This window comes from Heterodontus francisci, chromosome 33 (genome assembly GCF_036365525.1).
Source record: "Heterodontus francisci isolate sHetFra1 chromosome 33, sHetFra1.hap1, whole genome shotgun sequence".
Classification (NCBI taxonomy): domain Eukaryota; kingdom Metazoa; phylum Chordata; class Chondrichthyes; order Heterodontiformes; family Heterodontidae; genus Heterodontus; species Heterodontus francisci.
The window spans coordinates 51413061-51557239 of record NC_090403.1 but is presented as its reverse complement, the minus strand read 5'-3'; the positions used below and the strand labels follow the sequence as shown (position 1 = coordinate 51557239).

The following is a 144179-nucleotide window of genomic DNA, read 5'->3' as shown; positions in this document are numbered from 1 at the left end:
GCTGGATCTACTAATTGCCCCTTCTACAAACAGAAGCCTACAGTGAAATTTGACTGGGGAGGCATTTTCCAGCAAAGTCTCGCTGGAACAGCAATCAGGGCCGGCTATTCAGGCTGATTTCCTGCTTCCCCCCCATGCTCCCAAACCAAAGCCAAGTCAGCACGTTCTCCTTCACAGTCTACTTTCTGCTGCCTTATCTAATGTTCTGATAAATAAGCGACAAAATTGTTCCATTTTATTTTCCTCCCCAGCTAGCTTTTGTCACTCTTTTGAACCCCAAAAAAATGATCGTGCATTTCTCCAAATCAGAGACAAATAAAATTGGAACCATAGACGTTTGCAGCACTGAAGGAGGCCATTCAGCCCATCATGTTGCTCCCAGCTCCAACTTGTATCTCGCCCCACTGTCCTGCTGTCTCCCCATAGCTTTGTATCTTATTCTATGGCAAAGCAGTCCACCCTTTTAACTCTCTCTGCGTAACTTTTTCCTAACCTTACACTCTTAGCAGGAATTATAAATTGAAGCCACTTCCCCCAGCTCCCCAGCCTTTGTCTTTGCCTAATTCCTGTATCAATACCCTTCATAATTTTAAATCTCCATTTAGTTAACCCTTAGACTTCTCTGCTGCAATGTAAATACTCTCAATATTGCACATCTCTCCTCCTAACTATAGTTACCCATCCCCGATAACATCCTGATGAGTCTACACCATAGGTTTTTGATGATTTTAATGTTTTTTCTGTGAATTGTGCCAAAAGTCTGTCTCAGCAGTATTTTAAAAAAAAAGGAAGACTTGCATTTATATAGCACAGTTCATGACCTCAGGATGTCCCAAAGCACATTACAGCCACTTTTTGAAGTGTAGTCACTGTTGTAATGTAGGAAACACAGCAGACAATTAGTGCAGAGCAAGATCCCACAAACAGCGATGTGTCAGTCACATTGGTTGAGGGATAAATATTGGCCAGGACACCGGGGATAACGCCCCTGTCCTTCTTCAAAATAGTGCCATGTTTAACCAAGAGGGCAGACAGGCTCTCGGCTTAACATCGCATTGGAGAGACAGTACATCTGACAGTGCAGCATTCCCTCAGTACTGCATTGGGAGCATCAGCTTAGATTTTTCTGTTTGAGTGTTTGAAGTGAGACCTGAACCCACAGCCCTCTGACTGAGAGGTTACCTAAGGCTGGCACTACTTCGTATATTGTATAAATTCATCATTGTTTCTTTTCTCATACTGGGTCCCCTTAGTTATTATATCCAAAACGCCTTTGGGTATTTTTTAAATAGTTTTATCTACTTGCGTTCACCCTTGCAAGGAAATGAATTCCGTTTATTCCACCCATTTCTGATGACTCAGTGATTATATAAAGACAAAACGTGCCCAGTGTTCATCCCCTGGGCTCTGCTCAGGTAGCTGATCCCAGTCAAGGTGGCATTAAATAGATTACAATTGGTCTCAACAGAGAGGGCAAAGGGGTAAACAGCTAGGATTCCCACTCCTGATTTTTTTTCCCCAAATATATACTTCATTCATAAAAATTTGTTAAAAAAAATAAAATGACAAAACAGTTCAAATTTGACATTTTAGAAAGCACAATAGCGATCAGATTCCTTGGATACAGAACATGAGTTGCCTCACAAATCTTTCCATTCCATTTTATGTACATTTGCATTACACAGCAAAAACATATTTGGTGCATACAGCCCAAGGGGTTTTACATGGGTTCCAGCCCCTCTGTATACTATGGCGAAAGGAGCTGATATGGTAGCCTTTCACCATTGAGCCTTTGTGGCGACTGGCCCAAGCTTTAGTCCGTCCCTCAGCACGTAGTCCTGGACCTTGGAATGTGCCGGTCTGTGACACTCGGCCGTGGACAACTCTCTGCACTGGAAGACCAGCAAGTTTCGGGCAGACCAAAGAGCGTCATGCACTGAGCTGATGGCTCCTGATGATGAGCCACTGATGCTATGCTGGAAAATGCCCTTGCAACGACATTGGGGAAAGGACTGGATCAGTCTCATTTGTCCTGGTGACCCTGGTCACGTAAGGATCGATGCCTTCAGGGGAAAAGAAAATGAACAAAATGTCCCCTGTTCCCTTCACCCCTGTGCTCACTGACCTACATTTGTTCCCAGTCCAGCAGCCACTCCAATTTAAAATTGTCATCTTGTTCAAATCCCTCCATAGTCTCACCCCTCCCTGTCTCTGTAACCTCCTCCTGCCCTACAACTTTCTCAGAAAGCTACCTTTCTTCAATTATGGCCTCTTGTGCATCCCCATTTTTCATTGCTCCCCAGTTGGTAGCTGCGACTTCTGTTGTCTAGGCCCTAAGCTCTGGATTTCTGTCTCTAAACCTCTCCTTCACTCCTTTCTCTTCCTTTCAGACAATCCTTACAACTTACCTCTTTGACCAAGCTACTGGGCACCTGTCCTAATGTCATCCTGGTGTCAAGTTTCATCTGATAAAGCTCCTGTGAAAGGCCTGGAGACATTTTACTACATTAAAGGCGCTATATAAATGCAAGTTTTTGTGACGCAAATTAAACACTTTTTATTTCTTATCTTGCAGAGCCGGAAAGACAGGGAGAGGCCAAAGCAGAAACTCAAGAAAGCTGCAGAATCATTGAACACTGTTGTTAATGCCGTTACTGTAGTCACAGAGAAGGTAAGTGTCGATGTTACAAGGCAAACAGCTCCAAGGCCCTGATCCTCAAATCCACCCAAATGAGGACATGCAAGTTTGTTGATCATCAGTGCTGCACTTCTCAGTTTACATTCCTTTTCTTTGTTTTCACACTACACCTGGTACTCGGGCATCTGAGCTTGTCAGGCAGCAGTTTCAGCCCTCATTCATAAAACAGCTGATATTTCAGCACTGAAGGAGACCATTTGGTATATAATGCCAATGCTGGCTCTGCATCAATCGTTCTTCTCTACTCTCATTACTTGGCCATTTTCCTGTATTATTCTCCTTCAGGTGTTTATCCACCAGTAAATACTGTGACTGCCTCTTCCGCTTGTGATCACACATTCCATACCTGAAAATATTCCTTCCAATTTCTCTATCAAAGGTGGCACCTACTGGCACCTGTTGGTACTCTTGTGTCCCAGTGTGCTGGCATCTGTTGCTGCTTCAGTGCAGGTGCCCCAATGTGCTACTCCTTTACCTTCATTGTTAATTTTGCTTTTCCTAATGTGAAAATGTGCAACCCTCTAAGCTGTCCATTGTTATTTTATAGAAAGCCAGTTGTTGAAGAATGATACAGGAGCCCATCTTTACTCAGTCTTAGCTTTGTTTACAGAGTGATTACAAACATATAGCTCCTAACTCACACCCCACGCAGTCTCAGTAAGTGTCTTATATGCTCAAGTAGGAGCCCAATTAATGCCCTCCACCTGCAAATAATTAAACACAATTGATATACAATTAACGTTCATCACTATATCACTATTTGGAAGAACTGTCGGAGATCGTTGGTGTCAAACTTACAGAAACAACAACCAGGTCATAATTCCTTAGACAGTGACGAACGTAACACATAGAATGAAATGGGTAGAAAGATCCTAGCCATCTGCTGGTACAACGAACCATCTGTACAAAACTGACCTTGGGAATAATACAAAAATGTCCTGCAGTGGGAACGTCTTCATTGTGTTTGTCCAATAGAGTATGTGCAGTGTTGTATTGGAGAGTGCCGTAATGATGCTTGGAAGAGTAAAAAGATCTCTATCAAATCAGCCGTCAGCCGACGTAGCACAAGGCTCCCACTAACACTCAGCCAACCCAGTACAAACCAGGGTTTCAAGCTCAGACTGTTCATAAGAATGCTTCTTGCAAATGTTACCTGGTGGAGTATGTGCAGTTCAATATCAATATTAACATTAATAAAAGAGGATGGTCGGGGCTGTCTGGAATAAAACAGCCAGAGTGAAAGTTCCTACAATGGCTTAGTGGCGAAATGCACCAGCTGAGATGCTACTGAGACACACAGACCAGGCAGTCTGAACTTGAATCCCTGGTTTGTGCTGGTTTAGCTGAGTGTTAATGGGAACTTTGCACTAAGTAGGCTGAGGACCGATCTGATAGAGGTCTTTAAGATTATGAAAGGAGTCAGTAGGGTAGAGATAGAGAAGATGTTTTCCCTTGTGGAAACTAAGGGTCATCAATGTAAGTTAATCACCAATAAATCCAATTGGGAATTCAGGAGAAACTTCTATGCCCATGTGTGGTTAGAATTTGAAACTCACTACCACAAGGTGTAGTTAAGGCAAATACCGTAGATGTGTTTAAGGGAAAGCTGGATAAACACAAGAAAGGGAAAGGAATAAAAGATTATGCTGATGGAGATAGATGAAGAGGAGTGGGAGGAGGCTTGTGTGGAATATAAACACCGGCATGGAGCAGTTGGCCAAATGGCCTGTTTTCTGTGCTGTCCATTTATGTAAGTGATGTCACTCAGTGAAGATAGATAACACTGTCAATTTGTTAATTTTAAATCTATGGGATAAATTCACTGAAACTTGCCCTTTCAGCAGAGATCTCTGATTCGGAGACTAGGCTACAACTGTGTTGTGCCGACTGTCTGACATGCATGGTGTTTGAGCGCTGCTGGGAACATGGAATCGGACAATTAACCCGTGCACGTTTGGTGACCCAGTGTCTGAAAGGGCAGTGGCAGCAGATTCAATGGTAACTTTCAAAAAGGAAATTGGATAAATATTTGAAGGTCTATGGGGAAAGGGAAGTAATAGGGACTAATTGGATAGCTCTTTCAAGAACCAGCACAGTCTTAATGGGCTGAATGTCCTCCTGTGCTATATGAATCTCTGTAAAATTGAGCCAGAAATATCACAGAATATATAATTGTCACAAAGACAAATAGGGCTATGTAGTAGAGTGTGAATTTATAAAGCATCTGTAATCTTTTATAGAGCAGTTCATTCACGGCATTCTCCTGCAACAGCTTTCTCTCATCAGCTACTTACCTGTTTGTGACAAGAGATGCTTTAATCTTACTGTTGTAAATCAAAACTTCCTTATTTAAACTTTTTCTTAAATCCCTCCCCTGGAATTTAAAAGTGCCTCTAGTGCATTACACATTTGTTCTAGTTCATGATTCCAGCTGTTTCTCTGCCCTACGTGCCAATTCTCCAATTTAAATCCTTTTTTTTTTAAAGAAAACTAACGAGAAGTTTCTGCGCTGTCGTTTCTTCCCCTTTTGTTATATCTAACTAATAACTATCAGACTTGCACAAGTGCTAGCGGCAACAGCAGTCACAGCTACAGGTCAGGGACCATGAGAAGTTTGGATGAAACCACAGCTCCCTTTACCAATAAACATTTCCAGGGAGCATCTGCACCACACGTGAGCGGAAAGGAGGCGGCAGAGGTTGCCAGGTCGGAGGTCAAAGCGAAGAAGGCTCCCAATCATGGCTCCAGCCAGAGGGGACGAAAGCCAGGTGGCGGGAAGAGCGTGGCCAGTGTTTCCACTGTATCGTCAGCAAGTCCATTTCAGCAAGGTACTGTAAGCGATTGGATGGTTGAATCTGCTGAGGGGAAGTGTTGATGAGAAATTAAGAAGGTGAGCCTTTGCATAGGCCCAACCAGCAAACAAGGCACTTACCTGAGCTAAACAAATCAAACTGCCCCAGGTTTTGATTTCCAGTGCGTGCTGAGTTTTTATTTAAAACTTCATTCTCGGGGATATGGGCATCGCTGGCGAGGCCAGCACGAATTCCCATCCCTAATTGTCCTGATTGCAAGAGGCTGGATACAACTTATGTGACCTGCTGGGTCACTTTGGAGGACAATTAACACCAACTTGCATTTATATAGCGCCTTCAATGTCCCACGTTGCTAAGAGTTGCTGTGTAACTTGGACTCGCATTTCGGCCCAGACCTGGTAAGACGTCAGGTTTCCTTCTATTGAAAGACAATTGGTGAACCAGCTGGGTTTTTGCGACAAACCGGTGACTTCATGGTCACTTTTTACTGATGCTAATTTTTTTATTTTCAGCTTTTTTAACTGAATTAAAATTCTCACGCTGTCACGGTTGGGTTTGAACTGTCATTCTCTGGATTATTGGGCCAGGCTAGTCCAGTAACATTAACCAGCACATCTCGGCAAGGGGAGCACTTGGGGTATTGGGCTCAGTGCACTAGGGATCGGGTGGGGAGATAATAGCCTGCGTACCCTCTCCTGATGGCTATCCGGTTACCAAGGCTGGACATTGTATATACAAGATCGGAGCCTACTTGTGATGAGTCCCAAAGTGGAATAGCTTGTTAACACACCCGCTATGGGCCAATGTATGGGCTCTTGACCACTTGGCCTGGGCATGGGGAGAGGGCACCTCTCAACAGGACTGAATGGCTCCAAGAGGAGGGGAGAAAAAGGGGAAAAGATAAAATGGAATGGTGAGCGTTGAGGTTGATGATGTATAAGGGTGGTCCACAGTAGAGTGGTGCAGCAGCAACATATCGAGGAGGTCATGAGAATGGATGTAAACATCAACAACAGCTTGCATTTATATAGCACCTATAACATAGTGAAAGGTCCCAAGGCACTTCACAGGAGCCTTATCAAGCAAAATTTGACGTCAAGACATATAAGGAGATATTAGGACAGATGAACAAAAGTTTGGTGAAAGGAGTAGGATTTAAGGAATGTCTTAAAGGAGGAGAGAGAAGTACAGAGGCGGAGAGAATAGGGAAGAAATTCCGGAGCTTAGGGCCTCAGGAGCAAAAGGCACAGCCGCCACTGGTGGAGAAGTTAAAGTCAGGGAAATGCCAGAGGCTTGTTGGGCTGGAGGAGGTTGCAAAGATGGGAACAAGGGTGAGGATTTTAAAATTGCTGCATTACCAGACCAGGAGCCAATGTAGGTCAGTGAGTACAGGGGAGATGGGTGAATGGGACTTGGTGTGAGTCAGGACAAGGGCAGCAGAGGAGGGTGGAAGTTGGGAGTCTGGCCAGGAGAGCGTTCGTATAGTCAAGTCCAGAGGTGACAAAGGCATGGTAAGGGTTTCAGTGGCAGATTAGCTGAGGCGGAGTTGGGCAATGTTAGAGGCAAAATTAGGTGGTGTTGGTGATGAAGTGGAGATGTGGTCGGAAGCTCATCTCAGATGAGATATGTGCAGATGAGGGTAGTGAAGTTGATGTAGTTTACATGGATTTCAGCAAAGCCTTTGACAAGGTCCCACATGGGAGACTTAACGAGAAAGCAAATGCACATGGGATACAGGGTAACTTGATAAGGTGGATTCAAAATTGGCTTAGCTGTAGGAGCAGAGAGTGATGACAGACGGCTGTTTTAGTGACTGGAAGCCAGTGTCCAGTGGCGTACCACAGGGATCTGTGCTGGGTCCCCTATTGTTTGTCATTTATATAAACGACACAGATGACTATGTGGGGGTAGGATCAGTAAGTTCGCAGATGACACAAAGATTGGCCGAGTGGTTAACAGTGAGGTTGAGTGACTTGGGTTACAGGAAGATATAGACGGGATGGTCAAATGGGCAGAAAAGTGGCAGATGGAATTTAACCCTGAAAAGTGTGAGGTGATACACTTTGGAAGGGGTAATGTGACACGGAAGTATTCAGTGAATGGCCTGACACTGGGAAGTTCCGAGGAGCAAAGGGACCTTGGCGTGTTTGTCCATAGATCTCTGAAGGCAGAAGGGCAGGTTAATAGGGTGGTGAAAAAGGCATATGGGACACTTGCCTTTATCAATCGAGGCATAGATTACAAAAGCAGGGAGGTCGTGTTGGAGTTGTACAGAACTTTGGTAAGGCCACAGCTGGAGTAGTGTGTGCAATTCTGGTCGCCGCATTATAGGAAGGATGTGATTGCATTGGACGGGGTGCAGAGGTGATTCACCAGGATGTTGCCTGGGATGGAACATTTAAGCTATGAAGAGAGGTTGGAAAGGCTTGGGTTGTTTTCACTGGAGCAGAGAAGACTGAGGGGTGACCTGATCGAGGTGTACAAGATTATGAGGGGCATGGACAGGGTGGATAGGGAGCAGCTGTTCCCCTTAGTTGAAGGGTCAGTTACGAGGGGACACAAGTTTAAGGTGAGGGGCAGGAGGTTTAAGGGGGATTTGAGGAAGAACTTTTTTACCCAGAGGGCGGTGACGGTCTGGAATGCACTGCCTGGGAGGGTGGTAGAGGCGGGTTGCCTCACATCCTTTAAAAAGTACCTGGATGTGCTCTTGGCACGTCATAACATTCAAGGCTATGGGCCAAGTGCTGGCAAATGGGATTAGGTAGACAGGTCAGGTGTTTTAATGCATCGGTGCAGACTCGATGGGCCGAAGGGCCTCTTCTGCACTGTATTATTCTGTGATTCTGTGATTTCCTTAGAACACACTGGAGCTGGTGGTATTGTGCCTGCTGCTGTTCGCTTTGTTTTGCCAGTGACCAGGATCCTGCTGGAGAGAGTGGGAAAGTCACTGCTGTGGCTTAACCCCATTATTTGGCTGGTAGTTGAAGAGGTTATTATTTCACTCTACATGACTGATGGGCCATGTAGATATTACAAGGCAGTAATCTGATTGATAGGTCAGACAAATTCCTTCAACCTGTCATGGCAATCCCGAGAGAAGGCAACAGATTTCATGTTGTCCGTAGAGGGTAAAATGCCCTTCAGACTAATTCTCAGGTAAAGTCTGTGAGCCAGGAAGGGTCAGGGCTCAGCTGCTGATTTCGCAAATTCTACCAATAGTAGATGAGCAGATCCTGTTTTACTGGCAGTACACTAGCAAATTGAAAAATCTTCATAAAACTGATATAACAGCATAGTCCCCAGAAGCCAGTTAACAAAGACAGGCCTCTCCAATTCCAAATTAAAATTTAAAAATAAAATACCATAAACCGTGCTGTAAGTGACCCTAATCTGGGCTTCATTCCTGAACTATGCCAGCAATAGACATGTGCATTAACACTCTCTCTCCGATATCTCCTTTCCCCCAACACACACGCACAGGCACCTCCTGCATACGTTCACATGCACACGAACAGTCAGTCACCTACACGTTCTGAAACGGAAGATCATATAGCTGCTCACCCAGCTGAGAAAAGCCACAGTGCCTCGACAGGAAGCTCTGAGCAACCTACGCAAGAATATCTTTAAACCCTTGCACAAAGTCTAAGAAATTAGCCATGTGAGTGTCAAACATGACTCAGTGGTAGACTGAGTAATAAGGTTGTGGGTTCAAGCCCCACCAGAGATTTCAGTATAAAAGTCGAGGCAGTACCAGTGCATTGCTCAGGGAGTGCTGCACTGTTGGAGGTGCCGTCTTTCAGATGAGACCGTGGCGGGAATTTTATGGCCCCCAAACGAGTGGGCTGGTGAAGGTGGGGGGCGTAAAATTGAGTCGGATGCGGTGGGGGGGGGTGGGCGTACCCGCCCCCGCTGCAATGTTTGCCACCGCCCCGCATAACAACAGCAAGCCCTCCCCAGGCCAGTCGAGGCCCTTTTACCCTTGGCGGCCAGACGGCAAAAGCTTCGAGAGCCCCGCCTGGTAAAACCAGGCGGCTGCCTTGTATGGAGGGCGGGGAGGGGGCACTCCTGATCGGGTACCCTTTGCCCCATGGAGGGCTGCCCCCAAAGCCCCAAACTCCCCCAGCCCCCCTAACCGACCCCCCCCCCCCCCCCCCTCCTTACCTCACTGGGGCCTGGTCAGTTGTCTCCATTGAGGCCCTATAAACATACCTGTCCTTCACCTTGCTTACGATGGCTGGGTGTAGTCCCAACAGTGGCCACCACTCCCAGTGGCGCTGCTGGGACTAAGAGCTGCCGGCTCGCTGATTGGCTGGCAGCTCCATTAGGCGGGACTTCCTGCTTCAAGGAGGTGGAAGTCCCACTCAAGACCAAATAAGGGCCTAGGGGACAGAGACAGGATCATCCCTGACTTTTCGGCCAGTGGGCGGGGCCTCATGCCCAATGAAAAATTCCAGCTCTGAAAACTGAGGTGCCGTCTGCCCTTTCAGGTGGGCGTAAAAGGTGGTCACTGTTCTGAAGAAGATCAGAGGAATTACCCCAGTGTCCTGGCCACTGTTTATCGGCATCACTCAGAGATTACCTGGTCGTTATTCCATTGCTGTTTGTGGGAGCTTGCTGTGCACAAATTGGCTGCTACATTTCCTACATTACAACAGTGACTACACTTCAAAAGTACCTCATTGGCTGTAAAGCGCTTTGAAATGTCCTGAAGTCATGAAAGGTGCGATATAAATGCGTCTTTTTCCGTGCTGTGTATGCAGTACATGACATACTGTCGCACACTGTAGCCAGGGAGCATTTGCCGAAATGAGCTAACACTAATTTTCTCCCCTCCTCTGCTGAAGGTACTATCTCACAGTTGGCCACAGTTCCATGCATGGCAGCAGTTGCCCTGGACCAAGTCCAAGTGGCCATTCCTCGTGTCTTATCTTTGGCAGTGAATGTTGACTGGCTGTTTGACTGTAGTAGGCATCATATTTGGGTCCTGTTTTTGTCCAGTGTCAGCACATGGGCATTTTGCAAAGGTGGTGGTGTCAATTGGGTCACCTCTGCTGCCCTGGTTGAGATCAGCTAGCGCAGTACAGACTGTGGATTGAATCTACGATGATCTAGACTGCAGTGCATTTACAAACTGAGCCATTATAGCAGCAGGTACTGAATCTGACGAGTGTTTCCAATTGAGGTGTCAATCTGAAAAAACAAGATAACCTCACGCTAATTGCTGCCCTGTTAGCCAGTTGTAGGTGGGTGGAGTTGCACACGTAAGGAGAAGGAGCATGAGTAGGCCATTCGGCCCCTCCAGTCGGTTCCACCATTCAGTAAGATCATGGCTGATCATCTACCTCAACTTTACTTTCCTGCCCAATCTCCATATCGCTTGATTCCCTTGGTGTCAAAAATCCTATCAGTCTTAGTCTTGAATAAATTCAATGACTGGGCACCCACAGCTGTCTGTGGTAGAGAATTCCAAAGATCCACAACCCTCTGAGTGAAGAAATTTCTCCTCTCCTCAGTCCCAAATGGCCAACCCCTCATCCTGAAACTGTGGCCTTCAGCCTCTCCAGTCAGCTGGAGTAATCTCTCAACATCTACTCTGAAAACCCTTCTAAGAATTTTAGATGCTTCACTGAAACCTGTTTCAATTAAAATATAGATCAGCCATGATCTCATTGAATAACAGAACAAACTTGAGGGGCTGAATGGCTGCCTCAAGCTCCGATGTTCCTTCCTTACTATGCTTTCAAGGAGGGGTAAAATTATTATTCTACTATAATTCACACTCTCCCAACATAACCAAGGTGCCGTGAGGTCCAGTCTCACATCTTTCAGGCTCAGTGCCGAAGGAAGTTTCATTGTCTTTTAAATGCTGTGTAATCGAAGCATTTGGAGATGTCTGTCAGGATTTCAGGCAGTAATCCTGTCTCGGGACCCGGCTGATGAACAGACGGGTTGAAGCTTTGTCTCCTGGGACTTATCTGAGCCCTTTGATTGGATTACAGCCTTGTAATCTGCTGTCAGTCACCCTGTGTCCTCTCTGAAATGAGTGCTCGGGCAGGGCTGCATGGCTCAGTTGGCAAGAACACTGTAGAATGGAGCTGGACGGATCAGCGAGAGGCCGGGCTCCCTCCACCGCCTATGCTGAGTTAGCTGATCTCAGCCCATCTGGTTGTAGAGGGCTTATATTTAGTCACAACTCCAAGGTGGGGGTGGGTGCAGGAGATCAAGCAGGATTCCTGCTTCTGATTACTATCTAACAACTATTACTGGAAACTAGTCAAATGTGCACGTCTGATCAGCTTCCCTTTCCAGGCCAGAGGTATTGAGGCAATCCTGCAACAGTTGAATAGCCTGGCAGTCTCAGCTCACACTTGACGATTGGCCTTGGAGTACTTGTGTCAGATACCTCTTCAGCTAGGTGATGTTTAGTAAAGAAATTTGAAATCTTTCTTTCTATTGTATTATAAGAAGGACATTGAGGCACTCGAGAGGGTGCAAAAGACATTGGAAGTGCAGTGATGTCATTGAACTAGTAATCCAGAGACCCAAGCTAATGGGTTCAATTGCCGCCACAGCAGCTGGTGGAATTTAAATTCAATTAATAAATTTAATTAATAGAAATCTGGAATTGAAAGCTAGTCTCAGTAATGCTGTCATAAAACTATCATCGATTGTTGCAAAAACCCATCAGGCTCACTGGTGTCCTTTAGGGAAGGAAATCTGCCGTTCTTCCCTGGTCTGGCCTACGTGCAACTCCAGACCCACAGCGATGTGGTTGACTCTTAAAATTGCCCTCTGAAATTGCCGAGCAAGCCAGGCAATTGTTAAAGGCAATTGGCCTTGCCTACATCGCATGAAAGAATAAAAAAAATTGCTGGAATGATACCAGAACTCAGAGGCTGTATCTATAAGAATAGATTAAATAAGCTGGGAATCATTTCACTGGAAAAGGTAAGGGTGACCTGATAGAGGTCTTTACAAACGGTTTGACAGAGTAGACAAAGAAAAGGTGTTTCCAATTGCAGCCAAGGCCTGAACTAGGGCCATAACTATAAGATAGTCACGAATAAATACCATAGGAAGTTCAGGAGAAACTTCTTTAACATGAGAGTGGTTAAAATGTGGAAGTTTCTACTACAATGAGTATTTGATGCATATAGCTGAGTTTCATTGAACATAGAACAGTACAGCACAGTACAGGCCCTTCGGCCCACGATGTTGTGCCGACCCTTTAACCTACTCTGAGATCAAACTACCGACATGCCCTTCATTCTACAATCATCCATGTACCTATCCAAGAGTCGCTTAAATGCCCCTAATGTATCTGCTTCTACTACCACCGCTGGCAGTGCATTCCACGCACCCACCACTCTCTGTGTAAAGAACCTACCTCTGACATCTCCCCGAAACCTTCCTCCAATCGCCTTAAAATTATGCCCCCTGGTGATAGCCCTTTCCACCCTGGGAAAAAGGCTCTGACTATCCACTCTATCTATGCCTCTCATCATCTTGTACCCCTCTATCAAGTCACCTCTCATCCTTCTTCGCTCCAATGAGAAAAGCCCTAGCTCCCTCAACCTTTCTTCATAAGACATGCCCTCCAGTCCAGGCAGCATCCTGGTAAATCTCCTCTGCACCCTCTCTAAAGCTTCCACATCCTTCCTATAATGAGGCGACCAGCACTGAACACAATATTCCAAGTGTGGTCGAACCAGGGCTTTATAGAGCTGCAGCATAACCTCACGGCTCTTAAACTCAATCCCCCTGTTAATGAAAGCCAACACCCCATACGGCTTCTTAACAACCCTATCAACTTGGGTGGCAACTTTGAGGGATCTATGGACGTGGACCCCAAGATCCCTCTGTTCCTCCACACTGCCGAGAATCCTGTCTTTCAGTCTGTATTCTGCATTCAAATTCGACCTTCCAAAATGAATCACTTCACATTTTTCCAGGTTAAACTCCATCTGCCACTTCTCAGCCCAGCTCTGCATCCTGTCAATATCCCGTTGCAACCTACAACAACCCTCCACACTATCCACAACTCCAGCAACCTTTGTGTCATCGGCAAACTTACTAACCCAGCCTTCCACTTCCTCATCCAAGTCATTTATAAAAATCACAAAGAGCAGAGGTCCCAGAACAGATCCCTGCGGAACACCACTGGTCACCGAGCTCCAGGCTGAATACTTTCCATCTACTACCACCCTCTGTCTTCTATGGGCCAGCCAATTCTGTATCCAGACAGCCAAATTTCCCTGTATCCCATGCATCCTTACTTTCTGAATGAGCTTACCATGGGGAACCTTATCAAACGCCTTGCTAAAATCCATATACACCACATCCACTGCACTTCCTTCATCAATGTGTTTTGTCACATCCTCAAAGAATTCAATAAGGCTTGTGCGGCATGACCTGCCCCTCACAAAGCCATGCTGACTATCTCTAATCAAACCATGCTTTTCCAAATAATCATAAATGCTGTCTCTCAGAATCCTCTCCAATAATTTGCCCACCACGTACGTAAGACTGACTGGTCTGTAATTCCCAGGGTTATCCCTATTCCCTTTCTTGAAGAGAAGCTAGATAAACAAACAGATGAGAGAGAAAGGAATAGAAGGAGATGGTAATGTGGTTAGATGAAGGGGGGAGGCTTATGTGGAGCATAAACAGCAGCCTAGACCAGTTGGACTGAATAGCCTGTTCCTGTGCTATAAATCGTTTGCAATACTTTTTAACACTGGGGAGAAAGGCACTTGCCTTTTAGGTTGTCTTTATCATTCCTAAGGAAACTCGCCATTTCAGGTCTCCTCGTAGGGTTGGAATTAGCTCTACCGCAAGCCCTGTTTTTTTTATACTTTCATGGTATGTGGGCATCACTGGCAAGGCCAGCATTTGTTGCCCATCCCTAATTGCCCTTGACAACTGAGTGGCTTGCCTAGGCCATTGTAGAAGGCAGTTAAATGTCAGTCACATTGCTATGAGTCCCATGTAGGCCAGACCAGGTAAGGTCAGCAGATTTCCTTCCCTAAAAGACATTAGTGAACCAGATAGGTTTTTACAACAATCAATGATAGTTTCATAGCACCTTTACTGAGACTAGCTTTCAATTCCAGATTTTTATTAGTTTATTAATTAATCAAATTTAAGTTCCACCGGCTGCCGTGGATTTGACACACTGCCCCAGGGCATTAGCCTGAGCCTCTGGATTACTAGCTCAGTCACGTTACCACTACGTCACCGTCTCCCCTGTTAACAGTTCCCTTGTCAATCCTGTAGATTGGGACCTGGACTGTCCCTGTTTGCTGATCCTGATGCATTTGAGCTGGGAAAACTTTACTACTTGGGAGGTCTCATGACTTACATAGTAACAGTTCCGGATTAATGTTACTGGACTAATAATCCAGAGAATGAGAATTCAAATCTCACCATGGCAGTTTGAAAATTTGAGTTGAATTTTTGCAAAAAACAGCAAAAAAGAAAAACCATTGTTAGTAAAAGTGTCCATGTTGGATTGTTGTAAAAACCTAACAGGTTCACTAATGTCCCTGAGGGAAGGAAATCTGCCTTCCATACCTGGGCTGCCCTATATGTGACTGCAATCCCACACCAACATAATTGATTCTTAACTGCCCCCTGAAGTGGCCCAGCAAGCCACAACAGTTGTACTGGGGGATAGGCATTAAAAACACCCAGATCCTGTGAATGAATGAAAAAACTAGGGCAGACAACATAATATGTAAGTATACAAATATCAGGTACAGGCTTTTAGTTCTATCATAGAATTATAATATGGTAACAGCGCAGAAGGAGGCCATTCGGCCCATCGTGTCCGTGCCAGCGCTCTGCAAGAGCAATTTACCTAGTCCCAATCCCCCTGCCCTTTTCCCCATAGCCCTGAAAATCTTTTCTCTTCAGGTGCTTATCCAATTATTTGAAAGCTACAATTGAATCTGCCTCCACCACACACAGTGCATTCCAGATCCTCACAACTCTCTGCGTAAATAGATTTTTCCTCATGTCACCATTGGTTCTTTGGCCATTCGTCTTAAATCAGTGTCCTCTGCTTCTTGACCCATTGGCCAATGGGAACAGTCTCTCTCTATAATAAAAGCAAAATACTGCGGATGCTGGAAATCTGAAATAAAAACAAGAAATGCTGGAATCACTCAGCAGGTCTGGCAGCATCTGTGGAGAGAGAAGCAGAGTTAACATTTCAGGGCAGTGACCCTTCTTCAGTCGCTCTCTATAGTTGTGTAAATTTTTGTTTAATTCATGCATTAAATACTCCCCCACCCTTCTCCTGACATTTCCTTTACCTGCTGGGCATCAGTATTGAGTTCAATTGAAGGAATTTGCATATAGCTCCTTTCATGTCCCTAGGGCCTCCCAAAGTGCTGGCAGCTCATGTATTACTTTTGAAATGTTGTAAGCAAGGCACATTAGTTAGAACAGGAAAATGTCTGACAAGGAAGTTTGTGTGGAAAAGTTTAAAGGTAAACATGTGCGTTAGTATAATGCTTTATCTTGCCTTTCAGATAACTTAACTACATTGAAGTGTAGTTACTGTTAATGGAGCCAAATGTGGCAGCTATTTTTCACACACAGTAATGTCCCACAAACAGCAGTGAGATAAGGAACGTAAGGAACAGGAGTAAGGCCGTTAATGTCCTCAGGCCTGCTCTGCTATTCAGTCAGATCACGGCAGATCGGAACCTCAGTTCCATTTTCCTAACTTTGCATCATATCCCTCAATACCCTTACTCAGTAAAAATCAAATCAATCTCAGTGTTGAAAGCTTTAGTTGGCCCCCTGCATCAACAATCTTTTGGGGGAAAGAGTTGCGAATCTCTACCACTATTTTTGTATGAAGAATTACTTCCAGATTGCCTTCCTGAACAGCCTGACTCAAATTTTAAGGTTCTGCCCCCTTGTCCTTGATTTCCCTCTCCTGAGGAAATAGTTTCTCAAAATCTACCCAGTGAAATCCTCAACAAGGTCACCCCTCAATTTTCTATAACTCAGTTCCAATGTTCCGTCAGCCGTGGCTCAGTTGGTCGCACTCTCACCTCTGAGTCACGAGGTTCTGGGTTCAAGTCCCACTTCAGGACTTGAGCACAAAAATCAAGGTTGTCACTCCAGTGCAGTACTGAGGGAGTGCAGCGCTGTCAGAGGTGCCATCCTTTGGATGAGATGTTTTTTTTTTATCTGTGACCCTGTCCACCTTCCCGGGTGGATGTAAAAGACCCCTTGGCACTATTTGGAAGCAGAGCAGGGGAGTTTGCCCTGGTGTCCTGGCCAATATTTATCTCTCAATCAACATCACGAAAACAGATTATGTGGTCATTGTCACATTTTAAAAAATTATTTGTTCATGGGATGTGGACGTCGCTGGCTAGGCCAGCATTTATTACCCATCCCTAATTGCCCTTGGTTTGATGCAACTGAGTGGCTTGCTAGGCCGTTCCATAGGGCAGTTAAGAGTCAACCATATTTCTGTGGGTCTGGAGTCACATGTAGGCCATGTGATTTGCTTCTCTAAAGGACATTGCTCTTTATGGGAGCTTACTGTGCACTAATTGACTGCCACATTTCCTACATTACAACCGTGGCTACACTTCAAAAATAGTTCATTGGCTGCAAAGCGCTTTGCGACGTTCAGTGGTTGTGAGAGATGCTATATAAATGCAAGCCTTTGCTTCCTCCCTCCCTTCCCTCCCATAGCTTGGTTCCGACATTTCAAAAGTACTTCAAAGTAAAATCCTGCCAGTGTTTCCAGTCAATCATCTTCCAGCAGTTTTAACACATGGGAAAGGCCTGTAACAGGCATACAGTGGGGTGTTCTGTTGGTTTTAACACACACATTTATTAAGAGAAATTATATTTACATTAATAGCGTCATTTAAAGTGATTGAAAGCTCTTAAAAGCATGAAGTGACACTTCGAATAGCTGGGCACTGATAATTGCCAGTAATGAGGTGCTAAAGTGATCCACTTAGACAAACAGTTAGAGATTAGCATGTGTTTTAAGGCGAGAATGGGACATTAATAAGCTGCTTTAATGATCGCATTGTGAGTGAAGCACAAACTGTTCGCTTTTAAAGAAAAATGGTCCTCATTATAAATGGAAGGCGGCAGGTTCCTGCCGATCAAGTGTGTCAGGAGGAGGGTGAATTTGAATCACAGGAGGCTTGCATGTTGTTTGCTGTACAGCAGCCTTAGAAATTGTGCAAAAGCAAAATACTGCAGGTGCTGGAAATCTGAAATAAAAACAGAAAATGCAGGAAATACTCACCTTAAAAATTCTGTGTTTGTTACTGTGTTGCAGGCAGTCTCCTGAGCACCTCCAGCAGTTCACTGCAGCCTTCCCAGGAGGTCGGAGTATTTACTAAGCCTGAACTGCGAGGGGACACTTACTCAGCTGGCCGAGGCTCCTCGCAGACCCCGGTCTCCTACGACAAAGCAAAAGGGGACGTTTTTGCCGCTGAGGGGTCCCTGTCAGGCTTTAACTCTTTGATCCGCTTCACGTCCGCCCCTGCGGCCCAGAAGAAGGCCTCCGAGAGCTCGCCCGGGGATTTCAGGACTTCCAGTGGGATGGGCGGTCCTTCGAGTGGTGGAGCCGGCTACAAGCGACCTCAGCCGGTCGCCGGGATGGAAGAGGAAGATTCAGTGAAGGAAAAGAAGCACAAGGCTAGCAAGAAGAGCAAGCATGGTCGGGGGAGGCCTAAAGGGAGCAAGAACGAGAGCAGCCCAAGTCTGACGATTCCCATCTCCCTCATAACGTCATCGGCGACTGACCCGAGTGGATGCATCACTAGCCCCGCACTCCCAAAGTTAACAGCATCAACGAGCCACAGTGGAGCCATCCCAAGTCTATCAATAGAACCTTCACTTCTGGGTTCAGGTACCAAAATACTCCTATTTTGACACTTCCCTTTGATACCCATTCAAGTAGTTCTTTCAAATTGATATTGCTACGTCTCCCCCATTGGCTCAGTGGGTAAATAAAGCAGCAAGCATGGCTCGAAGCCATAGTGAGCTGGCCTGCCACCTCTATACTGAAGTAGCTAGCCACAGGCAGCTCAGAAGAAAGGGGCATTATGAGAATTGGCATCATTGCCCCGTGGGTTAGAAAGTACAGAACTCAGCCAGAGTCCCCTTACCACTGTCCTGATCCCCTTGTGTACACGGATCAGACTTGATTGTGATGCTCCCCGAGTCAAATAGCTTGTCGGCGTTCATTGTGCGGGGTCACGTATGAAATGGTAATGCTTGGGTGAGGTTACCAGTGAATGATCAGGACCTGTACCTTGTAACTCTGCACCTTCAGGATTAATTTCAAAGTTGGATGTGAAATACCAATGTCTGGGCAAGTGTATTAGACATGATAGGTTATACATGAGCATTACTCATCGAGGATCATATCCACACAGACTGATGGGGATGAAAGTCTCTTCCAGCTGTTGGCTTCAAGGGTTCCACATGAAATGACTTGGGCAGTCTCAGTCCAGTTCCTCGTAGTTCCACGGCAAAAAGGTTCACAAATGTCCTTTAGGGAAGAAAATCTGCTATCCTTACCTGGTCTAGCCGACATGTGACTCCAGACCCACAGCAACATGGTTGACTCTTAAATGCCCTCTGAAATGGCCTAGCAAGTTGTCCAGGGCAATTAGGGATGAGCAACAAATGCTGTCCTTGCCAGCGACGTCCCATCCCATGAAAGAATTTTTTTTTAAACTTGCATTTATATAGCTCCTTTCACAACCACAGGATGTCCCAAAGCACTTTACAGCCAATGAATTACTTTTGAAATGCAATCATTGTTGTAATGTAGCAAATACGGCAGTCAACATGCATACAGCAATATTCCACAAGCAGCAATGTGGTAATGACCAGGTAATCTGTTTTTGTAATGTTGGTTGAGGGATAGACATTGGCCAGGACACCAGGGAGAACTCCCCTGCTCTTCTTAGAAATAGTGCCATGGGATCTTTTATGTCCACCTGAGAGGGCAGATGGGGCCTCGGTTTAGCATATTATCCGAAAGACAAAGCTATCAAAGGTTTGTTATGAGTTGTCAAACTCACATGAGAGTCCATGTGGCTGGATGGCGGGAGAAATGGAAACTTATCTCACTAGGGCAGTAGAGGGGCGTGCTATTCTGAGACTGAGACTGAGGAGACCACAGCATGAGATAGGAGAAAAACAGAGAGCTTTACATCTATCCATACTGTTACTTAGAATTTACAGCACAGAAACAGAGCAATATGTGCATGCTGGTACTTATACTCCACTTCAGCCTCCTCCCATCATTGCTCATCTAAATCTATTATTGTAACCCTCTATTCCCTTCTCCCTCATATGCTTGACTAACCTCCCCTTAAACACAGCTATATTATTCACCTCAACCACTCCTTGTGGTAACGAGTTCCACATTCTCACCACTCTCTGGGTAAACAAGTTTCTTCTGAATTCCCTATTGGATTTCTCAGTGACTATCTTATATTGAAGTGGAATTCTGGAATAGAAACATAAAATGCTGGAAACACTCAGGAGGTCAGGCAGCATCCATGAAGTGAGAGAAATGAGTTAAAGTTTCAGGTTCGTGACCTTTCATCAGATGTTCAGAAGGGGAGTTCTTCCCGGTGTCCTAGTCGATATTTTATCCCTCAACCAACATCACTAAAAACATAAAATAAAAGCAAAATGCTGCAGATGCTGAAAATCTGAAATAAAAAGAGAAAGCGCTGGAAATACTCAGCAGGTCTGGCAGCGTCTGTGGAGAGAGAAACAGACCTTTCATCAGAACTGGCAAAGGTTAGAAAAGAATTAGGTTTTAGGCAAGTGAAGCGGTGTGTGGGGGGGGGGGGGGGCGGTGGGGGGCTCTTGCCTTTGTCCCATGATAGCTTTGTTATTTAATCTCTGCTGCTGTCTGCCCTATCACACACCTTCCCTTTTGATCTCTTTCCCCACCCCCCCAACAGCCAGCCCCCACCCCTCATTTCACTTGCTTAAAACCAAATTCTTTTCTAAGCTTTGCTGGTTCTGACGAAAGGTCACAGACCTGAAACGTTAACTCTGCTTCTCTCTCCACAGATGCTGCCTGACCTGCTGAGTATTTCCAGCACTTTGTGCTTTTATTTCACGAAAACCGTAGCTGACTTTTTTTGTTATTCGTTCCTGGGATGTGGGCGTCGCTGGCTAGGCCAGCATTTATTGCCCATCCCTAATTGCCCTTGAGAAAGTGGTGGTGAGTTGCCTTCTTGAACCGCTGCAGTCCATGTGGGGTAGGTACACCCACAGTGCTGTTAGGAAGGGAGTTCCAGGATTTGGACCCAGTGACAGTGCAGGAATGGCGATCTAGTTCCAAGTCAGGATGGTGTGTGGCTTGGAGGGGAACTTGCAGGTGATGGTGTTCCCATGTATTTGCTGCCCTTGTCCTTCTAGGTGGTAGATGTCACGGGTTTGGAAGGTGCTGTCTAAGGAGCCTTGGTGCATTGCTGCAGTGCATTTTGTAGATGGTACACACTGCTGCCACTGTGTGTGGCGGTGGAGGGAGTGAATGTTTGTAGATGGGGTGCCAATCAAGCGGGCTGCTTTGTCCTGGATGGTGTTGAGCTTCTTGAGTGTTGTTGGAGTTGCACCTATCCAGGCAAGTGAAGAGTATTCCATCACACTCCTGACTTGTGCCTTGTTGATGGTGGACAGGCTTTGGGGAGTCAGGAGGTGAGTTACTCGCCTCAGGATTCCTAGCCTCTGACCTGCTCTTGTAGCCGCAGTATTTATACTGCAGTTCAGTTTCTGGTCCAAGGTAACCCCCCCAGGATGTTGATAGTGGAGGATTCAGTGATCGTAATGCCATTGAATGTCAAGGGAAGATGGGTAGACTCTCTCTTGTTGGAGATGGTCATTGCCTGGCACTTGTGTGGCGCGAATGTTACTTGCCACTTATAAGCTCGAGCCTGGATATTGTCCAGGTCTTGCTGCATTTCTACGCGGACTGCTTCAGTATCTGAGGAGTCGCGAATGGTGCTGAACATTGTGCAAACTGTTGTTTGTGGGAGCTTGCTGTGCACAATTTGGTTGTCACCTTTCCTACCTGACCGGAGCGACTGCACTTTTGAAGTGGAAAGTGCTTTGCGAGATACTGTGATTGCGAAAGTTGCAAATCTGTCTCATTTCTGAGTGCAACAAAAAGAGTCTTCAAGAAGTTGGGGGGGGTGGAAGGGGGGCTGGTGGAAATGGAACGTGCTGTGACCCACAGGATGCTGTAGCGTGCAGAAAACATTCTATTCAACAGAAGGTGGTTGTTCTTCGGGGTCTAGGAGCTGCAGTGTTGTTTTTGACTTGTACAACTGCTTGAGTACTGGGGGTTTGCTTCTAAGAGGCGGTTGTGTTAATTCATTCAGAGCTGGTGGGCTGAGGATGTATCACTGAGTTATGGGCAAATAAATTTAAAGTTTCTCATTATGTTCGGTGGTCAGAATTTTGATGAGGGAGGAATAATGTAATATTTAAAGAATGCGCAGCATCAGAAAGTAGTTAAAGCGACACAGAGTTCAGGGATAATTATACAATATACAGAAACTATATGGTGCCTATAACCTAAAAATGTGCCGAAACATTGTTCAGATAGATATAATAACAAAACTTTCATTTATGTAGCACCTTCAATGTGGTAAAATGTCCCAAGGTGCTTTACAGGAAAATTATCAAACAAAAGTTGCCACCAAGCCATATAAGGAGATCTTAGGACAGATGGCCAAAACCTTGGTTTAAAGGAGGAGAGAGAATCAGAGCAGTTTAGGGAGGGATTTCCAGAGTTTAGGGCCCAGGCAGCTGGAGGAGGGAAAAGATTATAATTCGTGTAAAATTATAGCTCACGGAATAATAGGGACAGTAGCAACATGGATACGAAATTGGCTGAGTGACAAGAAACAGAGAGTAGTGGTTAATGGATGTTTTTCAGGCTGGAGGAAGGTTTGTACTGGAGTTCCCCAGGGGTCGGTGTTAGGACCCTTGCTCTTCCTGATCTCCATGAATGACCTAGACATTGGTGTACAGGGCACAATTTCAAAGTTTGCGGATGATACGAATTGTGGAACAATTGTGAACTGAGAGGAGGATAGTGTAGAACTTCAAAAGGGCATAGACAAGTTGGTGGAATGGGCAGACAGGTGGCAGATGAAGTTCAATGCAGAGAAACGTGAGGTGATTCATTTTGGTAGCAAGAACATGGACAGACAATATAACATTAAGGGTACAATTCTAAACGGGGTGCAAGAGCAGAGGGACCTGGAAGTATATGTGCATCAGTCATTGAAGGTAGCAGGACAGGTTAATAAGGCATACAGTATCCTGAGCTTTATTAATAGGGGCATAGAGTACAAGAGCAAGGAGGTTATGTTGAACTTGAATAAGACACTAGTTTGGCCTCAGCTGGAGTATTGCGTCCAGTTCTGGGCGCCGCACTTTAGGAAGGATGTGAGAGCATTGGAGAGAGAACAGAAAAGATTCACAAGAATGGTTCCAGGGATGAGGAACTTAAGGTATGAAGACAGATTGGAGAAGTTGGGACTGTTTTCCTTGGAGAAGAGAAAGATGAGAGGAGATTTGATAGAGCTATTCAAAATCATGAGGGGTCTGGACAGAGTGGAGAGGGAAAAACTGTCCCCACTCATGAAAGGATCAAGAACGCTTTGGCACAGATTTAAAGTAATTGGCAAAAGAAGCAAAAGTGACATGAGGAAAAACTTTTTCACGCAGCGGGTGGTTAAGGTCTGGAATGCACTGTCTGAGAATGTGGTGGAGGCAGATTCAATTGAGGCACTCAAAAGGGAATTAGACTGTTATTTGAAAAGGACGAATGTTCAGGGTTATGGGGAGAAGGCATTAGGTGAATTTTTCATTCGAAGAGCTGGTGCTGACACGATGGGCCGAATGGCCTCCTCCTGTGCTGTAATAATTCTGTGATTCTGTGAAAAGTCTCAGAAGCAAATGGTTTTCATAGCTCTGTGCCATTGCTTCAGCCATGGTTCAATGGGTAGTACTCTTACCTGTGAGTCAGAAGGTTGTGAGTTTAAGTCCCATTCCAAGACATGAGTACAAAAATTAAGGCTGGCCTGTCAGTGCAGTGCTGAGGGTGTGCTGCACTGTCATAAATGCAGTCTTTTGGATGCGACGTTAAACTGAGGCCCTGTTTACCTCCTCAGGTGGATGTAAAAGATCCCATGGCACTTTTTTTTTTATTGGTTCAAAATTAAATCTCTCTATGCTAGCCTTCATGATCTCTGTTGTCAGAGTCCATCTTGCTGCCATCAAAACTGCTATGGTCATTGCTTCCCCAGAAACCTCTTTCCCTAATCTCCAACACTGCTTCTTGCTCCTTGTATCGGCAGTTATGAAATAAATACTTCATATTGTCTCCCATTCAAAATCTTTCTTTCCCACATTTACTTTGCTCAACAACAACAAACTATATAGAAGGCTTGCATTTATATAGCACCTTTCATAACCTCAGAACGTCCCAAAATGCTAGACAGCCGATGAAGTACTTTTGAAGTGATGTAGGAAACACAGCACCAATTTGTGCTCAGCAAGCTCCCACAAACAGCAATGAGTTACTGACCAATTACTCTGTTTTTGTGATGTTGATTGTGGGATAATTATTGCCCAGGACACTGGGGAGAACTCCCCTGCTCCTCTTCGAAATAGCACCATGGGATCTTTTACATCTGTCTCAGAGGGCAGTTGGAGACTTGCTTTAACATTTCATCTGAAACACTTCCTCAGGACTGCATTGGATTTTTGTGCTCAAGTCCTGGAGAGGGATTTGAACCCACAACCATCCAACTCAGAGATGAGATTGCTATCAGCTGAGCCACTGACACTCTATATAGAACCTTTCACATAGAAAAGCATCTCAAGGCACAGTGACGCAATACTAAGAAAAACAACCAAAAACTGGTTCAAAGAGGTGGGTTTTTAAGGAGGAAAATAGGGAGGGAATTCTAGAATGAGTCCCAGTCCCTTCTACCATCTGCAGGCTTTCAAAATCCAACCTTGGCATTACCCATCTCTATCTCTTGACCTGCATTCTCCATTGTTCTTTCCAACCTCAGTGGTGTCCTGCACTGTATTGTATCTATAATTACATTTCTGTTTCACTAATTGTTTGATCAGCACTTAGTAACAAAAAAAAAACAAGGGAACATTTAATAGTATGACAACTGATTTTTAAGGATCTGTAAGCGGTGATTGATTGCTTTGTATTTCTGGCAAAAGTGTGAGGGCAATTCATTGAACACAGTTTGATGCAGAGGAGAAGGAAACCTCTTTTGTAATTTGACCTTTAATTGCTGCCGACTGTGTCTATGAAGCTTGTTCAAAGCCACCAGGCAGAGCTGGAATACTGAGCACCCCCCCTCCGCCACTGAACTCCAGCCCTCCCTGCTGTGAGTATAAAGAACTTGTGTCATCCCAAAGGGAGTTGGGGGAAGAATATATGGTTACAGTAAGGGCTTAAAATGGCCTTTGCTGTTGCCATAGCAACAGCTCAATCCAGTCGAAGGCCAGTACCATTTTAACAATAATAAATTGAAAGGTGGGTTAAAAGCAAAAAGGTTATTTTTGGGCTTTTCGTTTAATTTGAAACCTAGGAACAGGAAGTGGCCAGTCAGATGCTCAAGCTCATTCTGCCATTCAACTAGTTCATGGCTCTATGTACCCGCCTTGGTTCTCTATCCCACAATGCCCTTGCGTTACAAATCTCTCTCCATCTCCATTTAAAAATTTTTGACCCCCATTGTCAACAGCTCTTTGGAAGAGAGAGCTCAGATTTTCACTATCCTTTGTGTAAAGAAGTGCTTCCTGACATCAGCTCTGAACAGCCTAGCTCTAATCTACCCAATTGACTACTTTAATCATCTTAAACACCTCCATTAAATTACCCCTTAAACTTCTAGACTCGAGGGAATACAAGCCCAGTCAATGCAACCTGTCCTCATAATTTAACCCTTTTACCCCCAGTTTCATTCTGGTGAATCTGTGCTGCACCTTCTCCAAGGCCAGTATATCCTCCCTGAGGTGCGGTGCCCAAATCTGAATGCAGTGCTCCAGATGTGGGCAAACTGGAACTTTGTACAAAAACAACTTGCATTTATATAGCACCTTTAACACAGCAAAATATTCCAAGATGCTTTACAGAAACGTTGACAAACAATTATAGGAACGCAGGAGTAGGCCATTCAGCCCGTCGAGCCTGCTCCACCATTCAATTAGATCATGGCTGATCATCTACCTCAATGCCACTTTCCTGTTCTATCCCCATAATCCCTTGATGTCATTAGCATGCAGATATCTATCGCTTTCTGTCTTGAACATGCTCAATGATTGAGCTTTCACAGCCTTCTGGGGTAGAGAACTTCAAAGATTCACCACCCACTGAGTGAAGAAATTCCTCCTCATCTGAGTCTTAAATGGCCTGCCCCTTTATTCTGAGACTGTGTCCCCTGGTTCTAGACTCACCAGCCAGGGGAAACATCCTATCTACATACACCCTGTCAGAATTTTGTCAGTTTCAATGAGATCACCTCTCATTCTTTGAGACTGTCTTTGTCTAATGAGGAGTCAGTCTGGACTGGAGATTATGAATTTTCTAATGGATAAATCTGTATTGTTTCATGAGAGGGCTGGTCATGATTTTCAGGAGCGGACAGGAGAAAATGATACATTGAGAAAATTGTCCCAATCTGTATCAAAATTTCAATAGGTGGAAAAACAGGTGAGTCTTGTACTTTACAATGACTGAGATGTAAAGGACAAGATCTAACTTTGCTCCTGGAGATTGCAAGACTATCCAAGACTGATTAAGATCAGCAATGGACATTATCGCAAAGTAGTCTCTCTGGAATTCCGTCCCTAAAATCCTCCATCCCTCCAGCTCTCTCTCTCTCTCTCTCCTTTAAAAGCCTTCCTCAAAACCCATCCCTTTGACCAAGCTTTTAGTCACTGCCCTGATCTCCCCAGTTCCCATTGGGGTTCTGGCAGAGTCTGCAGCTCATTCGTCAGTCTGGCTTTTGTACTGATGGAAATGCTGCACGTTTCCGGAGCTTTCTGTGTTGGTTTCTAAAAGAGAGCAATGGGTTGATATTGCTACCTTGTCAAACTGCATGAATCTGAGACAAATAACCAAACTCTCATCCACAAAGTTATCTCAACAACTTGCAGTAATCTAGCATATTTAACGCAGTAAAAATGTAACGATGCATTTCACAGCAGATAAGATGTGACACAGGCCAACATAGAACAGTACAGCACAGTACAGGCCCTTCGGCCCACGATGTTGTGCCGAACCTTTAACCTACTCTAAGATCAAACTAACTACCTACCCTTCATTCTACCATCATCCATGTACCTATCCAAGATTCGCTTAAATGTCCCTAATGTATCTGCTTCTACTACCACCGCTGGCAGCGCATTCCACGCACCCACCACTCTCTGTGTAAAGAACCTACCTCTGACATCTCCCCGAAACCTTCCTCCAATCACCTTAAAATCTTGCCCTCTGGTGATAGCCCTTTCCGCCCTGGGAAAAAGTCTCTGGCTATCCACTCTATCTATGCCTCTCATCATCTTGTACCCCTCTATCAAGTCACCTCTCATCCTTCTTCGCTCCAATGAGAAAAGCCCTAGCATAAGGAGACATTAGGACAGGTGATCACAAACTTGGTCAAAGAGGTAGGTTTGAAGGAACTTCTTAAAATGGGAGAGTGAGGTACCGAGGCGGAGAAGTTTCAGGAGGAATTTCCAGAGTTTAGGGCCGAGGTAGCTGAAGGCACAGCCACCTCTGTTGGAGTGATGAAAAGTGGGAATGGCATAAGAAAATTTTTAGTGTTTCTGTTTTGTACTTATTTCTGTTTGCACATCAGTGTTTCGGCACTCGAGTAGGGCTGTTATGAAGTAGGAAGAGGGATTGATCGTGTTTTCTCTCATCCTGTTCCTGGAGGATAGGTGTGCTGTTTCGGGTCTTAGTTACTCCCATAGTTGGTAAGCTAAAGCTCCCATTTGTGTGAATGTTTGATTTGCTTTGACTATTTGGAGCTTGCACCTGTCACAGGGTGTTCAGGTTGACTGGGCGCATGGTATTTCCTGGGGCTGTGTGACTGTCACCCATATTGACTGATGGGTTTCTGAAGTAAGCCACAGCAGTATGGGTCTGAGGTGTTTGGGATAATTAAAGGAAATGATAGTGTAGGATATAGAGAAACTTTTTCCTGTGGTGGGGGAACAAAGAGGCATAACCTTAAAATTATAGCTAGGCCAGTCAGGGGTGATGTCAGGAAACACATCTTCACACAAAGTGTACTGGAAATCTGGAACTCTCTTTCCCCCCCACCCACTCCCCCACAAATAGCTGTTGAGGCTAGGTCATCAAATCATTAAATCATAGAATGACACAGGACAGAAGGAGACCATCATTCCTGTGAAAATTTCAAAACTGAGATTGATAGATTTTCATTAGGTAAGCGTATTTAGGGTTATGGAACCAGGACTGGTAAATGGAGTTAAGATACAGATCAGCAATGATCTAACTAAATGCAGGAATAGGCTTAAAGGGTTGAATAACCTCCTCCTGTTTGTTTGTTCTTCCTGAGTATTGACTGATTCCAGCAATTGGTACCTGCTGGAGCAATTTAAAGAAGCAATAATCTGCAGTAATTGTTACTTTCTCTTTAAGGCTGCCCCGCCCCAATTTTTTCTTGACACTGTGGAAGGTGCAAAAATAAATTTACTAGGATGATACCAGAACTGAGAAGTTATAACTGTCAGGAAAGGCTGATCAGGCTGAGACTTTTTCTCTGGCAAAGCGAAGGCTGAGGGGTGACCTGATGGAAGTCTTTCAGATTATGAAGGTGTTCAGTGGTGTAAACATAAGGAAGATGTTTCCACTTGTGGGGGAGCCCTAAACTAGAGAACACAATACAAGATGGTCACTAATAAATCCAATCAGGAATTCAGGAAAAACTTCGTAACCCAGAGAATGCTTAGACTGTCGGTAGCTCTCGCCTCTGAGTCAGAAGGTTGTGGGTTCAAGTCCCATTCCAGGACTTGAGCACAAAAATCAAGGCTGACACTCCAGTGCAGTACTGAGGGAGTGCTGCATTATTGGAGGTGCTGTCTTTCATTTGAGACATTAAAACGAGGTCCTGTCTGTCCTCTCAGGTGGACATCAAAGATCCCATGGCACTATTTTGGGGAAGAGGAGAGGAGTTATTCCCGGTGTCCTGGCAAATAGTAATCCCTCAATCAATATCACAAAAATAGATGATCTGGTCATTATCTCATTGCTGTTTCTGGGAGCTTGCTGTGCACAAATTGGCTGCCCTGTTTCATACATTACAACAGTGACTACACTTCAAAAGTTACTTCATTGGCTGTAAAGCACTTTGGGATGCTCTGTGGTTGTGAAAAGTGCTATATAAATGCAAGTATTTTATTTGCCACTACATGGAGTGGTTGAGGTGAATAGCATAGATCCCTTTAAGGAGCAGCTAGATACGTACATGATAGAGAAAGGAATAGAAGGATATGTTGATGGGGTTAGTTGAAGAGGCGGGGGAGGAGGCTCATGCTGAACATTAACACCGGCAGGGACCAGCTGGGCTGAATGGCCTTGTTTCTGTACTGTAAATTCTAGTAATTCTTTGCAAGTCTTTCTCTCTAATTTTGCCTGGTAAAAAGGCCCTCGGCGAAGTCTTGCTGTGTGATGGGCTATTGAGGAGTGTCATTTGTTAATTTGGAATTTCCATCCAATTCTTATATATCTGATCTTCATTCACATTCTCCCATCCTCTTCAAAAGACCAATCCATCTTTGAGAAGTTGCCCTGTTGGATGGTGCGGTGGGTGTTTGGGGAAGATTTCAGAAGCCAAATTGATTCTCGTCACTTGGCTTCCTGCCTGGGATTTTTCTTAGTTTCTATCCAAATTGCAAAATGATTGCTTTATTTTTTTTTCTTTGTTACTCTTCTGAAAGACTCGCTTTGGCTGTCGTTATGGCTCCATGGGTCCTGAATGCTCTCAATCACCCTGCCTGAAATGGCCATTGTTGACACAAGCCCAGAGAGCAAGCCTCAGCAGGCTGATTGACTCCAGAAGCATTGCATCCTCGTTCTGTCCTTGCCCAAATTCCCCTTTGGATACATACACACATTCCATCTGGGATTCACTGGATAGTAATCAGGAGCAGGAATCTTAGCTGATTTGTTTCTTCCCTGTCTCTCCCTAACCAAGGAATGGCCTGAGACTTGTAATGCTATGTTCAAGGCACTATATAAATGCAAGTTGTTGATGTTTGTGCTCTGGCAAATATGGGGAGCTGCCCCGAGAGTTCAGTGTAAATGTGCTGTTCGGTGAAGGTGAGCTGCTGAGTCAGAATGGGCAGGACAGTTCCTAATTGGTGCTGAAGCACATAGAATAGCAATAAAAACAGAAAATGCTGAAAATACACAGCAGGTCTGGCAGCATCTGTGGGGAGAGAAACCGAGTTAGCGTCTCAGGTTGATGACCCTTCATCACTCTGTTTCTCTCTCCACAGATCCTGCCAGACCTGCTGAGTATTGCCACAGCATATCCTTTCTCCTTCATATGCCTATCTAGTTTCCCCTTAAATGTATCAACGCTATTCACCTCTTCTATTCCATGCAATAACGAGTTCCACATTCTCACCATTCTTTGAGTAAAGAAATTGCTCCTAAATTCCCTATTGGATTTATTAGTGACAATCTTTATATTTATGGTACCTTTGCAAGTGTACCCCAGTAAATCTGGAAAGGAGTGGAGAAAGTGAGTTTGTGTTTTGTGGCGCCTGTTATTTTACAGATTGTAGCTTCGTATTCTGGTCTTGCAAGTAAAACTGAATAGAAAATTTTGGCACATAAACAGTGCTACTGTAGGTAGGTGTTTAACTGATCTCCTTGTCCCTGTAAATGCAATGTTTACAGTTCTTGTCAGGCCTCATTTACACATTTGGAAAGTGTTTAATGAATTAAAATTGACAGGAGCTGTCGGTCATAAATTGATTGTGTTTAATTGTTTACAGTCCTGAGGTACTCTGGAGTGTAACAAGTTGTTGATCAGTCATTCCTTACAGCAGCAAAGGAAGTTCCTGTGCTACAGCCTGAAGTTCTACATTAAATATGTTTGGACAGTCTGAGCCACATTCCTTTTGTCTCTGGGACTGAGGTTTCCAGTGCAACCCAGGTTGATCACTAGAAAGTCTCCTTTCTCTGCTGGCTTTAAGAGTATTAATGTTAACCCAGTTTGGACAGTCTGATATAATGAAAACAAAATACTGCGGATGCTGGAAATCTGAAATAAAAACAAGAAATGCTGGAACCACTCAGCAGGTCTGGCAGCATCTGTGGAAAGAGAAGCAGAGTTAACGTTTCGGGTCAGTGACCCTTCATCGGAACCCAGTTCGGACAGTCTGAATTCTGTTCTGACTTGCCATGGCCTGACAGCACAAAACTGCCCGATATTTGGCATTAAATTCTTAAGAGATGACACTGGGGAATGTGTCCAAATTACACTCCAATTTGAATGACTGATTGAACTGTGGATCCAACCTGACTCAATTCAGCCAAGGGTTGCCTTGCCTCGTCGTTTCCCTTCTCTCCCTCCCTTCTTTCTTTCACTCCCCTTCTTTTCATTCCTATCTCCCTTCTTTCCTCCCTTCTTTCCTTCACTCTTCTCCCTCCCTTCTTCCCTTCGCTCCCTTCCTCCCTTCTTCCCTTCGTTCCCTCCCTCCCTTCTTTCCCTCGCTCCCTCCCTCCCTGCACTCCCTTCCTGCACTCCCTCCCTCCCTCCCTTCTTTTCTTCACTCCTTCACTCCCTCCGTCCCTCCCTTCACTCCCTCCCTCCCTTCTTTCCTTCACTCCCTCCCTCCCTTCTTTCCTTCACTCCCTCCCTCCCTTCTTTCCTTCACTCCCTCCCTCCCTTCTTTCCTTCACTCCCTCCCTCCCTTCTTTCCTTCACTCCCTCCCTCCCTTCTTTCCTTCACTCCCTTCCTCCCTCCCTTCTTTCCTTCACTCCCTTCCTCCCTCCCTTCTTTCCTTCACTCCCTTCCTCCCTCCCTTCTTTCCTTCACTCCCTTCCTCCCTCCCTTCTTTCCTTCACTCCCTTCCTCCCTCCCTTCTTTCCTTCACTCCCTTCCTCCCTCCCTTCTTTCCTTCACTCCCTTCCTCCCTCCCTTCTTTCCTTCACTCCCTTCCTCCCTCCCTTCTTTCCTTCACTCCCTTCCTCCCTCCCTTCTTTCCTTCACTCCCTTCCTCCCTCCCTTCTTTCCTTCACTCCCTTCCTCCCTCCCTTCTTTCCTTCACTCCCTTCCTCCCTCCCTTCTTTCCTTCACTCCCTTCCTCCCTCCCTTCTTTCCTTCACTCCCTTCCTCCCTCCCTTCTTTCCTTCACTCCCTTCCTCCCTCCCTTCTTTCCTTCACTCCCTTCCTCCCTCCCTTCTTTCCTTCACTCCCTTCCTCCCTCCTTTCCTTCACTCCCTTCCTCCCTCCCTTCTTTCCTTCACGCCCTCCCTCCCTTCTTTCCTTCACGCCCTCCCTCCCTTCTTTCCTTCACGCCCTCCCTCCCTTCTTTCCTTCACGCCCTCCCTCCCTTCTTTCCTTCACGCCCTCCCTCCCTTCTTTCCTTCACGCCCTCCCTCCCTTCTTTCCTTCACGCCCTCCCTCCCTTCTTTCCTTCACGCCCTCCCTCCCTTCTTTCCTTCACGCCCTCCCTCCCTTCTTTCCTTCACGCCCTCCCTCCCTTCTTTCCTTCACGCCCTCCCTCCCTTCTTTCCTTCACGCCCTCCCTCCCTTCTTTCCTTCACGCCCTCCCTCCCTTCTTTCCTTCACGCCCTCCCTCTCTTCTTTCCTTCACTCCTTCACTCCCTCCCTCCGTCCCTCCCTTCACTCCCTCCCTCCCTCCGTCCCTCCCTTCACTCCCTCCCTCCCTCCCTCCCTTCACTCCCTCCCTCCCTTCTTTCCTTCACTCCCTCCCTCCCTTCTTTCCTTCACTCCCTCCCTCCCTTCTTTCCTTCACTCCCTCCCTCCCTTCTTTCCTTCACTCCCTCCCTTCTTTCCTTCACTCCCTCCCTCCCTTCTTTCCTTCACTCCTTCACTCCTTCCCTCCCTCCGTCCCTCCCTTCACTCCCTCCCTCCCTCCCTTCACTCCCTCCCTCCCTCCGTCCCTCCCTTTACTCCCTCCCTCCCTCCCTCCCTTCACTCCCTCCCTCCCTTCACTCCCTCCCTCCCTTCTTTCCTTCACTCCCTCCCTCCCTTCTTTCCTTCACTCCCTCCCTCCCTTCTTTCCTTCACTCCCTCCCTCCCTTCTTTCCTTCACTCCCTCCCTCCCTTCTTTCCTTCACTCCCTCCCTCCCTTCTTTCCTTCACTCCCTCCCTCCCTTCTTTCCTTCACGCCCTCCCTCCCTTCTTTCCTTCACGCCCTCCCTCCCTTCTTTCCTTCACGCCCTCCCTCCCTTCTTTCCTTCACGCCCTCCCTCCCTCCCTTCTTTCCTTCACGCCCTCCCTCCCTCCCTTCTTTCCTTCACGCCCTCCCTCCCTTCTTTCCTTCACGCCCTCCCTCCCTCCCTTCTTTCCTTCACGCCCTCCCCTTCCTTTGTTTCCTCCCTCCTGCCTTTCCCTCCTTTTCTCCCTCTCTTCTTTCCCTCCCTCCTATGAATAAGATAGTCATTTTAATAAAGGCCAATAAGAAATTCAGAAGAAATCTCTTTGCCCAGCGAGTGGTGAGAATGTGGACCACATGGAGAGTAGTTGAGCGGAATAGCTTAGATGCATTTAAGTGGAAATTAGGTAAGTACAGAAGGGAGAAAGGAATAGAAGGAGTAGATGAAGAAAGGTGGGAGGAAGCTCATGTGAGGCATAAACACCGGCATAGGCATTCTGTGTAATCAGAAAGGAGGGGGGGCTGCAGGGTGGGGGAGGGGGGGTGCGGGGTTTGGGGAGGGGGGTGGGGGGTGGTGCTGCTGTTTTATAGGCAGGGCACTTGTCTCTGTATTAATGAGAGAGCTGTAAACCGTTTGTGTGAGATTAGAGTTTGCAGTTTAGTAGAGAACATTGCAGTGAGGTGTGTAATAGAGACGGTGTGGTTCCTGCATTAGTGAACGTGCCCTCATTCCCATCAGAGTGTGTTACAGCACGGGGCAGTTTATAGAAAAGCTGCTTAAATGGTTTCTCCATTAGCGAGGGAGCTGTAAAGCCTCTGATGTGTACTAGGAGAGTTTTACAGCAGAGGGATGCGTGTTACAGAGCAGTAGTTTTATGTGGTTTTTCTTATTTGTGATGGAGCCATAAACAATGTGGGTTCTCTCTGTGCTGGATAATTATCTTGTGTATAGTGCAGGAGGGGGTCATTGTGCTTGGCTCTCAGCCAGCCCTTTAGATTTCAACAAAAGGAGCCAATCTCTGTAGCTGAGGCGGGGGCGGTGGTAGAGAGAGTCCGTCACTCCAAAGGCAGCGACAGGACCCTTAGATCACCACAAGTGCAGGGTGGTTGCTGGGTGACCAAGTTGACGAGCTTGTGTAAATATGCTAATCCCATTCTGGAGGGCACTTGGAAATGGCAAGTGCACGGTGTCATTTAAATGGGGTTGGCGGAGGGGGTGGGGGGTAGAATCAGGAAGAGGAGCAGCAGGCTCACAGTGCAACCTGACCTGGGTCACCGACACTCATTATTCACACAGCTTTCATGCACCACACGGCGGTTTGTAATCGCCTCGTCTCTCGAACTCAACAGAGGTCCAGGGAATGCTTCCCTCTCTCCAGCCCCACCTGAGGGTTACCAAACCTCCAGGATTGCCCTGGAGTTTCCAGGACTTAAAAGTCTAATCTCCAGGGGCAATAAGAAAAAGCTGTTCTTAGAAAAAAAAATTCTATTTAACACTTTGGCTAAACGTAATAAAAAAGAGAGATGGAAGAAGAGGCTGTTTTCTGAAAAATAATCCAATTGGATAACAATCGGCCGTGGGAAGGCGAGGCACTGCGAGGATGGACATGTCGGGCAACCAGTGGCGGGTGGGTGGAAGAGGAGATCATGTGATGACACCTCCAGGAATATATCCAACCACAGTTGGCAACCCCACAGCAGCCCAACAATCTCACCTCTGGTTGGGGCTGGTTGGAAGGAAGGGATTGGTGACTGGGGTGAGCATTCCTTATGGGGCACAACTTGACCAGAAAATGAAATTGGAAAAGGAGAATTCACAGGGGTGAATTTTTATACAACGTCGTGGGGTCGTCTTAGGTACATTTTTCTTTTTATTATTTATTTATTTATTTAGAGATGCAGCACTGAAACAGGCCCTTCGGCCCACTGAGTCTGTGCCGACCAACAACCACCCATTTATACGAACCCTACAGTAATCCCATATTTCCCTACCACCTACCTACACTAGGGGCAATTTACAATGACCAATTTACCTATCAACCTGCAAGTCTTTGGCTGTTCTGGTTTCTTTCTTCCTCCATAGTCACTGCACAGCAGCCTACATGACAATTCTTGATTTGGGAGTCCAAACGGTGAGCATTTATCCTGTCTTCACCTGGCATTTGTGCATTGCAGTTGCCAGCAGGGCTCACCAGGGTGGAATTAGGCTGTTTATTGTTTTCTCCTTCCTCAGTTGGGGCACTGTACCCGCTTCTATTTCTGGGCACCGCACTTTAGAAGGATGTCAAGTCCTTGGAGAGGGTGCGGAAGAGATCTACTAGAATGGTAGCAAGGATGTGGGACTTCAGTTATGTGGAGAGACTAGAGAAGCTGGGATTGTTCTCATTAGAGCAGAGAAGGCTAAGAGACATTTTAATAGAGGTTTTCAAAATTATGAAGGGTTTTGATAAGGCATAAAAGGAGAGATTAGCAGGAGGGTCAATAAACAAGGGTCACAGATTTAAGATAATTGGCAAAAGAAGTGGGGGCAGGGTGGGGGCACAGCAAGTTATGATCGGAAATGTGTTGTCTGAAAGGGTGGTGGAAGGAGGTTCAATAATGGCTTTCAAAAGGTAATTGGATAAATACTTGCGTTGGTGAAATTTGCAGGGCTGTAGGGAAAGAGCAGGGAACTGAAAGTAATTGGATAGTTCTTTCAATGAGCTGACACAGGCACAATGGGCTGAATGGCCTCTTTCTGTGCTGTATCATTCTAATTCAGGCCTAAGACTAATAGTAGCCCTGCATTGCCCCTCAGGTAAGATCAAACAATTCAGCACAGAGCAGGTCTTTCTGGTCCAAATAGCTCAGGACCTCAGTTACTGCTCGATCCTGCATTCCTCCTTCAGTCCTCCAACCTTTAGAAGCTGACCTACGTACCACCTACCTCTTGATTTATCTCATCTCCTCTTTTCAAACATAGTGGTACATATACAAGCAAAAGGGGTTGGGTGGGACGATAACAAATTTTCTAGCTTTTCCACTCCCTCCTCGGTCCCAAAAAGAGTTTCCCACTAGGTGGTGAATTTACCAACTGAGCCTTGGGGAACAGAACCCCTTCCTGAACGGTTTTAAGAAAATGTTATCTTTAGGTGTTGGTGTACTGTGGAGCGTTCTGATACAAGAATCTCCCTTTCCCTAAATAGCAAGTTCCCAATCTCGGCCAAGCTGCCCTGGGTGGCAAGGGAGCCACAGAGTGGAAGCGAGGTACTTTCTCACAGGGAAGGAGAGACGATTTGAGGGTGAGTCGCTGACACCTCTGGGCACTGACTCGTTAGCCAAATACTGAGCTGTAATTTGTTGAGGACCTTGGGGAGGGAACGCAAGTTAAACTTGGCCCATCTTCTAAAACTATGGGAGCAGGGAAGAGACAAAACAAAAAAGAAATTAATACCACTAACAACAGAATACAGAGCACAACATGGCAAAATTGTCCTTCATTCATTCACCCCACAAAACCCCAGCTCTCCATGTCAATCCTAATAATTACCTAGAATTTACAGCACAGAAACAGGCCATTCAGCCCAGCTGGTACTTATATGCTTCACACGAGCCTCCTCCCATCCCACATCATCTAATACTACCAGCGTACCCTTCTGTTCGTTTCTGTCTGTCATATATTATCGAGCTTCCCCTTAAATGCATCTATGCTGTTTGCCACAACCACTCCCTGTGGTAGCGAGTTCCACATTCTCAGCACTCTCTGGGTGAAGAAATTTCTCCTGAATTTCTGATTGGATTTGCTAGTGATAAATCTTATAATGACAACCCCTAGTTTTGGGCTGCCCCACAAGTGGAAACCTCTTCTCTGCATCGAAAGAAATTTCTCCTGAATTCTTTATTGGATTTACTGGTGACTATTTTATTATTGATGATCTCTAGTTTTGAATACACCACACATCACGCTTCACCGCACTTGTTCCATTTTAATATGACCCATTTCAAGGAGTGCCTTAGAAAAATTCTTACCTTTCTGTGTTCCTTTTTGAATTTTTTATGCTTTTTTGGTTTAAACCTTGGCTCATCTGGATTACTACCAGGTGCTCGTCTTTTTACATACGAACATATGAATTAGGAGCAGGAGTAGGCCACTCGGCCCTTCGAGCCTGCTCTGCCATTCAATAAGTTCATGGCTGAATTGATCGCTCCACATTTCCACCTACCCCCGATAACCTTCCACCCCCTTGCTTATCAAGAATCTATCTACCTCTGCCTTAAAAGTATTTAAAGACTCTGCTCCGCTGCCTTTTGAGGAAGAGAATTCCAAAGACTTTCTAAAAATATATGTATTTACAGAATCTCAGAATTGTTACAGCACAGAAGGAAGCCATTCGACCCATCGTGTCTACGCTGGTTCTCCAAAGGAGCAAATTACTTAGTGCCACTCCCCCGCCTTCTCCCCGTAGCCCTGCACAATCTTCCTTTTTAGATAACAATCCAGTTCCCTTTTGAATGCCTCGACTGAACCTGCCTCCACCACACTCTCAGACACTGCATTCCAGATCCTAAACACTCACTGAACCTGCCTCCACCACACTCTCAGACAGTGCATTCCAGATCCTAAACACTCACTGAACCTGCCTCCACCACACTCTCAGACAGTGCATTCCAGATCCTAAACACTCACTGAACCTGCCTCCACCACACTCTCAGACAGTGCATTCCAGATCCTAAACACTCACTGAACCTGCCTCCACCACACTCTCAGACACTGCATTCCAGATCCTAAACACTCACTGAACCTGCCTCCACCACACTCTCAGACACTGCATTCCAGATCCTAAACACTCACTGAACCTGCCTCCACCACACTCTCAGACACTGCATTCCAGATCCTAAACACTCACTTAACCTGCCTCCACCACACTCTCAGACACTGCATTCCAGATCCTAAACACTCACTGAACCTGCCTCCACCGCACTCTCGGACAGTGCATTCCAGATCCTAAACACTCACTGAACCTGCCTCCACCACACTCTCAGACAGTGCATTCCAGATCCTAACCACTCGCTGTGTGAAAACGTTTTCCTCGTGTCACCATTGCTTCTTTTGCCAAACACCTTAAATCTGTGCCCTCTTGTTCTCAATCCTTTCACCAATGGGAGGTTTTTCCCTATCTACTCTGTTCAGACCCCTCATGATTTTGAACACCTCTATCAAATCCACAGTCAACCTTCTCATCTGCAAGGAGAACCGTCCCAACTTCTCCAATCTATTTAGTTTTTTACACCTTCTGTTTTACCTGCTTCTTGCTATGTCGGAGGCTTCGGAGAGTTTATCCGAACCTTGTGGGCTCCTTTTCCTTCTGACACTAATAGCTCTTGGTGGAACCTGTCACTTACCTAGTGGTCAGTTTCCCTCCACAATGTTTTATGATTCCTGTCCCAGATCAGCTTGAAGGCGAGATTAATCCTGTTGTTCGCCCAGAATGCACTTCCCAGCAATGGTCACTGATCAGGAACTTCGGATACTTGGTGGGGACAATTTTAACCTACCTCCCACCTCCACCCCAGTCTGGAACCTTGTGCAACGCTGGTTTTATCCTTAACCCAATTGATTCTCCATTGAAATCAATCCTGCCCATTCCTGTGGGTTTCCTGCCCAACATATTAGGTTAAAATTAACCCCTTTGTTCTTTTTTCCTGCCCTCCCTGACCAATCACAGCTGAGACACAATGAACTGCCTCTCCTACATTCCCAACTGTAATCAGTTGACTCAGCACAAACCTGGGATCAAACCCAGGCTCTTTACAAATCAGCTACTCAACTGAAAACATGCACTGAGGTTGGGGAGCTTCTTTTGTTTAAAGAACTTTTCCCAGGAAAATATATTTTACTCTGCCTAGGCAGCACAGTGATTCGGTAGCATCGTACTCATGCTACTGCACTGGTAATCCAGAGGCCTCAACTAATGGCGCACTGGCATGAGTTCAAATCCCACCACAACAGCTGGCGAATTTAAATTCAGTTAATTAAATAAATCTGGAATTAAAAATCTAGTCTCTGTAATGATCATGAAACAACTGGATTGGCATAAAAACCCATCTGGTTCACTAATGTCCTTTAGGGAAGGAAATCTGCTGTCCTTACCCAGTCTAGACTTTGTGACAGCTGACCCACAGCAATGTGGATGACACTTAACTGCCCTCTGAAATGGTCTAGCAAGCCACTCAGTTGTACAGTTATGGATGGACAATAAGTGCTGGCCTTGCCTGTGATGTTTGAATACATTTTTTTTTAAAGAAATCCCCAACTCGGCAACATTAAGTACTGAATTACTCAGTGAAGGTAAGGAGTCTCTCAGGAGGTGGGGACTGAAGTTGGACAAAGCATTGTACATGGACAGTCCCTTGTGCCTCCAAGCTGCCAGTGATGGAGACATTTGTGGGGCTCAAAACATAGAACTCTTGGGTGAAGAGGTGTGACGCTGAGGGGACAAATAGGGATAGGATACTATTACAGAAAAAAGGGAAACGTATCCCTATAAAAAGACTCGCAGAGCAAAAAATAAATTATAACCGTGCTCCAAGGGCAGTTAGACCAATCTGCCATATTTTGATGTTTAAAATTATGGTCTGGAGCTGTTTCCATCGTGGTGAGGTGAATGGTTTCAGGCGTGAAATCCTGGCATCACTTGATGATGGGAACATTGGGGATGGAAGACTGAAGCACGGGTTTGGCACGTGCTGTCTGCAGGATGGGTGCCCCTGATCCTCCAGCATCAACCAGGTTTATCAATCTCCACATCCAAACAGTGCTCCCAGTGAGAGACGTTTTAACCAGGATCCTTGTCCCTCCCCTCACTCTTTCAGCAACTTTGCATTGTTACGTCTGTGTCAGTTGATAACATGGCCCAAAGCTCACGGCCGCCTCCGTCCCTTTATTTTTTACTGCATCTAATGCACTCTGTGTAAATGAGGCCCGAGGAGAATCCTGCTTCCTCTTCCCATTTCATAAAGTGGAGACGTTTTTATCAAAGTTCTCAATGAAACCCTGTCTTTGGAAAATCAAACACCAGATTACAAGATAGGTTAGAACTCAGCAGAGCACGGCCTTCCTCCAGGATATCAATCTTCTGCCTTCCTATTCCAATACCAAGCAAGTTCCTCAAAACAAATCAAGCCAGCCACCCACAGAACTCAAACCACGATCCTACCTGAACCTAGTCGTAAGTCATTACCCTATTCTAACAAAGCAAGTTCTGGGTGGGACTGTGACTTTAGGTTTGGCCATTGATCACAGTTGGTTTCAACTCTGGGTTCTATCCAGGACTATTCCTTTTGTCGTTACCATCAGATGTCAGCCTCTGATGTTTCTCTCTGCCCTGGTAGGTGTCTATACGAATAAAGAAATTCCCCTGTCGCTCAGTGGTGGAATTTTGGGAGCCGGCTGCAGCACACCACTCTCATCCAACATCCTCCCCCATCACCGTACCACCCACCTGATGCACTTCAGCCGACCCTCGCTGCCCGGGAGCATGACTGCTACTCCCTCCATCAGCTCCTCACAGGTAAGACCTTTACACCAGCAAATGTATTTTCAACGTTCTATCCTCCCCTTTTGGTTGTTTCCTGAGGTGTCGACCGTGGCTCATTGGTAGCAGTCTGGGTCAGGAAGTTGTGGGATCCATTCCAGAGATTTAAGTGGAAAATTCTAGTACAGTACCAAGGGAGTGCTGCGTTGTCAGAGGTACCATCTTTCAGATGAGACATTAAACTGTCAACTGAGTGTTAAAACATCCTATGATACTATTTCAAAGAAGTGCAAGGGAGTTCTCCCCAGTGTCTGGACCCATATTTATCCCTCAAGCAGAAAGAGTTTGTCTGGTTGTTATCACTGTTACAATCAGAATTGAGAGACAATTAAATCCCAGTTCTTTTCTCTTTACTGTCCGTAATCTGTGTGTTTTGGAAAGGAAAGTGCGTACGTTTCTTAACCTCTGAGTGTGTGGCCAGTTTGAATAACTAGCAGCACGCTTTTCGTGGGTTTAAATAAAGAGGATTGTTTTTATTCACATGTTCAACCCATAAGTCTGATGTTACGTCACTCGCTCACCATTCACCTACACACACACACACTTAAGAAAGATAGCTGTGAAAAAGATAGTGCACTTTTACAAATTACAAACAAAGAAATTAGAATTAGAATTAGAATTAGAATATTACAGCGCAGTACAGGCCCTTCGGCCCTCGATGTTGCGCCGATCATCTGACCTACACTATTCCATTTACATCCATATGTCTATCCAATGACCACTTAAATGCCCTTAAAGTTGGCGAGTCTACTACTGTTGCAGGCAGGGCGTTCCACGCCCCTACTACTCTCTGCGTAAAGAAACTACCTCTGACATCTGTCCTATATCTTTCACCCCTCAACTTAAAGCTATGTCCCCTCGTGTTTGCCATCCTCATCCGAGGAAAAAGACTCTCACTATCCACCCTATCTAACCCTCTGATTATCTTGTATGTCTCTATTAAGTCACCTCTCCTCCTCCTTCTCTCTAACGAAAACAACCCCAAGTCCCTCAGCCTTTCCTCGTAAGACCTTCCTTCCATACCAGGCAACATCCTAGTAAATCTCCTCTGCACCCTTTCCAAAGCTTCGACATCCTTCCTATAATGCGGTGACCAGAACTGCACGCAATACTCCAGGTGCGGCCTCACCAGAGTTTTGTACAGCTGCATCATGACCCCGTGGCTCTGAAACTCGATCCCCCTACTAATAAAGGCTAACACACCATATGCCTTCTTAACAGCCCTATTAACCTGGGTAGCAACTTTCAGGGATTTATGTACCTGGATACCAAGATCTCTCTGCTCATCTACACTACCAAGAATCTTCCCATTAGCCCAGTACTCTGCATTGCTGTTACTCCTTCCAAAGTGAATCACCTCACACTTCTCCGCATTAAACTCCATTTGCCATCTCTCAGCCCAGCTCTGCAGCCTATCTATGTCCCTCTGTACCCTACAACACCCTTCGACACTATCCACAACTCCACCGACCTTCGTGTCATCCGCAAATTTACTAACCCACCCTTCTACACCCTCATCCAGGTCGTTTATAAAAATGACAAACAGCAGTGGCCCCAAAACAGAACCTTGCGGTACACCACTAGTAACTAAACTCCAGGATGAACATTTGCCATCAACCACCACCCTCTGTCTTCTTTCAGCTAGCCAATTTCTGATCCAAAGCTCTAAATCACCTTCAACCCCATACTTGCGTATTTTCTGCAATAGCCTACCGTGGGGAACCTTATCAAACGCCTTACTGAAATCCATATACACCACATCCACGGCTTTACCCTCATCCACCTGTTTGGTCACCTTCTCGAAAAACTCAATAAGGTTTGTGAGGCACGACCTACCTTTCACAATACCGTGCTGACTATCGCAAATGAACTTATTCTTTTCAAGATGATTATAAATCCTGTCTCTTATAACCTTTTCCAACATTTTACCCACAACCGAAGTAATGCTTTGTAAGTCATGTGATTTGGCTTTGCCTTGGGGGAAAAGGCATGTGTTGCAGGCCCGGTGAAGAAGGCATTTTCTCTCCTGAAATGCAGTTCGGTGGATTCGACAGCCGGAGTTGTATATTGAAGTTGTTGCAGGATTCTCTCGAACAGGTGGATTTTCAGCAGGTCGTGAAGTTAGTTGTTTGTGGACTTATTATTAGGAGGTTGGTTTTCTGTACTGGTGAACTTGAAAAGGAACAGGCTTGGAGGCCTTAAGATGTTACGGTCTCCAGTTCTTTTAAGACACAATGGTACTGCCTTGTCTGCTTGCTGGTTTTTTCTGCAGTCTGTATTTTAATAATTTTTAGAAGGACACCAATATGGTTGGCCCGCCATACGACTTCTCACAGTCCTTTTCCAAATATGTTGCGGGGTCTACATTGATTAGTCCCATCCTGGTTTATTGTTGTAAGACATTCATCCTGAGGAGGGTTATGACAATCAACTTCTTTGTTTCAGGAGAAACCCATTCAATTCAGAAATGGCTCCTGATGGTTTTAGGATGGGCATTGATGACACATCTTGGTCTGGAAGGTAACCTTTTGTCCTTTCAGACAGTGAGTCAGATTTTGAATACACAGGCCTAAGGTCACCTGACCTTCAGTGTCCAGCTTTGCAGCCCATGTCCACTTTTAACATCCATTGTGGTTCATTTAAAATGATGATGCTTTGCTGAATATAGTCCATGTTTAACATTGTGAATAGGACATGCCTGTAGTGGACATGGCAATCACATTGCTATTTGTGGGAGCTTGCTGTGTTCAAATTGGCTGTTCTCTTTCCTATATTACAACAGTGACTACACTTCAAAAAGTACTACTTTGGCTGTGAAGCACTTTGGGATGTCCCAGTATATAAAAGTCAAGGAAAGGAATATTTTTATTTGCATAGCACTAGGGAACATTCAGGGAATTAAATGTTTTTGGAGTCAGTTTTCTATTTGTTATGTAGAAAAAAACACGGCAGCCATTTTATCACCAATGTCCCTCAAACAGGGAAAAGATGACTGATCAGTTGGGCTTTTTTGTTGGAATGTTGGGAGAGGGAAGAGTGTTGGCCAGGACACTGGGAGAACTTCCTGCAGTTCAAATAGTGCCATTGAATCTAATGCCCCGAAACAAATTAGGCCCATGCTGCTGTTGACCCTCCAGTGAACTTAGCCAGAAACGTGCAGACGCTGGGTGAAAGTAGGATTGTGCTTATAATGAGGTCCCCCGTGGTTAAATAGCCCACCAGCAATCAAGGGTCTTGCAGGAAGAGTGAACTCTGCTTGTGGGATTATACACAGTGATGAAGAAAACGACACTGAGAAAGCAGCATATAGCCCCGGAAAGCAGTGATTAATTTTCCTCTACACTTGACTAAGAGTTCTCCTCTGTGTGCTGGGCAACATTTACCCCTCAACCACCATCACTAAATAAACAGTCTGCTCATTTACTTCGTTGCTTTTGTGGGATCTTGCTGTGTGCTGCGTGACTGTTGTAATGTAGAAAATGTGGCACTGACTACTCTTCAAAAATATTTAATTGACTGTAAAGCGTTTTGGGGCATCTTCAGCTCATGAAAAATACTATAGAAAGGACAAGTTTTTCCTTTAAGGCCAACTCTTGTGCTGTTCAATTCTGGCCAGCCTGGCCAATTTTGCTTTTATTATAATGGCCAGTTTTTCTGCTGCTTTCAGCCAGGCTGAGATCAGAGATTGAACTTTCAAGAAGTTCCCAAGTATTCTAAGACATTTTAACATTTTGTGTCTTTGTTTTTCAAGCCAGAACTGAATCCAGTGAGGATTCTACAGCTCAGTGAGTGCAAAAGGCAAAAAAGATTACGATGAGCTGGGTCAGAGTGTGGACTGCCACCTACTGGTTAAACATTAAGCTGCGCAGAGCTGCAATTTCACCATGTGACCCGACATCTGACCTTCCTCAAACTCACTATTAACCCTTACTTTGCTGGAAAGCGAAGACACACAGCCAGCCTGCACAACTTGCGCAATGAGTTGTAATATTTTTAAATTTTATGCCCTCGTCAAGCTGAGTGTTGTAAATGAAACACTTTCACCCAGTGTCGATAGTCACAGGTCAAGAACAGCACAGTTCGGTGCAGAGTGAAGCTCTCTCTTTACTCAGACCCAAACTCAGAATGACACCCACTACTGCACAATTTTATTTTATTATTTAGAGATACAGCACTGAAACAGGCCCTTCGGCCCACCGAGTCTGTGCCAACCAACAACCACCCGTTTATACTAACCCTGCAGTAATCCCATATTCCCTACCACCTACCTACACTAGGGGCAATTTACAATGGCCAATTTACCTATCAACCTGCAAGTCTTTGGCTGTGGGAGGAAACCGGAGCACCCGGCGAAAACCCACACGGTCACAGGGAGAACTTGCAAACTCCGCACAGGCAGTACCCAGAATTGAATCCAGGTCCCTGGAGCTGTGAGGCTGCGGTGCTAACAACTGTGCCTCTGTGCCATTTGTTTCCCATACCAGCTCCCCTTTAAGTCTTGTTATTGCAATTACTAATTACCACTATAAAGGTTAATTTCTGAAAAAGGAGTTAATTGATCCAAATCAATATTTTTTTTTGAAAGGTATGCCACTTTGAACTGACCATTAGATGTCAGCCATGGTTCAGGTGGTAGCACTTGTGCCTCTGAGTCTGAAGGTTGTGGGTTCAAATCCCACTCCTGACACTTGACCACATAATCCAGTCTGACACTCCCAGTGCAGTACTGAGGGAGTGCTGCACTCTCAGAGGTTCCATCTTCTGGGTGAGAAGTTAAGTAGTTAAGTCGAGGTCCCATTTGCTGTGTCACGTAGATGTAAACGATCCCATGGCACTATTTAAGCAAGACCAAGGGAGTTCCTCCCAGTGGCCTGGCCAGTATTTAACTCTGCCAACATCAAGAAGAACAGAATATCTGTCCCAAAGTGCTTTACAGCCAGTGAAGTACTTTACTGAAGTGTAGCTACTGTTGAAATGTAGGAAAACGCGGTAACCAATTTGCGAACAGCAAGCTCCCATATACAGCAGTGAGACGATAACCAGATGATCTGTTTTATTGATGATGATTGAGAGCTAATATTGAGCAGGATGCTGGGGAGAATTCCCCTGCTCTTCGTTGAAATAGTGCCATGGGGTCTTTTGCATCCACCCTCAGAGGTTTAACACCTCATGTGAGAGACAGCACCTCCGACAGTGCAGCACTCCCTCAGTACTGCACTGGGAGTGTCAGACTGGATTATGTGGTTGTGCCTGGAGTGGGATTTGAATGCACAACCTTCTGTCCCAAAGGCATTAGTGTGACCAACTGAAGATGTGCTCACACAGTTCTTTCTAGAACTTAAAAGTTTGTTACGTCTGTGCACGCGGGATCAAGTTTTGGTGCTGTGATACATGTAAAGCATTCTTTCACTTCTACGTTCTAACTCACTGTTATACTGAACCCAAGCGAGAGCAAACATGGAGACCTGCTGCCTCGCAGTTACTCAAATGATCTGCCTAGTCTGGGTCCAAACCGAAATAGTGAGAATGCTGGAAATCTGAAATGTAAAGAGGGAGCACTCAGCAGATCATGCAGCATCTATGCAGACAGAATGAAAAAGTGTCAATGACCTTCCTTCAGAACTGGAAAAAGTTTGAGATTTAACAATTTTTAGCAACTGTAGAGCCAGGCAAATAGTGGGGTATGAAGGGGTTGCAGGAGGAGAGGAATATAAAAGGGAAAGGTCTGTGATCGTGAGGAGGGCAAAATTGCGAGAGTCGTATTATCCTGGGTCTGTGGTCCCTTCAGAATAAGGCAGCCAAACTTGTCTGCAATGTGAAGTGTCGTTGACTCATGTAGGGTAAAAAAAAACACAACTTTAACAAGATATATCTGGTGATTTGCAGCAAAGATATATATATATATATATGTATATATAGAGAGAGAGAGCAGCCCTACACCCAGCAAGCAATACCCTCCAACCTGTTACTCAGTTTAAGAGGTGTTGGACAGGAAATGATGAGGTGTCATTGAAGTTTGTAAAGTGACCTGATGCAGACTGTTCAGGGGAATTTGTAAAGCAGAAGTTTAAGAAGAGCCTTCTCAAACATCTGCAAGCCATTAACAAGTCGACGAGAGGTTGTGAACTCTGTAGCATTTTAAAGTGCTTTAGCTGGAATAAATATCACTGGCATTGAGATTAGTATTGCATAACCTCACCTGGGGCAAGTGGAGCTGGGTCACCTGTACCCAAACAACAACAACTTGAATAGATAGAGAGCTTTTCATGACTTCGGAACAACCCAAAGTGCTTTACAGCCAATGAAGTATTTTTTGAAGTGCAGTCACTGTTGTAATGTAGGAAACGTGGCAGCCAATTTGCACACAGCAAGCTCCCACAAACAGCAATATGAGAATGACCATATAATCTGTTTTTGTGATACGACCATATGTTGCAGAACTCTGTGATACAGAGGGATCTGGGTGTCCTGGTACATGAATCACAAAATGTTAGTGTGCAGATACAGCACGTAATTAGGACGGCACATGGAATGTTGGTGTTTATTGCAAGGGGAATTGATTTTCAAAGTAGCTAAGTGTTACTACAGCTGTACAGGGCTTTATTGAAATTACACAGTACTCCAGATGCACAATTTTGGTCTCCTTACTTAAGAAAGGATATAATTGCAGTAGAAGCAGTTCAGAGAAGGTTCACTAGACTGATTCCGGGGATGAAGGGGTTATCTTATGAGGAAAGGTTGGGCCTATACCCATTGAGGCTAAGAAGAATGAGGGGTGATCTTATTGAAACATATAAGATCCTGAGGGGACTTGACAGGGTGGATGCTGAGAGGATGTTTCCCCTTGTGGAGGAGTCTAGAACTAGGGGACACAGTTTAAAAATTACAGGTCTCCCATTTAAGACTGAGATGAGGAGAATTTTTTTTCTCTGAGGGTCGTTAGTCTGTGGAATTCTCTTCCCCACAGAGCAGTAGAGGCATTAAACGAGGAGAGGGGGTAGAGAGGTGGAAGCATTTAGAGAGGGAATTTCAGAGCTTAGGGCCTATGCAGCTGATAGTGGAACGAATAAAATTGAGCTTGCGTAGAAATTGGAGGGGTGCAGAGATCTCTCAGGATTGTACTGCATGCAAATTGGCTGCCTCGATGACTATATTGCAAGAAGAATTAATTGTCTGTAAAATGCTTTGGGACATCCTAAAGATAAGAAAGGCACTAAATGACTGCAAATTATTTCTTTTCCACCAAAACGGCCACCTTCTGGGTTTGTGAAACCATTATGTTAAGAGGAATGTTTTATATATAGACACATGCTTGCACACAAACACACACACACGTATGCATATGTGCATATACAATTATGATGTGAAGAGGAATGTTTTCTATACTCTCACACAAATGCACATGCACACACTTCTTTGTTTGTTGTGAATGATTTTCAGTTTATGATTCTTAATCTACGTGTGGACCTGTGACTTTTTTTTGCCATAAGAAGAGCTCAATACCCTGTGTCACTTACGAGATTAAATGGGTCTGACATAGAGACCTGTGCTGAGATCTATCGCTGACTATGTAACCTTTAAATCAAACCACAAATAGAGCTCAGGGTTGAACAGTCGAGACTCGTCATGTGGTGCATTTACTCACTGAGTCGCCAGTCAAAGTACCGACTGTTTTTTAAAAAAAAAATGTGAACTAAGATGGATAAAGTATCGACATGAAATATCATAATTGAATCTACTGAATGACATGGGGTTGTGACAGTTTTGGGGATTTTGAGGATGAATGTCTCCCTTTTAATTATTTGGTTCATGGTGACTGAATAAGTCCAATTGTATTTTTATTTTTAACTTGGAATTCCTGAAGTATCTGGGATTTCTTCTGGTTGTTTTGATGATCATATTCCATGGTTCCACTCATTTTTCCATGAAAGCAGCAACTTGGTGGACTCCGTTGTCAGAATGTAAACTTGGGTTTGTGTCTTAAAAAAAAACATTTTTTGAAATGAATGGAATTCAATGAGATCATGCTTGGAAATAATGAGGTGAGATGGGCCAACTTTGAAAAGTAAAGCAATTGTTATCAATGAAAGAGTCAGCTGGAGTCTAAGTAGAGAAACAAAGGGTAGACTTGCATTTATATAGCACCTTTCGCAACTTCAGGACATCACAAAGCATTTCATAGCCAGTAAGTACTTTTGAAGTGTAGTCACTCGAGTAAATTAGGGAAACGCAGCAGTCAATTTGCAGACAGCAAGATCCCACAGATAGTAATAGGTGTTGAGTAATGTGCAGAGTAGAATAAACCAGGCTTGGGCTCTGAATGGACTTGCTCTGATGGGCTGATTAGCCTTTTCTTGCTTAAATTTTACCCTCTTGCTCCCTTTCCTGATGAAGTTGGATGGAACTGTTACATCAGGTCATTTACTGTTTCCACCTGCTATAACTCTGCACTTAACACTTAGCAATTTTTGACACTAGCTGTTCCAGAGCCATCTCCCGCCACGAAAATAATTTGCGATTCTGTTGGGAAATAAATCAGACCTCCATTTGGTGGCCCTGTCCATTTTATTTTTAAACATGCAGCCAGTACAGTGAGTGTATTTAATGTTTGTAGCAGAATGAGATTTATAACCTTTTTATGTAGCTTGTGCAAACGTGTTTCATTTTTATTGGAGCTACTGAAAATGAAGCCGAGAGACTGCTGCAATCAGGAAAACCTTTGATTGGGAACAGTCAACTATTTACAAGGGAGTTCATCCCAAACCAGGGTCTTAAAGGGGAAGTCTCACCATCAGGGTTCCACTAATTGTAAAACTTTTTTTAAAAAAGCATTATAAATGAGTTAATCTGCGTTAAGTGCACTGTCCAATTTAGAACTGAGACAAAAAAGAACAGTTACTTCTTCTGATACTTATCCAGTGACTCGTGTGAAAAGGATCCCAGGTCTGTGCTGAGTTAACAGGGGCCACAAGTCGAGTGATTGGTCTCAGTGCTACTGGGCTCAGAGGGCCTAACCAAATGAAGAGCTAAGCTTTTAGCTCCTGATCATTAACCAGTGACCAGCAAGGAAAGGATCACATGCAGCTATGATGCAGTCCTTAGTCGAACAGCCAGCTGACACTGTCTCGATTCGCACATTGTTACAGCCGAAGGGGGAGGAGTGCACTGTCTTTCTCTAGTTCCACTTCTCCACAGGTCACAACATAAATTTAAATGTTTACCCAGTTACCAATATGGCCAATCATATATTTTATTTTTTATTTCAGAATAAAATACATTAACCAGGTTTCTTTATTAAACAACAAAATTATCAGTTTATTATAAACCAAGTCTTGTCTATTAAAGATGCAAAGCATTAACACACAGTTTGAAGTATGAATGTAAATAGATATTCCCTTCTATATACCCAACATACACACACAGGTTAAATAAAAGATAAAGAGGTTTTCTCTGCAGACATTCACTTTACAAAATGACAAAAAAAATACTTTGGCCAAATACTTGTTAATTCTTGAAGGAAAAGGAGAAGACATGGAAGGATATCAGTTGTCCTTTGGTCTGGTGTCTAGGTACACGGAGACAGGTCACTGGGATCTTTTCAGAAGCAGTTTGTTCTGGAGATGTTGAGAATTAGTCTGGTAGGCTATCCAGAAGAAATGTGGCATCAGCGGTTTCAGATATCACACTGGATACGCAGGGTTTCTCAGAGACAGGAGGAAAGAGGTGAGCTGGGTGCTTCTTTCTTGGCAGGTGGACCTCCAACTGCATTCAAAACACTAACTGAACCAAAACAATATCCCAAAAGCAAAACTAACTGGTGACCATCATAAATCTTGACGTGTCTTCTCTGTAAACAACTCTCCCGAGTCGCCAAGGCTTCTGTTGTTTATTTAGCCTAAGGCATGTGACATCCAGTAATGGTTTGTTTTCAAACAAAACTTCAAGTGTCCTCCTAGTGACCCTTGTTAAAAAAAAATCCATGGGATCTTTCAGTTTTCCAAATGAACCAATGTCAGTAGTCTTTCACACAAGTCCTCAAAATATTTCAAGAATGGAGCGCCTTCATAACAACATTAAGGAATGGCTACTTGGATGAAGTAGTAAAAAATGTGGGTGTACCACCCGCTCACCCCCACCCCCCATGAGGAGAGGAATGGAGGAACTGGGAAAAATAATTAATGTTAAGATTTATTTTTCTCAATTTCAATTTTATTTCTGTTCAGGTCATGGTGAGGGGTTTTAGATCTGTGAAAAAACCAGGACAGTTGAGGGTGCTGTGAGTATCAGCAATGAAATGAAAGGCATCTCCAAGCAGCTTGGTAGATTTTTATGCAACTAGTAAATTGTCTGTTTCGTTGTTTGTAGTCAGTTCATGCACATAAGCGATAAATAAAATGGTGGCAGAATTTGGGGAGACCTCAGAAACTTGCTGCACAGAGCCATTTAGTGACCAGAGTTTGCAAAATTGAATGGGTAGCGTTGACACAGCAATTTCGCAATCACAAATGTCAACAGAAAAATAGCGATCAGTCCTCAACAGGAAGTAAGTTTTATAAACAGGACATATGTAACCAACAAAAGGTTTCAAACGGTGTCTAGATTTTTCAGTGCTTACACAGGGACTGTACTCAATGAAAATATCCTCTTCTATGTCCTCCATTGTCTCCTTTAGAGGAGAATGAAGATTGGTTAAGAGCCTAATGGACAATGCAAGAGAGGTAAAGAGCTTCTTTGGGAGTAAGCTCTGCTTTAAGACTAAAGTAAAATAAGATGTTTGATCACTGCCTTTAACTTGGCGTTATTTCTCATTAACACTGTACTGCTTTCTCTATACAGGTGTTTTCCTTACCTGGTTCATCGTACAGTCTCACTCCTTCCAATGTTTTTGGAGGACCGATTACCCCTGGCTCATCTATTACTTCACTGTTAAACCCAGTGGAAAGCAGTCAAACAGGTGTGTGGTTATCATGAGGCTCTCCTCTCTCCTGTTGCCCCGAGAGAGACTTTGCAGCAGAAGGGTCCTAACTAAAGTCTGTGACAATTTCAGTCTCAAACCATTCTGGCAACGCAATCTTGTTTATAGTAGTCATTCATATTTGGTGACTTTCCCTGTTTGAATTTTATGGCACTGGAGCTTTGGAAAACTTTCATTTTTGAATAAATCCTCAATCAGAGTTTCAGGATCTGTTAGTATCAGGAACTAGAGATATCTGCACAACCATGGATTCATGAATTTAATTTTTAAATGCAGTTCATTGGCCCCCCCCGTCTCACCCTCCCCTCCCCCCCCCCCCCCGTCTCACCCTCCCCTCCCCCCCCCCCCGTCTCACCCTCCCCTCCCCCCCCCCCCCGTCTCACCCTCCCCTCCCCCCCCCCCCGTCTCACCCTCCCCCCCCCCCGTCTCACCCTCCCCCCCACCCCCGTCTCACCCTCCCCCCCCCCCCCCGTCTCACCCTCCCCCCCCCCCCCCCACCGTCTCACCCTCCCCCCCCCCCCACCGTCTCACCCCCCCCCCACCGTCTCACCCCCCCCCACCGTCTCACCCCCCCCCCGTCTCTCACACCCTCCCCCCCCCCTGCCCCCCCGTCTCACCCTCCCCCCCCACCGTCTCACCCTCCTCCCCCCCCCCACCGTCTCACCCTCCCCCCCCCCCACCGTCTCACCCTCACCCCTCCTCCCCACCGTCTCACCCTCTCCCACCCCCCTCCCCCGTCTCGCCCTCCCCTCTCTCCGCACCCTCTACGACTCCACCCCCCTTCTCCAACCCCTCCAACCCCCTTCTCCAACCCCTCCACCCCCCCTCTGCCCGCGCCCTCCCTCCACCCTCTATGTGTGCAGCATGACGGAGATCAACTGGTAATACATCTGAGTCACAAGGTTCTGGGTTGAATTCCCACTCCAAGGCTTGGACACAAAAATCAAGGTTGACACTCTAGTGCAGTACTGAGGGTGTGCTGCACTGTTGGAGGTGTCATTTGTCAGATGAGACGTTAGTTAAACTGAGGTGCCATCTGCCAGTTTGGGTGGATGTAAACAATCCCATGGCACTATTTTTCAGAAGAGCAGGGGAGTGATGTCACTCCCTGGTGTCCTGGTCAATTTTCATCCTTCAATCAATGTCACAAAAACAGATTATCTGGTCATTGTCACATTTCTGTTTTTGAGAACTTGCTATGTGCAACTTGGTTGCCACGTTTCCTACATTACAACAGTGACTACAAATGTACTTCGTTGGCTGTAAAGCACTTTGGGATGTCCGGTGGTCATGAAAAACAATATATAAATGCAAGACTTTTTTCTTTCATAACAATTTCATCAGCACATGCTGCTTTTCAGCTTTTCGCATTATAAATTCCTATGTCTATGTATAATGGGAACTGTCTATGTAAACTTGTCACACTGTAATTACATTCTCCCACCAGTAGTGGCACTGTAGCACCTCAGTCCTCCATCCTCAGCTTGTATTACTTCGCTCCAACCAACTGTGCTTTTCCACTGTCAGGCTTACCATTTGCAAGTCGAGGCATCATGCACGAATGAGTTCCGAATGTCTGATTTTAAAACGCAAACTAAATTATGTATGTGTGCCTGATCTAATTATTCCCCCTCTAGGAGCCTTAATCTTCACTGAAGATTCCCTGTGTGCAAAGGCAATTGGAGTTCAGGACCAATGTGTTCCTGCAAGACACTACTGAAGTTGAAAGGATTAGAAGAAGTGATTATGGGGCAAAGGCAGGTGTATAGGGTTAGCTCACAGCTCCGCCATGATCTCATTGAATGGCAGTACAGACTCGAGGGGCTGAATGGCCCACGCCTCTTCCGATGCTCCTATTAGGCAAATTAGGAAGTAGCATTTTGATGATATCAAGCTTTGAGTTTTAAAATTCTGAAAGTAGTAGGAAAGAAAGATGACAAGTTTTGAGTAATATAGCTCAATATTAGGGAATGAAACATTTGGCATTGTTAGAATTGAAAATTTGTTTTTTTTCTTTGACACTAATGAAAGAACTTCTGCAAGGCCGCAAAGGAACTGACCTTGGTGCATAACCGGGAAGGTGGGGGTGAAAGGTCAGGAAGTCAAGCCACTCTGACTAAAGCGAAAGCTACATAAAGCCAAGAGGCTGAAAGAGGAGCCGGGGCCCATTGAATGAGAGTTTGGAGAGTGGCATTTGAGACTGATTAAGGATGCATTGCAATGGTCGGAGAAAGTAAACAGCAGCTAGGGTGGAAAGTGATTGGAGAGAAAGATAAATAACAAATAGCAATGGTGCAGAGATCAAACACACTCCATGGGCACCAAAACTCTCTGAGGATCTAACAGTGATCAGAGGTCATAAACCCTGTGTGTACAGGACAATCATTCAGCTATGTCTTCACTTTAGTGATTTATACTAGGACCCATGCAAGAAAATAATTTGGACCTCATTTTTTTCCAGTTACAGGATTCCTCTTTTTATTAATGTCTTCTTTCATTCACCCACACAGGTGGCATGAGCACCTTTTGAAATGGGATTTTGTTTTGGAATTGGGAGGCTTCTGGGCTTTGCCATCTCATTTGCTTTGCAATGAAAATATTTGTTAGTTGTTAAAGTGCACAGGTTTATGTAGGTTTGGAGTGAATAATAAGGCTGTAATTTACGACAGGGACTAAAATGATGGCATCAGCCACAAGGGTGAAATGTACTTTCTTTATACAGCTCTGTAACCTCCTCCAGCCCTCTGAGATTTCTGCGCTCCTCAAATTCTAGCCTCTTGCGCTTCCCCAATTTTCATTACTCCACTATTGGTGGTCATGCCTTCAACTGCCCAGGACTTAAACTCTGGAATTCCTTCCCTAAACATTACCACCACACTATCTGTCCTCCTTTAAGATTGTCCTTAAGACCTATCTGTTTGACCAAACATTTGGTCACCTGTCCTTACGAGGCTCAGTGGCAAATCTCCAGTTGGTGAATGTATCTTCTGCTGTTGAGTTAAGCTAGACAGACCAGGAAGCTCCCAGAAGTTGCTGCCGAGTTAGCTTATCTCAACTGAGCACTTGAGTGAATAATCCCAACTGATATTCCCAGTGCAATACTAAGGGAGCATTGCACTGTTGGAGAGGCTGTCTTTCGGCTGAGACGTTAAGATGAGGCCCCATCAGCCATCTCAGGTGAACGTGAAAGATCCCATGGCATTTTTTGAAGAAGAATAGGGAAGTTCTCCCTGGTGTTTCCTGGCCAATATTTACCCCTTGATCAACATCACTAAAGCATATTATCTGGCCAATTTCTCATTGCTGCATGTGGGAGCTTGCTGTGCACGTTTTGGCCTCTGCATTTCCTACAATACAACAGTAACTATACACCAAAGTACTGTTCGTTATTTGTTCATTTAACACCCTCTGCACTAACGCTTTGTCTTTCAGCACACCATTAACATACCATTTGCCTTTTCTCTATGACCTTCTTGTCCGTTATTCTCTGTGACCCTCTGTCCTATCAACACCTTGCCTTTTGTTATCTCTTGCCCCACCCCTGCTTTATTTGCTTAAAACCTATTATATTTCTAACCTTGGCCAGTTCCGATGAAAGGTCACTGACCTGAAATGTTAACTCTGCTTTTCTCTCCACAGATGCTGCCAGACCTGCTGAGTATTTTACATCATTTCTTGTTTTTATTTTTACATCAAAAGTACTCTATTGGCTGTAAAGCTTTTTGGGACATCCTGAGGCGGTGAAAGGCACTATAGAAATGCAAGTTGTTCATTTAATAGACCTGTAGACTGGGCTAAAGAGGAAAAAGAACAGCCACGGTTCCTCCCCTTGATCAGTATCTCCTCCTGGGAAGCATATTAGGTAATCAATTCCTGGCTGTTTCCCTTTCTGAGCCTGGGGAAGCGAAGCCAATTGAAACATGACAAGTATTGGCCATGTGTGTGCAGAACAGTCCTTCAACTAACTCAACATAGACTTATGAACAACCTTGGGAGACCTACTGGTTCTGTCTTCTCTAAAGTACCAAACCTCACCTTTGTACTTTATAGCTGCATCATCAGGAACTTCTAGAAATAATTGTTAATGAGTTGATAAACTCGGTAGAAATACAACAACTCGCTTTTAAGCCTTCATGTAGTGCTTTCAACATAATAAAATGTTCCAAGGCGCATTGCACAAGTTTGATCGGACAAAAATCGATATCAAGCCAAAGGACGTTAGGACAGGTGACCAAAAGGTTGCTTTTAAGGTGGAGAGGTTGAAGGAGGGAATTCTGGAGCTTTGGGCCTAGATGGCTGATGGCAAAGGCAGCAATGGTGGAGTGAAGGAAGTGGGGGGAATACACAAGAGGCCGGAGTTGGAAGAACGCAGAGTTCTCTGAGTTTTTGTTGTGGTTGAGGAGGTTACAGGGGGCAGGAAGCAGCATGAACTCAGAAGCTAGGTGTGTGTACAAACCTCTCTTCTAAGAACCTGGTTTTACTTCCTGCTCTTGTTTTTGTTGTTTTTCAGAACCAGATCTGGATGATAATGATTGCAGTTTTGTCTGCAGAGGCAGTTCTTCAAGGGGAAGTCTATCTCCAACGTAAATCTTCCTTTATTTCACATCTCTGTGTTTTATATGTATGGTGCATGTCAACCGTAGCCACGTAAAAACTAGACAGGCCTTTCAGACAACCTTAGCAGCTTAAGAACAGGAGTCGGCCATTCAGCCTCTTGAACCTGCTCTGCCATTCAGTTGGGTAATTTGTACCCCAGTTCCATTTATCCACCTTTGCCCCATATCCCTTGATAATTTGTCTAAAAGAAATCTATCGACCTCAATCTTTGAAAGCTCCAATTGACTGCCAGCTGTTCGAGGTCCAGTGCATCTTTCCAGATAAAGGACCCATGCCATGATTAGAAGTAGAACAGAGAGTTGCCATGATGCCCTGGCCCTTAACCAACACCACTGAAAGAAAAGTGTAAAGTAACTGGTCATTCACTCTTTGCTGTTTGTGGGATTCTGTTGTTGCTTAGAGAATCGCTTGCCATGGCTTCTCTTCCCACTCCCACACTGTTACCTCTGGAATGCCCCAAGGATTTATCACTGTCCTCCTCCTATTTCTCATCTATATGTTGCCCCTTCGTGACATCATCTGAAAATGCAACGTCAGATACTGCATGTATGCTGGCAACGCCCAGCTCTACTTCACCACCAGGATTTATGATTATTTGGAAAAGCATGGTTTGATTAGAGATAGTCAGCATGGCTTTGTGAGGGGCAGGTCATGCCTCACAAGCCTTATTGAATTCTTTGAAGATGTGACAAAACACATTGATGAAGGAAGAGCAGTGGATGTGGTGTATATGGATTTTAGCAAGGCGTTTGATAAGGTTCCCCATGGTAGGCTCATTCAGAAAGTAAGGAGGCATGGGATACAGGGAAAGTTGGCTGTCTGGATACAAAATTGGCTGGCCCATAGAAGACAGAGGGTGGTAGTAGATGGAAAGTATTCAGCATGGAGCTCGGTGACCGGTGGTGTTCCACAAGGATCTGTTCTGGGACCTCTGCTCTTTGTGATTTTTATAAATGACTTGGATGAGGAAGTGGAAGGCTGGGTTAGCAAGTTTGCCGATGACACGAAGGTTGCTGGAGTTGTGGATAGTGTGGAAGGCTGTTGTAGGTTGCAACGGGACATTGACAGGATGCAGAGCTGGGCTGAGAAGTGGCAGATGGAGTTCAACCTGGAAAAGTGTGAAGTGATTCATTTTGGAAGGTCGAATTTGAATGCGGAATACAGGCTTAAAGACAGGATTCTTGGTAGTGTGGAGGAACAGAGGGATCTTGGGGTCCGTGTCCATAGATCGCTCAAAGTTGCCACCCAAGTTGATAGGGTTGTTAAGAAGGCGTATGGTGTGTTGGCTTTCATTAACAGGGGGATTGAGTTTAAGAGCTGCGAGGTTATGCTGCAGCTCTATAAGGCCCTGGCTCGACCACACTTGGAATATTGTGTTCAGTGCTGGTCGCCTCATTATAGGAAGTATGTGGAAGCTTTAGAGAGGGTGCAGAGGAGATTTACCAGGATGCTGCCTGGACTGGAGGGCATGTCCTACGAAGAAAGATTGAGGGAGCTAGGGTTTTTCTCATTGGAGTGAAGAAGGATGAGAGGTGACTTGATAGAGGGGTACAAGATGATGAGAGGCATAGATAGAGTGGATAGTCAGAGACTTTTTCCCAGGGTGGAAAGGGCTATCACCAGGGGGCATAATTTTAAGGTGATTGGAGGAAGGTTTCGGGGAGATGTCAGAGGTAGGTTCTTTACACAGAGAGTGGTGGGTGCGTGGAATGCGCTGCCAGCGGTGGTAGTAGAAGCAGATACATTAGGGGCATTTAAGCGACTCTTGGATAGGTACATGGATGATAGTAGAATGAAGGGTAGGTAGTTAGTTTGATCTTAGAGTAGGTTAAAGGGTCGGCACAACATCGTGGGCCGAAGGGCCTGTACTGTGCTGTACTGTTCTATGTTCTATGTTGACCTCTCTCGACACTCGTACCCCACCCACCACTGTCTGTGATTTGCCACATTGCTCATCACACATTCAATACTGGATGAGCAAAAATTTCCTCCAACTAAATATTGGGAAGATGAAGCCATGGTCGTCAGTCCCTGTCACACACTCCATTCTCTAGCCACCTACTCATCCTCCTCCTTGACAACTGTCTGAGGCTGAGCCAGACTGTTTGCAGCCTTGGTGCTGTTGACCCAGAGATGAGCTTCTGACCACATGTCTGCACCACCACCAGGATCACTCACTTATTTCAACCTCTGTAACATCGGCCGATTCTGCCCCTGCCTCAGCTCATCGGCTGAAATCCTCATCCATGCCTTTGTTACTTCTAGACTTGACTATTCCAACTCCGTCCTGTCTGGCCTCCGCCTTGCAACTTCCAGGAACTTGATTTCATCTAAAAGTTTGCTGCCCGTATCCTTACTTGTTTCTTTCAATTTTCAATTTCAAATCTTATCTCTTTTTCTCCCTCTCACCCCCGCAATGTTACAGCTCACCCATTGGTGGCTTGTCCATACTGTACGATCAGACCATACCCAGTCAGCTGGAGAATGTACCACAGACAACGTCCAACATAGAAGAGCTCCTGGACAAGCACTGGAGCGGAGAGGGAGGCATTGACAGTAAGTACATAACCCATTGTATTAGGAATCGGAATGTCAGACCATTGTGCAGCGGGTCCGGCTGTAAACTGTGCACGCATGTGAAAGTCAGGTGAAGGCAGGACTTGGTGCCGATTCTTTTAATCATATAATGTGAAAGATGAAGGAGAGATGTAATAGGGGCGTTGAAAATCATGGCAGGTTTTGATAACTTATATAAGGAGAAATTGTTTCCACAGGTAGAAGGTTTGGCAACCTGAAGAGACAGATTTAAGATAATTGGCAAAAAAAGGGATGTAATGTGGACAATTTTTTTTAATGCAGCAAGTTATGATCTGGAACTTACTGTCTGAAAGCTGGTGGAAGCAGATTCAATAGTAACTTTCAAAAGGAAATTGGATATTTACTGGAAGGGGAGACATTTGTAGAGCTATGGGGAAAGAGCAGGGGAGTGGAACTAATTGGATAGCTCTTTTATAAGACTACACAGGCATGATGGGCTGAATGGCCTCCTTCTGTATCATTGTACCTTTCCCTCACTAAATCTTTGCCTAGTTTGTCCCTTCCCCATCTTCAGACACTTTCTCAATGCCTATCTTTACAGCTGTGCCATCAATCAATGCTCATAACTCTTCGTGCTCAGCATCTGTTCTGTCCACTGAGGTGCACTTTGAGACGCTTATTAGGTTGAAGACACCATCTAAATGTAGGTTCGTCTTGCTGCCAGTGCTCACTGCCTTAGCCGCACGCATGAATAGCCACTTGAGCAAAATTGGGTTTGCATCTTCAGGAAAGAGAGGGAGAAAATCTTGTGACAATGTCATGATTTGGCAGCTTTTATTGCTTTGGTTGTGATTTGGTGTATTTTTGGAGGGAGAAGTAAAACACTAAATTAATTTCTTTTGATCCTCTAGTTGTGGACATGTTAAAATCATTGCACCTGCTTCAGTTGGATAATCGGCGTTTACAGGAACAGATCATGAACCTCTCTGCAAAGAAGGAGCGTCTTCAGCTACTGAATGTCCAGCTCTCCGTCCCTTTCGCTAGTGTGACATCCAGCAATGGTCCCTCCTCCCAGGCACATTTAATCACCTCCCAGAACGGTAAGGAGTGTTTCTCTGCAACCAGCAGGTTAATGACACAAGAGTGCAACTGAAGGATACAAATCTTAAAGGGCCAAGCCTGGGTGCTGGTCTGTGCTCTTAACTGAGCTCATCTGAGACGTCACTTGGGGTGCTACAGTTAGACTGACTGGAGCTTTGGTCTAGGGAATGGAGACACGGTCAGGAGTACGAACAGTGATGGGCAGGAAAAGACCCTCTGGCTCATCCAGCCTGTCCCACACAATTATGAATATGTACACACCCTGTCCCAATTGAAAACAGTAGCATAGTGGTTATGTTACAGGACTAGCAATCCAGTTCTGAAGACAAGAGTTCAAATCCCACCACAGCAGCTGGGGGATTTAAGTTAGTTAATTAAAGAAATCTGAAATTAAAAAGCTAGTATCAGAAATGGTGTTACGAGCATGAAACTACCAGATTGTCATACAAATCCATCTGATTCACTAATATCCTTTAGGGAAGGAAATCTGCTGCATTTCCTACATGTGACTGCAGACCCACAGCAATGTGGTTGACTCTTAACTGCTCTCTGAAATGCCCTAGCAAGCCAATCGGTTGTCTTGAAGAAGGCGGCTCACCACCTCCTTCTCAAGGGCAATTAGGAATAGGGAATAAATGCTAGATTTGCTAGCGATGGCCAAATCCAGTGGATGATTAAAAAAGAAACCCACACCCGAAAACATGGGATCTCCTGGGAGAGGCAAAAACCCAGCCCAATTTGGAGGAAACAAATCTGGAAAATTCCTCTCTGACTGCCACCACTGCAGGCACTCGAAACTAGTCCAATTCTTGCTTTCAGTTGTTGTTCATTGACCACAGTGCACATTTGAGAATAGATTCAGGCTCAGATGATGCTCCCTCTCGTATGCTCAGCTCTCAGGCTTCACACAGGAAGTGTGACCAGTTAAGTGACCTACCAGAGACTGACGAGGACACAGGGCCATTCCTTATGGGTGGGCACAACACAGGAGCACTGAGGCCTTTTGTATCATCCCTGATGCCAACACAGTTGGGACCAACTACTCACTGAACCACTAGCGTAACCTACAAAATAGCTTTCCTTTAAAAGTGTCCATGCGCTTGGCGGTGATGACACAAGGATCTGGTTGTGTACAAGAGAAAGACATTATGTTCATGTTTCTTCATAAAATAATGACCGTTGTCTTCTTTTGAGTTGAACAACCCATTCTCTAGGCTTTCCCAGTGATTCAGAGGCCGAGTCTGAGCCATGGAGTCCCAAAGCTCCAAGGTCTGACTCCCAGACTGCCTTAACTAACCTCACCTGAGGACGTTACAGTTGACGACAATGTTCTTGAATTAGGGAGAGGGAAATTGGCAAGTGCTCCTGCTCTTAAAATGTGCTCTGGCAGTCCCTGTGCATGTATAGAACCCCAGCTGTGATACCTTTCTCAGTCTGATAGTCTACCAGCACTCATCATTGAGGTTCACATGTTAAATATTGGTCACTTGCACTAGGTAGGCCCAGTTCAGGAGAGGAGATAGCATTGAAAATGTTTGCAAAGGAAAGAGAGAACAATGAAGAGCTAGCACAGAGTCAGTGTCGCAGTTGGGTTGGAAGTAGACATTTCATGAAATTGAATGATAGCCAGCAATAAATCCAATAAGGAATTCAGGAGAAACTTCTTTACCCAGACAGTGGTTAGAATGTGGAACTCACCACGACACATAGTAGTTAAGGTGAATAGCTTAGATGCATTGAAGGAGAAGCTGGTTAAAGACATGAAGGAGAAAGAAAATAAGGTTATATTGATAGGCCAAGATGAAGTAAAGTGGGAAGAAGCTTGTGTGGAGCATAAACATTAGCATTGACTTGTTACTCTGCTGTAAATGAGAAGTTGGTAAATCTTTCCAAGTCTCTAGCTGGTGGATTGTCTCAAATTCTGGGCACCACACTTTAGGAAGGATGTCAAAGTCTTGGAGAGGGTGCAGAATGGTTCCAGGGATGCTATGTGGAATCATGAGCGAAGGTGAGATTGTTTTCCTTTGAACAGACAAGGGGAGATTTAATAGATGTGTTCCAAATCATGAAGGGCTTTGATATATTATTTGATAAATAAGGATAAACTGTTTCCATTGGCAGGAGGGTCGATTTAAGATAATTGGCAAATGAACCAGAGGAAAGAGGATTTTTTTTTATGCAGCATGTTATGATGTGGAATGCACTGCCTGAAAGGGCAATGGAAGCAGATTCAATAATGTTCAAAAGGAAATGTATAGCTGGGCTATGGGGAAAGAGCAGGGGAGTGGGACTAATTGGATAGCTCTTTCAAAGAGCCAGCACAGGCACGATGGGCCAAATGGCGTCTGTCTGTGCTATATGACACTATATAAATCTAAAAGAGGTAATGGAACTATGTGAAAATGAGAAGCAATTTTATTGTTGACTGCATCGGCCTGCGGTTTTCATGTAAAATAGCACAGAATAGCAGAACACTAATTTAACACGAGCGAAATTGCCATGCAATAAAAATGGAATTCGCCTTATTGAGCACCATAAACTGTAGGTTCACTGAAGGTAATATCGGCCCTTTCAATATTATAAGTGAGACTGCCAATTTTCCGTTTTCATGGATAGATAGGAACATAGGATTTAGGACAGGAGTAGGCCATTCGCCAAGATTATGGCTGATCTGGTTGTGGTCTCAACTCCACTTTCCTGTTTGCCCCCCATAACCCTTGACTCCCTTGTCTTATCAAACATCTATCTAATTCAGGCTTGAATGAATTCAATGACTCAGCTTCCACTGCTTTCTGGGGAAGAGAATTCCACAGACTAACGACCCTTTGAGAAAAAAAAATTCTCTTCATCTCCGTCTTAAAAGGAAGATCTCTTATTCTTTAAACTGTGCCCTCTCGTTCTAGTCTCCCCCACAAGAGGGATATATGAATGGAGTGGTTTTCATGTGATGCCCAAGTCACTGGTTAACAGTAGGGTCAGTAACCAGAGGGTGCAAATTTAAGATAATTGGCAAAAGAACCAGAGGGGAGATGAAGTTTCTTTTTTGTGGGAATCCCAAATCATAAAAGCTGATTACTCAGTCTCGCTACGCGATAGTTGCCTTATGGTACGTTCTGCAGAGGAGACATTAAACTCGGGGTCTCTCGACTGGTTCCAGTATAAGAGCTCTTGCGGTTTTATTTCAAGAAGAGCCCAGTAATCTCTGGGTCCGCATTTTCCCCCCTCACCCACTCCCCTCCCCTGTCACACACACGTTTCAGCTAACGCCATCAAAAAGCAGATTTCTGGTCATTCGTGGTCTTTGCTGCTGGTGGGATCTTGCTATGCCAAAATCAGCAGTTGTGTTTTCCTACATCATAATGACAACTGCACTTCAAAAGTGTATTCAGTAGATGTGAAGCACTTCGGAACGTCCCGACAGATGTGATGTGAACATTGTCTAAATGGAAGCAAGTTCTTTGCCGGCTTCCTTGGAATTGGATTAGGTTTTCGCTTCGGTCGATGGATTTTGCTGCTGTAATGTAAGGGCAACAGGCACAGTGACATTCTGTTCAATGAGTGGTTAATCAGTGTCTTTTTCCTCTTTTCCCTGCGTGTAGCTTGCAGCTCTGAGCTGCTGAACAGCAGTAAGAGTCCCCCGTCAAAGAGCAGCTTCCTTACCGAGAACTCGCTCTCCGCATCATCAGAGGTATTTAACACACGGCCTGGGGATGTCAGATGCTTTCCACACCTCAGGATCTGACCATTTACCATATTCTACTCAAGTAGACGGCCTCTGGTTCAGGCGGCACCAGGCCATTTTGTACGTAAATGAACTAATTTCACCATGTGTGCCAGCTGGGAGAAGTCCAGAGCAAGGAGGCATAACCTTAAAATTAGAGCTAGGCCATTTAGGGATGAGGTCAGGAAGCACTTCTTCACAGAGAGGCGAGTGGCAATCTGGAACTCGCCCCCAAAAAAGTGGTTGAAACTGGTGGGGGCGGGGGTCAATTGGAAACATCAAAACTAATATTGATAGAATTTTGTTAGGCAAGGCTATTGAGGAATATGGGACCAAGGTGGGTAGATGGAGTTAAGATTCAAACCAGCCATTGTCTAATTGAATGGCAGAACAGTCTTGAAGGGCTGAATGGCCTGTTCCAATTTCAATCCCTGTGGAGCGAGCAATAGACAGAAAATACACATTTTTAATAAGTGAGACATTTAAGAAGATTGTGTTGAAATTTCCGACTTAAATTTAAGATGACATTCTATTTCCTTTAATACTAAACTTTGGTGTAGTACTGAGGGGAGTGCAGCATTGTCCAAGGAGCCAAAGATCAAATGTTAAACACAGCTCCCACCTGCCATTTTTGGGGGACGTTGTTGTATTTATATCTTCATCTTCTTCCCTTGGTGAACAGTGTGTAGTGGAAGGACTTACAGGCTGATTAACAACAACAACTTGCATTTATATAGCACCTTTAACATTGTACAATGTCCCAAGGTGCTTCCCAGGAGCCTTATCAAACAAAATTTGACATTGAATCATCTAAGGAGATATTTGGGCGGATGACCAAAAGCTTGGTCAAAGAGGTAGTTTTTAAAGGAGTGCCTTAAAAGGAGGAGAGAGAGGTGGTGAGGCAGAGAGGTTTAGGGCAGGAATTCCAGAGGTTAAGGCCTTGGCAGCTGAAGACATGCCCACCAACAGTGGTGAAATGAAAATCGGGGATGTGTAAGAGGCCAGAATTGGAGGAATGCAGAACAATTGGAAGGTTGTAGGACTGGAGGAGGTTACAGATGTAGGGAGGGGTAAGACCAGGGAAGGGTTTGAAAACAAGGATGAGAATTTTAAAATCCAGGTGTTGCTTAACCGGAAACTAATGTAGGTCAGCGAGCACAGGAATGAATGGTGAACAGGACTTGGTTGCTTAGTCATTTATGAGTGAAGGATCTTATGGGTTCCCACAAACTCATATGATGAGATGGGAGGGCACCCACACCCACTGAATACAAGTATCCTGCTGGATGTCAACCCTGAATTCAGAGACAGAATTGTCTGGAGTGGGGTTTGAAACATGTACTGCCTGATGCAGAGATGGGAAAGATACTAATGAGTCAAAGGCATGCTCCTTTTTGGGTGGGTGGGGTACATTAAAGGCCCCATGGTGCTTTTGAGAGTCCAGGCTATCATTCCTCTAAACTAAGACCAGATTATTTGGTGATCCATCCTTGCTCTGTGTGGGATCTTGTTGTACATAAAATGGAGCACCCATTTACCTACAAAACAGTCACTGGACTTCAGAAGTAATTCATTACATATGAATTTACAGTGCAGAAACAGGCCAGATTTAAAGTAATTGGCAAAAGAAGTAATGGTGACATAAGGGAAAAAATTAATCGTGCAGCGAGTGGTTAAGATCTGGAATGCGTTGCCTGAAAGTGTGGTGGAGGCAGGTTCAATCGAGGCATTCAAGAGGGAATTGGATTGTTATCTGAAAAGGACGATTGTGCAGGGCTATGGGGAGAAGGCGGGGGAGTGCACAAGGTAAATTGCTCCTTTGGAGAGCCATTGCAGAGACGATGGGCTGAATGGCCTCCTTCTGTGCTATAACAGTTCTATTATTCTGTGATTACATAGACACAAACATGCACATACACGTGTCAGGTCTCTGCACAAGCCTCCTCCTGCCTTACTTTATCTCACACTATTAGTATATCCTTCTATTCCTTTCTCCCTTATGTGTTTATCCAGCTTTTCCTTAAATGCATCTGTGCTATTGATCTCGACCACTCCCTGTGGTTGTAAGTTCCACATTCCCCTGAATTCCTTATTGGATTTATTCGGAACTATTTCATATTGATGGCCCCTAGTTTTGGACTTCCCACAAGTAGAAGCATCTTTACGTCTAACCTATCAAACCCTTTCATGGTTTTATAGACCTCAGTCAGGTCAACTTTCAGCCTTCTCTATTCTAGAGTAAAGAACACTTTTTCATAGACTTAATTGTCATGAGGCATTCTCGAAATGCATAGATTATTAATATTTATTGTTTGAGGGTTAAATCCGTTAATTGACTCAATCTCATTTTGGAGTTTGATTGGATCTTTCTCTACCTTTCCGTAGGATCTCCGCTCTGGTTGCCACAGTAGAAGCAGTTCATCTTCATCCCTGCAGAGTACTCCCCCTCCTGCCCTGCCCCCACTGCAGCAAAGTCCAGTCTCACTCCAGATCCCAGCGATGACTGGAATTCAACAGGTCAACGGTCTGACCAGGACCTGCACGGGAAGTCAGGGCAGTGGCATTTCCACGGCAACGACTGCATTCTCCACCACGACGGTGGGTGGGATGATGGGATGCCCTCCGGGGAACCAATTGGCCAGCAACGGTATTGTCGGTCCTTTGAATGGTGTCAACCAATCGTCTGCATCTGTGGCATCGATCCATAACTCCCTCCCACATACGTCTGCATCCCTTAATGTTCCACCGTCAACCAGCCTCTGTAACAGGTCAGATTACCTCATTTGTCTGTGGTCAGGTAGGCCTCACTCAAAAGTTGCTGCCTAACATGTGTATGTGTGTCTTTGTGTCTATGTAATCACAGAATCATAGAATTGTTTCAGCACGGAAAGAGGCCATTCAGCCCATTGTGTCTGCTCTGGCTCTTCGAGAGAGCAATTTACCTAGTGCCACTCCCCCGCCTTCTCCCCATAGCCCTGCACAATTGTCCTTTTCAGATAACAATCCAATTCCCTCTTGAAAGCCTCGATTGAACCTGCCTTCACTGCACTCTCAGGCAGTGCATTCCAGATCCTAACCACTTGCTGCATGAAAATAGTTTTTCCTTATGCTACCATTACTTCTTTTGCCAGTTACCTTAAATCTGTGCCCTCTTGTCCTCGATCCTTCCACAATGAGAACAGTTTCTCCCTGTCTATTCTGTCCAGACTCCTCATGATTTTGAACACCTCTATCAAATCTCCTCTCAACCTTCTCTTTTCCATGGAAAAAAGTCCCAACTTCTGTAATCTATCTGCGTAACTGAAGTTCTCATCCCTGGAACCACTCTCCAGAATCTTTTCTGTACTCTCTCTAATGCCTTCACATCTTTCCTAAAGTGCAGCACCCAGAACTGGATGCAGTACTCCAGTTCAGGCCAAACTAGCGTTCTATACAAGTTTAACAAAACTTCCTTGCTTTTGTACTCTTTGCCCCTATTAATAAAACCTAGGATACTGTTTGCTTTATTAACCACTCTGTCAACCTGTCCTGCCACCTTCAATGATTTATGCACATATGCACGCAGGTCCCTCTGCTCCTGCACCCCCTTTAGAATTGTACCCTTTTTTTTTACTATATTTTCTCCACGTTTTTCCTACCAAAATGAATCACTTCATACTTCTTTGCATCAAATTCCATCTGCCGCTTGTCTGCCCATTCCACCAACTTGTCTATGTACTTTTGAAGTTCTACACTATCCTCCTCACAGTTCACAATTGTTCCAAGTTTCGTATCATCCGCAAATTTTGAAATTGTGTCCTGGACACCAAGGTCTGGGTCATAAATATATATCAGGAAGAGCAAGGGTCCCAACACTGACCCCTGGGGAACTCCAGTACAAACCTTCCTCCAGCCCGAGAAATATCCATTAACCACTAACTCTCTGTTTCCTGTCACTCAGCCAATTTCGTATCCATGTTGCTACCGTCCCTTTTATTTCATGAGCTGTAACATTGCTCACAAGTCTGTTGTGTGGCACTATATCAAATGCCTTCTGGAAATCCATGTACACCACTTCAAAAGCATTATCCTCATCAACCCTTTCTGTTACCTCCTCAAAAAACTCCAGCAATTAGTTAAACATGATTTACCCTCAACAAATCTGTGCTGGCTTTCCTTAATTAACCTGCATTTTCCCAAGTGACTGTTATTCTTGTCCCTAATTATGAGGTAAAACAGACTGGCCTATAATTGCTGGGCTTATCTTTACACCCTTTTTTGAACAAGGGTGTAACATTTGCAATTCTCCAGTCTTCTGGCACCACCCTTGAATCTAAGGAAAACTGGAAAATTACGGCCAGTGCCTCTGCAATTTCCACAGTCACTTCCCTCAGTATCCTTGGATGCATCTCATCCTGTCCGGGTGCCTTATCAACTTTAAGTACAGACAGCCTATCAAATACCTCCTCATCAATTTTAAATCCTTCAAGTGTATGAATTATCTCTTCTTTCACCATTGGGCTGCATCTTCTTCCTTGGTAAAGAAAGATGCAAAGTATTCATTTAATATCTCAGCCATGCCCCCCGCGTAAATCCCCTTCATGGTCCAATGTGTCAGCTCTGTGGACAGGATCTAGTGAAATATTTTGGACAAATGAGTAGGGCACTCATCAGAAGCTCCACTACAATGTGAGGTGGAAAGAAGCTATTTATGATGGCACCTTTGATGCCTCAAGATGTCCCAAAACGTTTTAAGTGTAGTCACTTGCAATTTAGGGAAATGGGCAACCAATTTGCGCACAGCAAGCTCTCACAAACACATGTGAGATAATGACCAAGAAGATCTCTTTTTTTCGTGATGTTGGTTGAGGGATACGTGACACCAGGGAGAACGTCCCTGCTCTGGTGCATTATATGGCATTGAGCTGTACAGACCTAGGAGGTTCCTGGTTCAAACCCTGGTCAGTATTGAGCTCACCGAGCTTGGCTTGGGCACCAGTAAGGATGCTATAGTTGGCCTCCATACTCTGTCATATAATGTATAATGTCAGCCACGATGCTTGCTCCTGGGTACTGTGCAGTGACACCTGCTGGGAAATCTGATTACATGGACCAGGGGTGGTGATACAGTCAGGCTCAGCTGCATTTTGCTCTCTGAAGTGGGCGAGTCTGCTGCCCAAATGCCTCCTCCAAGAACAGTCAGTTGGATGAAGGACTGTTAAAGACAGCACCCGCAAATTTGGTGAAAGACTGACAGAAAATTTGAGGCTTCTGAATTTGGGAGTATCGGAATATGTGGGGGTTTTCCCAGACTCGGAACTGTGGAAGGTAGATCTGAATAAGGGGCGTTAATGATGGGCATCAGCAATTTAACAACAACAGGCCATCGGGTTGTCAACTCTAGTTGGGCCTATTCCTGGAGGTTTCATTACAACTCGCAGCAGTGTCCCAGAGATTAATAAACTGGAAAAAGAAAGACTTGCATTTATAGTGCTGCATTCCCTCACTGAAGTATCAGGCAAGTTTGTGCACTCGAGTCTCTGGTGTGCAACTTGAACCCACAACCTTTTGACTTGGAGGTGAGAGTGCCACCAACTGAGGCACAGCTGACATACATGCCACTCTCAACATGCTCACTTTGCCTTGTGTTTCAGTTCATTCCCTTCACTCCTCATGGAAATTCACCTTCATCTATCACTTGGCCAGCTTGCAGGCTGGAATGCATGACTTCTGTCTGCATTGTCTTTCTGTACTTCAGTTAATGGGGTGAAATAATTGGGTAGGATCGCTAAGAAGAGGTGAATGTTTCACCTGAGGTACATTGCTTCTCCTTGGGCAGGACAACAACATCTTGCATTTATAAAGCGTCTTTAACCTAGTAAAACATCCCAAGGTGCTTCACAGGAGCTTGACCTGACAAAAACTTGACACCATGCCAAAGAAGTAGACATTGGGCCAGGACAAAGAGGTCGTTTTTAAGGAGTATGTTAAAGGAGGAGAGAGAGGCAGAGAGGTTCGGTGAGGGAATTCCATAACTTGGGGTCCAGGCAGCTAAAGGCACGGCCACCAATGGAGGGGACACACAAGAGGCCAGAACTGGGTGAGCACAGTTCTCAGAGGTTTGTAGGACTGGAGGAGGTTACAAAAGTTGCGAAGGGCAAGACCATGGAGGGATTTGAAAACATAGATGAGAACTTGAACAATAAGGTTGGAAAGTGAGCACAGGGTTGATGAGTGAATGGGACTTAGTGCGAATTAGAATTCAAGCAGCAGAATTTTGGATGAACTCCAGTTTATGGAGGGTGGAAGATGGCAGAACATTGGAATATTCAAGTCTGGAATGTGAAAATATAATTTTTGGGGTTTAAATTAAATGGAATGGAAAGCTTGAATATTCAAGAGTAGTTCACAAAGATGGTCCAATATTTTTAATCAGCAAACTAACCTGATGACTCGATGTTTAATATATAACGGTGATTTTTCTCAGGCTTGCTGCTGGCTTAGGAGCTTTAATTTGAATTTTTATCAGCAGTGAGTAATTACTGCCCCTTGGCAAGTAGGCTGATGTTATATTATGCAAATGAGAGACTATATGATTGGAAATAAATTATGACTTGGGAGAGCAGGAACAAAAACAGCTGGACCTCTGTGTGTTCACTGTCATTGTGGGAAAGTGCCTGAATGGAATATCGAAAAGATTCAGACACTACTTCCCCTGTCACATGTGAATATATATGACAAAGGTCTTGTTCTATAATGAAGAAATATCACTTCATAGATCGATACAGCACAGAAGGAGGCCACTCAGCCCACTGTGCCTGTGCCAGCTCTTCGAAAGAACTATCCAATTAGTCCCACTCACCTGCTCTGTCCCCATAGAACTGCAATTTTTTCTCCTTCAAGTATTAATCCAGTTCTCTTTGACAGTTACTATCAAATCTGCTTCCGCCGCCCTTTCAGACAGCACATTCCGATCACAATACCTTTCGGCGTAAAAAATATTTTCCTCATATTGCCTCTGGTTCATTTGCCAAACACCTTAAATATGTCCCCTATCGTTTCAAGACACCTCAGGGAGTTTCATGCAATGAATTACTTCAGAATCACGATGGCTAAATCTGCAGCAGCAACATCTGTTAACGTCGAGATGAATGAGTAATTAATCCACTGGTGTTTGGTTGAGAGAGGGAGAGAAATGTCAGCCAAGGTAGCAGAAAGACTCTCAGCTCTTCATATAGAGCACTGGGATGTTTATTATCCCGAACAGGTAGGAGGGACCTCAAGTTAACATTTAATCTGAAAGTTGGCGATCTCCATCCTGTTCTTGGGCTATGGTAGCATAGCGGTTAGGTTACTGGACGAGTAATTGAGAGGCCTGGATTAATGATCCTGAGGCATGAGTTCAAATCCCACTATGGTAGCTGTGGAAGTTAAATTCAATTAGTTAAGTACATCTGGGATAAAAAGCTGGTGCCAGTACCAGTGAGCGTAATGCTACCGGATTGTTAAAAGCCACCTTTCACCAATCCCAGTTAGAGAAGGAAGCATGCTGTCCTTACCCAATCTGACTTGTATGTGACTCCAGACCCACACCAGTCTGGTTGCCTCTTGACTCCCCTCCGAAATGGCATGGCAAGCCACTGCGCTGAATCGAGAAACTATCCACAAGGACTGCAGTGGTTCAAGAAGGCAGCTCACCACTGCATTCTCAAGGATAATTAGGGATGGACAATACATGCTGGCCTCGCCAGTAGTGATCACATCCCATGAATGAAAAATTTAAGAGAAGTATCATTTTGGATGATGTGCTCGAGTTCTATCATGAAACTCAAACCCACAACTCTCTGGTCCTCTAAAAGAGAGTGCTACTAAATGACCCAAAGTGTCACCTGGTACTTGTTCTCTTCTGAACTACGATTTGTTGGAGAATGCTGTAAGCCACAGTTGAAGATGTTTTATTGAGTGTCCCAACCAGTATCTTGTTTGAGGTCCATTCTGGAGTACTATGACATGATGCATCACTATCATGGCGGGACAGAGCATTGTGGGGAAAGTGACAAAAGAAGATGACTTGTACTTATAGCGATTTTCATAGACTCGGGATGTCCCAAAGTACTTTACAGCCAATGAAGAGCTTTTGAAATGAAGTCACTGGTGAAATGTAGGAAAAACAGCGGCCAATTGACGAACAGTAAGTTCTCACAAGCATCAATATGATGATCAGATTACATGTGATGTTGTTTAAGGGGAAATATTGGTCAGGACACTGGGGAGAACTCTCCTGATCTTCTTTGTATATTGCCATGCAATGGGATCTAATGAGATTTAACATCTCTTCCGAAAGGCAGTACCTCTGACCGCGCAGCTGCCCCTCAGTACTGCACTGGATTGTCAGCTGACTTACCGACAAAGTTTCCTGCTCCCAAATAGCCTCTTGCAGGTACAAAGATTCTAAACCTCTGCATGCCAAGGGTTAATACCGCACCCTGATGAGGCACTATACGACGACATTGATTTTGACAGGATGCTGCAATGCTGCAGTACCTACTGCAACCACCAGAGGTTCACAATGAGCTACTGAGTGAGCAGACCTCCCTCTAATGGTAGTGAATAGCCATGGCAACATTTGCCTCTTCCTCAAAATCTGTTCAAATGTGTTAAACTGCATCTCAAATCTGTGGAAAGTCTAATTTGCATCTTTAACCCCTTCAACTCCCAATTTCAACCCCCAATCCAGTGTCTACAAAATCTTTCTTTTCTCCCCCCCCCCCCCCCCCCCACTTTCTACATTCTATAGTGTAGTGGTTGATGTACCACAGCATCTGGGTATTTAAATTCAGCTAATTGAATAAATCTGGAATAAAAAGCTAGTATCAGTCAATGGTGACTATGTAACTACTAGATTGTCATAAAAGCCCATCTAGTTCACTAATGTCCTTTAGGGAAGGAAATCGGCCGTCCTTACCGGGTCTGACCTACACGTGACTCCAGACCCACAACAATGTGGTTGCCTCTGAACTACCCTCTGAAATGGCCTAGCAAGCCGCCACCTTCTCAAGGGCACTTGGAGATGGGCAATAAATGCTGGCTTTACCAGCGAAGCTTGCAGCCCAGTAATGAATAACATTGGGATTCTGATGGATTCCTTCATTATAAAGGTGGTCTGCAGAGGGCGATTTATGGCATTTTTGTTTTCAAAAAGCAGTGTGCTTGTGTGAAGTGAGAAGTCTGGAACCACCTCCAGTCCTACAGCCCTCTGAGATCTCTCTGCCTGGCCTCTTGTGCATCCCCAATTTTCATCGCTCCACTGTTGGCGGCAGTGCCTTTAGCTGCCTTGGTCCTGAGCTCTGGAATTCCCTTCCTCAACCTCTCTGCCTCTCTCTCTCTCTCTCTCCTTTTAAGATGCTCCTTAAAACCTACCTCTTTGACCAAGCTTTAGGTCACCTGTCCTGATAGCTCCTCATGTGACTTGGTAACATATTTTGTTTGGTAATGCTTCTGTGAAGCACCTTGGGATGTTTTACTATGTCAAAGGTGCTATAAAAATACAAGTTGTTGTTGTGCTGTTGACGGGGTGGGGGGGGGGGGCGGTGGGGGAAGGCTAGGCTCCTTCCAACCTGTGGAATCATAGCCTGTTGTTAATTCAAAATCACTTCATTCAAAGTGCCTGATAATTCCAAAGTAGTCTTTTTGTTTAAAGCACTGTTATTTACATTGCTTAATTCAAAGTGGTGCAGAAAATGGATTATCAGAAGTATTCTTTTGAATGACTTGTGTTTGTAAAGCGTGTTTAACAACTTCAGGACAAAGTGCTTTGCAGCCATTGAAGTAGTTTTGAAGTATAGTCACTGTTTTACAGCCAGTTTGCACACAGCAAGCTCCCTTAAACAGAAATGAGATAAATGAACAGATAATCTGTTTTGGGTGATGTTGGTTAAGGCATAAATATTGGCCAGGACACTAGGTATAACTCCCCTGGTGTGCTTCAGATAGTGGCCATGGGATCTTCTATGTCCACCTGAAAGGGCAGACAGGGCCTCGGTTTAACGTCTCAACCTAAAGGCGGCACTTCTGACAGTGCAGCCCTCCCTCAATACTGCACCTGAAATGGCAGCCTGGATTATCTACCCAAGACTGTGGCGTGGGTCTGTAAACCTTGACCTCAGAGGTGCACATGCTACGCACTAAGCCAAACCTGCTGGGCTACACTTGGTGAGCTTCCCATAACGCTGTACGCATTCCCACACTCACAGGCTGTTTTGTTCAGGAACAAAGAAGGAACTCTTCCCAGTTGTTATATGGGTGCTCAGCTAATTTTATTGTTACCGCACGAGTGTGTGTAGGGGGGGGAGTGAGTGGAAGCAGTTGAAATGAGGCAATGGAGATGAAAGTTATTCTGTCTGCTTGATGGTTACAAACCACCTAATGGCCTCACCATGGTACGAAAACCTCAGGGAGGGTTTGCAGCTGGTGGATTGAAGGTTTGGTTGGAATTTGAGGTTCTTGAATCATCTCTTGAGCTGTGACAAAGCTCCCATTTCATCATAAAAGCAAAATACTGCAGATGCTGGAAATCTGAAATAAAAACAAGAAATGCTGGAAATACTCAGCAGGTCTGGCAGCATCTGTGGAGAGAGAAGCAGAGTTAACGGAACTGCCAGACTTGTTGAGTATTTCCAGCATTTCTTGTTTTTACTCCCGTTTTATCATTTGGCTTATTTGCACATTTATCAGGCTTAGTAATTGGGCTCGGCCCAACACTGCAGATGGTTTGAAATACGAGCAGTGCTGCCGCTAATGGCGAATAAACATTGAGGGGGGAATTTTATGCTCTTCCTTGAGGTGGGTTTGGAGGCGGGAGAGCATAAAATCGGGTGGGATGATGAGGGGGAGGTTCCTGCCTCCGCGAGATTTTAGTCAAGGGCTGGAAGGCCTCTGAACTACCTTCCCACCCACTGCTAATTGAGGCCCTTAACTGGGCAATTAAGCCCCCAATTAAGGGTCTCTTCCTGCCACAGCTGCAATTAGCTGTGCAGTGGGCAGCCCTGTCGTCACTCGGGAAGCACGGCACGGAAAACCGGGCGAGCTACCTCCCCGCTCTTGGGGAGGGGGGGGGCCAGGGAGGTTCCCCGATTAAAGGCATTTAGTACCTGAACGAGGGACCCAGCATCAGGAAGGGGGGTGGTGAGCCCCCTGAGAGCCAGCCCCCCCACCCTTGCTACCCACCCGCTACGGCCCTTTCCCCCTCAGTTCCCCCCCACCCCCCCCCCCCCCCCCCCCCCCAACCCCTGCGAGATCTGTGGCCTGGGTCCAGTGACATTTCTTGGCCTCCGACAGTTGCTGCTCCAGCAGCAACCACCAGTCTCTGATTGACCGGCCTCTCTCCAAGGGCAGGACTGACGGCGATGGAGTCTTTGATCTTGTCGAAGGCCCGCCGCTGTCCACTTAACTGCCTGATTGGTACTAGATTTAGCAAGCTTTCTGTAGAAGAGGCGACGTGGGGATCTTGCTTCGCTTTTTCCAGACATCAGGACCCCTGCCGGCAGGATGAAAGTTCCCCCGGTCTCTTAAAGAGTTTCTTAAAACAGAGGTAAAGTATGAGTAATCTCTCTCTCTGCCTTCTCCCTCCCTTTTCTTTCTCCCTCCCTTTTCTTTCTCCCTCCCTTTTCTTTCTCCCTCCCTTTTCTTTCTCCCTCCCTTTTCTTTCTCCCTCCCTTTTCTTTCTCCCTCCCTTTTCTTTCTCCCTCCCTTTTCTTTCTCCCTCCCTTTTCTTTCTCCCTCCCTTTTCTTTCTCCCTCCCTTTTCTTTCTCCCTCCCTTTTCTTTCTCCCTCCCCTTTCTTTCTTGCCTTCTTTCTCTCCTTTCTTTCTCTCCTTTCTTTCTCTCCTTTCTTTCTCTCCTTTCTTTCTCTCCTTTCTTTCTCTCCTTTCTTTCTCTCCTTTCTTTCTCTCCTTTCTTTCTCTCCTTTCTTTCTCTCCTTTCTTTCTCTCTTTCTCCCTCCTCCTCCTCCTCTCCCCCACCCACCTCCCCGCTCCAGGTCTCTCCTCCTCAACGGCTCTCCCCCTCCCTTTATTTTCCCTCTGTTTCCTTCATCCACACAATGTGCTTTTCTAAAATCCTGGTGTCTTCCTGGCTTCGGCACCTGATAAAAATGCTCCAGCTCTCTGCACCATCAAAGCCATCATTGATCAGCATCATGCAACCAGTCATTGTCTCTCCAAAGTACGTGCTCTCGTCTTGGTATCCGATATGTGATTCCACCCAAGGTAGAGGTACATGTTTATTGCAGCCGTTTGTTTCTCCCAGAAATGCTGAGGTTTGTCTCTTTATGTTTGTGTGCAGCAACATCTCCAGAATGGGTCAAATTCCTGACCAGCAAAGACAGTTCCTGTACCAACAACAGCAGCAGCAGCAGCTACAGCAGCTACTAACCTCTCAGCAACTCACTCCGGTAAGATTTGGTGCATTTCTATGGCAAAATAAAGGGGCCACGGTTTCCTAGTTTGGCATTTATTAGAAATCTCGCTCAAGCTGGCTGGTAATGGGATAATGTCACACTGGTGCAATAAGGGGGCTCTTCGAGAGTTGGGGCTGAGTCGAGGGAGCTTTATTCTGGATCTGACCACATCACAATCCAAGCGTGAGTGTTTGATGGTAACATTAGGCAGTCAAAATGGATCATCACCATCTCCATTTCCGTAGTGCCTTCAACTTAGTAAAACAACTCAATGTACTTCCACCAAGGCATTGGGAGAAAAATGGGCGCCGAGCCACAGATGGTGATATTCGGTGGCAGGGCGATGTGGGTAACACAAAGCTTGGCCACAGAAGTGGGTTTTAAGAAGGGTTTCAAAAGAGAGAGGGAGAGGCAGAGGGATTTAAGGAGGGAGCTCCAGAGGGAGCCTACACTGCTGATAGCATGGTCATCAAAGGTAGGGCAGAGGGAGTGGGGAGAGTTGCACAAGACCCTGGAGTCGGAAGAATGGAGCTTTTGGAGAGCTGGGTTGTTGTGCAGGATGAGGTTGCAGAGAGGGAGGAGTCAGGCCAATGAAGGTGTGTAATCATGAGAATTTTAAATTTAACTTGGGCACTAAGAGGCAATGTACGTCAGTGAGGACAAGAGTGCTGGGCGAATGTGACTTGTTGTAGGATAGGATGTGGACAGCAGTGTTTTAGATGAAGTGTAGTTTACAAAAGATGGGAGACCAGTCAGGAAAGCATTGGAATAGTCTGAAGGTTTGATTTTTGATTTAGAGATACAGCACTGAAACAGGCCCTTCGGCCCACCGAGTCTGTGCCGACCATTAACCACCCATTTATACTAATCCTACACTAATCCCATATTCCTACCACATCCTCACCTGTCCCTATATTTTCCCTACCACCTACCTATACTAGGGGCAATTTATAATGGCCAATTTACCTATCAACCTGCAAGTCTTTTGGCTGTGGGAGGAAACCGGAGCACCCGGAGGAAACCCTCGCAGACACAGGGAGAACTTGCAAACTCCACACAGGCAGTACCCAGAATCGAACCCGGGTCGCTGGAGCTGTCAGGCTGCAGTGCTAAGGTGATAGACAGGGATAGGATCTCGGCGACAGGTGGGCTCAGATAGAGATGGGGGAGGACTAGCAGCTGGATATAGAGACACTGGAGAAAGTACAAAAAAGATTTACAAGAATGATACCAGAACTGAGATTTTGTAGCTGTCAGGAAAAATTGAACAGGCTGGGGGCTCTGCTCTAGAAAAGAGAAGGCTTCAGGGGTGATCTAATAGTGATCTTTATGAAGAGATTTGATAGGGGAGGCATAGAGATGTTTCCACTTGTGGGAAGACTAAAACTAGGGGCCATAAATATAAGATGATCACTAATACATGCAATAAGAAAGTCAGGAGAAACTGCTTTACCAAGCCAAGTGGATCTTGTTACCGCGTGGAGTAGTTGAGGTGAACAGCATAGATGCAATGAAGGGGAAGCTGGATAAACACATGGAGAAAGGAATAGTAGGATCTGCTGATAGGGTGAGATGAAAAGAGGTGGGAGGAGGCTCATGTGGAGCATAAATAGACCAGTTGAGCTGAGTGGCCTGTTTCTGTGCTGCAAATTCCTAAATAATTATGCAATCTGGACACATGCTTTGTAACCACTGTGACTGAGCATGGACAGTGGTGACTGAGGGGAGCTAAAGCATATTGTAGTTGTGGTTTCAGCTAGCTTGGAATAGGCTGGGGATTAAAGCTGAGCTCTGTGTGGGCTTTGTTACTCAGTCCCACACTGAACCGTGTATTTGATAAGCGAACCTGTCAGAACAGCAGACTCTTGGGCACATCGGTCAGCATTGAGTCATGGTGTCTCCTGTACCCTGACCCAGGACCAGCAAGCATTGGTTTATCAGATGATGCAACAGCAGCAGCACAGACAGCGGGAGCTCCAGCGGCTACAGATGTCTGGAACGTCACAACTCCCCGTCAACAACTTCGCACAAGGATCTCCATCCCTGCCTGTCCACTCAGGATCAAACAGCTCGTTCCTTTCCGTTCACACTGACAGCAGTGTGCAGAAAGCTCAGGTAAGCTTTTAACTTTCATACACAGCAGACACACGATCCTGCTGTTACCTTGGGCCGCTAAGGTCCCCCCCTCTCTCAAGCTCTCTCTCGCACTCTCTTTTTCTCTCACTTTCCCAGTTCTCTCCTTCGCCCACACCCTCTCGTCTCGCAGGCTTTCTCTATTCTCTCAGCTCCTCTTTCTGCCTCTTTCCTCTTTCAACTCAACTTTCTCTCTCCATTTGCTCTCTCTTCTGTCTGTCTCTTTTTGTCTCTCTTCCTCACTCCCAATACTACAATATTGTCCATATTTATGTATTACCTGTGATGAATGGAAGTTTTTTTTCTATATACGTAATGGTTACAGAGTTGGGGGAGTCACTTCAAAAACTCACTCCATAATTGCGGACTTGATATGAATCTCCCAGATACCTAATAATAATCTTTTTGTCACCCTTTTTTTTGTAAGAGGTTAAGTGATAAAGTCAACCAGGAAAAGAGCTGACGTCCTGCACCGCATCGTGACTGCTCATTGGGCACAACGATTTTTGGATCTTGCTCCTTCACAACGTCTTTTCTTGAAGTCAAAAGTCACGGGTCCAGAGTTGAACAGCCTCGGATATCTGCTGCTGCTGACGGCCTCTTGCGCGCAGAAGGTGAAACAAAACAAGTTTGGAAGCAAGTTGCACAAGGGAACTCGTTGCATCCTCTCAGGAAAAGAAAAATAATGCTTTTTTTTGCGGGTGGGGTGAGGTGGGGGGTGGCTACTGAAGCTTTTTGACGTCTTTTATCGATCAGTGGTGAAGGAGTGTCCCTATGCTGTAACGAGTCATTGGAATCACGAGCAGTGAAAATTCGATTTTGCTGTCCTGGTGGGAATTAAGAAAATGGATCATTGCTGCTGTACAGAAACTCAAAGAGCCGCCTTTAGATGCAAAGTCAGAGGATGGGAACAACTTTTAAGATACCATCCACCAGTCTGAGTTTGTGGTTAGCAATATCTGTGGTATCTGAGTGACTAACTGTTCCCTCACATCGTCTTCTGTGTCAACTATTGTAACTTTATTTTTCTTTTTTGTGTGTGAATATTTGTGTTTTCTTTCCAATGTACAACACAGGTAACTGTCAAGAGTGACATGAGTAGAATTATTATCTTTAATCAGACAAAACGGCGAGGCAGAGGACGTTTTGCTGAAGACAGGAAGCTGCTGCTGTCTGCACCCGGAACCTGAACTGAGAAACCCACCTCTCTCTTTTCCCCAGGTGAACTACCAACCAAGCAGGCCCAGCAGAAACATCTGGAGTTGGGAGTGCTAGAGGCTCTGTGCCAAGGTGTGCCAGACACGGGGCTTGAGTCGATACTGCCCTGTGCCATGAGCTCCAGACACTTTGCCTGGGATATTTTGGGGATGTTGGCAAGCACTGTTTTCGCACAGGGAGGGATGGTTGCTTTGACTTTATTCATTCTTGGGGTTGTGGCAAGGCCAGCATTTATTGCCTGTTTCCCATGAGAAGGTAGGCCGTCTTCTTGAACTGCTGCAGTCTGGGTGACAAAGGTGATTCTCACAGTTTTGTTGAATAGCATGTTCCAGGATTTTCACCCAGTGATGCTCCAATCCCTCATGCCACTGGGTGGCTCATTCTTCAAATCACCTTTAACAGAAGCCTGGCAACTGGTCACCTGTTCCTTCTGATTAGGTGATTGAAGCAGATATGGGAGGTGAGAACGGGAGACATAGAATAAAGTATTGGAGTTTTAAAAAAATAATAAAAAACAGGTTTCCTCTGACAGAGAATGCTGGAAACCTGAAATAAAACTAGAAAATGCTAGAAATGCACAGCAGCATTGGAAAGAGAAAGTCTGTTATAATCGAGGGTCGCAACCGAAACACAAACCAAGCATTCTCTTTCAGACACTGACTGGCCTGTAGAATTTTTTATCACTTTGTAAGCTATGCCCGGATTCGGTGAATTGCTTCTATGTGTCATGTTCTTCATCTCAGAAGGTAGAGAAGATTGGGCCAGGACATTGGTAATTATTACTCACATTCCAGATTTATTCTGTGGATGTTCACTGGTTAAGAGTCTTGCCCTCCGACCTTAGTGCGAACTGGAATTCCCGCTGACCTCCGTGAAGCCACATTTTTCCACTTGCACCTCCTCTCCCTTTCCTCAATGGACATAGAACCATAAATCTGAACCCCATACCCACCACCCCCATCACTGAAAGTGTTAATTCAGCCTGACATTTCACTACATTTATTCTTGCTTTAATCACAGCGTCTTCATGGAACTGTGCTGTGTTTTGATTGTTTTGCTATTGGGGCCAGTCCAACATTACAACAGATAGGAAATGATATTGTCGGCATGAGAGTTTTCTGAACGTTGTGTAGAAACTGATTCACAGGCTGCCTGAGGGGGCCTGGAGTTCGGGGCTCCCCAGAGACCAAGAGCCTGTGAGCTTCCCCCAGGGAATCAGGAGTCTGGGAGCTCCCACAAGGGAGCAGGAGTCTGGAGAGCTCCAGCATGATGGCTAAGCTTTGTTGCATTTTCAAGAGGCAGAATTAAATTTGTGCCAGCTGACCTTTAAACCTGAATGAAGCTAAGGCTGGTATGTGGTGTTCGATGTACTCCATTAATAATTCAAGGAGCCCGCTGTCCCGTAGCTGCTTTTATATTGAGTTTCTAGCTGGGTGAGACCCACAGGGCTCCACACTTGCTGTTCATCCCACAGCCAAAGGCAAGCTCGGGAGGAAGATTGGCTGGCGGGTCAGGATTCCCGCTGTTTTATTTTTATTTATTAAAAACTTGCAGGTTTTTTTTGGCAAAGACTCTTGACCCAACCTGCTGAGTTTACTTTCTCTGGTTTTATTAAACTGTCCGAGACCCAGCATGTACCATGGGCCTCGCTCAATAGAAAAGCAGCTGGGTAACGAAGTTATAGCAGGGAACAACTTGTGTTTCTATAATCAGCAACCAGCGATGATTTCCCGTCCAACCAGGTCAGCTAGCAATCCCAGACGTTGGACGATCTGAACTGATGCATTTTATGGGGTGGCTGGGTGACTGATTTGTGATACGTCTGACAGAAAATTACCTTGCACTTTATATGGAAATCTGAATGCTATGCATCTTTCCTTTAGGATAATTTCTTGAGCTTTTCCCTCTTAAACCAACCACCACCCGAGGGAAAACTCCCAATTGCTTCCGACCTCGTGCCATTACAGTTGGAGAGTAGGAATAAGCCCTGCCCTGTAGGTGGTTTCAATTATAAGAGCTCCTGGTACATTTCCACTTCCCTTACCATTAGTTACGATTATTATTGAAGTGCCCAGCCCATGTTACCAACCCTGCAGGATTGCCCTGGAGTCTCCAGGAATTCCAGACTAATCCCCAGGACATTGCTGCAAGTGAACCCAGCAGAAAAAGCATAGGAGGCAATAAAAAGTTGTTTTTTTTCCAATTAATTTTATTTGTAAACTTTTGTTTACTAGTCTTAAAAATCACAATTGGACATGGGAATAAAGGACTGTTTGGCCGACAGTTTAAAAAATCACCCAAATCGGGTAACAAAGAAGCTGTCCGCTTTCTGATTGGCCATGGGAAGGTGGGCTGCCAGGGTGATGGAGCTGTTGAGCAGCCAATGGCGTGAGTGTGGGGGCAGGGTGGTTGGAGGCTGGAGGTCATATGATGAAACCTCCAGGAATATGTCCAGAGTTGGCAACCCCAGTGAGATACTTCCCAAATTCTGCTCGACATGGTAAAAGGATCCTTTTGGCAGAAATTGCCGCGCTCAAAAGGATTTAAAAGTATTTTTCAAGAAAAACTACAATTTAAAAAAAAAAATTAGCAGCAGCTTTATCTGTAAACCATTGTAAATATAACCTGCAGGAACTGTACAAAAGAGTAGGTGCTATTGAGGGGGTGCTGCAATAATGAAGAGGTAGTTGCACAGCTAGTCCTGCAGATGAGGAAGGTGGTGAAGGAAATCTTCACAGTTTTATATTGTTAGGAAATTCCCCCTTTAAAAATTAAAATTAAAAATTCAACTTGTATTAGGTCAAGGAAAGCAGCATATTCTCAGGGCTCCTAACCCTCTGCCATTGTTTGTCATTCCTCAAGTAATAGGGGTTCAAACTGATGGGTTTTTCATGCTGATTATAACCCAGCTTTCTAGCCAGCCGGCCCATTCTCTAACTGCTCCTTCACTTGAAAGAAAGGGTCATATCTGGGACGTTGGGTGTTTTTGGACTTCAGTGTGTGATTGGGTTGCTGTGATAGACCTGCAGAGAGTTGGAGGGGTCTTGTTTGGTTAGGACAGTGGTGTTCCCTCTGGATGTGGAGGGGAGCTGTGGCTTTGTAAGTGGGACATGTGGAGAATGGGGGTATTAATGGCTTGATGCCATTAGGTGAAAAGACACCGCTAACTGGAAGGAGAGCTGGAAAGGGCACTATTTACTGCTTCCAATGTAGTCTAATTTAATTATTGTATAAAAACTGTGCGTATTTTTTTTGTTCATTTCCAGGAGGGTCTGAGGCTCAGTCCTTGGTCTCTGCCTTATTCAGAAGTTGGGGCTCAGAATGATCTCAGCGTCTCTGAATTAGAGGTGTCAAAGTCAACTGGAGATCTTGCGCCTGATCGCTGTTTAATGATTCTTGCGGAAAGCACGTGTGCATATTTGTGAGCAAGCCAGCTTGTGGATGTATTAGTTTAGGACAGGGTAAGGCTCAACCATGATAAACAGCACTAACTGAGAACGGTCCCACATTGGGTTAGGTGCAGAAGGTGAATTTTCTTCAAGTAGAGCCAGGAAGTGAAACACAATTTTGCTACGTTTTTTTCTACCATCTTGTTGGCTGCCTTGGTTCTTGAGTCCAGTACATTGAATCATTACATCATTGGATGAGGGTGCTGTCTTTTTCTTTAGCTATGGTCACGCCGCACTTTAGGGCTTCAAATGCCAGTTCCAAAGGTACAGGTAAGCCACCTGAACGAGAAAGGAACAGAATAAGTTACCGTCTCACCTCCAGTTGTAACAAGGCCCTAGATTATGAAAATACGTGTTGACAATGCCACCTGGAATTTGCCGTATAGCAGCCGCATCTTAGGGTGGCACTGAGTGTGAAGATGCATAGTTTCTGCACTCCAACTCTGCCCCTTTTTGTAATATGGGTTTTGCTACTTGGGGAGGGTGAATATCTCGGGTTTAGGGGAGGGGGACAGAGCCCTTGCTGCTCCCTTTTGGTAACACAGAAATAGGATAGGCAGTGGCCTGGAGGTTGGCTGCCCTCTTAGCAACAGAGGTGCATGATATCAAAAGGACTTTGTGGGGGGTGGGGTGGTGGTTGCCAACCCCAGAGTCTCCAGGAATTGAAGATTAATCTCCAGGACGCTGCTTCATTTTCTTTGAAGATTTTCATTTATTAGTTATAAAAAAATGGTGGTGTGGCTGGGAAGGAAAGGGCCAGTGAACAAACAGTCAAGAACCATCCAATCGGGTAATGAGTCTTTTTACTTTCCAAATGGGATATGCTACGAGGGTGGACATGTCAGGTGACCGATGGAAGGCATGGGATCATGTGATGAAACCTCCAGGTACAACCAGAGTTGGCAGCCCCTTAAGGGAAGGAAGACAGCAAAGGAGAGAGGCTTGCCAATGCTGTTGGGCCTGGGCCTTTTCTAACCAAGCTAACTAGGGTGCCAGCGAGGTGTAGAATCCCCCTGATGCATTTGAGGGGCAACACATTCTCGGTTCTCTTTCGTTTTTGAAAATGTGATATGTTTGAACCTCTCGCAGTGCTGAGAGAGATGCGTTTTCAAAGGTGAATCAAAAGGTTGCAACTGGATTCAGGTTGGACTTTGCTGCCAAATCGATACTTTTAATGGCATCAATTTCAGTCTGAGAAAACTTGGTTAATTGGTAATTGCACCCTTTCTAAGTAAAACATCGTAAGTAAGTCAGATATAATGCAAGCCTTTTGTATATGGAAGTAATATAACGTATTCTCCAATAACCCACTGATAAATGATGGTAGTGCGATTTTGGGCAGAGGTTTTTGTTGTTTATACTGAGAGGAATGTAACTTGAGTTATGTTAGAGGGAAGTTTTCCTCTGTGAGCTAGGTGCATCCGAATCGTAAAGGGTGTTCTTTACAAAAAGGGACTTACGATTTGATTAAGTGATTGACCTGGAGTCTCCAGGAATTGAAGATTAATCTGTAGGACACTGCTGGGAGCAAACCCCTGAGAAAAATTATAGGAGCATTAAAATAAAACTGTTTTGTTTTCATTTTCTTTGAACTCTTTAGTTTATTAGTTAAAACATAGTGCAGATTGGGGGTTGGGAGATTAGCTCTTTCACAGAGTCAAGAACCATCCAATCAAGCAACAAAGCGTCTGTTCGTTTCTTGGTGAGGGAAGGTGGTGCAATGAGAGTTTGGACGTGCCAGACAACCAAGGTGGGCGGGGCAGTTCGAGGTCATGTGATGAAACCGTCAGGACCATGGCTAGAATTTTATGTTGGGGGCGGAAGCCTCGCCCTCCGACCAAAAGGTCAGGGGGCAAGCCTGCCTCCACCAGGCCTAGGGAGCCACTCTGGGATTTTTCACTCCTGAGGCCCTTAATTGTCGTTGGGCGGGACTTCCACCTCCTTGCTGCAGGGGGTCTTGCCCAATGGAGCTACCGACCAATCAGCGGGCCAGCAGCTCTTAGTCCTAGCATTGACACCGGGAGTAGTGGCCACTGCTGGGCCTACACCCAGCCATTGGAGGCAAGAGGAAGGATGGCCCCGGAACTAAGGTATGTTTTTGGGGCCTTGCCTGGGACAATCAACCAGAACCCCGGCAAGGCAAGGGGGGGCAACTGGGGGGGGGGTGGCGGTGGTTGGGAGTGTTGTATGGTGGGGCAGTTGGGGCTTCTGGGGCAGCCCTCTGTGGGGGCACAGGGTGTTAGATCCCCAGCCAGTAAAAAGGCCTTTGCCGTTCAGCTGCCACGGGTAAAGTACCAGCCATGCGAGAGAAAACCCTTAAGTGTGAGTTAATTGGCCAATTAAGGGCCTTGATTGGGCTGGGGCAGGCGGGCCATTTCTCACCGCCGCTGCCCCACTTAAAATTACAGTGGGGTCGGGAATAGCCCCCTTCGCCTCCCACTCAATTTCTTCCCCCCGCCACCAGCCCTCTTGTTGAGGGGGCTGTAAGTTTCCGGGGGCCTGTGTCTATCAGAGTTGGCAACCCTACAGGTAACACAAAGAGGAAACCTCCCATGGTCAGGATTCAAAGATGATGAGGCATGTTCACAGGTGGTGTACATATCAGAAACATGACCAACAACCACCCTCCTCTTGATACCATGGGTCAATTGGGTTCAAGCTGCAGAGGATGGTTCTAATTGTAACTCTCCATGGTTTTTAAAAGTAGATAATGTAATAAAGGTGTTGAAGTGGGGACAGACTTGGATGATCCAGTTTTTGTCTCCATTGTAATTGGTTATTTGTTTTCCTATGCACTTTTTAAACGTGGGAGCAGTGGGTGTCTTGTGATTGGCAGTGGTCTGACGCACTGTAGTCTGGCTTAGCTGTTTTTGGTAGAGTTGGTGGCAAAGTCATATAAACCAGTGTTAAACCATAGCCACAGACATTTCGACAAATGGTGTAGCATCGGGATACTGCGCAAGTAATGTAAATAATTGAAGAAAAAGTGTCATTGTAAAAACTTTTCATTGTAGATTATGGCACATTTATAAATTGAACCATGCTTTTTAAAAACATTTTTTTAAAAAATTCAATATGTTAATCTTTTTAGAGGCTTACCCTAGAATAGCAGGATACCCACTGTGACTCAGTGCAATGCCCAGTGTGCAACTTGAGTTGCGTGCACACACATCTGGAAGATCCCAGTTTTGGGGCCACCTGGCTATGCCCAGTCAGTTGATTGCAGCTGGTGTGGGGTAGTAGGGATACTGCACGTTCTCCCGTGCACAATCTGGAGGGTTAATGCTTCAAACCTCATGACCCCCTCCCCACTGTAGGAAACATGCGTGTGACTATTTGGAGAAGGATAGGATTGCTCTGTGGTGAAGCCTCCCACAGCAGAATTGCCAACTGACCCTCCCCATCCAGGATCACGCGCCAGATCGCATGAATCGGCAGCTCATCAGATTTTGTCTGCAGCGGAGAGAAGGAAATCAGAGGGAGAGGTTTTTCAAAATAAAACAACCGTATCAAGGCAGAGAATGGATTACTCTGCAGGTGAACCCTTTCTGCTTTTTTTTTTAAAAAAATAGTCTGATGTTTGTAACTCTGGGTATAAGTTGTACAGGTGCTTCACCCGATTTGTAAATAAACTCATTTCAAATATTTGTCAAAAGTGGGGAAAAAAGAAAAAAATCTAAATATTCTCATTTGTAATATTTCTATGGAAAACATTTTGCCTTAGAAAGAGATTTATCTGTCTGGTTTTATTTATTTGTTTTTTTTTAAATAACTTTGCAATTATACACAGGACTGTTTAGAGATGGCCATGTTGCCTGTGCACAACATGTGAATTGAGCAAATGTAAGAGAGATATTTTGCTATGAAGGATTACATTTTTACTAAAAAGCAAATTGTTCAAAAACGAAAATAATTTATCTTGTTTATTTGCTTTGGTGTCATGTCTGTTTTTTGTGTCAGAAGGTGATGGGCACCATTCCATGAAATTTGCCCATGTAATTTATATTGACACTCCCAGTGCAATACTGAGGGAGTGCTGCACAGGCGGAGATGCCGTCTTTCAGATGAGATGTTAAAGCGAAGCCCTGTCTGCCCCCTCAGGTGCACGTATAAGATCCCAAGGCAATATTTCAAATAAGATCGGGGGAGTTCTTCCCAGTGTCCTGGTCAATATTTGTCCCTCAACCAACATCACTAAAACAGATCATCTGGTCATTATCACATTGTTGTTTGTGGGACATCGCTGTGTGCAAATTAGCTGCCCTGATTCCGACATTAATAAAAAGTGTAGTGACTGTTGTAAAGTTAATAAAAGGTACATAATTGACTAAAGTGCCACGGTCATGAAAAACAGTATAAATGTAAGACCCTTGCAACTTCATCACTGCATCAAATCTGAGCAAATGTGGGATGGACTTGAAAGCTGCCTTAACTGATGGCTTGGGGCTGTCCAATCACCCCAGTGTCATAGGCCCACATGTCTCTGAGTCTTGCCAATCAAGCCACAGCAATTTAACAACTATTGTTACTTATGTCACTTACTCAGTGTGAGTTTTACGGTCCTGGAGGTTTGGGAAAGGATGTTTTTAATGCTGGTGCCCTGCCAGTGCATAAATCCCAAATCAGAATACTAATATCTCTTTGTATCAGCAACTTGAGCTAAAGGCCAAATTAATGGGATTTAAAATTTAATACGTTGACGCACAGCCTCGGTGGTATCTATCCAGGTATGCCAACCCAGCTGATTTAAAATCGAGGCGATGAATACACAGGAACCAGTGTACGTCAGCGAGCACAGGGATGATAGGTGGACGGGACTCGATGCATGTCAGGACATTGGGTGGCAGAGTTTTGGATGATGCAAAGTGAGAGACACTGTGGGAGTGGCTGATGTATTTGATATTCAGTCATCACAATCAAGGAATTAGCACATTTTATAAGCTACTCCCTGAGCTAGGTATGAAGATTAGTCATCAGAAACTGGATGCTAAAGCAGTACATTCTGTTGATGGCAGACGGTTGTCATTCACACAAGAGACATCAGGAAGTTTCTCAACTCGTCATTGCTAAATTTGTCTACATTCAGGATTATGCCTATACAATGCAATATCTAACAGTAGCATTACCTGGGGGTCCAACAATAGGATCCCTTCATGATCTAAACTAATCTTTAACATGAACCGCTACAATCTTTTCAAAAGTGACTGGGAAAACAATCATTAAGACGAGGCCAGGTAAAATTGCACAGAATTACGTATAAGAGCATACAGCACAGAAATAGGTCATTTAGCCTGCGTTGCTGTCTAGCTCTACCTAATTTTATTGCAGACATAAATTAAGATACTTATATTTCACAGCAACGGAACGTGTACAGCAATCATTGCATTGGTCTCAGTTGATCAGCACAACTTGTCCATGTGTACAAGAAACGCACAAAGTTAACATGCAGGTGCAGCAGGCTATTAGGAAGGCAAATGGCATGTTGGCTTTTATTGCAAGGGGATTAGAGTACAGGAATAAAGAAGTCTTACTAAAATTGTACAGGGCTTTAGTGAGACTGCACTTGGAATACTGTGTGCAGTTTAGGTCTCCACATTTAAGAAAGGATTTACTTGCACTGGAGGCAGTGCAGTGAAGATTTACTAAATTGGTCCCTGGGATGAGGGGGTTGTCCTATGATGATTGGCTGAGTAAATTGGGTCTATATTCTCTGTCATTCAGAAGAATGAGAGGTGATCTCATTGAGACATACAAGATTCTGAAAGGGCTTGATAGGGTAGAAGCTGAGAGATTGTTCCCACTGGTCAGGGAATCTAGAACACGGGGACACAGTCTCAGGATAAGGGGTCAATCATTCACGACTGAGATGAGGAGAAATTACTTCACTCAAAGGGTTGTGAATCTTTGGAATGCTCTACCCCAGAGGGTTGTGGATGCTCCATCATTGAATACATTTAAGGCTGGGATAGACAGATTTTTGGTCTCGCAGAGAATCAAGGGATATGGGGAATGGGCAGGAAAGTGGAATTGAAGCCCAAGATCAGCCATGATCACATTGAATGGCGGAGCAGGCTCGATGGGCCACATGGTCTACCCCTGCTCCGAGTTCTTGTTTCCTCATGTAATAAATACAAAAATAAGGAACAGGCTATGCTCTGCTACATCAGTGGGTTATGCTGCTTGACTTAAAACACAATAACTTGTAACCACCCTCCTGTAGCTTAACCAGAGGGATAGGCCCACTGAAGGAACATAGATAGAGGGAGAGAGGGACATAGCGAGAAACTCAATGAAAGCTCAGGGACTCACTTTATAACACAAACAGACAACTTGTGTTGAGTTTGCGATCCTTGCTTAATGGAGTCCTTTAGTGTTTGGTGAGATTGTTGATCCAGTGAATGTTGGCACCCGTAAGCTGACAGTTGGTTAATTAGATAATGTAACACTTATTGTAACAGTAAAGTACCAAATGTTCACAGCATAACAAGTTTTGATACATCCGGTGCTTGGAATCAGGGGAAAGATCCTCTGTTTATGACCAACACATGTAGCTCCTAATCTATGTCACCGCTCGTGTCCATTACATGCTCCGGACCCGAGCTTTTATCTCCCCCCTTTTTTTCACTATCCCTCCTTTGCTGCCTCCTCTGCTTGCTGGCACCCAGGTATGCCATCTTTCACAGTTCCTACCGCCAACCCATCACGACTTTTGCACCTTCCTACTCTCTTGCCACCATCTATGTTGAATATCCCTTGTTCCTGTGCCTCTCATAGCAATCTCTAAAGTGTCGCTCGGAGCAGAAACCCCAAGTTACTCCAACCTGCTCTCTCACCCACATTCCTGACCGGCCCCAGCACCTTCCTAAGTCTGCTCAACACTACCCCGTTGGACGCTGCCAGTGGATCATTAATCACCATTCCCCTCTACATTTCCCTATAAAATGTCACATTCCCAAGCTGGGCCCTGGACGACTGTATTGACATCTTGGCTTTGCTCAAGCAATGGCTCATTAGTGGCAACTGAAGTCTTCCCACCTTTTCACGATCTGCCTGGGGTTGCCAACCCTCCAGGATTGGCCCTGGAGTCTCCAGGAATTGAAGATATATCTCCAGGATACTGCTGCAAACAAACTTGGGGGTGGGGTTCATAGGAGTAGTAAAAACAAAATTTGGTTTATTTTCATTTTTAACACTTTAGTTTATTAATTCTAAAAATATTGCAGATGAGGGGGAAAAATTCTGTTTGAGAGTTGGGAATCATCCAATTGTGTAACAAAGAATCTATTGGCCTCTCAATTGGTCGTGCTGAGAGACCAATGGTTGGAGTGTGGCGACAGGGCAGTTGGCAGCAGGCAGTCATGTGATGAAACCTCCAGGAATACATTCAACCACACTTGGCAACTCTGGACCTGCCCTGTAAACTATTGAGATGTGGCCCCCACCACCAAGTCACATCTTAGTCCCCCTAATCTAGTATCTTCTCATCACTCCCTTAAGATCATTATTGTCTACAGGCTCCCCACCCAGAGCTTCTCCATGAGATAGCCTCCATCAGCTCTGCATCGAATGACTCCTCATCCTTGATTATTTCAATTTCCATCTCAGCTCCCCTTGCCCTCTCTCTTCTAAATTCACTGCCCTTGACCTTGCCTAACCCCTTCCTCCTTATAAAATCTCATACCCATATTTATAGCCACTCCCTCAACCTTGGTATGGCCCATGGCCATGCAACTCCCTTTGTTTTAATCACAGACAAGGCCATCTCTGACTACTTTCTTGTATTTCTCAACCACACTGACCTTCCAAAATTACATTCTCCTGCATCCATCCCTGTCACTTTCCAACTCCACTTTCAAACTCCCAACTGGCCCTTCATTTGCTGCAATGCTTATGCTATTGATTTTTCTCCAATAAAACCCTTATCAACTCCTACCATAGTCATTCCTCCTGGCATGACCCCCTCCCCCATCTTTGCTACTGCCAAGACTAAGGGGCGCACAGCTGAACAATTAGAGTCATAGAGTTAGACAGCGCAGAAACAGGCCCTTTGGCCCATCATGTCCCTGCTGGCCATCAAGCACCGATCTATTCTAATCCTATTTTCCAGCACTTGTTTCTGGGGCACAACAGGTTTAACCATTGTCATGAAGACTCCCACCTAACAAAAATTAGGCATATTAATTTTGTCACATGAACATTAATTTTAAACTGTTGCTGGAGTGGAGAGATGACTTGTTTAAAGAGATCAGTAGTGGCTGGGGGAAAAAATTGCATTCTAAGAGACAGTCATCCAGGAAAAGACAATGGGAACTGGTCACTGATTCAATTAACAGAGATTGGTCTGGGCAATGGTGTAAGAGACAGCACTACAAACCCCCCACATCCCCCCATCGGGAGCTTTGAAATCCACAAACGTAGGAGTTTGTTTAAACAGCGAGTCACATGACTAACCTGCTGGCCCAGGTCTGGTTTTGAACTGTTCACAGGACAGCTTGGGTCAGACTGCAGATTGCAACTGAACTTGGAAGAAGACAGCCTCTCTCACTAATCACCGGATCTACTGAAGTCACTTAAACCTCAAGAGAGAGAAAAGACTCCTACATTTTAACAAGTTAAAGCATGCACTGTGCCCCAACGAAACGGCAAGACGTACCGGCCACCAAAGACTCCACATCGAACTCAAAGGACCGTAAATAGAACCCAGCCATTGCCTCAAACTTTTCCCCTTTATCCTTTCTACTTTTTCTGTCTCTATCTGCGTGTGTTTATCATGTATGCATATTCGTAGTCGTTAACCGAATTAGAGTTTAAGATTAATAAACTTCCACCTTTCTTGTTTAAATCTAAGAAAACCTGTCTGATTGATTTCTGTGCCTTACAATTACAATTGGACAGAGGCGCAAGGGAAGAGCCAACTGTGTAACAGCCCCGACAATCAAATTTTTCTGCAGCACCTGTGGAAGAGCCTGTCACTCTCGAATTGGCCTTTATAGCCACTCCAGGCGCTGCTCCACACACCACTGACCACCTCCAGGCGCTTACCCATTGTCTCTCAAGATAAGGAGGCCAAAGAGACAATTGGAAAGCAGTGAACAAGAATTCACTGAGGGGGGAGCTAAAAACATGGTGTTTTAAAATTAAACCCTGTTATGGTTAAACCAGGCAAAGGCTGAGAGGGAAACCCTAGACCCCTTCTCACCTGGTCGTAACACCATCCAAGAGCAGATTTAACTGGACCACATAGTCACTCTCCTCTGCCAAACACCCATTATTCCAGGATTATCTTGGAGAGCAAAGATAACCCCAGGCCTTTTTTCTCCACCACCATATACCTGACAATCCAGGGAAACTAACAAATCAAGGACTGGAACTCACTAGATTTAAAGTCAGCAAGAAAACAGTATTAGAAAAAATAACAGCACTAAAGACCGTCAAATAAGATATAGAGGCACTGGAGAAGGTACATAAAAGATTCACAAGGATGATTCCAGAACTGGAAGGATATAACTTATCAGGAAAGGTTGAACAGTCTCGGGTTTTTTTCTCTAGAAAAGTGATGGCTGAGGGGTGACCTGGTAGAGGTCCTTAAGATTACGAACGGGTTTGATAGGGTAAACGTGGAGATGATGTTTCTGTTTGTGGGAGGAGGCACCTGAGTATAAACACCATGTAAATCAGTTGGGCCAAATGGCCTGTTTCTGTGCTGTCGACTCGATGTAACCATATGTGCCACCCATCTCTGTAAATCCCTCTCCCCTGCGTCATTCTACCCTCAACTTCAACAACAAATGCAAGGAGCTCATGCACTTTTTTTTGTCACTAAGTTTATCATCCATTCTGCATCCCCTTGTTCACCATGCCAAACTGCTCAATACACCAATAATGCTGCAACGTCCCTCTCTTTCACAACAAGTAATGACGCTTACAATCTTCTATTTTTGTCCTTGCAACCACAGGGAAATAAATGACAGGAGCATCTGCAGAGTATTTCAGGTCAGAGAAGTGCACCTGCTAACAACTACCAGAACACACAAAAGGGAGAGACGTGTAAAGGTTATGAAGGTCGAAAGGTTTTTTTGTCAGAGGAAAGGTCGAAGGACCCCTATCGCACGACCCTCCTAGTTGCAGGCCCACTCACTTCTCATTCCTCGCTCAGAACTAAGGGATTGTTTAAAAACCTCACTGCACAGGGTATTATCTTTCACTTCAAGGTCTTGCTTCTGAATGCATAAAGAGGGAAAAAAGGTGTGGTTTCAAACTCTGCCAGCATCACTGCAGAAGTCTCTTGCCTCTGGCAGAGAGCCAATAAATATGAGGTAATGCCCTTTGATCCTGACATTCCTCTTCTTGACAGATGAAGCATGAATGAAAATAGGAGGAAGTGACTGCCCTCTCGGTTATCTGCATTTTAAATCAGCCCTTGGACTGCACGAAAACAGAATTAGCTGGCACACGTACTCTGCAGCTATAAAGATAAAACTGAGAAACCTCTACTTCACAAACAGAATAAAAAGTTACATTTCTACTTTAGTTTAATATATATAAATTTGTTTTACCATGCAATTTGCTGTTTGCCTGAAGCGGACTCCTTGCTCGAGGACAGGGTGCTGGAGGCTTTTGTGCTCAATTTTTTTTTCCCTCTTGAGCACAGTGAGCTGTGCAGGCTATTTGGCCACTGTGTGCATCACAGTCAAGCCTGATACTGTACTTACCCAATATTAATAACGTATATTTATATAATGCCTTTAACATAATAAAACGTCCCTAGGCACTTCACCGGCGCGTTATAAAGCAAAATTAGACATGGAGTCATAAAAGGCGATATTAGTGCAGTTCACCAAAAGCTTGGTCAAAGAGGTAGGTTTTAACAAGAGTGTCTGAAAGGAAGAAACAGAGGTAGAGAGGTTTAGGAAGTTCCAAAGCTTGGAAGGCCCGGCCACCAATGGTAGAGGAATTTACATTCAGGATGCATGAGAGACCAGAATTACCAGGTTTGTGGGCTGCAGGAGATTACAGAGATAGGGTGAGGGTGAGGCCATGGAGGGATTTGAGAATTTTAAAATCGATGCATTCCTTGACCAGGTCAATGTAGGTCAGTGAACACGGGGGTGATGGGTGAATGGGACTTGGTGCGAGTAAGGTCAGGGTGGCTGGGTTTTGGATGACCTTAAGTTTCCAGAGGGTAGAATCTAGGACGCCAGCCTGGACTGCATTGGAATAGTCAAGTCTAAGGTAACAAAGGCATGGATGACACTATATATGTCTACTTTCTATCAAAACTGGCTGGAGAGGGACTGAATGAGACCCTGGCTGATCCTTTACTCTCCCTAGAGCCACTAATACCAGTTTTAGTAACCCAGGCCAGGTATTAAAGGTGAAAATTTCTTAATCTCAAAACCTTAGTACCACACCACATGGCTGATTTACCCACTGATCCATTGGGAAGTTAGGATTAATTTAACGTTATTTTTTTTTTACTGTTACACAAGAAAGGTCAGGGGTCCAAGTCCCACTCCAGAGACACTAATCTAGGCTAACACTTCAATGCAGTACTGAGGGAGTGCTGCACTGTCAGAGGTGCAACCTTTTGCTAAGCCAAAGCCTTATCTCTCCTCTGAGGTGGAATTAAAAGATCCCGTGGCACTATTTCAAAGAGCAGGGGTTTCTCCCCAGTGACCTGGACAATATTTATCAATCAGGCAATGTTACTAAAATAGATTATCTGGTCATTATCATGTCCCTGTGAGAGCTTGCTGTGTGTAAAATGGATGCCTCGTTTTCTGCATTACAACGGTGATTACAGTTCAAAAAGCACTTCATTCACTGTAAAGCACTTTGGCACATCCTGAGGTCATGAAAAGTGATATAAAGGAGCATATGAACATACAAATTAGGAGCAGGAGTAGGCTGCTCGGCCCCTCGAGCCTGCTCCGCCATTCAATAAGATCATGGCTGATCAGATTGTAACCTCAACTCCACATTTCCATCTACCCCCGATAACCTTTCACCCCATTGCTTATCAAGGATCTATCAACAGCTGCCTTAAAAATATTCAAAGACTCTGCTTCCATCGCCTTTTGAGGAAGAGAGTTCCAAAGACTCACGACCCTCAGAGAAAAAATTTCTCCTCATCCCTGTCTTTAATGGGTGACCCCTTATTTTTAAACAGTGACCCCTAGTTCCGGATTCTCCCACAAGAGGGAACATCCTTTCCACATCCACCCTGTCAAGACCCTTCAGAATCTTAGATATTTCAATCAAGTCGCTTCTTACTCTTCTAAACTCCAGCGGATACAAGCCTAGCCTGTCCAAACTTCCCTCGTAAGACAGCCTGTCCGTTCCAGGTATTAGTCTAGTAAACCTTCTCTGAACTACTTCCAACACATTTACATCCTTCCTTAAATAAGGAGACCAATACTGTACACAATACTCCAGATGTGGTCTCATCAATGCCCTGTGTAGCTGAAGCATAACTTCCCTACTTTTGTATTCAATTCCCCTCGCAATAAATGATAACATTCTATTAGCTTTCCTAATTACTTGCTGAACCTGCATATTAACCTTTTGCGATTCAAACACTAGGACACCCAGATCCCTCTGCATCTCAGAGCACTGCAATCTCTCACCATTTAGATACTATTCTTTTTTATTCTTCCTGCCAAAATGGACAATTTCACATTTTCCCACTTTATACTCTATTTGCCAGATCTTTGCCCACTCACTTAACCTATCTGTATCCCTTTGTAGCCTCCTTATGTCCTCTTCACAACATACTTTCCTACCTATCTTTGTATCATCAGCATCTTTAGCAACTATACCTTCGGTCCCTTTATCCGAGTCATTGATATAAATTGTAAAAAGTTGAGGCCCCAGTACTGATCCCTGTGGCACACCACTCATTACATCTTGCCAATCAGAAATGACCCATTTATGCCTACACTCTGTTAGCTAGCCAATCTTCTATCCATGCCAAAGTGTTACCCCCTACACCCTGAGCCTTTACTTTCCGCAATAAGCTTTGATGTGGCACCTTATCAAATGTCTTCTGGAAATCTTTTTTTTTTAAAGAGCATTTTCCTCTAATGACCAGACCCAACAGTAACTGTGCCAAATCGAATTGAGCTCTGCCATAACAAAGTGATTCTTGGATCACAGAATGATACTGCACAGAATGGAGGCTATTCGGCCCATTGTGTCTGTGCCGGCTCTCTGAAAGAGCTACCACTCTATCCCCTTAGCCCTGCAATAGTTTCCTTTCCAAGTTTTCATCCAATTCCATTATTTATTTCACCTTTTGTTTGTGCCCGAGTGTTATTTATAATATTATAAAGCTATCTTTTAAATTCAGGCTCAAGTTTTAATGCACGAATCTCAGAGAGGAACCTGGCTCCCTTGTCACAAAGCACTTTCCTACCAACAAACTACATTTGGAGTTAATTGTCTTCTACAGTGGCCTAGTAAGTCATTCATTTGTATCAAACCGCTACCACGCATCCACACGGACTGTAACGGTTCAAGAAGGCGGCCCCCACCATCGCAAGGTGACTGGGAATGGCAACAAATACTGGCCTTGCCAATGGCACCCATACCCCAAGAATGATAAAAGAAGTTTTGCACTGTCTGTATTCTGTAGAAAATATGAATTTGTCTCCTGACCAAAGTCACTGTTCTTGACGTGGATATGCACCATTGTAGATCCTGGGGCATCCTGGTGGTGCCCTAATTTACAGGGACAGCATGCTTGAAGCAGCATTATTCATTTATATGGGACTTGCTTCTTTGGTCTGGTACAGAGGCTAACCTGCAACAGCCAGTGCTCAGGGGGATACAGTCCCAGCTGACTAAGAGATTCTATACAGTCACTGCAAGCATTTCTTTAGTATGTAAACCGGGTTGTGCTCAAGAAATTTCCCTTTTTTGCTTTTAAAATCTTAAGTTGCCTTTACACAGCTGGTCTTAAAATGACAAAATCAAGTCATACAAAGTTTGCTCAGACTTACAACTTTTCAACTATTCTAAATTTTTATTCTAGTATAGGTTCATTACAGACACTCTCCATCTGTGACTTTATGGCGCTCAGTCTAAATTAAATTGAATTCAGCAGGCACACTTTCTCCCCCACCTCCCCACCCCTTCCATTTTCTGCCAATATCCTCCTTCCCCTTTTCTGATTTGTTCTGAGGAATGATTCCAGGCATCTCTATTGTTCTCTGGTACCTCATTCAAGTGGTAATTCATGATGTGGAAGCCTCAACTGTGAATGTTAGGGGACTATTCAACCACATAGGGCATCACAGCTAGGTCTGATTGCGCCTTCATCTTAGGTATACGCGTGTCCCCGTTCAGCAGAGGTCAGCTGCATGAATCTCAGCCAATATTTTTCCTCTGTTGCCTTGTGATACTGAGGGTAATTGTAGAAACCCTCCCCCGCCCCCCAAACCTCCTGCTCACCCCCTGACTGAAATCAGTTAAACAGAAAAGACAAACGTGCATTTATATTGCACCTGTTGCAACCTCAGGACATCCTAAAGCCCTTACAGCCACTGAAGTACTTTTGAAGTTAGACACTGGTCTAATGTGGGAAACATGGCAGCCAATTTGCACACAGCAAGCTCCCACAAACAGCAGTGTCATAATGGCCAGGTAATCTGTTTTAGTCGATTTGATGCAGCATGACACCGGGGAGAACTCTTCGAAATAGTACCACGGGATTTGAGAGGGCAGACAGAGGCCTCGGTTTCACATGCTCGTCTGAAAGAGGGCACCTCCGACATTGCAACACTCTCTCAGTACCACACCGGGAGTGTCAGCCTGAACTTTCTGCTCAAGTCCCTGGAGTGGGACTATACATCAGGACCTTCTGAGGCTCAGAGGCAAGAGTGCTAGTCACCGAGCCACAGCTGACACCTACAAAACAGACCAAGAGGTGGTCAGCTGTCCATCAGGAGGAAGTCTTAGACCTGGATGGTTTCTGGTGCTGAGTACTTGGGTCCATGGTTGTGCATGCATTCTCTCTGTGGCAGGCAGCTGAAGAATAGGGGTGAGGATGCAAAAAAAAAAAAGGAGGAAAATTTGTCTGAATGCTCCATTAGAAATTTCAGATAAACACTGAACTCTTGAAATTGGAGAAGGAAGTTTTTTGCTACAACAAATAATGTTGCAAATTAACGGACCATTCGTAAACCTCGAAAGTGCTGGGGATCAGAAGACCATTTTAGCTGAAAGGGGGCGGGGGGGGGGGGTGGGGTGTGGAGATAAGAAACTTCAGTAAATACCAGTGTGCAGTCCCTGGATTGCTTTTATTCTGTAAAAACTTTTAAACGTCTCGGGGACACTTTGTCCTCCTGCTTTTAACTTCGATTTGGTGACCCGGGAACCACAATAAAAAGGGGCGGACATTGCAGCTTCATCTTCCGGCTACAGTTTAATCTTTTTGCCCTTCCTGGCCCACACAGGATCACAAATAACAAACCTTTCAAAAGGCAAAACTGGGCTGAGTGAATTTACACAGCGTCTGTGCAATGAATGGGCTGCTGGCGCTGAGTCTGGTTCACCGCGCAGTGTCACTGCAGGTAAGAGGGGCAAATTGGTGACAGCAAATTCCCTGCAGTTGACTTATTTATCTGGTCAATATGTAAAATGTTGTTAGCCTTATCCTGGGCTATTTTTTCTTCCACCCGGATAACTATTCTAAATATTCTTCTAAAAGAAAAAAAAATCAAGTTTGTTGGCTCAGGAGGACTCAAGCCCCTGTCTCAGCAAATTGTGGGTTTAAATCCCACTCCAGAGACTCCACCAGATAATCCCAGGCTGACACTCCCAGTGTCAGTACTGAGGGAGCACTGAACTCTTTTCGGATGAAACATTAAACTGAGGCTCTCAGGTGGTCGTAAATGATTCCATGGCACTGTTCTCTCCCTGGAGCAAAGGAAATTGCGGGGAGATTTCATACAAGTGTACAAGATTATGACACGTTTAGATAAGGTAGACAAAGAAGAGCTTTGCCATTAGTTGATGGTACAAGGATTACGGAACACAGATTTAAGGTGTTGGGCAAGATATGCAGGGGGGATGTGAGGAAGAACATTTTTTTTTACACAGCGAGCGGTAATGACCTGGAACTCATGCCGATGGGGGTGGTGGAAGGGTAGATGATTAATGTTTTCAAAAGGAAATTGGATGGACACTTGAAAGAAATAAACTTGCAGGACTATTGTTTAGAGCAGGGGAATGGGACTGACTGAATTGCCCTGCAGAGAGCTGGCAGGGGCTCAATTGGCCAAACAGCCTCCTTCTGTGCTATAATGACTCGATGACTTTATAAGAGTAGGGGAGTTACCCCTGGTGCCCTGGTCAATATACATCTCTCAACCAACATCACTGAAAAATTGATCATCTGGTCACTATCACATTGCTATTTGTAGGAGCTTGCTGTGTGCAAATTGGCTGCCTCATTTCCTATATTATAGGAATATAGGAGCAGGAGTAGGCCATTGAGCCCATCGAGCCTGCCCCACCATTCAATATGATCATGGCTGATCATCCACTTCAAAGCCTTTTTCCCGCACTATCCTCATATCCCTTTATGTCATTTGTATTTAGAAATCTGTCAGTCTCTACTTTAAACGTACTCAATGACTGAGCTTCCACTGCCCTTCTGGGGTAGAGAATTCCAAAGATTCACAACCCTTTGAGTAAAGAAATTTCTCCTCATCTCTGTCCTAAGTGGCTTCCCCCTTATTTTGAAATTGTGTCCCCTGGTTCTAGACTCCCCAACCAGGGGAAACATCTTACCTCCATCTACCCTGTCTATCCCTTTAAGTATTTTGTAGGTTTCATTCTTCAAAACTCTAGAGAATATAGGCCCAATTTCCCCAATCTTCATAGGACAGTTTTGCTATCCTGGGAACAAGGTTGGTGAACCTTCGTTGTACTCCCTCTATGGAAAAATGTAATGTGTGGTGTGCCACAGGGATCTGTGCTGGGGCTTCAACTTTTTACAATTTATATAAATGACCTAGATGAAGGGACCGAAGGTATGGTTGCTAAATTTGCTAATGACACAAAGATAGGTAGGAAAGTAATTTGTGAAGAGGACATGAGGCTACAAAAGGAAACAGATAGGTTAAGTGAATAGGCAAAGACCTGGGAAATGGAGTATAATCTGGGAAAGTATGAAATTGTCCACTTTGGCAGGAAGAATAAAAAAAGATTATCTAAATGATGAGATATTGCAGAGCTCTGAGATGCAGAGGGATCTGAGTGTCCTAGTGCATGAATCACAAAAGGTTAGTATGCAGGTACAGCAAGTAATTAGGAAAGCTAATAGAATGTTATCGTTTATCGTGAGGGGAATTGAATACAAAAGTAAGGAGGTTATGCTTCAGCTATACAGGGCATTGATGAAACTACATCTGGAGTACTGTGTACAATACTGATCTCCTTATTTAAGGAAGGATGTGAATGCATTGAAGGCAGTACAGAGAAGGTTTAGTAGACTAATACCTGGAATGGGCGGGCTGTCTTACGAGCAAAGATCGGACAGGCTAGGCTTGTATCTGCTGAAATTTAGAAGAGTAAGAGGCGACTTGATTGAAACATATAAAATCCTAAGGGGTCTTGACAGAGTGGATGTGGAAAGGATGTTTCCCTTTGTGGGAGAATCTAGAACTAGGGGTCACTGTTTAAAAATAAGGGGTTGCTCATTTAAGACAGAGATGAGGAGAAATCTTTTCTCTCAGAGGGTTGTGAGTCTTTGCAATTCTGTTCCTCAAAAGGCGGTGGAAGCAGAGTCTTTGAATATTTTTAAGGCAGAGGTAGATAGATGCTTGGTAAGCAGGGAGGTGGGGGGGGGGTTGTCAGGGGTAGGTGGAAATGCAGAATAATCGGTTCAGCCATGAGTTTGTTGGGTAACGGGGCGGGCTAGAAGGGTCGGGTGGCCTGCTCCTGCTCCGTATGTTCAATTAATATCCTCCCTAAGGTAAGGAGACCAAAACTGCACACAGTACTCCAAGTGCGATCTAACCAAGGTTCTATACAAATGAAGCAAGACTACACTACTCCTGTACTCAAATCCTCTTGCAATAAAGGCCAACATACCATTAGCCTTCCTAATTGCTTGCTGCACCTGCATGTTAGCTTTCAGTAACTTATCGACAAGGACACCCAGGTCCCTTTGTACATCTACACTTTCTAATCTCTCACATTTAAGAAATACTCTGCACATCCTACCAGAGTGGATAACCTCACATTTTTCCACATTATATTCCATCTGCCACATTCTTGCCCACTCACTAAGTCTGTCCAAATCCCCTTGAAGCCACTTTGCATCTTCCTCACAACAGACATTCCCACCTAGTTTTGTGTCATCTGCAAACTTGGAAATACTACATTTCATCCCCACATCCAAATAATTGATATATCTTGTGAACAGTTGGGGCCAAAGCACTGATCCCTGCAAACCCCACTAGTCACAGCCTGCCAATGCAAGAATGACCCGTTTATTCCTACTTTCTGCCCATTAACCAATCCTTAATCCATGCCAGTATATTACCTCCTATCTCATGTGCTTTAATTTTGCTAACCAACCTCCTGTGGAGGACTTCATCAAAAGCCTTCTGAAAATCCAAGTATACCACATTCACCGACTCCCCTTTATCAATTCTGTTAGTAACAGGTTTGTCAAACCTGATTTCCCATTCATAAATCCATATTGACTATGCCCAATCAGAACATTATTATCCAAGTGTCCATTTATCACATCCTTTAGAATAGATTCTAGCATTTTCCCAATGACTGATGTAAGGCTAACAGGTCTGTAATTCCCTGTTTTCTCGCTCGCTCCCTTCTTAAATAATGGGGTGATATTTGTGACATTCCAATCTGCAGGAACCGCTCCAGAATATATAGAATTTTGGAAGATGATCACCAATGCATCCAATAGCTTCATAGCTACCTCTTTCAACACTCTGGGATGTCGAATATCAAGACCTGGGGACTTATCAACCTTCAACCCCATTAATTTCTCCAGTACAACCTTCTTACTAATACTAATTTCCTTCAATTCCTCATTCCCCCTAATCCCTTGGATCTCTAATTCTGGGAGATTTCTTGTATCTTCCTCAGTGAAGACAGACACAAAGTAATCATTTAGCTTCTCTGCCATTTCTCTATTCCCCATAATAAATTCTCCTGACTCTGCCTGTAATGGACCTACATTTGTCTTAGCCAAACGCTTCCTTTTCACATATCTGTAGAAGCCTTTACAGTCCTCGTTTATATTTTTGCTAGCTTGCATTCATATTCTATTTTCCCTTTATCAGTTTCTTCATCCTCCTTTGCTGTATTCTAAAATCCTCCCAATCCTCAAGTTTACTACTATTTCTGGCAGCTTTATAGGCCTTTCCTTTTAGTCTAATACAATCCTTAATTTTCTTTGTTATCCACGGTTGACTGCCTTTACTTTTGGGGTTTTTGTGCCTTGAAGCAATGTACAGGTCCTGTAAACTATGTAATATTTCTTTAAAGACTATCCATTGCCTATGTACTGTCATACCTTTTAATGTATTTTTCCAATCCACCTCAGCTAATTTACCCCTCGTACCTTCATAATTTCCTTTGTTCAAATTTAACACCCTGGCTTCAGATTGAACTACCTCACTTTCAAACATAATGTTAAATTCTATCAGATTATGGTCACTCATCCCTAAAGGTTCTTTTACAACAAGACTATTAATTAGCCGTTTCTCATTACATAATACTAGATCTAAAATAGGCTGTTCTCTAGTTGGTTCCTCAACATACTGCTCTAGAAAACCATCCCTAACACACTCCAGAAACTCATCTTCCACAGCATTAGTGCTCATTAAGTTTACCCAGTCGATGTGCAGATTTTTGCTGAGAGAGAATAAAATAGCTCCTTTTCTTCATTGCACCTCGTTGGAAAGTCTCTCAGAACTAACTGGTTTCAACCGGTTTCTGCCAGTTCCACACACAGCCAAGTGGACACATTGCACCATGTGACCTCTCTCTCCTGCTGTTGCCCAGAGTCACAAAATGCAGCTGCTGCACACTCTCAGAAATTCCAGAATTTTCTCTCCGTTAAGGGTGCACTGTTTTTAACAATGTCTTAATACACACACATTGTTTTTAATCCGAGGAAAAAAAAATAATTACAAGTGCGTGACAATGTTGCAAAATTTTATTTAACTCGACCAGAGTCAAGCCGTGGGCATTGAGCATGCGCAATATCATTGACATAGTTTTAACTTTTTTTTGGTTTATATAAATTAATGCCCAATTATCATATTTCTAGCATCCACTTCTCCTCGTTTTTTGAGGCATTAATTCCTGTGCCCGTTTCCTTGAACGTCTGGTCTCTACACTGTTGTCAACAATGTTCTCTCTAATTTCTCTTTGCTTTGCACAGCCTATTTGTTACGCTGCATATCGTGCATGCACACATCTTAAAGGAAGCACAACCTGATTGTCCCCTGCGTGTTACATTCCATATTGCTGCCCAGCCGTGCATAGTTCAACTTAGAGGAAACATTGGTTGCCAACCCTCCAGGATTGACCTGGAGTCTCCAAGAATTGAGGATTAATCTCCTGGACACTGTTGACGAGCAAACTCTGGAGAAAAATTATAGGGGCATTTTTTTTTTTAAAAGTATGTTTTTTTCATTTTCTCTGAACACTTCTGTTGATTAGTTATAAAAACATTGGCGATGGGGAGAAAATTCTGTGACTGGCAGTCAAGAATCATGCAACTGGATATTGGAAAGTCTTTTCCTTTCCAATTGGTTTTGGGAAGACAGTGTATTGCAAATATGGATGTGTTGGATGACCAATGGCATGAATGTGGGACCGGGGCAGTTGGAGGGAGGAGGTCACGTGATGAAACCTCCAGGAATATCTTCAACCAGAGTTGGCAACCCCAGCCACAAATGAGCAGGCAAATTGATTTCACTACTCTGGATTAGGAGTTTACTGAGTCCTACTGTTTTACTCCCAAGTATTGATCCCACTCCAGTGACACCAAAAGCAGCAGTGCAATCCTGGCCTGTTCATGCTGGTAGTGCATTAATGACAATAACTGGAATGACAGCTTTCATTTTATTCCTTCTATGAATAGTACAGCAAAGTTAGTCTAAGCCAACATTGAGATTTATTCAACGAACAAGAGTTAAATGCCAATTTATTGCCTTCCCTTGAAGATGCTGCCTTCATTCTGGGATTTGCTTCCATGGATCCCAACAGCCCTCTGACACTCCCCATAATTGGTTGTTCTTTGTGTGAGAGACCAGACTGTGACTATTCACAGGACATTGATGGGGGAGCCCAGCAGATCAGTGCAAAAGATAAGGCTGAAGCATTTGCAACAATCTTCAGCCAAAAGTATCAAATGGATGATCCATCTCAGCCTCCCCGAGGTCCCCAGCATCACAGATGCCTTCAGCCAATTCGATTCACTCCATGTGATATCAAGAAACAACTGAAGGCACTGGATACTGCAAAAGCTATGGGCCCTGACAATATTCCGGCAATGGTACTGAAGACCTGTGCTCCAGAATTTGCTGCACCCCTAGCCAAGCTCTTCCAGTACAGCTACAACACTGGCATCTACTTGGCAATGTGGAAATTTGCCCAAGTATGTCCTGTACATAAAAAGGTCAAATCCAACCTGGCCAATTACCAACCCTTCAGTCTACTCTCAATCAGTAAAGTGATGGAAGGTGTCATTGACAGTGCTATCAAGCAGCACTTGCTTAGCAATAACCTGCTCAGTGATGCTCAGTTTGGGCTCCGTCAGGGCCACTCTGCTCCCGACCTCATTACAGTCTTGGTTCAAACATGGACAAAAGAGCTGAACTCATGAGGTGGGGTGAATGTGACTGCCCTTGACATCGAGGCAGCATTTGACTGAGATGGTATCAAGTAGCCCTAGCAAAACTGAAGTCAATGGGAATCGGGGGAGAACTTTCCGCTGGGTAGAGTCGTACCTAGGGCAAAGGAAGATGGTTGTGTCCTAGGCCCAACCATCTTCAGCTGCTCCATCAATGATCTTCCTCCAATCATAAGGTCAGAAGTGGGGGTGTTCGCTAATGATTGCCCAATGTTCAGCACCATTCGCGGCTCCTCATATACTGAAGCAGTCCGTGTAGAAATGCAGCAAGACCTGGACAATATCCAGGCTTGGGCTGATAAGTGGCAAGTAACATTCGCGCCACACAAGTGCCAGGCAATGACCATCTCCCACAAGAGAGAATCTAACCATCTCCCCTTGTCAATGTCATTATGATCGCTAAATTCCCCACTATCAACATCCTGGGGGTTATCATTGAGCAGAAACTGAACTGGAGTAGCCATATAAATATTGTGGCTAAAAGAGCAGGTCAGAGGCTAGGAATCCTGTGGCGAGTAACTCACCTCCTGACTCCCCAAAGCCTATCCACCATCAACAAGGCACAAGTCAGGAGTATGATGGAATACTCTCCACTTGCCCGGATGGGTGCAGCTCCAACAACACTCGAGAAGCTTGATACCATTCAGGACAAAGCAGCCCACTTGATTGGCACCCCATCCACCACCTTCAACATTCACTCCCTTCACCACCGATGCACAGTGGCAGCAGTGTGTACCATCTACAAGATGCACTGCCGCAACACACCAAGGCTCCTTAGACAGCACTTTCCAAACCCACAACCTCTGCCACCTAGAAGGACAAGCAGATGCCTGGGAACATCACCACCTGCAAGGTGCCCTCCAAGCTACACACCATCCTGACTTGGAACTATGTCGCCATTCCTTCACTGTCGCTGGGTCAAAATCCTGGAACTCCCTTCCTAACAGCACTGTGGATATATCTACCCCACATGGACTGCAGTGGTTCAAGAAGGCAGCTCACCACCACCTTCTCAAGGGCATTTACGGATGGGCAATAAATGCTGGCCTAGCCAGTGACACCCACATCCCCTGAATGAATAAAAAAAAATTGCCTGTGAGGACATCCCAACCATGTGCAATCCTGTCCTGTATTGAAGGTCCACTTTCCAGCAAGGGTCACAGTACATTGATCAGGAGCAAGAAACCGGAATTTTTTTTGTTCTTTTCTTCCCAGTCCAGTGGCGCTGAGGCTAGTTGTAGCCACTGCCTGGACCTCAACCAGATAACTGCATAGGTTGCAGTTTTCACCCCCACACTCCTTACCCTTGGCATGGTGGCAGGGATGGTGATGAGTAATTGTAGGAGATCCTGGGGCTCAGTCTGTTCCTGAGCACGGCGAGAGTTGCCATCGATAGGTCCAGAATAAGAATGGGAGGGGATGGTTTGACTGCTTGACCCTCAAGAATTTGTAGGTGCACGGGAGGTCTTGGAGTGGAATCACACTGGGTCCACCATTAAGTCTATGCAGTCTTTGTTTACAATCAGGACAAAATTATGCATGCATGCATAAATTTTTAGTTTCTTGTTTTAGTGGTGCCCCCTTGTAGAAGGACCACGAGAGGGGAACTGGTCATTGGTTTGTGGCATTGGAGGAGCTTGATGCTGCTCTATTGGTTCCAACAAAATAGATTAAGAAACATACCCATGACTTTCTGGTAATGGTCTTTTTTTGTGGGATCTTGCCATGTACAAATTAGCTGCCTTGTTTACGTAAGAACATAAGAAATAGGAGCAGCAATAGGTCATACAGCCCCTCGAGCCTGCTCTGCCATTCGATAAAATCAGGGCTGACCTGATCTTGGCCTCAACTCCACTTATCTGCTTGTTCCCTATAACCCTCGACTCCCCTATAGTTCACGAATCTGTTTCTCTCAGCCTTGAATATAGAATCATAGAATGGTTACAGCACAGAAGGAGGCAGGGTCATAGTAACTGAGGGCTCTGTCACCAGGAGTGTAGTGTGATGTAGTGTGACTGAATTACATGTCCATTATATATGGTCAAAGACTCCGCCTCCACAGCTCTCTGGGGTAAAGAATTCCAAAGATTCATGGCCCTCAGAGAGGAAATGCCTCCTCATCTCCGTCTTCAATGGGTGACTCCTTATTCTGAAGCTATGCCCCTAGTTTTAGATTTTCCATCCCAAAGGGAAACATTGGGCTGGATTTTATAAACTCGCCGCCGAAAAATGGCAGCCCGCCCCTGAAGGCCGCACGCCAAAGAGCCGCCGCAATCTCAAACGTAGAGGCTCATTTAAATAGTGGGGTGGGCCACCGCCCCGATCTTGTGGAGGGGGCGGGCGGTCCATCCTCGGCAATGGCATCAGCTGCCTGCTGTCCGCTGCTCTGAAGATCACAGCGGGCCCATAAGACCCCAGATAAGTGCATGTTAATTTATTAATTTTATTCATTTGCATATGTTAATTCAGGTCCCGTCGCCCAGCAGCGGGTGGCCGCCACAGTGCCACGCTGCCGCTGGGAGGATCAGGCCGGGCCCTGCCGACATCGAGGTCCGTGGTGGCCTCATCCAGGGCCATCTTCAGGTCCCCATCCGCCATGGACCCCAACGTCAAGGGCTCCTCAAAATCCAGCCCATCCTCTCTGCATCTACCCTGTCAATTCACCCATATTACTTTGCTGATTACACTTCAAAAAGTATTTACTGGCTGTGAAGCATTGTGGAAGATCCTGTGATTGTAAAATGAGTTATATAAACAAAGTTCTTTCTTTCTGAATACTGTATGTGTATTTCTACACTCCTGCAAAAGGATTGTTTATCACTTCAGTAAGATGAGGCCAAATGTAAATCAACAAGTTGGTTTATCTTACAAATGTTGAGTGAACAAGCAGAGTTGCATTTATAGTAAACAATGTCATACTTAAACACATTTATCAGCCCACATAACAGAAAACAGTAAGAAAAACTGCGCTGACCCTAAAATGCTGAATTTCAATTTCCTGCACAGCTCATTTCCCGGCGGAGCAGCAGGAGAAGGTAGCGACTCTTCGGTGGGTGAGTGAAGGCATCAGGAGCTGTGTTTTATAAGTAAGTACTTACTGTTTTACTTACTGTTTTCCTTGTCTTTGAGTTTCTTTTGGCGCCGGAGGAACCGGAAGCTGGTCGGCAGCGAGGACTCCTGGGTGGGTATTTTCCTTAAAGGTGCGGAGCTCCGTGGACTCGGCCTCATTTCCCGGCGGAGCAGCAGGAGAAGGTAGCGACTCTTCGGTGGGTGAGTGAAGGCATCAGGAGCTGTGTTTTATAAGTAAGTACTTACTGTTTTACTTACTGTTTTCCTTGTCTTTGAGTTTCTTTTGGCGCCGGAGGAACCGGAAGCTGGTCGGCAGCGAGGACTCCTGGGTGGGTATTTTCCTTAAAGGTGCGGAGCTCCGTGGACTCGGCCTCATTTCCCGGCGGAGCAGCAGGAGAAGGTAGCGACTCTTCGGTGGGTGAGTGAAGGCATCAGGAGCTGTGTTTTATAAGTAAGTACTTACTGTTTTACTTACTGTTTTCCTTGTCTTTGAGTTTCTTTTGGCGCCGGAGGAACCGGAAGCTGGTCGGCAGCGAGGACTCCTGGGTGGGTATTTTCCTTAAAGGTGCGGAGCTCCGTGGACTCGGCCTCATTTCCCGGCGGAGCAGCAGGAGAAGGTAGCGACTCTTCGGTGGGTGAGTGAAGGCATCAGGAGCTGTGTTTTATAAGTAAGTACTTACTGTTTTACTTACTGTTTTCCTTGTCTTTGAGTTTCTTTTGGCGCCGGAGGAACCGGAAGCTGGTCGGCAGCGAGGACTCCTGGGTGGGTATTTTCCTTAAAGGTGCGGAGCTGAGTAAACCCGAGGCACTACACATGTAGTGTCTCCCACCCATCCTCCTCCTCTAACCTAATAATAAGACCCTTTTTACCCTCCTCCTCTAGCCAAAAAGGACTGAACAGGTAAGCTATTTACTGTTTTTGTTAATATCTATAGTTGTACTTAACTAAGGGGTAATTGAATAAAAGAAATGGCAGCCAGTGTAGTGTCTTGCTCCTCCTGCAGAATGTTCGAGGTGAGGGAAACCTCCGGTGGCCCTGCCGACTTCACCTGCTGGAAGTGCATCCGTCTCCAGCTCCTATCAGACCGTGTTAGGGAATTGGAGCTGGAGCTGGATGAACTGAGGATCATTCGGGAAGCTGAGGGGTTGATAGATAGAAGCTACACGGAGGTCGTTACTCCACAAATCAAAGGCAGCTGGGTAACAGTTAGAGGTGGGAAGAGGTCAGTGCAGGGATCTCCTGTGGTCGTTCCCCTCAACAACAAGTATACAGTTTTAGATACTGTTGGGGGGGACGGCCTATCGGGGGCAGGCTGCAGTGACCGGGCCTCTGGCACGGGGTCCTGCACTGTGGCTCAGAAGGGAAGGAGGGAGAATGGGAGAGCACTAGTCATCGGGGACTCGATGGTGAGGAGTACGGACAGGCGGTTCTGTGGGCGCAGGCGACACGCACGGATGGTTTGTTGCCTCCCTGGTGCCAGGGTCCGTGATGTTTGTGATCGCGTCTTCAGGATCCTTAAAGGGGAGGGGGAGCAGCCAGAGGTCGTGGTGCACATTGGCACCAACGACGTAGGAAGGAAGGGTGGCACAGATGTTAGAAGTGAGTTTAGGGAGTTAGGCTGGAAGCTGAAAGCTCGGACGGACAGAGTTGTTATCTCTGGTTTGTTGCCGGCGCCACGTGATAGTGAGGCTAGGAATAGGGAGAGAGCACAGCTGAACACGTGGCTGCAGGAATGGTGTAGGAGGGAGGGCTTCCAGTTCTTGGATAATTGGACTGCATTCTGGGGAAGATGGGACCTGTTCAAACAGGACGGGCTGCATCTGAACCAGAGGGGCACCAATATCCTGGGAGGGAGGTTTGCTAGTACTGTTCGGGAGGGTTTAAACTAGTTTGGGAGGGGGATGGGAACCGGACTTGTAATCCAGGGACCAGTGGGTCCACTCAGAAAGACAAAGAGTGTAGTGAGGTATTGGGGAAGGTAGCACTGTCACAGAGGACAGATGGGCACGGAGAAGGGTTAAAGTGCGTATACTTCAACGCAAGAAGCATCAGGAATAAGGTGAGTGAATTGAAGGCGTGGATGGGCACTTGGGACTACGATGTTGTGGCCATCACTGAAACGTGGATAGGTGAGGGGGAGGAATGGTTTTTGGAGGTACCTGGTTATAGATGTTTTCATAAGATTAGGAATGGTGGTAAAAGAGGTGGGGGGGTGGCATTGTTAGTTAGAAATAGTGTAACAACTGCTGAAAGAATTTTCGAGGAGGATCTGCCGACTGAGGCACTGTGGGTTGAGGTCAGGAACAGGAAAGGAGCAGTCACCTTGATGGGAGTTTTCTATAGGCCCCCCAATAGCAGCAGGGAGGTGGAAGAGCAGATTGGGAAACAGATTTTGGAAAGGAGCAGAAGTCACAGGGTAGTAATTATGGGGGATTTCAACTTCCCAAATATTGATTGGCAACTCTTTAGATCGAATAGTTTGGATGGGGTAGTGCTTGTGCAGTATGTCCAGGAAGCTTTTCTGACTCAGTATGTAGACTGCCCGACCAGAGGGGAGGCAATATTGGATTTGGTACTAGGTAATGAACCAGGGCAAGTGATAGAGCTGTTGGTGGGCGAGCACTTTGGAGATAGTGATCACAATTCTGTAGCATTCACTGTGGTAATGGAGAGGGATAGGTATGTGCAACAGGGCAAGGTTTACAATTGGGGGAAGGGTAGATATGATGCTGTCAGGCAGGAACTGAGGAGCATAAGTTGGGAGCATATGCTGGCAGGGAAGGGCACGGTCGAAATGTGGAACTTTTTCAAGGAGCAGATAGTAGGGGCCATTGATAAGCATGTCCCTGTCAGACAGGGAAGGGATGGTCATGTGAGGGAACCGTGGTTGACAAGAGAGGTTGAGAGTCTTGTTAGGAAGAAGAAGGATGCGTATATAAAGTTGAGGAAAAAGGGCACAGGCATAGCTCTGGAGGGATACAAGATGGCCAGGAAGGATCTGAAGAAAGGGATTAGGAGAGCTAAGAGAGGGCATGAAAAATGCTTGGCGGGTAGGATAAAAGAAAACCCCAAGGCCTTTTACGCGTATGTCAGAAATATGAGGATGACTAGGGGGACCGTAGGTCCGGTCAAGGACAATAGCGGGAGACTGTGTGTTGAGCCGGAAGAGATAAGTGAGGTTTTGAATGAGTACTTCTCTTCGGTATTTACGAATGAGAAGGGGTGTATTACTGAAGAGGACGGTGGGAAGCAGACTGGTAAGCTCGAGGAAGTGCTCGTTAGGAGGGAAGATGTGTTGGGGTTTTTGAATAACTTGAAGATAGACAAGTCTCCCGGGCCTGACGGGGTATATCCAAGGATGTTATGGGAAGCAAGGGATGAAATTGCAGAGCCGCTGGCAATGATCTTTTCATCTTCTCTGCTGACGGGGGTGGTACCAGGTGATTGGAGGGTGGCAAATGTTGTGCCCCTGTTCAAGAAAGGGAATAGGAACAACCCTGGGAATTACAGGCCAGTTAGTCTTACTTCAGTGGTAGGCAAGTTGATGGAAAAGGTGCTGAGGGATAGGATTTCTGAGCATCTGGAAAGACACTGCTTGATTCGGGACAGTCAGCACGGTTTTGTGAGGGGTAGGTCTTGCCTCACAAGCCTGATTGAATTCTTTGAGCAGGTGACCAAGCAAGTGGATGAGGGTAAACCAGTGGATGTGGTGTACATGGATTTTAGTAAGGCATTTGATAAGGTCCCCCATGGTAGACTTATGGAGAAAGTCAGGAGGCATGGGATAGTGGGGAATGTGGCCAATTGGATTAAGAATTGGCTAACTGATAGAAGGCAGAGAGTGGTCTTAGATGGTAAATACTCAGCCTGGAGCCCAGTTACCAGTGGCGTGCCGCAGGGATCAGTTCTGGGTCCTCTCCTGTTTGTGATTTTTATTAACGACTTGGATGAGGAAGTCGAAGGGTGGGTCAGTAAATTTGCAGATGATACAAAGGTTGGTGGAGTTGTGGATACCGAGGAGGGCTATTGTCGTCTGCAAAGGGACTTGGATAGGTTGCAGTGCTGGGCTGAAAAGTGGCAGATGGAGTTTAACCCTGAAAAGTGTGAGGTCGTCCATTTTGGAAGGACAAACATGAATGCAAAATACTGGGTTAACGGTAGGGTTCTTGGGCATGTGGAGGAGCAGAGAGACCTTGGGGTCTATGTGCATAGATCATTGAAAGTTGCAACTCAAGTGGATAGGGCTGTGAAGAAGGCATATGGGGTGTTAGCGTTCATTAGCAGAGGGATTGAATTTAAGAGCCGTGAGGTGATGATGCAGCTGTACAGGACCTTGGTAAGGCCTCATTTGGAGTACTGTGTGCAGTTCTGGTCGCCTCATTTTAGGAAGGATGTGGAAGCCTTGGAGAGGGTGCAGAGGAGATTTACCAGGATGTTGCCTGGAATGGAGAATAAGTCTTACGAGGAAAGGCTGAACATTCTAGGCCTCTTCTCATTAGAAAGGAGAAGGATGAGGGGTGACATGATAGAGGTTTATAAGATGATCAGGGGAATAGATAGGGTAGACAGTCAGAAACTTTTTCCCCGGGTGGAGCAAAGCGTTACAAGGGGTCATAAATTTAAGGTGAAGGGTGGGAGATATAAGGGGGATGTCAGGGGAAGGTTCTTTACCCAGAGAGTGGTCGAGGCATGGAATGCCTTGCCCGGGGAAGTTGTTGAGTCAGAAACTTTAGGGACTTTCAAAAGGCTTTTGGATAGGTATATGGATAAAGGAGAATGATGGGGTATAGATTAAATTGTCCTTGACAGAGGACAAAGGATCGGCACAACATCGTGGGCCGAAGGGCCTGTTCTGTGCTGTATTTTTCTATGTTCTATGTTCTATGTTCTATTTCTCCTGATCCTGACCATCTTTATCTGAAAGATGTCGCACTTTCTCCCTGTCTGTCCCTCTCAACGAATCTTCACAAAAAATGCCATGTGCTCACATTTCCTTTGTATTCTAGCTGGACAGGAGACCAGCAGTTGGACCTCTGACCCTTTCCCAGGTTTCCATGGCTCAGGTCTGGCCAGTCAATAAAACTAGCTCGCACCTCCCCAGGAGGGAGACTCTGGAAATTGTCTTCTGCTGGCCTGAAACGAATAGAGCCATTCTAATGTTCTTCTTTTGGGCCTCCTTATCTCGAGAGACAATGGATATGCGCCTGGAGGTGGTCAGTGGTTTGTGAAGCAGCGCCTGGAGTGGCTATAAAGGCCAATTCTGGAGTGACAGGCTCTTCCACAGGTGCTGCAGAGAAATTTGTTTGTTGGGGCTGTTGCACAGTTGGCTCTCCCCTTGCGCCTCTGTCTTTTTTCCTGCCAACTACTAAGTCTCTTCGACTCGCCACAATTTAGCCCTGTCTTTATGGCTGCCCGCCAGCTCTGGCGAATGCTGGCAACTGACTCCCACGACTTGTGATCAATGTCACACGATTTCATGTCGCGTTTGCAGACGTCTTTATAACGGAGACATGGACGGCCGGTGGGTCTGATACCAGTGGCGAGCTCGCTGTACAATGTGTCTTTGGGGATCCTGCCTAATCCATTCTAATGTAATGGCTTCAATTTAACAAGGGAGAGGGTCTGTGTGGGGGGGTTGGTAATTAAAGTATTGGACCGGACCGGACAACTGACCGCATCCAGAAATCGAGAAGGGAAAGAGGCTCTCTCAAAAGGCAGGCGGGTGCCTAATTAACATACCAAAGACACAGCCTGATAAATTTAAGCTGAGGCGCTGATGAAATTATCAGTAAGTAAGGAGGAGGCCTGAGCTGTCGGATTCCCAGCAGCTGATCAGAGGCAGGAGCTGCTGGCTTCCCAAGGCAAGTGGCTCTTTTTAGCACTCCTTCTGGGCCAGGGGGAACAGGAGGTCTCTCACAGAACTGCTGTAATTCAGGCCACTCCAAGGCAACCTTCTACCTTCCTCAGCCCCTGATCTCTAGATGCCCAATTTGGGCAGCTGCCTGGTGGGAGATGTCCCTAAAATATGCTAATGTGGCCCTTTCATTCAGATCAGCAAGGCCTCCGTGTCCCTGGCCTTACTAGGGTCCGTGCTCCAGCTGATTTTGGTCACCCCAGCACCTTCTCCATTAATATTGAGGCCAGTGAGTTTGGATGGTCCACAGGAAGGTGTAAACAACTTCCTTTTGGCTCAAGCGGAATTGGTATGTGAGAAGCGTCATTCCATAAACTGGCTCCTCTGGTTTTAATGCATATCCCCCAGTATTGGCTACTCTAAGAATTCAGCTCCTTATGAACTTCAAGTTAACTTAATCAGAGAATCATAGAATTGTTACAGCACAGGAGGCGGCTATTTGACCCGTCAGGCCTATTCTGGCTCTCTGCAAGAGCAACTCACCTGGTCCCACTCCCCTGCTTGATCCGCAATTTTTTTCTCTTCAGGTAATTATCCAATTAGTTTCTGAAAGCTACAATTGAATCTGGCTCCATCACAGCAATGTTTTAATATAAATTATCAAGATCCTTCCACAATGAAATAGTCAAACTCCCAAACTTCAGGAAGGGAGTTCCAGAGTGCAGGGTCATAGTAACTGAGGCTGCATCACCAGGAGTGTTGTGCGGGGTACATTGGATTACATACCCATTATGTATTTGTTTGGAACCAAGAATATGACCCATTTTTGCAACATGTAATGAAGGGTATACTGATTTACCCCCTTTATTTTTGTAACTGAATTAGAGTGGGTGAATTCAATGTCAAATCAGGTAACAGAAAGAGAAATAAAGTGGAGGAAAGAAAGATTGGATAGAGAGAAAAAGGGACAAAGTAAATTTATTTTTAAAATTGTCACATTTTTTAAATTTCTAAATTAAAATCTGAAGGAATGAGACTCCAAACTTGTAATTGTTAATTTTCAGTGCAAGAAAGATTAATTAGCAGTAAATAACACTCATGATGTCATTAAAATGTTAATAGGGCACTTAGACTTCAAATTCCTTGACTTAACTTTCTGTGGCAAGTTTAGTTCATATCTACTGTGCAAATACAGAAACTTCATGCCTTTTAATGGTAAGGCAGATAGTGAGATGCTATTTTTGGATATCTGCATTAAACTGCGCATCTGCCCCTTGCCTGAAGTTGCTGTACCATTTGCAGATAAATAACAGCGAGCACCCCATTAGCCTCACTGTAATTTTGATAGCGAAATCTGGGTCATTGTGTATAGATATAAATTTCAAGATTTAAGTGAGTCATTAGAAAACAGTGATATAATTTCTAGCTTCAGAGGATGATTATGTATCTTGTGATCACACCTGTTCTCTACATCAGTTTTATTCTAACACCAAACAAAATTTTCCTGAAAAGTAGAGCACTCTTTCCTGCCAGCTGAATGAAAGAAAAAAATAGCACCATATGAAGCCACACAGCTCCATGTAATAGCCATAATGACTGTGGTCACTGGTCATGATGGAGATTTGGCAGTAGCAATAGAGACATAAGCTTGAAGTGTGAAGGTGCAGAAGCTTCTTTGTTTGGTTATGAGTGTTCTCCGGATTATAGCACAAACGATTTGGCTAAAGTTTATAAACTGCTTGAACTTTACTCTCGTAGTTTATGGAGGTCATCCAAAGCCCTCTGGTGTGTTAGATGTGAAACTTGCTCCCAGCCATCTGTTCTCTCCTTAATGCATCAGTAAATGTACCCCATCTGTGAGATATAACATTTGCTATATGTCCCAATTATTTTTTTTTAAAAATCTGGGCACAGATGACTGCATGAATAGAGCATTGGAATGGGTAGTCCTGATATGTTTCAAGTAACATAGAACTCAGAATTTTCTTTTTAAAAAAGATTGCAATAGTGTATAGTATTAAAGTTTAATTAGGTTCTACCCCTTCTGTATTGTTATAAACCATCTGAAACGCATTGCTTTGATACAGAATTGGGCACAATGTAAAAATACAAATCCATTGGCACTTCAGGCCTCTTATAAAACTCCGGTGTAAATTTTAGCAGCTGTGCATTTTGTAACTGGAAAATCTGAATTTTTTTAAATGTTGGAAATCCAATTTTCAACATGAGTTCAGAACAGTACTGTGCTGCCTGCTATTTGGAAAAGTGTATCTGTAGAAGCAAAGGTATCCAGACAGCTTGAAGTGGGATATAAAGCATCCCCTAAAAAAAAAACTTACAATACAGCTCACCAAATCCAAGCACCTAAGCTCTATCCAAACTTATATTCTTATTCACTAATTTGTTTTGTTTTGAATTTTTCAGACATGTAGATTTGGAAAGGGGTTTTTTGGGCTAATGCCTCATTGAAAAAATAACTCCCAACATTGGTTACAATTTGCAGCTTAAGCTGTACTCACATTAATGGGAGTATTCATTTAAACTTTACATATGGGAACAACAACTTGTGTTTATATAGCATCTTTAACCCCAGAAAACATTCCACAAACACATCTATGTGGCCACTAAAGACAAATCTTTTGGGATCAAACATTTACGAACATATGAATTAGGAGCAGAGTAGGTAATTCAGCCCTTCGATCCTGCTCCACCATTCAATAAGATCATGGCTGATCTATTTGTGTTGTGTTTCAAATTCCACACTCCCATCTACCCCCGATAACCTTTGATTCCCTTGCCTAACAAGAATCTATCTACCTGTGCCTTAAAAATATTCAATGACCCCGCCTCCACCACCTTCTGCGGCAGAGAGTTCCAAAGTTGCACAACCCTCAGAGAAAAAAATTCTCCTCATCTCTGTCCTAAAAAGGCAACCCCTAATCTTAAAGTAGTCGCCCCTAGTTCTGGACTCACCCACAGGAGGAAACATCCTGTCCACATCCACTTGTCAAGACCGTTCAGGATCTTATAAACTTCAATCAAGTCTCCCCTCACTCTTCTAAACTCCAGTGAAAACAAGCCCAGTCTGTCCAACCTTTTCTCATAAGACAACCCACTCATTCCAGATATCAATCTAGTAAACCTCCTCTGAACCACCTCCAACACATTTACATCCTTCCTTAAATAAGGATTTCAGTTGCTGATGCAAGCAGTGATAATATGGTCAGTGTCTAAACTTCAAGGTTTAATTAAAGAAAACTATATCATCTAACCATTGTTTCTCGATTTCACACCAACCCTGCCTTCTAAACCTTGGTGCTGTCCACCACCACCACTACGGTTCTCAAATATAAAAAACAAATCTACAGACAGAAAAACCTAGGATCTTTTAAAGCAAAATAGCATGTCTGGTTAGGAATGTGCTGTTCAATTCATTTGTTGAGTATTTTTGTGACTTCAGCAAGTTACAACATGAACATGTTTTGACGGTGCTTTTAATTTCTACAGTCATTCTCAGTAACTCCTCTAAATCAGTTACCTCCGTGAAATATGTCACACACAAATAAATGTGTTTGTGTGTATGAGAGAACCTTTGTATTACATATGTTGCTAACAACAATGCAATAGTTCAACTTGAACATGATAGCAAACAGGAACAGCTATCATCACATAATCATTGCATGGAAATGCCCCAACCATTTACTACTTGTGAGTTTGACAACACGTTTTAAAAAAAGAAAGTTTTTCTCCAAATACGCAACTGAAAAGTGCCGAGGAAGTTCACACTCATGAATGTTGGAGCTTGCTGTCTTCACTTCTTACATACGAACATACATACGAATTAGGAGCAGGAGTAGGCCACTCGGCCCCTCGAGCCTGCTCCGCCATTCAATAAGTTAATGGCTGAACTGATTACTCCACATTTCCACCTACCCCGATAACCTTCCACCCCCTTGCTTATCAAGAATCGATCTACCTCTGCCTTAAAAACATTCAAAGACTCTGCTTCCACTGCCTTTTGAGGAAGAGAATGCCAAAGACTCATGACCCTCAGAGAAAAAAATTCTCATCTGCCTTAAATGGGCGAACCCTTATTTTTAAAACAGTGACCCCTTGTTCTAGATTCTCCCACAAGAGGAAACATCCTTTCCACATCCACCCTGTCAAGACCCTTCAGGATCTTATATGTTTCAATCAGTTAACCACTTACTCTTCTAAACTCCAGTGGATACAAGCCTAGCCTGTCCAACCTTTCCTCATAAGACAGCCCACCCATTCCAGGTATTAGTCTAGTAAACCATCTCTGTACTGCCTCCAATGCATTTACGTCCTCCCTTAAATAAGGAGACCATTACTGTACACAGTACTCCAGATGTGGTCTCACCAATGCCCTGTAGGTGATCAACAAGGAGCCTCTGGACTATCAGATTTCTGCTTTGTCCATCATCAAATGTTGAATGTTTCCATACTTAGTGACTTGCGTGGTAGTATGGCTCCATTACCTAACCCCTCATTGGGTGTCACTTGACATTCATCTGTGTCATTCAATTATCATTCCAACGATGCACACAACTGCCCTGTATGAATCATTGGGTTAAATAGTTTTGCACTGATAATATATTCTGAGTGGTAAAATGTGGAACTCACCACCACGTGAAGTAGTTGAGGTAGTTAGCATCGATATATTTAAAGGGAAGCTAGATAAGCACATGAGGCAGAAGGGTATGCTGGAGATGAAGTAGGGTGGGAGGAGGCTTATGTGAAGCAGAAACGCCCACATAGACCAAATGTGGCAAAGTGGGCTGCTTCTGTGCTGTAAATTTTATATCCTATATCCTAGATCATTTCTTCTTTGCCAAAACGTTAGCGTATTTAGGAGTTGGACAGTTCACCATACGCATAATTTAAGAAACTGACAAGTAACTGTTGTACTAAATATCAGCCATAGATTAAAGTTGTATCCAAAGTTGAGAAAAACTGATTCAGGCTCCTTGCGTTCGTGTTTTTGGGAAATTTTTGCAATGCTTTTCCACCTCTGCAATACCTCTCCCCTGTATCCAGAGGGCATTTCTAACTGTAACGTTCCTTTTGTAATTGCATGTTATTTTTTAATATAGAGATCACAAATCTTGAAACTCAGACATTTCCCTGCGGTTATTTATATAATTTACTTTATTGCCTTCTGACAAAAAAATTCAGTAACCCCTTAACTGAAATACAGCACTGTCCATCTTAATGCAAAACAGTGCAGATTAACTGGGGGAAGGGGGGAACACTGCAATCCAAATGGGATATTGAGATTGAGCAGCTTTGGTTGTAAACTTGGATTAGGTGATGTTTTCACAGTTGTTGCTAACCTCAGGACAAGTTTTCCTGGATATATTTCATCCATGCTCCCTGAATCTTGTAGATAAGATTTGTTTCCCGTGAACACTACATTCACCACTTCTGAAGTAGCAATTCTTGTCACAAAGATGCAGTCTCCAGGAACAATAGGGTACTAACTTTGATTCGCACTCCATCATCACTAGTCATACATCTCTGTCTCAGGATTTCTCCTATGCTGTCCATTCACTACCAGTTGATGCACAGAAAAATTGTTTTTTGTTTTCAAAAATAAAGAATTACACTTTTTGGGGGCTTGCTCCTTGAAAATAACATTTATATGGTTGATAATTGAAAGTGATTATATATGTATTGATAACTGATCGATTAGTTCTGTTTGGTGCAGTGTCAGTCTCTAGAGCCCAAACATGCCATCACACCAGACTTTTCCAACTTTGAAAGAAAATTCAAAGCCATACCCCAGTAAAGAGGCAGATTATACAATACAAACAGCCGTATACGAAATGGTGCAATTAAATGCTAACTTGTGAGCAGCACCCAGAATCTTGCAACACAGAAGGAGCCCATTCAGTCCATCATGCCTCTGGCAGCTCTTTGAAAGAGTTATCGAATTTGTTCCATTAAGCTATCCAGTTAGTTCTACTTTTCCCTGTTCTGTCTCCATGGCCCTGCAATTTTCTCCCATTCAAGTATTTATCCAGTCCCCTTTTGAAAGATACTATTGAATCTGCTTCCACCGCCCTTTCAGGCAGTGCATGCCAGATCATCATAACTTGCTGCTAAAATAATTTCTCCTTGTCTGGCCTTTTACCTTAAATCTGTGTCCTGCACCAAATAAAGCACTGATCCTGTTCCTTAATTAGAAATTTCACAAAAATAATTTGTCTCTTTCCTTCACCACATACAAAAAAAACTTTCCATTCAGGAATACTTCAGCCACTTAATTCCCTTGAAGACTGAGGTGATTTTTTAATATAAATCTGGATTGCAGTTCCGAAGACGCCTTTGACCAGCGTTTCTCTCGTTATAACACAAACTGCAGATAGTGGCAATCTGAAATAAAAACAGCAAATGTTGTGAACGCTGTTCCAGGTCTGCTGAAAAAATCACCTATCTGAAACATTTCTAACTCCAGAGATTCTGTCTAACTTGCTGAATCTTTCCCGCATTCTCTACTGTTATTTCTCCAGTTACTGAAATACTTTAATAGAGCTTGGTGATGCTTTTTTCATGGTGATTTTAATACAGTTTCAGGTCATTCTTTTCGGCTTTTGTACTTGTTTAGTCTTGATAGCGACAGATTCTTGAATTCAAGTTATCATTCCTGCTTGTAAAATACCAGACGAATTGGAACATTTGCACTCGGGTGTTTTAGTTTGAAAATGAGCTGCAACACACCCCACCCTCCTCAAAATTGAGACTCAAAAGGAACACACCTATACTCCGGATATATCTACAATTCACCAGTAACACACCAGGACTCCCACATTATAAACGTATCTGGTTAATTACTACTGAACATTCCACAACTGCACAGCCCTCAAACAGCACAAAACCACCACACTCTCGCACTCATACATCTCCACACCTTCCCCCCGCCCCCCATCAAAATACCCGACCCTGAACACTAAGTTTGCGGGTTCAGTCTCACCCCGAGACCCTTCGGCGGAGGCTGGTGTATAGAATGAACTTCGGTTGCAGCGTTTGAAATGCAGACGAGATAATGAAAGCCAGACCGTGTCTACTTGGCACAATAAATATAAACATTACTGTCTGGATCTCTCTCTTTTAGCCTCACCGACGCACAGAAGTTGAGAAAGGGGTTTCAGATGTTGTCATGAAGATTTAGGTCGCAGAGGTCACAAAATGCACACTCCTTCAAAACTCTTTCCAATGCGTAATATTCTTAGACTGGATTTTTTCCTTTCATTAAAAGGACTGTCTCACGCTCTCAAGCATATGTTGCTGCCCCTTTCGGAATGTAAATAATTTTTCTACAGCCCGTTCAAATCAGGAAATCTAGTCAATTCCTACTTCCAATATCTTTGGTCTCCACAGGAAAGTAGATTCTGTAGCATAAGTTTAATCTAACAAAAAAAAAAATCAGTTCTCCATTGAAAGGAAACCCTTTCTCAGTGCCACCTTCAATCTGAACTATATGGAATTGCAGCGGCTGCATTGTCAGCAGGTGCTGGGTTACATTTAGTAAATTAATTTTGGACGAGTTAAGGGGTTTTGATAATCCGCTAAACGTTTCAGAATCGGTTGCAAAGAGAAAAAAAAAACCCTTATTGGGTCGATCAAGAGTGATGGAAAAGTGCCGAACTGAACCCATTGGTTCAGAGCCGCTAAATAACAGCTTCCTGACATAATCAGGATTTATCCTGTTTTATTATGTATGTATTTTTAGCCTTGGCCAGTAAATCTCACCTCCCCATACTCCGGTAACAGTGACAACCAGAGCACGGATCTCCAGGCACTCCACGGTTCAAGGATATTTCATTGTGTAAACTAGGATAAAATGTAATTTCCTTTAAAATGAATAAGGTAAACAGAACTACTGTTTACCTTATTCTATAGACTGAATGGTTTATTTCACTAGTAGTCCAATAGATCTAACTGCGATATTGCTCTGGGTGCAATTCCCAAACACTTGGCAGTGAACAGAGCTAGACTTGGCACACGTTTAAAGACGGCGTCTCGCCCATAAGTTGAAACAAAAAATGAACTTTAATAACCCTTTGTTCTCCATAATATTCAATCATAGTATCATACAACACAGGGAGGAGGCCATTTGACCCATCCTCCCCACAACGGCTCTCTAAAAGAGCGATCCAATTAGTCCCACTCCTCTGCTCTTTCCCCATAGTCCTGCATTTTTTTTTCCTTTTCAATCATATACCAATATGATTTCGAAAGTTCCTATTGAATCTGCTTCCAAGTTTCTGTTGAAATGAAAAATTATCTTAACTTCCTGGGTTAATGATTTTATTTACCAAATATTCAGAACTCTCACAGAATTACATAAAAATTATTCCAATGTTTCTTACATTAGAACAATTACCACACTTCAAAAGCACTTCACTGGCTGTAAAGCGCTTTGGGACATCCTGAAGTTGTGAAAGGCGCTATGTAAATGCAAGCCTTTCTTTATAATGTGGAAATTCTGCCGAACCAGCCCATGTTGGTGCTTATCCTCCACTGCATCAGGAGGCCTAATCTCATGTTCTCATATCCCTTTACCTCCAACCACATATATAACTTTTGCTTAAATGTTGATATGGTCTCCTGTTATGGTACACTAACTCCTTCTGATTAGCTCCTCCCCCCCTCCCAATCAGTTTGACAAAGAAATGTTGAAGTTACTATTTTATTTTTAAAATAATGTCACACCTCACCTCATGCCCCTGCCAAAGATACTGATTGTGGCTCAGAAATGATTCCATGGTGTTGGCAGGCTTTTAACACTTCATCTAAGTGTGATGATGATGTGTGAGCCTTGGTGATCTGTGTTACTGAGGCTGAGGCTGTTCCAGTCTTTTCCAGATTTCTATGCATGTCTATTTTCCTCTGGGGATGGGGTCATTGGATACTATTAGGGAAGGAAAACCTTTGCTGAATTTTGTTTTCTTCTGCTCCAGGTCCGGCAACACTTCAAATTTAGAATTCTCATCCTTGTTTTCATATCCCTCCAAGTCCTCGCCCCGCCCTATCTCTGTAATCTCCACCAGCGATCATTGCGCTCCTCCAATTCTCTTTCTTGACTATTCCCCATCTTAATCGGCTCACCATTGGTGGCTTTCCAGCTGCCGAGGCCCTAAGCTCTGGAATTCCCCCTCTACCCCTCTCTCCTCCTTTAGACTGCTCCTTAAAACCAAGCTTTTGGGAACTTGCCCTAATGTCTCCTTGCATGGCTCAGTGTCACATTTTATTTAATAATGCTCCTGTGAAGCTCCTTGGGACAGTTTACTACATTAAAGGAGCTATATAAATGCAAGGTGTAGTTGTTGAGCTCGAGGTACTGAGGTCAATTTTAGCACCCTGCTGCTGTTCTTGCTGAGATGGGTAACTTCATGTAGATTGGGACTCAACCCTAAGACTATTCTGGTCTGCATGGCTGAGTGTCACACCACTAGTGTGTTTATTGAACACTGTTGCAGAAGGAGCTGATACCTGCCCAAACGATGTGACTTATTGGAGCAAGTAAACATTGCAAGTAGCTAAACTTCCAGAAAGCACTGCACAAAGTTCTGCATGAGAAGCTGCTACATATACTTAAGGCAGTTGTCATCCTTGCTAAAACCTGTGGTTCTACAGAAGAAGTAGTGGATACTAGTTAGGGAAGTGATATCAGCCTGGAGAGGTGAGTGTCCCAAGGATTAGTCCTGATGCCCTTACTGTTTGTAATCAAGGCACACAATCTATAAGCAAAATGCAATGCAAGTGTTTCTTTAAAAATTATTTCATGGGATATGGGCATCGCTGGCAAAGCCAGCATTTGTTGCCCATCACTAATTGCTCTTGACAACTGAATGACTTGCTAGGCCATTTCAGAGGGCAGTTAAGAGTCCACCACATTGCTGTGGGTCTGGAGTCACGTGTAGGCCAGACCAGGTAAGAATGGCAGATTTCCTTCCTGAAGGACATTTGTGAACCAGATGGGTTTTTAAACAACAATCATGGCACCATAACTGAGACTAGCTTTTAATTCCAGATTTTTTGTTACTAATTATTTGAATTGAAATTCTACCATATGCCATGGTGGGATTTGAACCCATCTCCCCAGGGCAGCATTAGGCTGGGCCTCTGACTTACTAGATTTAGTGACATTACCACTATCTGCCAATGTCCTCCCCCTGAAGTTAAATGTTTGAAATTTCATGGATGATATTGAACAAGACTGGAGGGTTCAGTCAAGCCTGAAACACCATGAAACTGCAGGAACATCTAGATACTATTGTCAGTAAGCAGAACTACGGCAAATAAAGTCAAATATAGACAAGTGCACGATAATGCACACAAAGGAAAGAAATAGAGGAAATAACAGTGTCAAAGCTAGGAGAGAGGCTTTAAGAGTTCCAGAGTGAATGTAGACTCGACACTGACCTTGTCCAATTATTGTAATGCAATAATTAAACAGAGCAAACCGAATACTAAGCTGTATTGCCACAACAGTAAAGCATAACAATAGAAAGACTTGCATTTATATAGTGCCTTTCACGACCTCAGGACATCCCAAACACTTTTCAGTCAGTGAAGTATTTTTGATGTATAGTCACTGTTGCAATGTAGGAACAATTTACACACAGCAAGGTCTTACAACAGTAAGACCAAATAATTGACCAAGTAATCTGTTTTTAGATGTTGAGGGATAAATATTGGCCAGGACACTGGGAGAACTCCCTGCACTTTTCAAAATAGTGCCACCTGAGGGGGCAGGTGGGACCTAGCTGTAACATCTCATTTGAATGACAGTACCTGCAACCGTGTAGCACTCCCTCTGTAATGCTCTAGATATTGAACTCTAATCGCAAGAGTGGGATTTGATCTCACAACCTCAGGTGAGAGTACAAGCCTGAGGTCGTTATGCTGAAGTTGTATAGTACTCTGGTTAGGCCAAATGTTCAATACTCCATTCATGTCTGGTCACTGAGACATAAGGAAATCATTGAAACCTGGAAGCAGTACACAGAAGAGTAATGCAGTAGTATGAGGACCATATGGTTTGAAAGAAAATTGAGTTCAGTTAAACTCTGATGAGCATAACATCTCCAAATATCTAGAGGTACTTTTGTCTTAAGTAAAACTTGACCAGATTGCTGGGAGATGACTGCTGGAAAGTGCAAGTTTGATGAGGACCAGTTTGGACTTGGAGTTTATTCCCTACGTATGAATAGTTTATCAACATTCAGTCGACTGACACATGGAGAAAGTTCATCCAAGTGCCAATAGGAGGGTTGCTAATGTCACAGCTGGAATACAATAGGTAAAGAAGTTATGCTACAGTTGTATAAAGTTCCGGTTAGACCACATCTCAAGTACTGCGTTCATTTCTGGGCACTGCATCTCAGCAAGGATATATTGGCTTTGGAGGGGGTGCAGTGTCCATTCACCAAAATGATACTTATGAGGACAAGTTGCATAGACTAGCCTTGTATTCCCTTGAGTATATAAGATTAAAGGTGATCTAATTGATGTGTTTAAAATGATTAAAGTATTTGATAGAGTAGACTGAAACAAACTATTAAATCTCTGATGTCAGAGACCAGGACAAGGGGGCATAACCTTAAAATTAAAACTGGGCCATTCAGGGTGATGTCAGCAAGAATTTCTATAGGACAGTATATATAGGGCGGCACAGTGGCGCAATGGTTAGCACCACAGCCTCACAGCTCCAGCAACTTGGGCTCGGTTCTGGGTACTGCCTGTGCGGAGTTTGCAATTTCTCTCTGACCGCGTGGGTTTCCACCGGGTGATCTGGTTTCCTCCCACATGCCAAAGACTTTCAGATTGATAGGTAAATTGGCCATTGTAAATTGCCCCTAGTGTAGGTAGGTAGGTGATAGGGGGATGTGGTTGGGAATATGGGATTAATGTAGGATTGTATAAATGCATGGTTGTTGGTCGGCACAGACTTGGTGGGCCAAAGGGCCTGTTTCAGTGCTGTATCACTATGAGAGAGAGAGAGGTTCAGACAGTACAAATGTGGAAATCTCCCCTCCAAAACCTATTGAAGCAAGGGGCGTCAATTATAAATTTCAAAACTGAGATTGATCAATTCTGGTTAGGTCAAGGTAAATGGAGTTAAGATACAAGACAGTGTGTGACGGGTTTGAGGGGCTGAATGGCCTATGCCTGTTCCTGTGGTACCAGAGTCCTGCAAAAATCAGCATGTTGAGGACAGGAGAGGTTCAGGAGAGAAACTAACTGGACAAGTATTGATGCTTCTATCTGGCTTCTATAAAATGAGATCAAAGGACATGAGCAAAACCCATGCTTTTACAGAATCTGTTGTTAGAGTTTGGGGTTCTGCTCAACACAGCAGTTCATGACACAACCGAGACCTAGCTGTATGAGAAAACTGTTTTTAAAAAAATATAAATATATTGGCTTTCTTTGAAAGCTTTTGCTCTGGAAAGTTCTTGTGTAAGTTTCAACTGTTTAAACATACTGATAAATACTTTGATGAATGGGACGGTGGTGGTGGTGGCAGGGGGATGGGAGCATCCTAACTGTTCATTGAAATCTGGCTCTGCAGGTAATGAATGCAGCAAGGAAAAGCTCTACATTGCGATATATTGGCTGCCAGTTGCTAACCGTGTCTAACCATGGTAATTAGAATTCTTCTGGCACCAAAACCACCAACCAGGATTTCAGTTCCTCTTTTTTTCATTTGCAGATGAGAAGTCACTGGTACTGCACCGTTGCTGCACCTAAGAGAGCTGTCATTGCAGCCAAGCATCCCTTCGAAACGGAGCTTCAAGCAGCGAAACTTTATGCATGGTGTGCCTGTGGGCACAGCAAAAAGCAGGTATATATATATATATAAATATTCACTGTTATTATTTAATATTGTTTAGGTACTTTACTATTGGTTGTAGTCACAAGGTCTTTTTGGGCACAGAGTGGATCGAATATTACTCGACACATGTCCCATGTTATGCCCAATGTGCTCCAAGCCAACTGGGCAATTTTCCAAGTTCATGCAGCCTTGCTCGTTGGCCATGCACGTCGAGAATTACCAGGTATTCCAACCACAATTTTCCATCCATTAAAATGTCCGGTTACTTGCCTCTGTTGGGTGTGGTCCCAGCATGAGCACAGGCTCTCAAAATTGGCCCTTAAATAGGAAAAGGTTGAAAATGTAACTTTCTCCATTACTAACCTCCTCCACAATGGCAAGCATAAAAATTACCTTCAAAATTAACCTGGTGTTAATTCACAAACTGTCTCCAGTCAGCCCTCAGGTGATTGTTTGGAATAATTTTCATTTGCGCACTGAAATGACAAACCATTTTTTTCTGACAAAAAAAAGTTTGTTTTTTTGGCACCCCAGGAAATAAAAGCCTTTTGATCAGGGCCTATGACACCACAGGTTTTATTTAAATTGTACTACAATATACTTTCTTACATTTCTTTTCGGGATGACTTTGGACCTTCCAGCAATTGTTTACTGGGCCACTTCAGTGATCATTTAGAGTCAACCACATTGCCTTGGGATGTTCTACTATGTTAAAGGCATTACATAAATGTAAGTTGCTGTTGACGGGACAGGAGTCACGTGTAGGCCAGACAAAGTGAAGACAGCAAGCTCCATTCCCTGATCTACAGGGAAGTGAGCAAGTTGGGTTTCACTCGTAAGGCTTTTTTTCTATCTCTGGTGCCAGTCCACAAATGATCAGCTTTATTTCCACAATTCACCAAGGCAGCATTTTGGGCCCATGAGCTCTGGGTACAACCGGTCTGTTACCGTAACGACTGCACAGCTGTATCCACGTACGGTATCCCCTCAATCTTTTAACGTTCACTGTATGCTGCAAATGGCTCTAACTCAGCTCTATGTTTATAAAACTTTTTGAAAGAAAAATTCCCATTCAGTTTGCTTCTGTGTTTTACCCTGAGGACATTGGGGTAGATTTAAGTCCTCCTGTCTGGGCAGTAATCTGGCAGAGCACATCACCTGTCCTTTATAGAACACACCTGGTGAAGATCAAGGGAATGAACATCAAATGGTTTTGCAAAGGGAGACTCTGACAAATAAACAGATTGATTTCTCTCGATGAGAGGCCTGTCCTATGAGATTGAGTAGAATGGACCTATATTCTCTGGATTTTAGAAGAAGGAGGTGGTCTCATTGAGACATAAAATTCTTGGACTGTTTGACAGTATAGATGCTGAGAGGCTGTTTCCCCTGGCTGGGCAGTCTAGAACTAGGGATCATCGTCTCAGGAGAAGGGGTTGGTGATTTAGGATGGAGATGAGGAGAAATATCTTCACTCAGAGGGTTGTGAATCTTTGGAACTGTGGATGCGCAGTCAATAAGTGTATTCAGGATTGAAATCAATAGATTTTTGTACAATAAAGGAATCATGGAATATGGAGATAGCGTGGAGTTGATGTCGAAGTTAACCATGACCTTATTAAATTTCAGAGTAGGCTCAAAGAGCCATACAGCCTACTCCTGATCCTAAGATCATAAGTACCAGGAGCAGGAGTAGGCCGTCCGGCCCCTCGAGCCTGCTCCGCCATTCAATAAGATCATGGCTGATCTTTTCGTGGACTCAGATCCACTTACCCGCGCTCCCACCGTATCCCTCAATTCCTTTATTGTTCAAAAAGATATCTACCTTAGCTTTAAAGACGTTTACTGAAGAAGCGTCAACTACTTCACTGGGCAAGGAATTCCATAGATTAACAACCCTCTGGGTGAAGAAGTTGCTTCTCAATTCAGTCCTAAATCTGCTCTCTCTAATCTTGAAGCAATGCCCTCTTGTCCTAGCTTCACCTGCCAGTGGAAACATCCTCTCTACTTGTACCTTATCTATTCCCTTCATGATTTTATATGTTTCTATAAGATCCCCCCTCATTCTTCTGAACTCCAATGAATATAATCCCAATCTACTCAGTCTCTCCTCATAAGCCAACCCCCTCAACTCCGGAATCAACCTAGTGAACCTCCTCTGCACCCTCTCCTACTTCTTATGTTCTTATCACCCAGGTGGTGAAAGTGAAAATCTACCCCATTGTGTCATGGTTGGAGGAACAGATTACCATCTATTTGTCTTGGCTCCCAAATGGTCATTTTTTATGTGTGAGCCCTGACTGACAGCATCAGCAGCTATTAATCCACAGGAGGGCATTACAGACAAAATCGGTCTTCTCCAACTTCCACAGACATACACTTCAGGCAGGGATGGTGATCAGGAGTGACAATTCTGGTCAATTCCATTACTACTAATCCAGCATCTCAAGGTCATTTATAAGCTCTGACTGGCCAGTCTGGCTGAAATCAGCTAACTCGGCAGAGGCCAGCCACTGAGCTACAATCCTTTCTCGTCTGTGTTGCCCAGCTATATTATATTATAGGTGTCAGTTGTGGCTCAGCGGGTAGCATTCTCACCTCTGAGTGAGAAGGGTGTGGATTCAAGTGCCACTCCAGAGACATGAGCACAAAATCTAGGCTGACAACAACAGACCTTTCTTCTGCACCTGACCGTTGCAGGATTGGGAAAACCGTTCCATTCTCCAGCACTGCCATCCCTCACTGCTTTCCAGGAGCCGAGAAATCACCAGTTAATACATTCATAAATAACTTCTGAGGTATTTTGAAATGTCACCTGTGATACTTCCGCATTTTTGTGCTTTTGCACACTTTTGTGACAGCGAGACGAGGAGCTCAACCTTGAGCACGTGCCAGATGCTGAACATCAGCGGCAGAGATTGATCAGCATTTTATTTTCACTTCTTGACTGTGGGTGGCTGACTGCTGATTGCAGTGGGCAGACATTGCTGTCTCGTCTCTAGTGGCTGCTGCCTTCTGATGCCTGGTAATGATGGATGAGCAGTTTTCTCAGGAAGATAAATCAGAGTATTTTCTAAATGATGCAAAGCTAGGTACTGTAAAGCTGCAGAGATAATTAGGAGCCCAAGTACAGAAATCAGTAATAGCTAGTGGAAAGATACAAATACATTTTCAAACGCTAATGGAGTGTTGGCTTTATCTCACTGGGGCTGGAATACAAAGGGATGGAAGTTATGTTCCGATTCCATAAACCTGGAGTTAGACCCCATTTAGAGGGCTGTGTTCAGTTCTGGGCACCTCACCTGAGGAAGGATATATTGGCCTTGGAGGAGGTGCAGATCAGATTAACCTTAAAATTAATACTGGGCTGTTCAGGCTAGGTCAATTGAAAATTTCAAAACTAAGTTTGATAGATATTTATTGAGCAAGGTGGGTTGAAGTTAACATACAGATGAGCCTGATCTAATCTGAATGACTGGTCAGGCTCAAGGGCCAGCTCCTATTCCTATGGTCTTATGTTTCCAGTGGCTGGTTGCTGATTACAGATGATTGGCTTCTGGTGGTGACAGGCTGGTGAGTTGACTTGTCTTCATAGTCTGTATGGTTGAGCTACTTCATTAGATAAAAATCGCTGGGGGTAATTTTCAACTCTGCGGCAAGGGCAGTGACCTGGCAAAGCAGATCGATTGCTCTTTATAGAACCTGCCTGATTGCATTGAAATCAATAAAATGACAAAGAAAATTGGGTGGGTTGTATCAGGGGTTTGGTCATCCACTCTGCCACGTTTATTGCCCACACAGAGACAAGGAAGACTTGCATACCCCATGAGTCATGAAGGGAAATGTTTTGTGTGTTTTAACTGTAGGGTGTATTTTTCCACATCTGGCAGTATTATAAACATCAAGTCTTTCAGTATATAAAAGAAAAAAATTTCAGTTCAAAACACTGGCACCCAATAAAGTGCCAAAAATCAACATTTCAAGTTTCTCAAGACCTACTCCCGAAAATAAATTTCTTGTCCCAAGATAATCATTTCTGAAATTGCCATGCCACCACTGATGGTAATTTGCTCATCACAGGTGAGAGAGTGAGAATGATCTCTCTGGTTGTTAAATGTAGCAACATCATAAAAGAACACTTCATGGCCATCCATGGCCTTTGTCCACCCTATCTCTGCAATCTTCTCCAAATGTCCTCAAAAGTTACCCTCTGCTCTTCCAACTTTGGAGGTACTGTGCAGCCAGTTCACCATTGGTAGTAAACCAGTCTTTACCCAGAGAATAGTTAGAATGTGAGACTGGCTACCACAAGGAGTAGTTGAGGCAAAAGATGCATTTAAGGGGAATTTCAATAAACACATGAGAGAGAAAGGAATAGAAGTTATGCTGACACAGTAAGATGAAGAGGGGTGGGAGGACACTCATGTGGAGCATAAACACCGGCATGGACCAGTTGAGTCAAATGGCCTGTTTCTGTGCTGTAGACTCTATGTAAAGCTTTCAGCAACTACCTTGGGACATTTCACAACATGAAAGGCTCCATAGAAATAAGAGTTTTTTATGATTTACTATAAATAACAAGCGTAGGAAATCTTACTGCTATGAATACAATGGCGCTACACATAGCCATCGGGAAATCACCTCTTGAAGTTACTGAATCATACTGGCTTTATACATATGCACTTCTAGCAGGGGGTCACTAGAGAGAGCACAAAGATGTTGATTAATCCACCGCCCTTTCTCCATGAGCAGGGGCATTGAGGCCAGGTGAGGTCAGTTCACTCAGTATAGTAGAGGAATGCAACCTGGGCCTTTTCTGGTTGGTGGGAGCTGTGACTGATGTGCCATCAGGTTTGTGGACCTCAAAGTCACATGCAACAGATTCCAACTCTTATAGACTCCAAGGTACTGTGTTCTGGGAACTTCTTTTTGAAGTTTCTATAATTTAAGGGTTAGATTCACTGCCTGCGTAGTGCTGACTCAAATATAGTTACTACCAAGGCAGGAGAAGTGCACCGTCTTTCTCTATTTCCACTTCTCCATGGGTCACAACATATATTTAAATGTTTACCTGTTACCGATATGGCCAATTATATGCTCTATTTTATTTCAGAATAAAATCCACTAACCAGCTTTAATAAACAACAAAATTATCAATTTATTACAAAACAAGTCCCAGTCAGTAAAGATGCAAAGCATTAACACACAGATTGAAATATGAAAGTTCCCTTAAATTAACCCAAGACAGACAGACACACACACACAAACACACATGAAAAAAAATGTTTTCTCTGCAGTGATTTCTTTACAAATAGAGACAAAAAAATATATACTTTGGCCAAATACTTGTTAATTCTTGAAGGAAAAGGAGAAGATATGGAATGATATCAGTTGTCCCTTTATTCGGGCATCCAAATAAGCATTGATGGCTGTCACTGGGATCTTTTAGGAGCAGTTCTATTCAGGTGACTTCAAGGATTAGTCTGGCAGGCTTTCCAGGAGAAATGCATCATCATGGTTTCAGCTATCACACGCTGGATTCTCAGGGTTTCTCAGAGGGGGAGAAAGGATGAGCTGGGTGCTTATCTCAGCAGTCTGCAACCCAAACTGACTCAAAACAATCCAAAAGGAAATCAACTCTCGACCACCATGAATCTTAACATGTCACTTCTCTGTAAACAACTCCCCCGAGTCACCAAGGCTCCTGTTGTTTATTTAGCTTAAGACATGTGACATCTAGTAAGGGCTATTTTTAAACAGAAAGCTCAAGTCCTTCCAGAGACCTTTTTAAAAACAAAGTCCAGCAGTTCCTCAGATTTCCACAGACTTTTACACACAAGTCCTCAAAAAATATTAAACCATGGAAACACCTTCATAACAATATACAAGATGATGTTTGTTTTGCTTTCTTGACTGTAAGAAAGAAAGAGCTTGCATTCATATAGCTTTCTTCATGTGGTCCCAAAGCAATTCACAGCCAATTAAGTACTTTTGAAGTGTAGTCTGCAACGTAATGCATCAGCAGCAATATACTAATGACTAGATAATCTGTGTTAATAATGTTGATCGATGGCCAGGACAGCAGCTCTGCTCTTCAAAATAGTGCCATAGGATCTTTATATCCACCTGAGAGGGGAGGTGTGGCCTCAGTTTAATGTCTCACCCAAAAGGCAGTGCAGCAGTCCCTCAATACTTGGCTGGGAGCGTCAGCCTGGATTACATGTTCAAGTCTATGGAGTGGGACTTGAACCCACAACCTTATAATTCAAGGGGGAGAGTGCTACTCACTGAGCCACAGCTGGCATGCAAGTTGAGTAACCTTAACTAGGGTTGGAAAAGAGAGCAGGATCACTACAATTGGTCTCAGTGTCTCTGGACCAGAAAGAGAGGGGTGATTAAAAAAAATCCGAGAACCTCACTCTTCATTGCCCAACAGTGACCAATACAAGAAATTGCTTACTTGTGGATGTTGGGTGAAAATTGGGTTTGGTTACAGTGGCCTTCAAAACTCAAATAGCCTGGTCAACCCCACTAACTATAGAAATGCATGATGAATGAATAGTCACTTGGCCAAGGTAGCAAGAGGGCTCCAGACACCTGTGGATCACTCCACACAAGTCACCATGAAGAGGCAATGGAAAAGAAAACATTTTTGTACCACACAATATACGGATAACTGCTCCTTTGAAGTGCAGAAGCCATATTATTATAAAATGACTGTAAATCTATCCCTGCTACTCTTGTGGTTCTGTTGACCTGCATATGCTGTGCAAAATGCAACACAATATTATGTTCAATATTCATTATCCGTACAGAAGAACGCTTCCAAGACTTTATTCCTTTTGGTGGAAGCATGACCCCAATAAATAAATCTTGTAAAACAAGTTTTTTAAAACCTTAAGCTATTAATCAGTTCAGGGGATTGCCACTAGAAACACTATATTAAGATTTTTTGACTCATTTTGGTATTTTAATGTAATGACTCATTAACCACACTCTTTAAAAAGGGCAGCATGATAGTTTAGACTCACAGCCTCTACTGCACAAATGGACAGCTGTGTAGTCCCAGTCCTTGTGCAGTTTAGCACAAGTGCATCATTCTTCTTCACTTCAGTGTCTAGAGGCACACGAGGAAACCCATTTCTTCTTCCAGCATCCAGCGTATTGCGCTCTGGGTCATTTCCGGAACTTTTTATGAGCCTAGGTCGTTTGCTTGACCATGATCACATTGTACTTGAGAGATGGGGGAAATACTTCTAAAGACCCAATTGGGAAAAATTCAAAATGGTGCAAGAAAAATGCACTTGCTACAATTATTACCAATGTTTTGAAGATTTTGTGAATTTTCTGCTCATCGATACCAGGAAGGTTAGTGATAGGGAATCGAGCACTTTGCAGTTCAGGCACGTAGGGCAGGATTTTCCTGCTGGCTTCTGAACCCCACCATCAGGCTTAAATGGGGGTTAGAAGCCTGCATTGTGTGGGAAACAGTCACTCACTTGTGATTTTCCCTGAACTGGTCAATTAGTGGCCAGAGGACAGGCTCGCCATCCAATTAAGGATAGCGGGTGCGCTCATGAAGCGGGTGGACCAATAGGAGGCCCTCCAGCTTGGAAGCAGCTGCAGCAGGATGGTCTTACAGGTAAGTGAGAGAGAGGGTGCCCCAAAATGGCGGCACCCTCTGTCCCACTCTTTCACGTTTAAAATTAAAAATGGCCTTTGCAGTTGGGCCACCACTGTGGGGAATGCAGGGAGCCCCTCTACAGGGTGGACTGTGGCAGCTGCTGCTGCTCCCAGTCAGGCAATGGGTGCCTCAAAGCGTGCCTGGAGAACTGGCCCCTTGGTCTGCTGCAGGAGGCTGCCTCCAGGCAGCCAAACTGTCCCTGTTGCCTGTGGGGACCTGGAGGCCCTGTTAACAGGCAGTAAAAGGCCTTTAAGTGGTTCTGTTGACTACCTGCCACTTCCAGGCAGGTAGCCCTGCCATTGCTTCCCCCCCCCTCCCCCACCAACCAAACCCCCCTCCCTCACCCACAATCCTGCCTCTGGGAAAATGGCCTGGGCAGGATGGAGCCGGGGAACTGACATACAGAGCAGCGGCACAAAATTCTGCGCCTGCCCGCCTCTGTTCCTGTCCCCAGCAGGGGCTAAAGATCCTGCCCTTAGTGTCAGTACTCCCAGATACATTACAGTTAGATTAACATAGTCTTTACAGTGCAGCCCAACAGATCTATGCCAGTGTTTATTCTCCACGTGAAGTTCCTCTTACCTTGCTTCATCTCACCATAACCTATTTCTTTCTCATTTACTTATCTAGCTCCCCCTTAAATGCATCTCTGCTCTTCGCCTCAACTATTCCATGCAGTTACAATTTCCACGTTCTAACCATTTTCTGACCAAAGATGTAGAGTAAAGCTCCCTCGCATTGTGCCTCAACCTCCTTTTCAGAAAAAGCATTTCTCAGCCATGGCTCAGTTGGTAGCACTATTGTCTGAGTATAAATCAGAAGGTTTTGGGTTCAAGTCCTACGCAAGAGACTTAAAAAAATTTAGTCTGACACTCCAATGTGGCATTGAGGGAATGCTGCACTGTCAGAGGTGCCAGTTTTCAGATGAGACATTAAAATGAGGTTTGATCTGCTCTCTCAGGTGGATGTAAAAGATCCCATGGCACTGTTTTGAAGAACAGGGGAGTTCTCGCCAGTGTCCTAGCCAATATTTATCCCTCAATCAACATCACAGAAACAGATTATCTGGTCACTATCATGTTGGGAGCTTGCTGTGTGCAAATTAACTGCTGCGTTTCCTACATTACAACAGTGACTACACTTCAAAAGTACTTCATTAGCTGTAAAGTGTTTTGAGACATTGAGGTTGTGAAAGGTGCTACAGAAATGCAAGTCTTATTTAATAAAAGCAAAGTACTGCGGATGCTGGAAATCTGAAATAAAAACAAGAAATGCTGGAATCACTCAGCAGATCTGGCAGCATCTTTGGAAAGAGAAGCAGAGTTAACGTTTCGGGTCAGTGACCGAATGAAGGGTCACTGACCCGAAACGTTAACTCTGCTTCGCTTTCCACAGATGCTGCCAGACCTGCTGAGTGATTCCAGCATTTCTTGTTTTTATTGCAAGTCTTATTTCTTTCATTCACCACCTGTACCACTGACATTTTTCCACTTCCTACAACAGGCATCCAATGGCTTGAGTGAGATTGCCCACTTAATGCTCAGTTATGGAATTGTGTGATGTGGGCCCTTTTAGAAGACAGCTGACACTGACCAAACTCATTCCACATAGGGGCCTTCACAGACAAAAAGAAGTTTCATCCAATCAGTGTGGCTGGATTTGAGCTTTGATTCTAGAGATGAAAGATGGAAATCCAAAATAAAAACAAGAAATGCTGGAAATGCTGCCAGACCTGAATATTTCCAGCATTTCTTGTTTTTATTTCGTATTTCCAGCATCTGCAATATTTTGTTTTTATTAATCTGTTTCAGTGATATTGGTTGAGGCAAAAAGATAGATCAGGACATTGGGGAGAACTTCCCTATCCCCTTTTGAAATAATGCCAATGATTTTTTAAATCCACTTGAGAGGACAGATGGCCCCTCCAACAGTGCAGCACTCCCTTGGTACTGTATTGGAAGTATCAGCCCAGACTACATGTTCAATTCTCTGCAGTGAGACTTGAACCCACAAACTTCTCTCTCCACAGATGCTGCCAGACCTGCTGTAATTTCCAGCATTTCTTGTTTTTATTACCACTGAAACAGATTATCTGGTCATTATTACATTGCTGTTTGTGGAAGCTTGCTGTATGCAAATTGTGTTTTCTACATTACATCAGTCACTACATTGCAAAGTACTTCATTGGCTGTAAAGTGCTTTGGAATGTACAGAGGTTGTGAATGGCATTATATAAATGCAACGCTATATAAAAGTTCATCTTCGTTGTGAGTGTGCCTCAGTGTACATATTTATCTCTGGGAGGTCATTGGTACAAAATATTGCCATGAGAGGGAACGGTGTAAAATGCTGCTGTCATTGGAATTCATGTGATTGGCACTATTTTGGGGGCGAGAAATTTGCTGGTTTCGGAAGGAGTGAGATGAAATACTCTCCGGATGCCTGGATGAGAGTGGCTCCAACAACAATCACGAAGCCTGACAACATCCAGGACAAAGCAACCTGCTTGATCAGCAACCCATCCACCACCTTAAACATTCACTCCCTCCACCGCTGACGCACAGTGGCAGCAGTGCATACCATATACAAGATGCACTGGAGCAACTCATCACGCCTCCTTTGACAGGACCTTCCAAACCCACGACCTCTTCCACCTAGAAGGACAAGGGCAGCAGACGTGTAGGAACACCACCATCTGCGAGTTCCCCTCCAAGCTACACACCATCCTGACTTGGAAATATGTCGCCGTTCCTTCACGGTCGCTGGATCAAAATCCTGGAACTCCCTCCCTAACAGGACTATGGGTATACCTGCACCAGATGGATGGCAGCGGTTCAAGAAGGCAGCTCAGCACCATCTTCTCAAGGGCAATTAGGGATGGGCAATAAATGCTGGCCTTGCCAGCGATGCCTACAACACATTAAACAAATAAACTAATCAACTGATGGGATGAATGAATGTAAAATGATGACTGTAAAACATGAGCTCCAATTTATTCCATCCCAATTTTAGTCCTTACCTTAAGAAAAATCCAGTGTTTGACATTTATATTACTGCACTAGTTTGACTTAGTTGCTGAAACCCTCATCCATGGCTTTGTTACCTCGAGACTTGACATGACTCGACTGTTCCAACATCCTCCTGACCAGCCTCCCATCTTCCACCCTCCATAAACTTGAGCTCATCCAAAACTCTGCTGCCCATATCCTAACTCACACCAAATCCCGTTCATCCATCGCCACGATGACTAACCCACATTGCCTCCCAGTTCAGGGACACCTCAATTTTAAAATTCTCATCTTGTTTTCAGATCCCTTCATGGCTTTGCTCCTCCCTATCTCTAATGGAATCCTACAAGATCTCTGCACTTGTTCAGTTCATGCCTCTTACACATCCCCTATTTCAATCGCTCCACCATTAGCAGCTGTGCTTTGAGCTGCTTAGGCCCTAAACTTTGGAATTCCTCCTTAAACCTCTCCACCTTTCTCTCTCTTCATTTAATACGCTTCTTGAAACCTACCTGTTTGACCAAGCTTTTGGTCATCTGTCCTAATATCTCCTTATGTGGCTCAGTGTCAAGTTTTTGTTTGATAATGCTTCTGTGAAGCACCCTGAGGCATTTTACTACATTAAAGGGGCTATATAAATGCATGTTGTTGTTAATAATACCTGTACTCTGAAGGCTTACAAATTCAAGCCCCAGACTGGAAATTTGACATCATATTCTATTGCTTTAGATGATACCTTAACCTTAAGCCCCATATGCTTGTTCTGCTGGTTCAAGTGGATGTTAAAAATACATTGCCACTGTGTGAAGAACAGCAGAAAATTCTTCCAGCGTCCTGGCACAATTCCTTCCTCAACAAGCACCATGAAAAACAGATGAACTACACATTTATCTCATCAGTGTTTGAGAGTTCTTACTGTCCACAAAATGGCTGCCATATTTCCCTGCACAGCAACAGTCACTACAATGCAAAGGGAATTCATTGTACATGAAACACTTTTAAGACAATTTAGAGATTTGATGAATGTAGAACATAAGAAATAGGAGCAGAGTAGGTCATTCGGCCCATTGAGCCTGCTCCGCCATTAAATATGATCATGACTGATTTTCCACCTCAACTCCACCCCCATATCCCTCAACAACCCTCCCCCAGTACCTGAAAATCCACCGATCTCTGCTCTGAATACACTCAATAACCGGGCATCCACAGAAAACTGCAAAGATCTACAACCGACCCCCTCCCAACCCCATCAAATAAAGAACCACCACCCCAAGATCATGCTCCCAAGCTCCAGAACTCCCAGCCATGGGAAATATCCCCCCTCCCCCACATTGGTTCCTCTAAGCCCTCCCAAACATTTCTAAATTTCAATGAGATCCCCCCTTCCACCCTTCCAAACTCCAGAGATCACAGGCCCAGTCAACTCAATCCTTTCTCATAGGACAATCGCCTCTTCCCAGGTGGTATAGAACTGAAGGGTTCATTTATGAAAGTGTTAAGTAATTTGGACAATGATTTTATAGAAATAGAGAGTTGGACAAAGTCCGTTTCTCCATCAGAAAAATGAGCCACCAACATCTCAACCAAAACCTGGCAAAGGTCAATCAACTTGAATATGTGCTCATTATCAGCCAACCCAGGTCATTGAAACTTGCCATTGGGAGTCATACTGCAGAAGCACATGAGCAACCGGTCGTGATAGAGATCATTTTTCTTTTCACACTTTTTAATCTATTTTTTGACAGTCCCACTTCTGAGTAGGAATGCGACGCAGATCAGATTAACTTTGAATTTATGACATTGCCCTCGCCTGACATGAACAAATGAGGGATTTTTTTTTAGAGCAAAAAATATGTTGTAGCCTTAAGGGCCCAACTAAAGCTTTTCCATTATCTGTTCAAAGATCAACATAACCCTGCATAAGGATGAGTGCAATAAGTAGAGAAGGAAAGTGAAAGTTCAGCTTTCTTTATGATTTTTAAGCAGGGGTGAATGTCTCATAACCAAACAGATTTTGGCAGCAAAGTTGAGAATAATAACTGATTTAGAAATGAGTTACCATCCCTCGCCCTTATCTGCTTCAGTCGATTTGTGATGAAGATTGAATACTGATGGGAGAACTATCAGTGGCAACTTGATTAATGTCCTCAAAGTAAAATAGTAACCTAAATCAGACGAGTATTAGCTTTAATCTACGACAAGTGACATACTGAGACTGCTCCAAGCATCTTTGCAAAGTTGTATACTTGTTTTTTTTTCTCTCTATCTTCCTTTTATCCCCCCACACGTTTTCTCCCCCCCCCCCCCCATTCCCCTGGAGCCATTGACCCTTTCCTGCAGTATAGTTCTACAGGTGTGCTGCGTGCCTGTGCCTTACAGTGCACTCGTGACCATAGTTTCAGCAGGCTATTCAAGTGTGAAAAGCATTACAGCGGAGTCTGATTTTGTTTTCATCCCCAGGCATGTGGGCATAGGGTAGGATAGGGGAGTTGAGGTAGAAGATCGGCCATGATCTTACTGAATGGTGGAGCAGGCTCGAAGGGCCATGTGGCAGATTTCCTTCCCTAGAGGGTATTAGTGAACCAGTTATGTTTTTAGGACAATCTGGAAGTTTCATGGTCACCATTACTGATACTAGCTTTTTTTATTTAATTCCAGATTTATGTAATTCATTAAATTTAAAATGTCCCAGCTACCATGGTGGGATTTGAGCTCATGTCTCCAGATCACAACTCCAGACCACTTGATTACTAGTCCAGTAAGATAGCTACTAAGCTATCATACATCCTAAAATAATAAGGAATGCTTCAAGAATTTGCATGTCATCCTGCTCTTATTTCTTATGTTAGGTTCAGATTAGGACTCCAGGCCAGCGTGTATTGTGATACTATGTCTTTTTTTTTCTCTAACGATGTGCCTTTCTCTTTCCTCTCATCAGCCATTCTGTGATGGAAGCCACAAGTCTGTCCCTTCGGCTCCCACTCCACTGAGGTTCAAACTGGAAGAAGCAAAGACGGTCTGGCTGTGTGGCTGCAAACAAACCAAGCACCCTCCGTACTGCGATGGCACTCACAAAGAGGGCTGGGTCCAACAGGCAGCTCTCCATACAAGCCCTCCTTTGGAATAGTGCCCCATTAGAAGGTGCCGTGCAAGCAAGTTAAGCACACTACAAAAAATAAATTCTTTGTTCACCTGATGCAAGTTTTTTTTTTAAAGCAGCGTGGAGTCAGGAATTTCTGGCTTGTGTGAGATTATTAAAATTGAGTTAAACTGAACAGTAGTTTGGGGATTCCTGGTGAAGGTGAAAAAAATCCAGAAAAAGATTGAAATGATTTTCAATAAAAATTACCATGAAGCCAACCCCTCCATAAGATTTTCATTGCTATGTGTTAATGCTCATTTCTAGTTTAGTTACAAACTTGTAAATATATGAAAAGAACATGGAAGCTCTGTCTTGTGTTAAGTTGCATTGGAATTCCATCCAGCAGTATTGAATTGCACAAATGTGTAATGGAGTCAATTGAAAGCGGCTTCGATTCTTTCAGAAAGGTTGCAACTTATGTGGGATTTTTTGGGGAAAATTTGAGTGAAGTCTAAGGGTGCTGATCAGAGGTCCCTGGGAAAGATAATCCCAACCCAAAGGAGTTTTAACAAGACTGTGGCACTGAAATTTTCCCAGCACCCCACTGGGTGTTGGCGGAACCCCAGATAACATTCACTTTCAGAAGTTTGCGTCATTTTTCTGTGACCATTTCTCCAGGGATTCCGCTGGTCTCCAGCAGTCGTTATGACAGGAGACTGGGAAAACGTTCCAATCCTGTTTAATTTCAGGGCCTACATGTGGGAGAGGGTGCAAATGATACATTTTCTGGAGCAACTTTGCTCAGCCCCGTCCTCCAATGCCTCTAACTCCACTTGAACCCATCTCCAAGTAATTGCTTTGTGTACGTGAGTCGGTAGAAAAAAAATCTACAGCTACTAGTACATACTGGAAGAATTACAAAGTCTAAAGCCCCAATTTTAACCTGACTTGCCAGGCAGGATCGTGATCAGGCAAGCTTTTTGCACAATTTTACAATCCGTTTGGAGACGCATAAACCCCTTAGCCATCATTACACTGGATACCCTTAAACTGGTAACATGTAACATCCGCCTGTCAGGATTATCTCCCTGCAAGATGATACAGTGCCTTTGTTTAAGACAGCTATTTAAAAAATGTAAGTGATACAATAAATCATTATATATTTTTCCAGAGGATTTCCCTCAGCAAGGGGTGCACTGTTCCAACTATGCAGTAACCGATGCAGATAGTGGGTGGCCAAAGTTACCACTGTTGACAGCTTAATCCTTGAAAGAACCATCTTTAATATTTCAGTAACCTCTGCCTGCACCCAACCCATTTTTAAATCCTACTTAAAACAGATTTTTTTTCAAACAAAAATATTTACAAAATTGCTGGTGCTTCTCGTGTGTCATAAAGAGCAGTGGGGGCATTAATTAACGCTTCACGCTATTTTTAGTGCTGCGGTTAAGATGTTCATGTTAAATTCCTGCCTGAGTGATCCAACACGTTTATTAACGTTACTTCAGATTAATGATCCTCTTAAATGTGTACTCAGAATAAGAAAATCCCTAACACACTGATTTTCTAGTCATTGTCCCCTAAATAGTTGATACTAGGAAGAAGGAACTTGCATTTATATAGTGCCTTTCACAACCTTAGGAAATCCCAAAGCACTTTACAGCCAATGAAGTACTTTTGAAGTGTAGTTACTGTTGCAACGTAGGAAAACACTGCAACAGAGACTACACTTCAGAAGCACTTCAATGGCATTAACACATTTTGCTTTATAGTCAATGAAGTACCTTTTGAAGTGTAGTAGCAAACACAAATATTTGCCAGTTTGATTAGCTATTCTCTTGTCTTTAGTGTGGAGATGATTCACTACACTGTAAAATACCATAAAACAGTTTTAAATTGCAATTATGCTTTTTGCGGCATCATGATCAATGGTCAAATTGGGATTGAACAGCTGAGGTTGTAAGACATTGTAATATACAGCACATTCATGCTGCAGGAAATTGGCACTCTTGCTGCTTTATACTGTGTGCCAAACTCATGGTACTATATTCCCTAGTAAAGTGGAGCTGTCTGTTCATGTTCTTTAATGCTTGCGTGAAGTTCAGCTCACTCACATAATGCACGCAATGAACCTCATCTTTTGGCAGTGAAACGAAAGGGCATGTTTAAGAAGCAGCTGGTTGCAATGAAGGGGATGATTGTGGGTTCTTTCTGGCTCAATGAGTTAAGATGGGCTGAATAGTCTTTCTTGTCCAGCCTTTCTTGTAACAGGCTGGCTTTAAAAATAATATATTTTTAAAAATCTGCCTTTGTAGGTTATGTTGTGGCGTGTCAGTTGCTGTTGAGTGGGTAGCACCTCAAGTCAGAAGGTTGTGAATTCAAACCCCAATCTAAAGACTTGAGCACAAAATCCAGGCTGAGACTCCCAGTGCAGTACTGAAGGAGTGCTGCACGGTCAGAGGGACTGTCTTTCAGCGGAGACGTTAAACTGAGGCCTCTTCAGCCTTCTCAGGTGAACTTAAAAGATCCGATGGGACTATTTTGAAGAAAAGCAGGGGAATTCTCCCTGGTGTCCCGGCCAATATTTAATCCCTCAACCAACATCACCAAAAACAGATTGGTCATTAATACATTGCTGTTTCTGGGACCTTGCTGTGTGCAAATTGGCTTCTGCACTTCCTGCACTGTAACAGTGACTTAGTCATAAAAAGCATAGGGGCATTGTGGCTTCATGAACAGCGCAATATAAATACAATTTTTATTCCTTGTTATTTGTATGGTCCCTTCTCAAAGAGGGATGTTTTGCTGTAGGAACATCTAAATATACAATTTCAGCAGGAGGGATCATGAGCAAGAATTGTGGCTGATTTTTCCCTCTGAATACTGGGGCTGTGAGGCCATTAGGTAGCCACCCCATAATCGAGGCTGAAATCATCAACTCATCACAACTAGAGGTGAAACTACAGATAAATTCCCTACCTTGAGCTAGTGCTGCAGATAGGGCTGACAAAGCTGTACATCTTAGCTCATTTTACAGGTACAGCCATAATCAAGGCACAAAGATCTTCTAGAAGTTATTTTCAATAAAGTTGTACAAAATAATACATTTTACAGTCTGTACAAGAATAATAATCCAGCAGTAAAATATATGAAAATGGAGGGAAGAGTAAAGGAGTAAAGGGAAGGGCAGAGGGGAAGCCAGAAGAGACAGGATAAAAAATATCAGACCATTGCCCATATTACTCAATGGATAAACTTGCTCAGTCACTTGGGTACTGGCTTTCACTGCCACTTACATTTCCTAGAAGCTCTGAAACTGGACACTACTGATACGACAGAGTATTCTGTTTGTCTTTCATGCAATTTAATTTATTTTTCTGTAAGATGTTTTATAGTATGAAAAACATTTGATGTGAAATGAGTTTGGCCCACTTGAGCCAAGTTCCATAAATCTCAAGGTAACTTTGTTAATGTAATGAATGTGTTTACTTGACAATAATTAAAGATATAATACAATACACGTTGGTTGATGGAAAGTTCTTTTTTTGATGTTTGGTGGTTTATATTAGGAATAACCTTGCTCCTCAAGGTCCATTGCAGGTCAAGTTTATGGAAACCCTTGTCAAACAGAAGATAATTGAGCAACTGGATAGAAATAAGATCATGGATGAAGTCAATGTGGGTTCCTGAAGGGAAGGTCTTGTCAAAATAATTTACTGTTTTTCTGTGAAGGTTTGACAAAGAAGCTTGATAGGGTTACAGCAGTGGATCTGGTGTACTTGGATTTCAGCAAGGCCTTTCAGGAAACGTTGGTACTTAAAATAAAGCAGGAATCAGTGGAAATATTTTACAATGGATACTTAATTAATTGACCAACAGAACCCAGAGGGTGGTGGTGCAGGGATCACCACCAGCTTGGGAAAATATTAGCGGTGGGGTCCCACAGGGGGCTGTTTTTGGGACCTCCTTTTTTGTTCAATATCGCC

At 44.3% G+C, this 144179-nt stretch overlaps 2 protein-coding genes across 6 annotated transcripts in view; both read left to right on the top strand.

Annotated features, from left to right (window-relative positions):
- LOC137348204 (protein AF-10-like) overlaps positions 1 to 79779 on the top strand; it is a 172028-nt gene extending 92249 nt beyond the window's left edge. For 4 of the 5 annotated variants that reach the window (XM_068013556.1, XM_068013554.1, XM_068013557.1 and 1 more), the window contains 14 exons: positions 2576 to 2671; positions 5355 to 5526; positions 17837 to 18412; positions 36148 to 36243; positions 40334 to 40512; positions 51373 to 51490; positions 56022 to 56094; positions 58554 to 58684; positions 59578 to 59766; positions 63367 to 63455; positions 65874 to 66256; positions 75809 to 75917; positions 77841 to 78038; positions 78484 to 79779. In XM_068013556.1, the coding sequence (XP_067869657.1) occupies positions 2576 to 2671; positions 5355 to 5526; positions 17837 to 18412; positions 36148 to 36243; positions 40334 to 40512; positions 51373 to 51490; positions 56022 to 56094; positions 58554 to 58684; positions 59578 to 59766; positions 63367 to 63455; positions 65874 to 66256; positions 75809 to 75917; positions 77841 to 78038; positions 78484 to 78519 (2445 nt within the window). In that variant the 3' untranslated portion in view covers positions 78520 to 79779. The remainder of the gene's footprint in view (positions 1 to 2575; positions 2672 to 5354; positions 5527 to 17836; positions 18413 to 36147; positions 36244 to 40333; positions 40513 to 51372; positions 51491 to 56021; positions 56095 to 58553; positions 58685 to 59577; positions 59767 to 63366; positions 63456 to 65873; positions 66257 to 75808; positions 75918 to 77840; positions 78039 to 78483) is intronic. The other variant, XM_068013555.1, reaches the window with a different exon arrangement.
- Positions 79780 to 98101: 18322 nt separating this feature from the next.
- LOC137347958 (CDGSH iron-sulfur domain-containing protein 3, mitochondrial-like) lies at positions 98102 to 143679 on the top strand. Its single transcript, XM_068013024.1, has 3 exons — positions 98102 to 98295; positions 126297 to 126428; positions 140050 to 143679. The coding sequence occupies exons 1-3, from the start codon at positions 98245 to 98247 to the stop codon at positions 140236 to 140238; spliced, it is 372 nt and encodes a 123-aa protein (XP_067869125.1). The 5' UTR covers positions 98102 to 98244; the 3' UTR covers positions 140239 to 143679.
- Positions 143680 to 144179: the final 500 nt, after the last annotated feature.

Bases quoted from the DNA above. Each gene is read 5' to 3' on its own strand.
- LOC137347958 (XM_068013024.1), top strand. From the start codon at position 98,245: ATGAATGGGCTGCTGGCGCTGAGTCTGGTTCACCGCGCAGTGTCACTG. The intron at 98,296-126,296 runs GTAAGAGGGGCA...TTTCATTTGCAG, and splicing joins ACCGCGCAGTGTCACTGCAG to ATGAGAAGTCACTGGTACTG. The intron at 126,429-140,049 runs GTATATATATAT...TCCTCTCATCAG, and splicing joins GTGGGCACAGCAAAAAGCAG to CCATTCTGTGATGGAAGCCA.